Source organism: Patagioenas fasciata, chromosome 6, assembly GCF_037038585.1.
Source record: "Patagioenas fasciata isolate bPatFas1 chromosome 6, bPatFas1.hap1, whole genome shotgun sequence".
In the NCBI taxonomy this organism is placed as follows: Eukaryota; Metazoa; Chordata; class Aves; order Columbiformes; family Columbidae; genus Patagioenas; species Patagioenas fasciata.
The window spans coordinates 34,667,712-34,811,890 of NC_092525.1; the positions used below are offsets into that span (position 1 = coordinate 34,667,712).

Sequence of the window (144,179 nt, forward strand, 5' to 3'; positions counted from 1 at the left end):
CAAAGGCCATCAAAGCCATTGCTGAGGAGAGATGTGATTTTGTAGAGTTTTGAATGGAATGCTGCTTTCTTCATACTCAATTGAAGTTTTGCCATCGGTGGCATCAGGATATTATCTGCAACACCGGGCCTGGGTCATTTTTCTATTTTTGCAGTTGTTACTTCTCACAAACCATCTTAAAGAAAATATTTTGCTTACATGCTGTATTTCATTTCTGCCATAACATTCCACCAGTTTATTGCAGAGACGAGTATAATTAGCCAGATATCCATTCCCTCAAGGTTAGCATAGCATGGTATATTCAATGGGCACAAAAGACATGTTGGAAATGGTTCTCCTGGGTAAATAATTTATTCTTATAATTTCTTAGGAATGACAAATGCAGGTTATGTTGTTCTCCTCCGGTTTAAAGCACTTTCCCTATGGAGGACAGGGAAGGGATATTTCCTTTGTATCCACTACCTGTTCGAAGGGGCAGCTTAACTGTTTTGTATAATGATCCTTTAACATCCAGACATTGATAATACAATCAATGCCAACACTTATCATTTGTGCAGTGTTTTTTAATCCATGTGTCTCAGGGTAAGACAGACAGATGAAGTCAGAAGCTTCTGAAGGTTTCAGTGGTGTTGGAGAGCAGCGGTCCCACAGCAGCTGGGATTTCAAGGGACGAGAAAGGCTGAGGAGGTGTGGGGTGAGCAGCTGAACCCTTCGGGGATGGCAGCTTCACCTGTTGTGGTGAAGAGAGAGTGGTGACTGATAAAGGAATGAAATAGTGCTGGACAGAAGGGAAGAGGGTTTGAAAATGATAAACAGAGAGGAAAACAGAGCCCGAATTGGAGCACATACACATACAGAGAAAGGAAAACAGATAAAGTCATTATGGAAGAGAACTTGTTGAACTTGCCTCATTCAACAGGAAAATATGCAATATGGTCTTCTAAGACAGAAAATAGTAGGGGAGGTGACCTATTTCATTTGGAGGGAAAAAGTGCTGCTTATGACTAGGAGAACCTGTGATTTGTTCCAATCTCAGCAATGCACGTGTGGTGCAGGTTCCTCCCTGGCTGTGTGTCTGCTCCCTGTGTGGAGCTCTCTGCTCACTCCCTGATGGTTCCAAGTCGAACAACTCTGGTCTGGACACAATCTCTTAATGTATGTTTGGACAGCTGCATCACAATGGGGTCCAAATTGTGAATGCTGTCTCTGTTTTCTGCAATAATTGAAATAATTTATTGTAAACACTGAATAGTGTCATCACTATTGCTTCTTGGACATAAAAATCCCATGAGATCATAAGGAAATGTAAATTATGTTAATCTTATCTATTATATTCAGAAAAAATACAATCCATAGTCTGAACCAAAACAAAAAAAGTCATGTGTATGTAAGGTATAATCGCACTACTCTTTTGTTTCTTTGCTACAAAAAAAGAATTGTGCCAAATTCGAAGGATCCTCAAACCCCAGGCTGCACGTTTCTCCATAGGCAAGGTGCTCTGCAAAGCTCCTCTTGTGCTTTCATAGAATGTGGCACAGACAGGACAGGCCTCTTGAAGTCCCTCTGGTTTATCTGGTTGCTTAGGACAACCCCTGTAAACATCAGTGGAACAATATGTGGCCTTCAAAAAGCTGGGGACCTGGAGGAAAAACTAGGTCGTTTTGGAAGTGACAGATCCTGCATGCCTGTACCTGCACAACGAGACTGATGCCTTTGCAGAGACCTATTTTGCACATTTCTTTGGGAATGCTTCACGCATTTGATTTGTGATATATGGCAAAAATAAACATGTTTTCTGGCAGCAACTTTTTTTCTTGTTTTCTGCATTGCTTTCTGTTGTGACATAAATATTTACTGATTAAGTATTTATGTATAATGAAAGAAGAATATGAGAAAGAAGACTTTGACTATACAAAAGTGACAACTGTGCTTATTTTATTTTGATGGTGTGTTTTTATTGTGCCTTTTGAGACAATAGCTTTAGAAAGGTGAAAAGACAATTAGAAGGCTAATTAAAAATACTGGGGAAATCCAAAAAAGAGTGAAAATATTACCCTTTGCAATATAAGCTGCCAATTACACATGATAAATAGAGGAGTTAAATATTATCTAGCTGATAAATATTTCAAAGCTTTTTCTTACTGATAGGAAACAGGCTCTTATACACAATTCTGAAGAATGAAAACACAAAACAAAACAAACAAAAGCAAAAATCTGGCAGGTCTGTGTTACTTTAGAAATACTTTTTTAAAAATAGTGTTTTAGACATGAGATTAAAAGTTGATCTACTTTATCTCCTTTCTTGGCAGCGTTTCATTACAATGAGTTGCTTCAGAAAATTATTATTATTATTGCTATATATGATATTTTACTACTACTTTTCTGGATTTAAAATGTGATATTCTTCCTATACATTATTGCCTTTCATTGCTGCCTATAAAATAATTGCTATCTGTGGAAGACACATGGACAGGTGAACTTGGTCATACATGAACAAGTTCACCCTGACTTCTATTTTATGTCTGTAATATTTAAGATTTAAATCTTCATTTAGTTCTTGTTATCATCATAGCTCTGTAACTTGTACTTGACATAGAAATACAATTCTTAAACTTAAGCTATAAAAAACTTATGGCACAATGTATATTATTTAATGTATAAAACATGTGGTTTGTGATTAAATGATGAAAAAAAGCCTGAAGGGATAACTTCATTAGACTGACTGAATCTCACAAATGAACATTAAGTTATTTGGAACTCTTGTTTGAGTCCTCTAAATGTCATTCTTCTATTCTTTTTTTCTGAGAAAAATAGAAAATTAAAGCAATTCTTGTCTATGTAATCCAAAATCATATAATCTGAAGTCTTATGCAGTCTTTTCAATGAGAGCAAAGTAACCGCAATATACAATTGAGCCAGAACAGAGAAAAATGCAGAACCATTAAATGGAGTGTGAATTCAAATCTTGTGTAACTGTGGTTTAAACTTTGAAAGGTAAAATCTCATAAAGCTCTCACGGACCTGCTGATTCTGCTACACTTTTTATAAAATGTGAAGTTGTACCAAGTCATTTCTCTCCTACAAACTTTGTTGCAACAGATTTTTAGTCCAACATAGGGGTGGGACAGGACTTGGAGAGTAGCAAACCCATAATCTGCCACTGTCTGCTCTGGATCATCAGCTGAAAAAATCTTATTTTGAAACAGAAGCACGATGCTCTAAAGAAATGAGAGTTCTCATCAGGCTATCCTTTCTACATTTGCATCCTACTTATTAACTTAAGCAGGGATAAAACAACTTTGAAGACACGAGATATATTTTTGCATTGGAAATCCACGTGAACTCAGTGAGATCATTTCATAGTGTGCTATTTTACACGTCCTTCCTTCATACTTGTCAGTTTACTTTATAATCTCTGTTAATAGCTCCTGTTGGTGAATGCTACACAATAAAGACCAATTTTCCATCTCTAAATATAACAGGACAAGAGCAAATAGACATTACTCAGCCTGTAGAAAATATTACCTATATTGTGGTATTCTTAGTTCTCCTGTGAGTTAAGCCCTATATTGTTTATCTTTTCTAGAACCCGATATTCCTGTTGTAAATAACAAGCAAGATTTAATTGAAAGGGTTAGGTAAACAAAACTCTATTGCTGAACGGGGATGTTTCTTCTACAGTCTGAATTAAACTCCATGTACCTATCCAGACAAATACTAAGTTCATATGAGATATGCAGTAAAAACAGTCTTTGTGAAAGATAGCACAAAATGAAAAATCCTACAATCTGTACTGAAGAATTTCAAAGGAAAAACACTCAAATTCTAAGTTCCTCTGAATCCTTTTGTAATCAGGGCACTGAGGGCACTAATAAGCCTTAATGTCCCTGACCAGCATCACCTGGAGCCTCCTCCACACCATGGGCTCAGGAACTCTATTTAAGTTCAGTCCTCAGTTCTTGTAAGTTGTGCTGAAGAGTGCTGATCTCCTGTGCAGTCCTAGTCTGTCCCCTGCTGGTCCTCAGCCCATGGGATGGTTTCCTAGTCTGGTATCAGTCCTCATTCATTGCTATGGATTTGCCTGTACCTTATCCTTGCCTGTGGACTGGCTTGACCTTGGATCTGCCCCATCACCATGATGCTGCCTGTGATATAGGCTCTCAGTTGAGTCTGTGCACCATTTCCAGGTTTGTCTTGCTTGCCTTGTCTAGGTACAGGGCAGGGCTGGTCCCTGTGGCTGTGGGATCTCTCTTGGCTTATATTCTTTTAGCAAGCAGCCCTGCTCTTGCTGCTTCCTGATGTGTTGCATCTTTGTAATATAAACCTGAACTCTTAGAGGCTTATTTAGTTTGCAGAAGACTCAGACAGCTGCCCATAGCCTGGATCTGACGAGAGCTTCCCTTCAGTGCTTTGTGTTCTGTATGTCTTGCATGTGAAGTTATCTCATTCAAATAGATACTGATCCTGCCTTCTTCCTGTATGGTACAAGCTTGGGTTTCATAGTATTTACTGCATGTTGCAAAAGAGGCTACCATATTTCTAGACTTAGCTATTCCTATAAATGCTAATGGCTAGTCCTTGTCCCCACTGCAATAACTTCTACTGTCTCTCTCAAGAAATATCTTGCCATGTCTGTCCCTCTTATATCTTCTACTGTGACATTTTGATTTGTGTGGGTGAAGGGTGATGTGTGCTGACCTGCTGCCCACCTCACCAGGCTAACAGGCACCCCAGGACACTGAGTGCAGTGTAGAGGCACCCAAGCATCTGACTCTATGTATAAGCAAGTCAGCACTGATGAACTTGAATTCAGTACACGTAATTGGATGTTTTTGCATTTTGCAGCCCTGTGCATCTTCCAGTACTGGTGCTAGGAAGATTTTTTCCACTATCAGTGAAATTTCTATATCTCGCTGCCCTGGAGAAGGCAGGCAGTATTGATTCTGTTGTCATTTCACTATGTCAGTTTCTCTCATCACCGATCTGGTAATGAAATGACTGTGAGCATGGAAATACTTCCAGTGTGCCGCATGGTACTGACAGATCTAACATGCCCTTATAAAGAAGGCTTTAAGTATTATTTCTGGTTTATAGGTGAAAAAAATGAAGTATGTGTGTAGAAAAAACAAACAAACAAACAAAAAAAAACAAACAAAAAACCAAAACCAAAGAGGCCCAAAACAAAAAGGATTCTATAGTCTTGTCATTGTCATTAAAAAGCATTTGTCACCACTACAAAATTAATTTACAGTTGTATTAAAGTGTTTTCTTCAACAATTCCAAACTTGTTAGCCAGGCAGCTGGAAACTGCTTTAAAGTACAGCAGTACGCCCAAAGAAAGAGGTCTTCATTTAACCTAGGATTTCTTTTGAAATTGAAGTGTAGAAACAGTGAGCACATTAATGAAATCCAAACAAATTGTAATATTATATGCAAAAGGATTTAATTCTTTTTCTCCCGGCTCAAACTTAAGATACATCAAGACACCCTAATAATGAAAATAAGTGCAGATGTTTCTCTGTCAATTGAATCAATATCTTCAAAAGATTTAGAGCTTCATTAGGTCATAAAGCTTGGGTACAAATTATCTTTTTTACAAGGGATTATGGTGATACTAATACAATCTAATGAACAATAGTTTTCATCTTGTAATACATCAAGCTAAAGAACTGTTCACTTCAGACATATTTCAATAAACCTGTATGAAACAATTTTCAGTTCCACCTGCTAAGGTGTGGATTGAAGGGATACAAAGAACTTTTACACTGTGAAAGGACACACTAACTACACGAGAAACAGCACAACTTTCCTGGGGCAGAAATCTCTCTCATTTCTCATTTTTCTTCTGGGTGATTCCTGACTCTGTTGCTTAAATAATGATTCAATTTCTGTGTCTACCTGCAAAGGAGGAGCTGTTCACACCCCTTTACTTGGACCTGAAGGCCAGCAATAGTGTAGGTAGCCTTTAATAACACTGTATGATCTTGCCCCAATTTGTGAATATTTATGAAGACCTTTTATTTCCTGGATTGACCACATTAACTTAGTTGACCAGGAGCTATGAATTTCCACTTTCTTTCAACTTATGTCTCCTTCGATCTTACAGTCTTCCTACAGTGGGAAAAAAATATTATTACATATATATTTCTTTTTTTTTAACTGGTTGATGGCTGCTCAACAAAAATAAATGCCTCTTCAAACTGCTGAAGTTCTGGGACTCCCTTTTTCTTAAACAGGGCAGACAACAGATGGGAACTTGAAGAGATTATTTGTAAAGGAACCTCCAAGCTTTGATTACTAAACAGATAAAGACAGTCTGAAATGATATTTTGTGTGGTTAAAAATAGATGTGCTCATACCTTAAAGCTGTTCAAAACCATGCCTGAACCTAAGGGGCCCCATCAAGTTTGAGTGTAATTGACTGTAGCCTATGGATACCCTTGGTGTTACGGTATCTGTTTACATCAGTACTGAATTTCACCCAGGGCATGTCTGGAGTGGTGAGGACTATAAAAAGTTATTGTACATTAAATGCTACATTATGTCAATATCATAGTGCTACAGCTTGTAAATTCACATTGATTGGTATGATAAAAGATGTTTACAGCAGCAATGAACTCAATCAAGCACATGTTTGCTGATATATAAAAGAAATAACAAGCCATCTTGCTGGGCAGTTGATTTCCAGGAGATAATCCCAGACAGTCCTCTGAAGATTAGAGAGGAGGAGCTAAGAAGCTGTAGCAGTCTGGCAGTATCTGCCTGAAACACCATTCCCTGGTCACAGGTGTCGGTGCTGCTGGAAGTTGTTGCATGAGGTTTGCTAACACAATGAGCAGATGGCTTGTTATAAAGGAACTGGGTGTTGCTCTTTGAAGAAAAAAATATGCCTGGGCTGAGAAGTCTCATAGTGAGAATCCTGAGGGGGTATAAAGTATAGGGAAGGAGCTTAAGCTGAACGTTATTTCTTCAGTGGTACTATTTTCTAGCCAGATGCTCAGAAATGGGTGGGTTTTGACTGCACAGAGTCTGTTTGGACATAGTTTTATAGCAAGTGGGAAAATTCACCTGTTAAAAAAAAGCGTAAGTAACTACTTATATATTCCAAGAGGAATGTCATGCGAACAGAACAAAACACACTGGGAATAGCCAGGTTTCCTATTGTACAGCTACATGCTGCTTCTGTTTAAAAGCTTTTGAGCTTCATGACTGTTACTTCCAATGCTTTGAAACTCTGGGGGTTTTTTTGGTGTTCTCAAATGCTGATTGTTGCACGAAGACACAACCTGTCTCAAGAGTGTAGGCAAAATGTAGCTTCAAGTTTCCTGGGCCATGTCAGACTGTGCATCCTACTGCAGATCTCTAAACTGATGCTTGGCTGGACAGGAGGAATAGGTTTGCATTTCAAAGCCTGTTTTATGACTTTGTTCAAAGGCCAACATTCCTTAGAGAATTTAATTATCCTCTTTGTTATTTGAAGAAATTATATTTACCGACTTTGGGATGGATACGTGCTTATACATAGCATCACAGTCCTTGTAATTATTCAGGAAGCACGTTACTAAAAACAGGAAAGGTAAAACAGGAACTGTCTTCAAAAAATCAACTTTTCTCAGAAAGACAGGATTGGTCTGATTGCCCTCATTGTTCTTCTACTATGATAACAATTTAAAGTCATAAAAGTACCTGGGATCCCTGGATGGAGAAACAGGAAGAAGCCTGTTGGAGAATGGCTTAAAGATAAAGGACATGGGTCTATAGAGCAGTTGTACAAGCAGAGCATGTTCTGAAGACCTTAGCATAAGTAGCAAGGCTAGGCCGCAGTGGGAACCGCTGACTGTTTCAGTAAAATCAGCAAGGACACTGCGACCTTGGCAGAGTCTCATAAACAGCTTTGGAGAAGCAAGAGCACAGGAACGTAGAACAAGCATAGCTAGTAACTGCAAGTAGGAGGACCATGCAAATGTGACTGTTAGACCTTAAGCCAATTAGTAGGCGACAGGTATGCATAATTATTGTGAACTGTATAAGTATATGCTGTTCGGGCTAATAAATCAAACTATTCTTTATCACCCATATTGAGTCGACCTGCGTGTTTCTCCGCCGCCAAAAGAATTCATTGAAATACATAGATTTCTGTTTTGTCTGTGTTTTTTTTGTGACATTCATAAGTTGACCTTCATGTCACAAAAGATATTCTTATTGCTAATTCTATTTACAATCATCATCTAGTTGCATCTGTTATCTCAAGTGTTCAATATTTAAACTAGTTCAATATTAAAAATAAAATTCTATTTAATGCTCCTAATCAAGCATGTATTTAATACCCTGGTTTGGTTTCTTACTAAATTTTGTTAGCTCTGTCACTTCAACATGCAGGTAGCAAGTACCATCTACTTTCAGAGTGATCCAGAACATGGATCACATGAAAAAGGGTAAATCTGTTTTGCTTCTGGGAAACAAAAACTAAAAGCACATTCTGTAAGAAATTAAAGCCTCTCACCTCTCAGGGAGGAAGATGAGAAAAAGCATTTGCATGGTCAGGCTGTGGTCTTTGGAAGACTGTGCCATAGGTTGTGATTTTCCAGCTGAGACCAGCATTGTTTTCATCAGCCCTCCTTTGGGGAGGGGATGTGTCAGCTGCACCTTGCAGGGGATGTGGCTAGAAAAAGCCTCCCAGGAGCAGAGCTGGGAGTGGGGCACAGCTGTGTGGCCAAGCTCTGGGGTTGCCTGGGAAGTATAAAGCAACTGCTGAGTACAGCCTCTCATTAGAAACCCTCATTTGTGATTTGCTGCCCTTCCCACTGTATAACTTTCTCAGCAGAAAGGTGCGCCTCAGACTTTGGGGTGGAGAGACCTGGTTTAGGGTACAGAATGTGGCCATACAGCTAAAACGAAGCTGGCAGGGTCTGCTGTAGGCCCAAAGCAAGCTTCAACCCCAAGACAACACGCAATGCACGTGAACCTTGTAAACAGTTTCATCTGCAGTCCATGGCAGCATTCCAAATGACTAACGGAAAGAAAATCAGACCCTTCCTGATGAGCATCCTGGAAGAGTTTTCTCACAGCTGTAAGAAAAATAAAGCAGGCCTATGTGGAGACAAGCTTAGATCACACTGTCTCTGCTCTAACATGGGATTTCTTCCATTAAAATTTATATCTGGTCCTACAGATGCTTACCTACACAAACAAGCATGAGACTTTTCATGAGATTACATATTTGTAGGCAGAAGTTATACCTCTCCTGCTTCTTTTGATAAGCCTAACAAAGGTTTGAGGGGTAAATAAATGATTATTTCTGTATATTGGTAAAAAACATGATGTAAACTGTAATCAAATCAAATTAAATTAAAAATACCATATCTATAAAAGGGAATTCTTCAACTTTACAAGCTGCAAACCCATACCACACATGAGAAAACAGTCTGACATCTCTCTGGGGTTCCCCAAAGGATTTTTCATGTGACTTTTTGTCCTTAAAAATCATTCTAGTATTCACAAGAAGCCCACAATCTGTTCCTATTAAAATATCAGCTTACTTTGCAAGATGTTAAACAAAAAATATAATGCTGATCGAGTTGCAATTAAATTTGCAACTGACTTGCTTCACATCATTTAACATAGTCGATTTTCTCTGTTCCAGTTCTCATCAAGAAAAAGAAAACTTTAAGCCCCCTGAATATATTTATGCCTGACTACCTTAGAGATTCTCATGGCCGGCCTATTTTAGCCAAGAGATTGTGCAGAAATGGTTAGACTGAAATTGACATGAAATGTGGTGAGGAATGCATGTTATAAGAATGTAACAGTATGAATAAAGTTAATTAATTGATAAAACAGAAGAAAACCCAAACATTAGCAACCAGAATAAGTCAATAGAAGATGACAACTAGTTTCATGGCAAACATAAATCCAATGCTGTGGTATTTCCACTGCTTGTGAATCTGGCTCCTAACCTCAATAAACAGGCAGGATTCTACATGATTTACGGAGATAATGGATTAAATTTCAGTTGGGCTTTTATTCATTGTTCTCAAAAATATTTTTGAAAGTTTTTTATACTTTGGATAACATTTTTTAAAGCCTTTATTTGATAAACGTGTATGTTTTTAATCTTTAATGCAATTATTGGGTCAGGTCATGTGCCTTATGCTGGGATGCAAAGTATTTCAAGAAAAGACTGAGATGCCTCTTGCTGAGGGGCAACAGCAGGTATGCACATAGGAGGTTATGAGACCAGACACACTGGTCTGGGAAGGGGGGGAAATGATCTGAAACGCATATAAATCAGCTCAGACTCAGGGATTTCAGCACACGACGACGGGCCCCCAAAGCGGCACTGCGCCGTGAGCATCTGCCGGCAGCTGCAGTGCCGCAGGCCCGGCCACCTGCGCCGGCGCAACCCTCCGCTGCAGCCCGCAGCTCCCGCGGCCGCTCCCGGGTCCTGCTCCCCGCACCTCACGGCGATGCCCGCTCGGTGATCCCCGGCTAAGGCGAGAGCCCGATCCGCACTACCCCGGCCCGCGCCCCTCTTTGCCCACAGCAGCCCTCCGCAGGCGTCCTGCGGCGCTTTTCGTCAGCCGCTGCCCCGCCGTGCCCTGGCCCCGCGGCCGGGCGGTGCGGCTCTGAGGGGCCCGCGGCTGCGGCCGGCCCGGAGGGGAGCGCACCCGCGCCTAACGGCGGCCGCTCGCGGGCCCGGCCCGCCGCGGCGCTGCACGCGCCGTTGCTAGGTCCTCTGCTCGCGTCCTCGGGCAGGGAGACAGCGCGGGCCGCTCCCACCGCGAATGGCGGGGGGAGACCGACAGCTCGGCGGGACTGGCTCCAGTTCCCGGAGCCGCCTGCCCTGCCCTGCTCAGCGGACACCGCCCGCCTCTCGTCAGGCGCTCTCCTCGCACGTACCTGTGTGGGAGGGCCCGTTCTCCCCGCCCCGCCTGGCCGGCACGGGCGGTGTCCCCTCGCGGGGAATGGTTTCACCCAGCTCCCTGCCCGTAACCTCCTGCTCCTCCTCCCGCTAGTGCCCGGCTCCGCAGGCGCCCGCCCGGATGCTGCCGCCCGGCAGAGCCCCTTCGCACCCCCCGTGAGGCGCAGCCCGCTCCGCACGGCCTGGCCCCGCGGGACCTCCGCGCCGTCCGGGAGGACCGAGGTGCTCGGGGACCTCCTGCTTCCCGTCCCGACAGGTAACGGTGAGGGTGCAGCGGGGCGTTCGCACTCTCTGCCCCCGCTTCGCCTCCCCCGCCGCCTCCCGTGCCTACGGAGGACAGGCTCCCGTCCGCGGGGGGCGAGGGGGCGCCGTCCCCGGGGAGAGGCGGCGGAGCGGCTGCCCGTCGTGATTCAGCATCGCTGCCTGCCAAGGAGGGGCGGCGGGAAAGGGCAGCCCAGCCCAGCCCGGGGACTGCGGGTGCCGGGCAACCGGGGTGCAGCCCCGCCTCGGACCGTGCTGGAGCGGGGTCTCTCGCCGGCTCGGGGCGATGCTGCGGCGTGGGAGCGCGGGGGAAGGGCCGCCAGCCCCCGCTGCCTCTCGGGCGTCCGGCCCGAGGGCGTGCGGGCTGCGGTGAGGCTCTGTCCGCAGCGCCAGACCCCGGTCCCGCAGCCCTCAGCTGGGGCCGGCGCGGGCAGCGCGGAGCTGCGGGCGGGACCGGCGGGCAGCGGCCCCACGGGGAGTTCTGAGCGCAGCCGGCAGCCCCGTGCGGGCATGGCGCAGTGTGAGGAGTAAGGAACGAGGAGGCTGAATGCATTAATTTTCTCTCTCCCCGCCCCAGATTTTGCACGCGAAGTCCATAATCTGTGCGGGTCGTATCGCATGTACGGTCAGGTCCCTTTGGAGCCAGTTAAGGTTAAAATGGGATCGTCAGTCGACAGTGACACGCAATGGAGGCTAAAATGTAGAACAAGTTAAATCTCCGGAAATCAGATATCTCCCTGTGCTTTCTGTGCTTGGTTGAAAGCCCATCATCACTGGGATCTTTTTGAATTTGCGCTATTGAAACCACACACAATTGTAAGCAAAAGGGAAAAGCAATTGATGCTGGAATGTAAGCCTACTGCTGAGCTCTGTGAAACTGACTTGAGGTCTCAGCATGGATCACTTTTGTGTCTTTCTTAAGTATTTGCAGTTTGAGTACCACAATTAGATATTTTTTCCTTCTTAAAAAAACCTCTTCATTAATTTTATGTTCCACGGTGTTGGTACTTATCTAGATAATAGTCAGGGAAATACTGCTGGTTGTTTTCACACTTAGAAGACTAGGAGCACTTTTCTGTGTGGGAGTTGGTTGTCCCCTGAATTCTACAGAGTATCTCAAAACATACAGTGACTTGACCTCAGTAGAAGCTTTTGCCCCTGTTTTAAATACTAGGATGTAGCTTTTAATACAAATAGGATATGTGTCAATGCTACTTTGGACAAAAAATAACAGAAGCAGTTATTATGCCGGGGGTTTTCCTACATCCTGAGTAAATATAATGTCTACACTGACATATGGGTGTATTACTTTTAAAGACAGATTATTTGAAGACAAATGTTACAAAGTTTCAGAAAATTATGTGAGCTATTTCATACAGAATATGGGATGTCTTTCATAAGGAAAGAATGTGTTTTTATTTATAGATATTGTCAATATTATGCAACAAAGTGTAGAACAATGATTGTGGTTTTTGCTTGTTTTTGTTTTGTTTTAGAAAAACACCCCCTTTCTATATTTCTGATGGTTTGGATACATTCCACATACTTCCAAAGGGATCTGCCCACCAATTTGGGAGTGTTAGAAGAGGCCAGGAGATCAAGCCTGTCAGCAGTTATTAGGTAATTATTCCAGTAATCTAACAATCATTTCAGTAATTTTAGGTTTGCAATCCAATAAAGGTTTGTTCCCATGCTCTTCCAAAGCTGACAGAATTAAATGGACAAGTCTGAAGAACTAGGAGATGAACTGGTGAACAAGTAGTTAGATACTAAACTATCTTGCAATCTTTTGTATAGTGAGGTTTTTTTCTAAGTTCTTTATAATACTGTATGGTGATAGTGAAAGCCGTAAATGTGTTTTTGAAGGTGAAATGTGGCAGACTAATGCTGACTGCCGAATGTGCTTGCTCTGAATTTTCAACATCAAGAAAGTCTTGGTTTCTTGATTTGAATCTCCATCTGTGTATATTTATTATAAGTTTTTAAAATCTCTGTAAGATACATATGGCAAATGAGTCATTTCCTGAACGTCCACATTTTTATAATGTTCTGTGGGGGTTTTTTTCTGTCTTTTTTTTCTTCCCTGTTTCAATGCGGTATTTTTGTGGACAGATTTTGCATACAAATTGAGAACACATTATTAATTTAAGAATTGAAATCCTTAGAAAATCAAGAAAATTGAAATGAAATCTTAATGTCTGAAATAGTAGAGAAATTGATAACATTTTCCAAGCTATCTTGCAGCTACTTTTTAAAAGTTTCTGTCTTGTCTCAAAAAATGAGCACAACAACATTTTGCAAGATAATTTTTTATTTGTGAGTCACTAATATTTTTTTACTCTGTGCTGTAATTTTATCAGTGTAAAGACAGCCTGTTGAAATCAACAATGCTTATTTTTTAGATCCTAGGCTTCTGTAAACCTTCAGAAAGTGTTGAGGGTTGTTACTGCCTTGAAGTGTTGTGATTCTTGGGCCAGTCCTAAATCTTAAAGGCACTGAATTGTACTGCTAGGTTTCGTATAAGTCCCTAAAGAAGAAGGTTAATGCTTGCCTGTCTTTTACTTTTTTGAAGAGGTATTTCCATCCTGCAGGGTTGACACACTGACTCTGTGATCATCTGAGGGAGGAGGGAGTAGTTGTATTTTCCTAAAAGAGGGCTAGAGTCTGTAGGAAGATAGTGGGAATTCGTTTTATTTGGAAAGACATATACAAACTGTCATTAATTGCAAGTACCACAGCATACATATTGGAGGGTATTAGCTGGATTTCGGTTTTCCCTTGTAAACTTTAGAATATTTAGCCTCAGATTCACTTTTATTTTCCACACACTTAGGAAGTTAATTGGAGCCATTTGACTCCTGGGAGCAGGATTCAAATGGCCCTTAGTAAGCATGAGGAAGCTCTTTAGAACTCCATTAATGCTTACCTAAAACCCTGCCGGTATGGTGCTTTGCACGTACTCCTTTTTGCAGAAATTATGAGCTTCCTTTAAAGTTTACTGGAAGCAATGAGCCTTTTAAACATTAATATTTAAAATCTTAATGTATTTTAAATTTAGAATGGAATTTGTTGATGCCTACTAAACTGGTGGGTAAGACAATCATCTGTGATTGAGAAGGGATACAGGAGATAAAATGTTGTGTCATACTGAAGCAGTCAGCTTTGAATCTGTTTGGTATTGGAACAAATCTTCCTGTTCCACAGTAGCACCTCTCTTGGAGCCAGAAGCTTTTTCAAACCAGGAGGTTCCATAGTGTTTCCATCTACTGGATACTGTTCCTCATGGTGCTGGATGCAGGAACCTACAGGTTCTGCAGGGGTTAAAGTGTTAGGGGGTTTTTTTGCTTATTCCCAGTGTTCTTTCTTGCCTTCTTTCTTAAATGTGCATACAACTGTACAAAATAGTTTAAAAAATATTAATTTATACTTATTGACATTCTTCTGTTGCCTTGAATTCCATACACTAGGAAACAAACTCAAACATAATAGAACAAATTTTGGGATTTGTGTTTTACAGCACTAGATAAAGCAGGCATAATAGTTTTTGCCTTCAGTCCCAGTTTTAATCAGAAAACAGGACCTCCAAAATGAACACCAGTGTATTCATTTGTAATATTTATTTTCTCAATGTTCAAAATATCTGTTCAAATAGTTTAGAATGTTAAAAATATAGGTGTTCATTCAAAAATATCTTTGCTTCCAAGACAATATATAAGAATATAATCACATGGGTTTTTTTAATAAGCATTCATCTCTGGGGACACAAGAACAGTACTGCTTTATGGAGAGCCCAAATTAACAATAATAATGAAAGTAATACAAAAGAAAGCAACATTCTGATTTAGGCCTCACTTTTCACTTTCTGTGGAGTAAATGGCATGCCAGTGCCCACTTATGCTTGTATTTGGTTTTGGAAGGATTCCAGGTTCAAGTCTAGCATGCACCATTGCTCAAATGCACCTTAGATGACTACATTACTGTTAATGGATAGAAAACTGACTGCCTGAAAGGATGAAAGTGCTTTACACTGCTGTTTGGAAGCCCCTTCTCGCCAGCAGTAGCAGCTGAGTGCTAACAGTCACTCTTAGGAAGAAAGACTAAATCCACTTCTCATATATAACAAATGCTACAGAACAAATTGAGTGGGGTGCGAGCTTCACAGTTAGACACAGCGATGTGTTGACAAGCTTATTTTCATCCTTGCTTAGTAGCAAAATGCTAAATATATTCTTCTTTGGTTACAGTAAAGTATGTTTCCTTCCAACTTTGTCCTTGGGTTGACATGTGTTTGTTTTATTTTTAGCACTTGAAAACCAGCACAGTAATATCCCTATAGGGTGCAGTGGAAGCATTGGAGTATAGCATGAGAAAATGAAATCAGATGCTTAATTCATACAAGTGGAGAGGAAAAGACCTAGATACTGTTTATGAACACAAAAGAGAGTGCATTGACAGGGCAGAAGATTGTGAGATTTAATGCGAAAATAGATCATATTTGCTTGCTCAGGATGGACTTTTCTTGAAAAATATAGAATAGCACTCTGTGGTGGAAGTCTGCATTTTCTTTGCTTTTGTGGGTGATTGTTGTGTGTTTAGTGTTCATTAAACATGAAATTTCTGTGAATTTGTTATATTGTTTTATCTTTCCAAGCTTATCTTGGTTGGGTGGGGGGTGGGAGAAAAGCACTAAAGCACATTAGATGAATTATTAATGGAAACGATCTGAAAGATGTGCGATTTATTTCACCCAGGAGAAACCACCCTATTTTATTACATTTCATTTCATTTCATGTGTTTTTTTCTTAGAGGGATATAATAGTATCTTAACTTTTTATCTTTATGTCAACCTGAAGTCTTAGACTACAAATTACTAGTGAGAATTAACAATTAGGCATTAATTTGAATGAAAGATTTTTTTTTTTTTTTTTTTTTGCTTAAAAATGGACACAAGTGATATGAAAACATGACTTGGGTACATTTTGTACCGTTTTAAAAATGGAAGCATTTTCTGAAAAGAATGTTTCTGAGGATGGAGAGGATATATTCAGTATGTGAAATAAAGTGTTACTGCATGAAACACAGGAATCAGTGCTGGTTTGAACTGTTACAAGGTCTTCAGTAGAGCTGGGAATCTTCTAGGAAACTGAGTGAGAGCAGCATCGATATGTGAAGAAATAGATGAAAAGTAAGGGAGTAATCCAGAGTTAGGTTTGAAATTCTGGCTACCAGCTCAGAAATGATGCAGTTAATGACCCCAAGCAGTCACTCAAAAAAGCCCATATGTTACTTTCCCCTGCCTCTAGGTATGAAGATAAAATGAAAGGACGTTGTGGCATTTCTGTCAAAAGCAGTGCTGAAGGATGCAAACACATATGGGAAGCAAGTCTTTGATAATTTCTGAGAAATTGAATTAAATTGAATTAAAATTGACGAGAAATGAAAATAAAAAAGAAGATATATTCTTGTGAGTAGGTGTTTGGGAATGTCTGATGCAGATAATCAGTGCACCATTTAGGTTCATTGATGAAGCAGCAACACCTTTCAGTCAGTTGTGGGACATGTATGTGTAGTGGTTTTCCAGCTGTTTGAGGATAATAGTTTAATGGTCCAGCTGAGGCTGACTCTGCAACAGCTGGATGTAAGAAAATTGGAGCCAAGACAGTTTGAGGAGCCATAGGGAAAGGTTGCCTGATTTTACTACCAACTCTATGCTTCCACAGGAAACTGTGTCTCAGTTGCTTGCACTGAGTTTCCTCCTATAATTTTCCACTGTTTCAAAGTCCTTCAATTTTTCTCTTCTTTATTCTGGAAGATATACCTGTTCAGTCATCACCCAAGTAGAGGCCTTAATACTTGCTGGGTTGTTTTTTTTGTTGTTGCTTATTTAGTTTTTTTTTTTTCTCATTTATTTTTAGTGAGATTTTCATGCTGAGCAATGGGGGTGGGATTCATCTACATTATACATCTACAATCCAGATACCTGCAGCTGCCCACACTGACTATACATGGGCTGTCTGTGAAGGTAGCCCAGAGAAACCAGCCCAAAGCCCACATCATAGGAGTGTACCTTTACACAGATGAATCCACTGTTTTGTCTTTCTATTTGAGGAATGAATGTGGTTGCATTGTCACCTGTGGGATTTCATTGTAGTGTTTTTCCCTACTGATTTGTGTGAAAGGGGAACCATACTTATAAACTGGGGAAAATGGCAACAAACTGTGGTAGAACTATTGAATTTTCAGAGCTTCATTTCTTTGTACTTACGGTGCAAATATGCACGTTTGTTTGATTTTCTATTTCACTTGAATGGGTAAGCTAGGGAGAAATTTTCTGTGGTTCAGAGAGAACATCCACTCTTACAGTTCATAGACTAAGGGGGGAGGCAATAAGAGGAAATGTCTTTAATGTATACTGTGGCTTTCGCACATTCAGCTCCCAGCTTCATTCTACCTGTATATGATTCCTGAAGGATGGCACCACAGCTAGTAGGACTGTAACCACTTTATGTGAAAAAATCCTCCACCTCTCTGGATCTGTCTCTCTGCAGCACGTTGTCTTCGTAGTACATGTATGACAGCAGCAGCACAGTCAGTCTTGTCTGGCACATGCAATGGGCCTGACTGCTGTAAAACTGGTGCAAGAAGATGGAGTGAAGTTGAGTGAAGATGATTTCTCCAGAGTGTTCTCCATATATATATATATATATATATTTAACAAGGAGAAATAAATTCTTTTGTTCAAATGGATTTCCAAACCTTTTCTTGTCAGATGGCCTTCGCGGTCCTCAGTCTGCCCTTATTAAAATGTACTGAACTGTCAGATCAGACCAATATATTCTTAACGACAAAGAAAAATCATATGACCAAGAAAACTCATCTTGTGAAATACTGTGAGAAAACAATTTCTCCTTGATAAAAATTGACATTGTAAAAGAAAACAACCAAATTTAAGAAATGTGGATGGTTTAAGAAAGAGAATGTTAACAGAAAGAGTTAATCTAGGAAAGGAAGTAACATTTCTCTTCCTATCACTTAAGATTTCATTTGGTTTAAAAATGACTCTAGAAAGCTGTAATCCTGGCCCCACTGAAAGCAAATAAGATTGATTTCAAAACTGGAATCTCGTTGGTCCAGGCTGGAAGAGAATCATAACAATTTTTTTAATAGCAATTTGTGAACTATTCATCTTCTTTAGCTTACTTCTCTGCTACTATTTTGTGCTATTGTGGTCTTGACCTCTTAAATCTACATTTGGAGAAATCATTGTTCTGGTTACAGTACCTCATGGCTCTGATATAACTCCTTCCCAGTCACTGAGTCATCTTCTGGTTTTAGATTTTACTTCTTTTTAGCTTATTGTTATGACTAAATCCTACTGACTTCCCACGGCTCTTGTCACACTTTGAAGTGAGAAATAATGCATTCTTTTATAAAAGGTATCATGCCTTTTTCTTTTCACTCAAAACACAGGCAGAAAACATCTAGAAAGGGTTAAGAAAGAAATGTAAAATGTGCTAGGGATAGGCTAAATGGGAAGGAGCTCCCACTGCAACCTCTTTCCCTGGTGTACCAGCGCTGCCTGAGACTGTATCAGCTGTGTTATTGACAGAAGAATCTGTTTCCAGAGGGCTGACTTTTCAGATAGTTTCAGCAATGCAACACTAACGGTAAGCAATTTCATTTGCTTCTTCTACTGCAGAATTATTTTAAATCTCTTTCCATGTCAGTGGGAGGTCCTGGTAAGACTGTTTATTCTGCAGTATGTAATCTTGTCGGTTAAATCCATGATAAATAAACATTTTGCACCCTTATCAGTAATTTGTATGCAGAAGAATTCAGTATATCAACCTGCCACAGGCTACTGCTAAGTTGTTTTTCATTTATTTATTTTTTTGCACCATTACTTTATATTGTAGACTATGTTAATTGAAATGCATTACCTCCACTTTTAATGCTTATGCTTTCTGTCCACTACATACATTTTGGAATGAGTTCTTTTTCCAGGATCCTTGCTCCTTTTCTCTATTTTTATGCTCTTTCTCATACACCCTTGAACTCACAGTTTATCTTTCGTTATTAGTGAGAACTGGATTCAGGAGCATCTTAATACAGTGAATCTTGATCTGTTAGCTAGACAAAATATGCTTCTGGAGAACAGCAGGAAGCTTTCTGTGTGATGATATGTCTATGTATTGCCTAAACAGTAATCCTTGGTTCTGACCCTGTGCATCCTATATGAGCTATGAAATATGAAGCACTGCCTTTAGACAGCCAAGCATTCTGAAAGTGATACTTGAAGCTTATAATCTTGGTTGAGAAAGAGTGAAATTCTCAGGCAACTCGGTTATTTTTAGCTGTAATCTCTACTATGCTGAAGGTTTGATTTAAATGGACTGTAGTTTTGATGTGGATGAGGCATGGGTTGGTCATATTCCCAAATTAGCGTATGTCTTAATTATATTCCTGAATTGTACCACCAGCAGGGCTGTGCTGGAACTGAAACACTGTGATATACAGTCCACAAACGTCGATAGAAATGTCTATATTTACTTCAATGGGCTATGGAGAAGATCCTGTTACAGATGGTTTGATCTCATTTATGCTATAGACTTGAAGCAGATTTTGTACTTTGTACATGTTTCTTTTGGATGATGGAACTGGGAAATTTCCTGGAGAAAAGATCTTCCTTCCTTCAAGCAATCAAAGGAGCATAAAAAATTGGGAAGAAGTTTTGTATTTGTGAAATAGTATTCAGAATCCTGGATCAATAACCAACTATGAATCCCAGTTTATTGTCCATTTCTTTCTGTTGGAATTATCAGTGGTTTTCTCCTTCATTAGTACTAACATTTTGCATTAAACTTTTACTGAAAGTTTTATTCTTCTAGTTAATAGGTGTCTTGTAACTTTTCCGTATCTTTGTATTTATAAATGCATTTGGCTCAGTTTGCATTTCTTCCTTCCTTATCTGTGGTCATCAAGTAAATATAATAGTCCCTTGCTACAAAAAATTCTCCTATAATCTGCAAGGTGTGATATGTTTGAGTCAGAAGCACAAAACAAACTGTAATTTTCACCCTAAGACAATATGATGATTAAAAAAGAGAGTGTGTGGATCAGTTCTCAATCATGTTTTACTTTGGGGGGTGGTGGTCTGTGTTGCTATAGCATAATAAGAAATTATTTTTTATTTGTTTCTTTTGAATATTTGAAAACCAGTTAACTTTGCAGCCGGCATGTATTTGACAGTGTAAATTTATGCCTTTCTGCTTCATTAAGAATGCACCTTTAAAAATGTAAGATTAAAGCAATGAAAAATCAGACTGAGGCCTACTAAATTAGTTGAATATCCCACTGTTCTAGCTTCTGCTTGAGGACTCTTATTTCAGTGTGTTTCCCAAGCATAGTTCTTAACCAACAACAATGAGAGTAAAATAACTAAAAAAAACCAAACCAAAATGAAGCAAATGCTCCAGAGCCAATTGCTTTTAAGTGTTGCTTTTTGGGAGCTGACCAGGATGGACGAGGACAGGGCTGTGATGTTCTTCCAAACTTGGAGCTGTGCTGCTGCTGTGATTAAAGGCATGGAGGCAAACAGGCATACTCAGGGAAGTTATCATCTCAGATTTTGGAGTTATTTTAAATGGCATTAAAAGCTATGATGCCATTGTCAGCATGGCCTCTGTACCTCAGAGGTAATGTACAATTACTCAGTGAATAAACTGTTCAGTACCACTGGGTTGCATCAGTAATGCTGTACTTATTCACAAGATACATTATTCTCATCCTATGAGTTCAAGCGGATCTCAGAAAATTACTTTTTGGAAGGCTATCCTTGTGTCTTGCTCTTTTAAGCAAAAATCAAAGCTAGTGTGTATGAAGTCTGATATGCTCCATTTTTCTTGTTTTGCATACTTGAAGTATTCAATTTAGGGTCAGTATTTAAGGCATGCTATTTTTCTAGGCTTTCTGACTACATGCTGTATTTCTCTACAGGTGAGCAGTATATACACAAAATATTTCTATAGTAGGATACTGGAGTCTGATTACTGATGAGGATACTGACTCTATTTAGATCCCCTACAGTGGATAAAAATAGAGTGGCACAGAGGGTTTGGAACCAATCCAGCCTTTTAAAGGATTTTTTTATAAATTGGGTCAATTCCAGTTAGAGAAGCTTCTGAGGTCTCACATCCTTTTGAAACTGCTGATTTTCTCCTATTTTCATTTGCAAAAATATTTTCAAATCCATGATACCCCACTGAGCCGCAAATACTAAGCTGTGAGGAGGAAAACACGTTTTTGCTGAAGTGTTTTGTAGCTGCTGGAGTTTCTGACTGGCTTTGTCAGCTGTTATCAGTGAAATATTACTAGCTCTGAGTGTTGGTTGTAGCAGTCTTAGTGATGCTGTAGACCAATTGTGAGCCTTTCTGACTGTCATTTGTTCTGTACAGAGTAGGAGTAGATGGCACAGCTATTAAAATATTAGAGGTCTACTAGCCTTCATATGAGCATGCAAGTATTGCCTGTGAAGTTGAGCAAATTGTTTGGAAGTGTCAGTTTAATACGATAAACAATTAGATGATTGTGTGTGAGCAACTTTCTTGTACTCCCATGACCAAGAAGACTTTGAATAGATGTTTCTTGTGAGTTCACTTGGTAGCTTATTCCGGGCCTCATTTTTGTTTAATGTTTTCACATCAGGTGCTGAAAGTGCAGGCTGACATTTGGCAATTTATATCTCAGGGTGCTGTGGGAGTTTCATCCTTGTTGCTAAACTAGAAAACATTGTTATATTGCAGCGTGTGAATTAGGATGATGTAATTTCAATTGGAGTCTTTGTGGGCTGTGTGTGATGACTGCAGTCTGCATTTAGAGATGCTGAACTAGGTCTAGGAAGTGTAGGCCAGTAAAATATGAGATGTAATGGGGCAGAATTCATGTGGAGCTAATGTGTGGTTTGTGCAGTACACAGAGTCTGTAGAAATTATTTTAACTATATTTGTATCTTTGTATCATATTTGTTCTTGTATCCCTGAACTTGAGACTGTTTTCACACCAAGCCAGTGCCACCAACCTGAAGCAAAGGAGGGAGAATTTGATGTGTGAGGGGGAAACCTCTGAAGGTATCTTTTTTTTTTTTCTTTTTCTCTTCCCCAAGGTAAATATCTCCCCAAGGGCTATTTATAATATTAGGAATCATTGCAAATGTATCAGCTTCATTAAAGTCTTAGTGCTTTTTCTGTTATACTAAGACAACTATGCTGATATATGTAAAGCGTTAAAATGTGTGGTCTTGTAGATCCCTGAGATCTCTAGCACTTGCTAGAGAAATAAATCATTTGAGATGTGAATGATAGAAAAAGGAAGGAATAGTTTAATTTCAGCAGTGATTAGCGTGTGGGGTACAGAGTTTTAAACACCTGTGATACATGTTGGTGTATGTTGACATGCAGTAGTGAAAAGCATGGATGGCACACTGCAAAATCAAAACCAGAGATGTTCCCGCAGGTGCCACAACTCAATTCTTCTCCTAATTCTCTCTTCTTTACCCGTTTCCCTATCAAAGCCACACTGTTAATGTCAGACTTCAATGTTACTGTTGCTCGTAATCATTATTGCATGTTATCATCTCTCTTAGCCTCATTAGCAGCCATGGCTGTCTCACCATGAGGAGCGTTGGGCTTTAGCATGTGGCAGTCAGACAATCAGGACATGAGGCTTCCTGTGCTCATTGTCCCCAAGACAAATCCCACAAGGGTCCTTCAGCTGTTCTGACGGGACCACTTCACTTGAGGTGATGGGCGATGAGAGCTGGGCAACTCAGCTGCTGCTCACAGAGGGGAAGTGGCCAGTGCACTGGAACATAGGGTGTGTTTCTAGGCTGAAAATGCCTAGGTCATGCCAACGCTCTTTTAAATGAAGGCAAAATGGTTGTGTTGGTGTTGCTGAGGTGGGTGGCTACAATAAATAGAGATGACTTTCCATTCAGCAATGTTTGGTAGAACTTACTGTGATCAGGGCCAGGAATACTTTCAGGACTGGAGTTGGTGAAAGGCTGTCCTGCTGACAGATTTACGGTGTTACCAACACTGAATTAGTCAACACTAGTAGAAGACCTATGCATTGTCTATGCTTTTAGCTGACCAAGTAGAACATTAAAGCTGATACTTTTTTAGCAGTGAGTGATGCAAATATATTTTTTCTGAAGTTAATATTTTATTGTATAAACACATAGTTGTGCTTTGCTTTGTTTGGGCTATTTTGCCAATATTTTTTTTTGCCATTATGAATGCTAAATGATATTTGTTAAAGTTCCACATGTTTTATTTATGTTATTGTTTTGTAAATCATACGTGTTCTTTTCACTTGCCTTGTCAGTTAATGTGTTTCCTATGTTTTACTGAACAAGAAAAAGGTTCAAGCAGTGTCATTTTTATTGTAGTCTTCTAACTCTATCTTGCTTTCTTTTATGTTCCTCTTTTTCCATATTGAGAACATAAATGTGAAACTCTGTACTTCTCATTTTGCTAACTGTCTGAAATACGTTATCACATTAAAAAGGACTTTTGAAGGGTGAGAATGAGCTAACTGATAGACACATTGTCTGCTCTGCTATGAAAGACACTTTGGAGGTCATTTTTTAAAGAGAAAATCAATCTTCAGCTTTGAAATGGATTTAAATTTGGCCAAGGTTCCTTTTGGAAAGTGAATGAACGAGAGAGCAAAAAGAAGCAGTATTGCTTCAAGACAACGCTGAAAATTAAAAAATTGCTTCCATGCCCATTTCTGATCTATAAGTTGTGAGTATGAAGTGATTAATTCCTGTGAAACACATTGTGACGCTGCCACTGTCTTAACAGCTTCTAATAAATTTCCCATTTTCCAAATCAGGGACATATACTTACCATTTCATTGGCCTTTCGTGATAATAAACAATGCAAAAACCCAACCCAAAGCTGTGAACTGCAAAGTCACGAAAGACCAAAAGAAAATCTCCCCTGAACTGAGATTGTGAAGTTCCCGAGGCTCTGCGCCGTGTGTGGGGCTGAGCTGGAGCTGACGCTGAGGGGCTGTCCACACTCCAGCCGCTTAACGTCACGCACTTTTTATATTTTCCGGCAAAAGATACAGGTTCACAACTGTGGTACAGACTCTGTTTTGCATTGTGTTATGAAGGTGGACTGGAAGGGTCAGGGTAGTTTATGCTTTCAGTATTAGTAAATAACCATTGTAAAATTATGTTTATTATATAGGCTGTGTTGCAGAAGGCTGAGACTAGTTCCAGGGCCTTTACTGATTGAGGTCTTGAATAGGAAATGGTAGTTTTTAAGGTTAAACTCACACCAAAATAACTGGAACTTACAGATAAGAGGTAGAGTGATGCCAACATAGACTTGGTTTAGTGGTTTTGGTAGTTCAGAGAAATTTTGGAGGTTTTAGAGATGTTGGCCATTTGGCTGAACTAGTTCAGAGAATTGTTTCACAGAACTGCATGATTCCAAAAAGTTCTAAGTTGTGTCAATCATGTTGTTTGTATTCTTGTGTAGCTTGCAGCTGTCTGTTTAGTAAATCAAACAGCTGAGAACTCTATACCTGTATCTGAAAGAACTGCTGAATAGACATCTCGTCTCATTTGATGGTGAGAATATTGACTGTTGAAATTAATAGATTTCCTTTCACTTCAAAATATTTTGAACCAAGCCCTAATGTCTATGCATTTTTAAGCCAGTTGACAAAAACAAGCTTATCACTTCGACACGTTGAGCTTGCATCTAGAATTTCTCTGTAGGAGTGAGAACTTGCCACCAAAGTGTTCTTTTAGCATTTTACAATAAAACTGCTTGGCTATACTTGGTTGTAGCAGGAACACTTCAAAATTCATTTTGTCAAGACACGTTAAAAAAATTATAAAAGGGTGTGGTGCTTTTAATTCTGCAGTGTAATTGCTGCAAACTGTTATTACCTTGCTATTTGAGAGTGATAGCAAAGAAGGCATTTTTCTCTAATTTCTATTAATGTCATAATCTCATTTTGAATCTGTGTTTCATAGCTTCATTCCAGATCCACAATAGATTATAGTTTAGGTATAACTGGGCTAGATCTCACATACCATCTTTGAATTTTTCACTACTGTGGTGTATACAGCCTTTAACACCCTAATGTCTAAGGGAGCAAAAACTTTATTATTTAGATCAGACTGAAAAAAAAAAACAAACACCCAAACCGGAAATCAGGTGTTTGCTGGATCAGTGCTCTGAAGGCTATTTTCAGTTCTTTGTTTTTCATGTTTCTGTGAAATTTTTTGTTATTTTCCAGCTAACTGGGGAGTGGGGATTGCAGCGCTGCAATGTTGTCCTTCCCTCCCTATGGTCATCTGCCAAGTTCTGTAACTATATCTTCAGTGTGTCTCTATTTCACAGTGAAAGCTCCTTCTGTCGGAGCTCTGTGGATTTCTTACCGGCTTGCGGTGCCTTTCCCAGACACTTTTGACAGCACTGAGTAAATTGCACTAATGGGCTCAGAGGAAAGCAGTCTGCTAGTTTTAAAATCTATTCTGAAATATTCCACTGTTGGTGAATGGTGACTTATCTGTACACAAAGAATGCAGGAAATTAAAACAAAACTGACAAGCCAGTTTTTGTAGCATTTCACATAGGTAAATAGGAAGGCACTTAAGAAATGTTAGTTGTCTTTGAGGAGTCTTGAACTATGTGCCATGGCCTAAATCTGACACATGCATGGCCCATGGAGCTTTTCAAGCTGGACACGAGCACTGTCACAATAGCTAGAACGAAGGAAGAGGTTCACATTAAAAACAGTGCATTCAGTGATACGGTGTTGTCTCTGCTTTGCAACATGGAGTATCTGGTTAGTAAATTATCATTCTTAATGCTTTAATCTATTAGATCAAATCTATTTTAAATGTACACATGCGATCTAGTTTCTTTGTGTCAGGGTACGCAGTAGTGGTTTCATGCAAGGGCGAAAACTCATGGACTCCACACGATTCAATATGAATTCAAGCGAAGCCATTTATTACAGAGACAAGCCTCCTTAAATATCCAGTTATTTCTTGATCGTGCATCCACGTTCCAAACACGCATTTGCTGATCGGATATTGTTCATGTTCAGGTCTTGTTATTATAGAAATACCTCACTCTCATAACAGGTGTTTTTCAGCCTTCGTGCCGGCCTCGAAGTTGCTTTGTCTAGTTCAGAAATAAATCTCTATCTAACAGAAACCCATCCACAGAACAACCTTAAGAAAATTCCTTAAATCTCTCACAGTTTCATAGTTACTGGTATGATCCAGGTTTCCTGGAAGAATCTCGTTGACTTGAGTGTTCTTTGAAATAAAATAAAGCAGTGCAACTTGAGAATGAGTTCGAATTTGACTCCCCCTTCTCTATTTTGATCTGATTAATTCAACCTTTTTCTGGGATGCTTACTCCTTGGTGAAAAAAGGGCTCTGATGGCATGCAGCTCCTATTTAGAGATTAGAAGTAACCTTTTTAGCTCCACACTACATCAGCACGTAAAGTGAAGGCTCATGAAAGACAGGGGTCACTTGAGAACAGCATGGAGCAAATAACTCATTTCCTAAGACAGGGATTTTTTTCAAAAAAGTTTCTGTATAATCAAGGGCAGACAAATATTTTTCAGGAAATTTACTGACTTCTTATAATACACTTAATTTGTGTAACAGCAAAAAATACTCTTAATTTTTTTTATTTTCTGCAGCATATTACAACTTGTTATCAAGGAAACATGGATTATTCTGTTAACTATGAAACCACTTCTTCCCACTGTTCCCTGCCTGTCACGCAGTCACCCTCATACCTTGCTCAGACAGTTCCCTCAGATGGACTCAAGCATCTGCCAGGGTCCCTGTCTGTGTGCAATGCTTCTCTTTCCAGCAAGAGTACCTGACCTCCGCTGTCCCTGCAGGCAAAAAAGCTCTTTCTTTTGTCTCTTTCTAGGACAAGATTGTGTGCAGTGTATCTCTCCTGCTGACTCTCACACCTCTTCCAGGCAACGGTAAAGATAACATCTCATCTTTCCTCCCCCCCCAGAACACTTTGAATAAAGGTGCTTGTTTGTATAAGAATGATGAAGATGCATTAATTTCTTCTTCACAAGTCTTTATTTATAAGTTAACCGTTTTTGTTCAGCCACCCTTGAATCAGTATGGGTGAGCAACAAACCTTCACAAATTTGTGTGTATCACAATTTCAGGAGGGAAGTGATGTATACAGCAGGAACTGTGATGCTTTTCTGTCAGAGTGTGAATTCAGAGATGTCCAATAGCTGACTTGCCAAGGTTTAGCAAGCTCTGTCAGTCCCAGTTTGGAAACAGAATACTTTCTTCCACATTATTAAAAGCAATTTCTTCGAAACTGTAGGTCACTAGAGAGAGACACCTCTACATTGTTGTAGCTGAACACAGGTTATACACTATGCTCATTTTATAAACAAAACCTTGTCACCGTTACAGGAACCAACTTGGAATTTGATGTATTCATAACCTGAGAATGCTGTTGTGTGATTCATAACCTGTCATTACTGTTGTGTGATCCGGTGGGCTGTGCAATAAGCTTTGCCCTGTAACTGGCAATTCCGCCAGGACAGCAGAGGCTGTCGGCAGAGTGGTCTGTGCCGCAGGTCTTTGTCCTTTGTCAAACCTGAGGCAGCTCTGCTGGGCAATCACAGAACAAGAGATGTGAGCTAGAAAATGGTGCCTGGGGAGGACTTGGGCCAGAGAATGAAGTAACTCTGGGATGATTTCTGCTGTATAGAAGTCAAAAAGACAAAGGATGTGTGAGAGCTCCTGGCTGCCAGGGCCTGTGGCATTGCAGGGTTGTGCTGGGTGCTCTGTTAGTGTGTGTCCCTCTCATCCCAGCTCCCTCCCTCCAGCAACAGCCCTTCAGTTACTGCTCCTGGAGATGTGTTCCAGGCTCTCAAATGACTCATTCCTTCAGTTAGAGGACTGCTTGTATAAAGTGTAGTCTGAGGAACAGTTCTATTTTACTTGGGAGGATTTCAGCTTCCTCAGTAGCCTGGTCTTAGATTTTCTTGCTGCAGAATTGCAACTTCTCATGGCATTGCACTGGGAACACACAAAGCATGGAGATCTAAGCAGGAGCAAGTCTACCGCTCCCATGGCTTAGCCTACAACTTGCAGGCAGTGCTCTGGGTAATGCGTTCCCCTGGGTGAGATGCTGCACCTCTTATCTGTCACTTGACATGGTGGGAAGAAAAGCTGAGAGTATCCAGTTCATTGGACCTGTACTTGCCCACTGGAGAGGAGATGGTTCCAGTGGGAACAAAGGAAAAGACTGCATCCTGTGTAAAACACTTTGGAAAACTAATTTAGAACTGCTGGTGTTTTGGTATTCAGTGAAATGCCTGGTTGGAGATGGGTGACTTAAGAGAAGTGAAGCAATTGTAAACATTTTTGAATTACTGTGTACAAGCTTAAGGCAGAATACCTTTTATCTTTATTGGTGCCTGTGAAAAATCAAAGTCCTGGGGTAAATCTGAGTACAGAGTAAAATAGCAATCCCTTTTGTCTTTGAAGAATTTGTCAAATCAGGATTTGACAAATAGACTATGTGTGTCTTTGTAACAAGGTTTGACATTAGAGGAGTGCATGCTTCAGCTGTGGTGATAAAAGTGCGTCATCCGTAATCTTGTCCAGAAAAGAGTTACCTCAGTGATCAGTTTGCAAGATTTATGTTAGTGTCAGTCCAACTACTTTGTTTTCCATATGACCAAACTACTAATTGTCCATAGGCTACTCTAAAGGTGACCATAAATCTTTACCATCAAGTCATGTATGTGTGCTAAAAAGTTGACTGGTTGAAAGTCACAGACATTGAGTGTTGGTGCTTTCTGTTTAAAGCCTAAAGAGTATTCTTCTCAAGGGAGTAGAATAGTTTCTATATAAAGAAAAACAGTAATTCAACAATGTGGTACAGTTTGGAGCTTTATGGTCCACTTTCAGAATACAATGTGTAACTTTGGGCAGATATTCTTCTGTGATTATAAGCTGAATGAAAGCTCTGTGAGCTGCTAGGTTTTTCCTACCGTATCATAGCTTGTAAATCTTGCTATATTAGTAAGGGCTGGTGTTTCTCATAGGGAAATATTAGTTGTCTTGACATTCTTCCAAATTTGTTAAAAGGTCTTAGCCAATATGGTGACAGAACAACTAGCAGACAGTTGTGTGTGTGCATACAAGTCCTTAACTGGCTAACAGATGAACTTCAGTATTAATCCCAGGAACTGACCGTGTCTTGTTCTCTGGTGGTATTCTTAGCTTGAGACACAGATAACGTGCAATATTCAGTGAGTTATTTTGCCCAGCTCTGCTTTTCCTTCTCAGTGGTTTTGAGTGCTTTGTTTTCCCATCTCTGTGTGTAATTTTAGGACACCAGCAGGCAAGAGGACTTTCAGGGTACCTTCTCAGAACATTCAAAACATTAAAACTTTAAAATGACCTCCCAGTTTTAGTTCAGTTTGAGGGGATTTTCTTAGTAAGTTCTGGTTCAGCAAAGTAGATTGCAAGTAGGTATGGCTGAGGGTTACTATGCTGTCAAACATTCATCTGTACATAAAACATCTGTTCTTACTTTCTGCATAAATATAGTGTCATGTTCTAGTGTTAATTTGTGACACTCCGCTACATAAACACGATGGAGATTTGGTTGCCTTATTACAAAGCAGAATTTTGCCCCTAGCATGCTGACCACAGCCGTAAAAGAACCACAATCTGCTCTTTTTATTCTTTTGTGTTAATGGATTGTTAAGGGTAAATTTCTGTCTTGAAAGGAAATAAGATCTTGCAGCTCAAGGTATCTACTTGTCTATGTTTTTACCAAGAGGATGACTTGTCCAAAATATAAATATATCTCTGTCTCGCTGACATGCGTATACACACGCATGTACAAATGAAAAATGAGGATTTGTAAGTAATGTTTTGGTAATTCTACTAATGCAAATCTTGTCTAATCTTATGACTAAGTATGTTTCACATCATAAGTCATGGCTGCACTTTACTGTAATTTTCTGGTATTTATAGCAGAAGAAATTACTTGTGCTCTGTATAAAGTTATTTTAAATAAGTTTTGCAATCACCCCAAGTGGCAACATAAACTAATCTAAAGCTAGCGTAAGGAGCTTTTGCCACACATATAATTGCAGAAAAGAAATGAAAGAATTTAAAACTCAGTGGCTTGTATATGTTTCAAAAACCTTGTAAATCTGCTTGAGGCAGCCTGCCAAAGACATTTGTTTTCTTGCAGAATTTGCCTGAAGTCATGCAGCAGCGTGTTTAGCAGTGTTTTATTCCCGAGGCTTTTTCCCTAATATTTTAACCCATTGTTTTTATGTGCTTAAGTTGGACTTACAAAACTTCTTAATATGTGAGATTTTCATATGCGGTAATGTATCCATTGAGGAAAACAAAAAAAAAAAAATTTTATTAGTGTAGACATGAAAAATAGCATTTTATGCAATAATTACTCATTTTAGAAACTGACAATTTAGAAACTTGTCACTGAAAGAATTTTTTAAGTTGTGTCTGTTGTGTCATGGAGTGATCATGAAGCTACAGCCATGTGTTACTAAGAAGTTACTCAACATTTTAAAAATGTTGAAAAATGAAAAACTGGAAAAGATTAAGGTGATTTCAGTGATTTGCCTATTAGTACCTGAAAACACATAATACAGTGTGTCTGATTTTAAATTTTTAATTATAGTTTAAAAATACTGTAAATTCAGTGAGCTTTGTAGAGAGACAAGTTTGCAATATTGATTGACTTCAGTGTTACCTATTTTCATGTCCAGAATCTCCCATACACAAAAGAAAGTGAAGAGGTGAGTTAATATAATCTCAGTTTGAAAATTAGTGCAGAATGTTTTTTGTCAGAAACAAACCAATTGAATTGTAATGAACAAAGTTCCATATTTACATTAACTTGATCAATCTTTAAAAATAAGCATTACTTTTGACTTGTTATTAAAAACATTTCCATATTTAGTTTTCTGCTGTTTATATTTGTCTAGATTTCTCTATAACAAAGCCTCTCATGTTTTTAACATAGTTATTTATCCATTCCAGAACTAATATTTGCTACAACCAGAGACTGAAATGCTATGACTGGAGCTTTAAATAATTTGCCTTTGACGGCTCCATCATTTTCTGAGGACTTGGAACGGATTTTCGGCTCAGCTTCTGCACTATCCTAGGTTATAATGCCATCCTTGCCTCATGAGGGAGGTATGCTAGTCTTGGATTTTTAATATAGCCTGTTGATTATTCAATATGCTTGTACCTCAAAGCTGTAATGAAGGAAATGTTTGTACTTTTAGTTCATTTTTGTGTGTTATTTGAGATATATTGATAGTTATAACATTATTTTTCAAAGATAACCATGGAACTGCTCCTCTGACTTTGAGTTCGGAACTACCCTATCAAAGCACAATTAAAAGAAAAGTCAGAAAGAAGAAGAATGGAGTCATCACTGCAAATGTTGCTGGCACAAAATATGAAATTGGTAGGAAGCTACATATTTTGTTTTCATCCTAATAGCTATTGACATGAATGAATCACTAACTAATGGGGTGAATTAATGGACTTTGTGTCAAACTGGCAGCGAGACATTTCCGAAAGATTTTCTTTTGTAAGAAACCTTTGTTCTTTTTTGTACCATTGAGTTGATAGCTTTGAACACTGTACATCTATCATGCCCCATTTGTTACTCAGGGAAGGGACTTGAAATAAAATAATTAATCAAGAAGGCTGTGGAAAAAACCCTCTAATTATGAATTGCTTCTGTATTTTGAAGTTTGCTTAAAGCCTTGAAAGATGAAGAGTGTGAATTTAATGTTAAATGCCCTAATTATTATAGAGGTTTCTTAATAAAATCAACTAGTGATTTGTATTTTGATGCTTGGGACTACTTCCAAAAAATCTTTTTCTCTTGAACCTTTGTTATGCCTGGCACATAATCCATCTTTTCTCCTTTATTTAAATATTAACGTAACTTAGGCATTTGCTTTTGTAACTACTGGACCTTGACTAAGGAGGCATTCTTGTCCCCTGTCTGCAGTGACAGTTGTGTCATCACTGTTTTAAAATTAACATATGTGTTAGCCAAGATTAAGTCTAAAAGCCGTGCAAGTGAACTTTTACTAGATAGTTGTGGAATGTCCTGAAGCTCTTTACTGTTCCCATCAGTGGTTGTGCTCTGATTCCAGCCTCAGTACAAGGTGCTATAACGTTGTAATGACAGGTTTGCAATAGACTGATGAATATATTGCAAGATAAATAATAGCTTGCATGCCAACGTTGTTCTCAGACAAAGGGTTGAATATTGGAAGTATTTAAAATCATAATAGATTTTTTTTTTTTTAATTTCGAAAATGAATCAGTTTTAGAGATTCAAAATATTCCTTAAGTCTGTGATTTCTCCATAGTACGCGTGGTAATACAAGAAATGGGATTTGTGAAAACACGTGATGAAGATGAAACAGCTAATCTTATATGGAGCGATTCTGCTGTGCAACATGAAAAGATTGCTGAACTACGGAACTATCAGGTAGAGTGGCAGTGAGGATTTCTGACATGTGTCAGTAAACTACTGCACTCTGAAATGTCCAGTAATGTCTCACTTTTGGTCAGTTTCTTTATGGAGAGAAGAATACTCCACAAAACACCACCAACCAGACTGCAATAAGGCTATACCACTGCATATTTTAAAATCCTGTTCTCATTTCCAGAGTTATTTGTTCATACCACTTGGAATCTGATGTTTAAATGTGTGGGGGTGTTCTTTCATGCTTTTGTCTGCCAGTTGGGTGTTGTGAATGATCAGAATTTGAAAGAAGATGCAAAACATCCTTTATAAGTTGCTCATAAGCTTTTAAGCAGTAAGCTAAGAAGCAGAGCTCTCTCCCCAGTTTCTGTGAATAAATAATGACTTTTTTTAAACTTTGTGGTGGCATTCTTTGTTCCTAGAAAGCTTTGTAAGAGTATGATAATATCTTTTCAAGTCTGAAAGGAAGTCAGTGGACATACTCAAATTGGTGGAGGAGAATACAACTTAGAGTATCTCTAGTATTACTAAGAATGCATAGTATAATGTAAGATATTACCTTGAATGATTTATATGTAACAATAATTATGTTTGTCTGAGCATGCAGTCAAACATTTTAAATGATTGTATTAGGTATGCCAGCAGAACTAAAACCTACCAACTAACTTTCTTTTTTTTTTCTCCTTCCTCAGAGAATCAACCATTTTCCAGGAATGGGAGAGATCTGCAGAAAGGATTTTCTGGCAAGAAACATGACTAAGTAATCTTCTTTTAATATTAAGTTTTTCAACCATGGCATTAAATGCAGTACAATACTGAATTATTGCTTATAAGGTTTGTTTATTTTAACTAAGAGGCTTTGAGTGGACCAAGAATAATTTCTGAAGTTCCTTAATAACTTTGGTCCTGATCTATAGCATCAGAGTGGGCTCCTGTATCTCTCCAGTTGAATTCAGCGGAAAACAATGTGGGTTCAGTTCTCTGTATAACCTTGCAAAATGTAGGACAGTGCCTTAAATTATTGTGTGAAACACTTAATACATAATACCCAGGCATATATCATGTAATGGTAGAATGGAAAAGATAACTAGTATTTGGATGGATTTGGATGGATGTTTAAAATAATTAATGACTATTTTTGTGTATATCAAATTTAGGAAACGTGAAGCATCTTATTGTTTATATAAGAAGTAAGTCAGAGAGGCTCATTTGTCTCAATTATAAATTCTCCTCACTCTAGTGGAATAACTGTGTTCTGAGGAATTATCCTAGCTAAGAATCTGTGAGTAAGACCTGTGAGAAAACAATACTAAGTAATAATTCAACAACCTGGTAATAAGGAAAAGCTTAGGGAGAAATGTGTGTGAATGTTTTGATTCTTCTAATCCAAATTAGTATAAGGAGCAATTATTAAGAGAGTTAATATTTTGATCCCCAATGTTACTTACATGGCATTTCCTGTCACCAGAACAGAACTTCTTTTCATACATTAATGTAGTTAATGTGATACCACCTCTCTCTCTGTCTTTTTCCTGTTCTGTATCTACAACACATTGCTTCTAGAAAGTATCCAAGTATTATGATGCAAATATTACATGCATTGCGATGGTGTCCACATGTGGGCCAGGACTCCCTTGTGTCAAAACATGTTATACAAGCACTTTTCACTGCCCCTTCCAAACTTAAAAGTAAAAACATGGAGGTAGCACACGGAGGCAAATAGCTGTTTGGAGAGGTCTTGAGAAGAGCGGAACAACATTGTGTAGGCAGTGCTGTCCCTCTATACTGCTACAGTTGTGTGCAAGAAGGGGCAGAAGGCTTGTCTTATCACACACACATTGTTTTCCAATGCTGTTTGGTTATACCTCTTTCAGCCTACTGAGTTCAAGGTTCGAAATACAGTTTGAAGGTACTCCGTGCAGAGATTGCACATAATAAGATAGGAATAATTGATATGATAACTCTGGGTCAAACATATCTGTGTTGTGATTTCATGAGGTATAACAGGGTTTTAATCAGTCTGTTTTTCACAGTACTAGCCTCACAATTCAGTGCTTAGTATTCGTAATTTATAAAAATCAAAATGCCTTGAGACTTCTTGTGAAATAGAAATCACAAGTCAGTTGCAGTCTGTGGTTGGGCAGGGTCTTGTTGGTAGAGGATTTTGTTCCATACAGCTGCTGTTCTGTCTTAAAATGTATTTGAACAGGGTAGTGCAGAAACACTAATTCTGTTCTTTTGCAATGTTTTCCATTCCTGATACTGACTCACACAGAATAGCTGTGGTTTTCATACTGTTGAGAGTTGCTGAAACAACTGTTGAGCATTGGTGGAGAGTAGATTATTTTTCTTTTACTTCTACCTTAGTTGTTATATTGAACTCATCCTTCCATTTTATGCAAACTGTTGGGAATGGAGCAAAAGAACAAAGCTACTGGGCTCTGAGAGGCAAATGCTGTTCAGGAATTCCTCTTACAGCCAGTATTCAGGCACTTTGCGCCACAGGGCAATGTGATGTTCATATGCAAAAGGGTGGAAGGGAGTGTTGTAATATGTAGTGTGTGTAATTTGAAAGAAGACAACCCCGCACAGAAAGTGTAGGGACACAGAGTGATGGAACAGGTAGAAGCAGAAATGGAACTGAAAATAAAAGGAGGCACGAGCATTGGTTTCACGGGGAATAATTGGAACACAGAAAATAAAAAACAGTAGAGGTGCCATTGTGGGGCCAACTAGGTCTCAATTTCTGTGAGGAGTCTCTTAGATGAGATCTCATGTGAAGGATAAGTGTGGTTGCAGAATGAATACAGTAAGTGGGGGATAAGGTGTCCAGAACAAATGGGAAGGGCAACAGACCCGTGTATGTGATGGGTTTTTTTGCACCTTTGTTGTTTACATTTAAAAGATTTATCAGCTGATCATCCATACCTGCCCACTAACCTCCTTTCATACGTGAAAAGTTAGAGGATCTTGAAACTGAGGTAGTGGAACCTGCGTTATTAGACTGACAGGTCATGTCTTCAGTAACCTACATTTTGTTCAACACCTTTGATTCTTTTGCACAGAAAGCACTCTGAGAAACAAGAGCATAGTCTGACCACATCCATGAGCTAAAATAGCACTCAGAAGAACAATAACTTTTTGTTTAATTCTTAGACCTTCTGGTAAGAACTGCAAAGGCTAAAGGATGCAGTAGTGGACTGCAGATGTGCTGGAAAATAGGGCTATTGTGGTGGAATGGGTCTTGATTCTACAAGCTACTTGGTGTCCCTAAGCCAATTCCGAATATGACCAAGGGAAGAACAGATCTGAATACTTTTGTTGAAAGTTGTAGTGAGCACCAGAAGTTGTTAACAATGGTTAAGTATTCTGCTTTGTGTTATTAAGTATTTGTAGTCTATGCAGTTATGCATAAGATAAAGATGTATAGAACTGATGTACTTAGAAAAAGGCATATAAAGCTGATGTACTTGCAGTCACAAAATAACATAAATATATCTAGAACACTGTGAAGCTATATTCATTGAGTAGAGAGAATGTGCATTGAAACCTGTAAGTTAAGTGACAAGTCTCTTATCATGTAACACTTCAGGGTGCATGTGATAAATAATTTGGAGAGAGATGGAAACTAACACAAGAATTGCTTTTTGCCTAAAAATAGGATAATTTCTGCCTAGATAAGCTATTCAGTTAGCAAGGTAATAACATTTGTAAATATATAGCAGATGGAGAATAGTTTAAAAATATGCACGAATCATGAATTATATCTATTTATGTTTTTAAAAACTTTTTAATGAATAATTGGTGTCTTTCATCAAAACGGATGTGTAAAATTAATACTTACAATGAAGCTGCAGAAGCACTGAACCTCATGCAGTACTTCAAGACTACTATAGCTGTTGTGGTTTCTGGAGAGCGTTTGTTAGGTAGTTGGCTAAACAATTTGGTGACAGTGAATCTATTATACCAGCAGGACTTGGCTGCAGTCCTCGCCTTACAGATGTGCTTGGCAGCTCTGTTTTTTCCATTAGTATTTGAGCCACTTAAAGAAAAAGTGTCCTGTGCTGCATTAGGAGCGTTATATAGGCTCATAGTAGATATGAAAAATTGAAATGATATTGTAAGTCTCTTTTACATTTAAGTTATCCTGATGTTGTTGATTTTCATTACAAAAGGAGAAGTATACCTAAATCTGTAATTAATTAAAAAGTATTAAATTCATACTAGTGCCATTTAAAAAAAAAATCAAATCTGGGGAGCTTCTTATGTCAGTTAGTTTCTTTTTAAACATCAAGTCACTTTCTGTTGGTCTGTGGATATCTGTATTTTAAATGTGTCCGCTCTATGTTACAGAGTAGTTTCGAGTTATCCTAACTAATTTCACTTGAAGTTATGTATGAAGTTTCAGGTATTCTTAAGTACATGAAACAAGGTATCTATACAAGTGTTTAACTCAGCAAAGACTATAATTTTATGCTGCTGAGAACTATGGTTTAGTAGTCTGCATAGTGCCACCATTGCTCCTATAATTCGGCCATTAACTGGTATTAAAGCTACTTTGTTGAAAGGTGACCCATATGTATCTAGCCCATAATGGCAGTCAGCTGTAGGTATATGCTTCCAGCTACACAGCTTTGTACGGTGCAAACTTCTGCTAACTGAATTCGCTACCATTTTTCCCTCTTCTGTTTGTCTTTTCTGCACTCAGACTGCAGAGCTATGAAATGAGAGATGCTCACTGCATCTCCCTGTTAAGGCAGGGAGATTGGGACCTCACTGCATCCTTTAACCAGATTCAGTTTTTCAGATTGTTCCTTATGATGTCTTAAGCTTACTTTAGGTTTACTACTATTTCCACCCCCTTGTCTTTCTTTGCATTTCTTTGGTTCCTTTTGACTAAATAAGGTGCTCGAAGACTCTTAATCACAACATGCTGATACCAAACACAAACCTGAGCTTGTGTGTTTTGCCCTATGTGGGAAGTGCATGAGCAGTTGCTTGACCTGTGTCAAAGTATATTTACTACAGTTCCTTACTTCTGAAATTCCTTCAAAAGACAAAGAAAACTCTTCTTAAATTGCTTCAATTTTAATTTTAAATTCAGTCCTTGTTATTAATATTTTTTGCCCTCATGAAGAAACTTGAAATAGGCCAGATCTTTGTTTTTTGTGTATGTTGATCCTCATATATCCCCAAATACATACCAATAAGAAAACTAAAATACTTGCCAAATATACCCACCTCTCCCAAGAGGAAAACGGGTGGGAAGGGAGTGGGAAAGGAGGAATCCAGGAGTCTATTAGGTAGGGGAAGATCTGTAATCACGTGGTCTATTGTAAGTTTAATATGTCTAAGAATAGGAATAGCATTAAATCATCTGAGTAACTGAACAAAAACTATAACAGGACTGAGATGAACACCAAGAAATGAGATGGATGCCAGTAACATTAGAAGCAAATACGGTATGATAATAAACAAAAACGCACAAGATTATCTGCTTTTGTTGTTCTTAAAGTATGCATATGAATATAGAATAGGGCTCTAACTGTTCTTAAACAACCACAGAAATTTGCTTTAATATTACAGCATTTTGCCAAAAAGGTTTCCTTGTCGAATTATTGCAAATGCTTTTTAATCCTAAGGACTGATACATCCAAGTAGTTAAAAGATATTGGCTCAATTACACTTTTTTGCAGAATGATCAAGAGTCAGCCTCAGGAGTATAGTTTTATTCCTCGAACATGGATCTTCCCTGCAGAATACACACAGTTTCAGAACTATGTAAAAGAATTGAAAAAGAAACGTAGACAGAAAACTTTCATAGTCAAACCAGCTAACGGTGCCATGGGACATGGGTAAGTTTCATGTTAACTTTGGTATTCTTACCTATTAAAGGTGAGATTCAGCACTATTTACAACATTATAGAAGCTGTGTATTAGTAAGAAGTTTGTGGTTCATATTTTATGATCAGTATAAGAAAGTTCGTATATTAGACAAGGGCTGTTTTGGTTTTAGATATTTAAATTTTAGCTTGTATTGCTTTTAATATCAATTTGAGTTTTACAGTATAGTAAAGCTTTTAGTTACTAAAAATATTACCTCGACATTGGACATTTTTAAGATTCAGCTGGACAGGGTGCTGGACCATCTTGTCTAGGCTGTGCTTTGGCCAAGAAAGGTTGGACCAGATGGTCCTTGTGGTCCTTTCCAACCTGGTATTCTATGTTTCTATGATAACCGTAAAAGTAAAGTCCCCAAACTTTTCTGTTTCCTTATTTTTTAGTCCTCTTGGTAAGGGCAAATACAAGCTGAGGGGAAAGGTAGCAGAATAATTCAGAGAAATACCTGGAAAGTTCTTCAATGTATTAGAGATATTCAGCACCAGAACACTGAAATGAATTATAAATAATAGATGGTAAGATTAAGGCAAAAAAGCTATGGCAGTTCAGGGTTTAATAATGATACAATGAAAAATGTTAGCTATTACAGTTATTTAAAAGTCTATGCAGTAAGGGACTACCAATGTATAGTCTGTATATAAACAGTTTTTCATTCTGATGTGGGGAAACTGGAATACAGAACTACTGAGCTTAATCTATGCCATCCTTAGTCGTAACAATCAGTGTCCTGCTCTGCAAACATCATCATGAAGTCAGGTTAGCACTGAAAGTTCTTTGCAACTTTTGCCTCAGGCAGAAGTTGTGACAATGAAAGAGTGGAAGCCTATTTTTAGAGCTACATGGGTAAGAATAATCACAGAAGCTGGAGACTTGTCGTTCTGCCAAACAATTTCCAAGTGTAGAGGGAACCCATTATTACAAACTGTTGAATCAAAGGAAGCAGAAAGTTATTTTGAAATGGCTCGTTGCCTTTTTTCATCCAGTGAAGCACCATAAAGGACAGGAAACCAAGAACCATGTAAACGAATGGCACTTTTTATCCACCCTACAAATCAAATGTGTAAGTCTCTTATTCCAGATAGACTTTGACCTGACTACCTGGCTGGGTGATCGTTAAAATCTGTTTTGAAGAATGATATCGAAGTTCCATGTTTTTAATATAACTTTTGTTTTTACCAGGATCTCTTTAATAAGAAATGGAGAAAAGTTACAAGCTCAGGATCACTTGATTGTTCAGGAATATCTTGACAAACCATTTCTTATGGAAGGCTACAAGTTTGATTTACGTGTGTATATTCTTGTGACCTCCTGTGATCCATTGAAAGTATTTTTATATCATGATGGACTGGTGAGAATGGGCACAGAAAAGTATCATCCCCCCAGTGACTCAAATTTGGTAAGTTGGAGTTTGTTCCAATTTATTGCTTATGCATGTAGACTTTTGCCTGTGTGGCATCTGGAGGATGTAAAAGAAAATAAGTTGTGACATGAGATGTAATTGGGTGCTCATCTGGCTGACCTTTGGCATTGTCATTGAAGAGAGAAAATTATAGATATTTAACTCATGCTTTTCTATCAAAATCACAAGTGTAGCTATATTATTGCATCTGTGTGAAAATTGTATATGTCTTTGCATGTTTGGATGCTAAAAAGTTTAAATATTTCTTATAAGAAAGCAAAACAGGTCAATTATAGACATTCAATCGAGAGAAGATGAAGTAGAGAAAATAATTTCAAGAACAGTTACAGTGCTTTTATATATTTATCTGAGACACAGTGGGAGGTGGGGGGGGTACAATAAGGTTTATCTCCTGCTTGATTTAGAGCTTCTGCTGAAGATCCTGCAATGTTTCAGCAGAAAACAGAGCGTCACAAAAGGCCAGAGCACGACAGTGGACACTGCACTCCCTGAATGCGAAGGGATCTGCGGCTGGGGCTGTGTCAGGTCCCTGCTTCAGCAGGGAAAGGAGAATGTTCTTCACAACTTCAGGATCATACAGTAGGGCTGCCTGTAAACTTGGAGAGAACTAAGAAATGGTCAGGGACAGGCTAAAGTTTTTGGACACTTTAAGCCTCCTTTTCACTGTATTGTACCTTCACTTGTTGAGAGCTGTCAGCCTTCTCCTCTGGCACAGACCGAAATGCAGATGTCTGTAAGACAGAAGTATTAATAGATTTGAAGCACTGGGAGACACCAGTAGGTCTGAGATTCTTAGACCTCACTCTGTACTCCATTGCTACTGTATCTTTCCTTTTCTATACCACGTATTTTAGAGCGGTTTCCATGTAATTATGCGACAACAGATGAGGAGCCTTTTTTCCTCCTTGTCACTTAAAATTGTGACTAGCTCATAGTGCTGCTTGGAAGAATGCAGGAGCCCAGTACAAATGGCATTTCTGGAAGAGTTCCAAAATTATATTTTGAATAGTTTACTTTAATATTTTTTAAATTGTTGCTAATCTCTGCATTAGCAATGCTGAAATATGCTCTGAGTGGATAAACAGTACAGGCAGTTGTTTCTGTGTTCTCACAGCTGTTCATGTTGTAGTTTGTCTATTGTATGAATTAACCTGACTTATCACTAATGGCATTGTTCTTTGGATGAAATTGTTCCTATAACTTCAGACTAAAGTTGAGTTCAGATGTTTAATGAATGTTCTAAAAACATTTCCATTTTTTTTTGTAGTCTGAAAAATAATTATCTTCGTTTGAAATAATTTGAATTTCGTGGAAAGATGACATATATAATGACTCAAAACCAACAGGCTTCAGAATGATTCTCAAAGCAGTAATTGGAAGCCATGGGAGAAATTAATTAGTTGTAGTGTTAATACAATATATTGTCAACTAACCTGCAATTAAGTTGACTTGATTTTGTTAATTTCATTAAGGTTTTTAAAACAAAAGTAAGAGCAATGAGATTAATGACAGCAGAAATCTTGGGTTATCTATTTTCTGTCTTATCAAAAGGGAATTGGAACAGAAGGCTTATGGTCAGCTTAGAATATCAACTAAAGTAAGGAATCAAATATGAGAGACAACTGTCACTGTGATGATGACAGTTGTCATGGCAGTGTAGGTGGAAGGCTGAATTGATACCTGTACTGGGAGATAATGGAAACATATAAATCATGATTTAGAAATTGTCCTCGGAAAGGTTACATCCATCCATCCATCCGTCCATCTATCTATCTATCTATCTATCTATCTATCTATCTATCTATCTATCTATTTTTTTTTAATGCAACCGATAAATGAATGTATTGCTCGTGACATTTTGCTCCATAAGGGAACTATAGCACTCCCTCATTGATGTAAAGTATATATTGATATTTACCTCCCTTTAATGTATGGCTACTGGCCAGTCAAAAATGAGCAATTTTGGCAGGTATCAACAAGACAGATGAGTTTATATGTGAAAGATATTTTAAAGTATCACTATCATGAGAAATTTTCTCATAAATAAACTACAGTGAAAACTGAAATGTGGGATTGTCTATGAAACAGATGCCAGAGTGTTTTTTAATGCCTTTTAGAAGTAGCACTTTAAAATACCATCTTTACTGTTTGCTTCTTGTGGAATGTAACCATTCTGTAAGTTATGATAACTGTTCTTCACATTTTAGGTAGTTGTTTACATATAGACCTGTAAAAATGACAAATACATTATATTGCCCAAACAGATGTTGACTCATAGGTTGTTTGAAATATGAGCAGAAGTATTGTTATAAGGTGGCTGAACCATTCAGTAGGTGAAATCTCCAAGAACTGGAAACACTAAATCTACACATAGTGTTATTTGCAAATATGAACTCTTTCACTGTGTCATTATTGAATTAACTTTTTTTTTTCTTGTAATTATTTTGAATTGACTATTCTAGAGTTGTATCTAAGGGTTTTTTTAATATCTTTTTTCCCTTTTTCAGAGTCAATTGTATATGCATCTGACTAACTACTCTGTCAATAAACATAATGAACACTTTGAACGAGATGAAACAGAAGACAAAGGAAGCAAACGCTCCATAAAATGGTTTACTGAATTTCTAGAAACAAATAATCTGGATGTCTCTAAATTCTGGAGTGATATTTCAGTAAGATAAAATTAATACACTTTATTTTGTATATGTATATTCTTAGAAAATTAATTGTTTCTGCCATCTGCTTTACTGGAATCCAGAATGATTTTTGAAACTTTATTAATCCAAATTCCCAGCAATGCATGGAACACAGGACATTACTATAAATGATGATTATATTTTTAAAAGGCTAAATTTAGAGTTTGATTAGAAATTAAATGTTAAACTTTTTCTGAGACACAAAAGCCCTTTTAAAGAATTATTCACATAAATAATGTGATAGAAAGGAACCATCCCATTTAAATTCTTGGAGTCTTTTCTAGAGTATGAAGTTAATTTTATGTGTGAATATTTACAAAATTGTAGTCAGCAGTGCATATGTCTGTGACGTGGAACCTGTGTCACTGAAGTCAGTTGGTTACGTTACAGGTGTCTTTAGGTGAGGAATAGGCCTAAGATTGTTAGAGCTTGGGCATCATCTGTACGTGTGATTCTGAGAATGTTTATTGAAAATTGTATTGCAAAATGAAATGGGTGAAGATTGGCTATGCTATCCTTTGTTCCAAATATACCTTTAGCATTGAAGTTATTACGTATCTGAAAGTGCATATGAACTATGAGCAGTGTAACAATGTACTCTAGAGCTGTATAAAACGTCTGTTACTCCACACAAACAGTTTATTTATTATAGACCATATATTTCATATTTTTTGAGTAGTATCTTTAATAATGACATTCCAAAGATTAAAAGTATAAAACATGTTAGTTCAATATATACTGGTGTCTTCTCTCCTGAAGAATTTTTCTGAACAAAATCCCTACAGGAGTTAGTAGTGAAGACTCTCATTGTTGCCGAGCCACATGTTCTTCATGCTTATCGCATGTGCAGGCCAGGGCAAGCACCGGGAAGTGACAGTGTCTGCTTTGAAGTCTTGGGATTTGATATTCTGCTGGACAGAAAACTAAAACCATGGCTCCTAGAGGTAAACATGCTTAAACTAATGTAGATTTTTAAGAGTAAAGTGAAGTAAGCCCCAGCTGAATCAATACCTACGTAAGAAAATTCCCAAAGAAAATCTGCGTGTTGAAGGAGGTGCTGTTGTTGAGTACATAGATAATGTCTTTTCTGCAGCATCCATATGAGAACACTGCCTTGCAGTGATTTTTGGAGACTGAGGTAAAGGTAATTGTCTTCTTGAAGGAATATTGCATTTCAGATGTTTTTTGAAAGTTTTACTAAGAAATGTGATGTCAATCTAGTTGTTATTGTAGCTGAAGGACCTTGTTTATAGCAATTGGGTGCTACATAAATTTCCTTTATGAGTATGGCTCTGTATATGGCTTTGGCAATTTTTATGAATGCATGGTCTTAATTTTCTTTTTTTTGGGATATGTGTTCTTTTCCTCTCCTGTGGCTTTTAAAAGCACCCACAAAAACAGAGGAATCTAACTCAGTATACATGAAATGCTGTGAAACAGTTGGCTTGAGTGGACTGGAAGAAACGTTTTTCCTCTGACTTGTTACTGGTACAGTTAATCTTAAGTGATGCTTCAACACATTTTCAACCGGGAATGTTTGAGGTTTGTCTATTGTGTCTCTTTAATTACACTACTAATAACATACACATGGAGTTCACTTGTCATTTTTCAGATTGTCTTTTATCATTTTGTTAACTAGTTGGGAGGCTGTACCGCTGGAGGAAAAAAGCAAAATGTGTTGTCTGACACTAAATCATGAGTATGATTTGGCTGCTGATGAGCAAAATGTACACAATTAATTTACTGAATTATAACCTTGTTCTCAGGCCATTAATACTGTCAAGAGTTGTTTTGTCATGCTTATTTCTCTCAGGAATTCAGTATAATTTTCATTAGAAAAATATAAATTCCTTCACTGTTGCCATGCAGACATAGGCATATTTGTTGGCTTTGATGTGCTAGCCAAAAGTAGCACATGACATGAACTTAGTTGGTACTACATTGACATTTTATCTTTTTGTCAAGTAAAGCTTGCTGTCCCTTTGATTTAGTTCTACACTTCCAGATTATCCTCTATAGGTTGCCTGTATCTTGCATGTAAGTGTATGTAGTTAAGCACAGACTGATGTTGGTGTATGTATGCATTCCATCCAGCCATATAGGAAATGGTGCCAGACCTCTTCTACGGTGAATCAGCCATTCTGGAGGACACTCCTCTATGTCCATGGATGTTTACATGCAGTATGGAGATTTTAGGGGGTTTGATTCACCATTTATGGTAATGGGGCTCATAGGAGAGTGATACTATCCCACATGCCCTGTTTGTGAGGGAGAGATCTCATAAAGTAATTAATGCTGGTCTGGTATTTTCAGTTGCTGGAGAATAATGCAGGATTTATGGTTGTGCACCTGGTTATTTTTTTAAATGCATAAGGCTAGTTATTTCCTTTTCTGCTTTTGGTGATACAGGTATCCTTCAACGTATTTTGCCAGATGTTGAGCTAAACTAACAGAAATTTCGAACTTTGAAACTTAGTAATTCAGTTTCTGTACTCATCCACTAATTTTTACTCTCAGAACAAATACACAGTATGGATATATGTGCACACTCTATGCATACTATACATAGCGTATTCAAGATCAAATATGCAGTGTACATTGTACATATGTGTGTGTGTATATATATATATGTTTATCTTTCTTTTTTCTTCGTTAACACAGTTCTGGCTTCCTCCTCAGATTTCCACTCTTACCTTTTCCCACCATTTCACTCTTGGCAAACCCCACTCATGGTGGTGAATCATTCTTTCTAACAGCAGTAACAAGTACTAATCGCAAGACCCTGAATGTTCCCAGTGTTGTGGGAAAATTGCCAAAATTGGATTAGGATGGTAAATCTAGTTTCATGTTCCCATAGCTCATGCAGCTTTTCTGTTATAAAGATAGCTTAATAAACTATTATAAGAAATAAATTGTGTAACATTATAATGACTCTGGTTTCCTGAGATGACTTTTGTTTATATTGCCTTGCTGCGGTTTTGTTCTCCTGGTCCTTAATGCTACAGAACTTCCGGAACATTCTACCGAAGTGAGGGCTGTGGGAAATACGTGATTGCCATCTTGTGGCATCTCATGTTTCTGGCAAGGGTCTGTGCAGTCCCAGCAGCCTCCATCCTTTCTGAGCAGCAACAACTACCTACATCTCCCTTCTGTTCCCAGAAAATCCAGTTTTACTCTTTTGGACCAATATTTCCAAGCTATGTTATTTTATGTACATAGGAAAATCATACAGTTGAAGTTCTAGGATGGACTTCATCTTATTCAACCTCACTATATCCAATTCAGATCACAAAGTTGTGATCCACGAGAAGAAAATGTCATTTTAATAACTGCTGTGGGTGTAGGGTACCCAACTTTGCTTGTGATTTATGTGGGTGAGAGAAGCTCACCTTATACACAGATCCACAAATTTGTTACTTAGTGTAACTGAACTAGGAAAATCTATTCAAAACTTAAAGGACTTTGGACATCTTAGGCCAAAGTATCCAATTACTGCTAATTCCTATTAATGAAGTAGTTAAAGCTCACATACAGAATCTTTCTGGTATTTACTTTCTCTTGTGGTATGTTTACCTTGTCTGTGCCCCTGGAGACCCAAAGGCCAACAAGGGGCAGGAGAACTCTATGTACTTCTCTGAAAAAAGATGGGGAGATGGGGAGGTGGTTATAGCAAGTTGTCAGTGTCTTGTATTCTTCACCAGGAAGAACACACTGTTGATGGTGAAGGCTTCTTTGTCTTTGGCCTTAGCTTCACTTAGGGTTGGTTTTATTCATTTGCTGCCACCATACACTTATCGGCTGTTCATTCACTGGCCTGAAATTTTGCTTTGTCTCCAAGTTTTGCCATAAAGGGTTTGTTTTACATTTCTTCGATTCTGCTCTGTGTTCTCTTTGTTATCTCTAAACCCAGTGGCGTCTGGTTCCCAAGGTTGCATTCCTGTAGTGAGCACAACTTGGCCACTGTGATCAGTGTGGATCTCAGAGTCTCTGGAGTATCAAGACCTTCTCTATGATCATTGCTTGTACTTTCAGGGCCCCTCATACAATCCTGTTTTTGCCAACAGTCTTCAACATGTACCTTCCTGATCAAATTACTGATGTTATATTAATACAATCAAGTCATGTGTGTGTCCTGGTTCTCAGGTCATCGAACTCTAAATGATTGTCTCTCAGCAGATAGATACATGTATAATGCTTTGATAATCAGTTGCTATGAGTACCTGTTCTGACAGTACCACTGGTATGTTCTTTTTGCTCTCAAGGAGTAGCAATGAATCCACTAAGCACACATGGCTTTAACTGGCTCCATATTTGACTTCAGTAGCAACTCCTACTCTTTACAATTTTTCAGTGAATAGAGAGTGAAAAAGTGTTCAGTTTGATTTAACATATACGTTGTTACTGTGGGCACTTGTCCAAAGAGCTGGTTTAGCAACTTGCTTCTGTCTGGTGGTCATGCCTACTGGGTTCTTGTTGCTGTTTGAAGGAACAACTCATTTACCATTCCAAGCAAACCATAATTTTACACTAAATCAGCTGACAGAACTTCCTCATGCAGGGACTTTGCAAAGCTTGGTCTGATGCAGGGAAGAAGGAAGTGACACGAAGGCAGGACTGGGAGCTGGGCAGCACCGGTCCTTGCTGGCAGCCTGTGGTTGCACTGGACTAGGTTCAATGTGAAGCTCCACCTGTGTGAGGCAGTTCTGTGGTGCTTCGACTGATCAATGTACCAGCTGCAAGGTCTTGCGCTTCTGTCCCCTGTTGAAGACATGCTCCCTGCCCTGTGGCGGCACGGTTGCCTGTAGGATTGCTTTCTGAGATGATCAAAGACCAACGATAAAAATAATTTTTGGTGAGGTTAATATTCATGTGGATAATTGGGATCAGCTTCCTCCCTTTCTGCAAACCCCTGTGCCAAGACAGTGAAGTAGGCTGAGTGTGACAGCTTGGATTTGTATTAGTTTAAACTGCCATGGAAAAGCAGCCTTCTGCTTAAGCTGAGAAAAAGGGGGTTAGCACTCTCACAATTTGTGAAGCTTAGAAATGAGTGATTAGAATGAACTTCATGATTGTTTCTAATAAAAAATCTGCTCAATGATAGCCACTAACAGCATTCCATATAATAGGATTTTTATGGCTTATTATTTTTTTTGCTTTTTGAATTCTATTGTTAGCAGTCTCAATCACTTTATTAAAGACTGAGATCCCTTCCAAAACATTCATGCTGTCCTACAGATTGAACAGAGATTAAATCTCTGTTTCTGAAAGGATGTAATATTTTATTCATTTGATTTTAAGTTTATAAAATCATTCATGTAATCTGTCTTTATATTTGAAAGGTCTTTTCAGTAGATATGTGACAGTGGAAAATTTCTTTTCCTACTCCATACTAACAGGCTGCAGCAGTAGGAGGTGAGAATATCCTCTTTGACTGTTTTGGTAAAGAGGTGAAATGCCAGGCTGAAATTTATCCTATGTCTTTAGTGTCCGTCCCTTCTGTAACCAGTGCTGCTCATTCACTGTCAAGGTGAGATTCCTGCCTCTTATTAGCTCCCATTGCTCATGGGTACATTTTTACACCAGCCTGGAAGGTGTTCCTAGAAATGTTGATGCAGCTACTTCATTATCCTCCCTCAAAGCTTTCCAGAAGCTGACATTCTTCTGCAGGGGCTCCAGAGCTTGGCAGTGATTATGTGGTGGTAGGTTGAGACTCCTGGCTGCTCATGTCTGTTATTCAGTCTCACTGCTTCCCAGTTGTGTTTCCCTTGTTCCTCTATACTTATGGTAACATTTTTAATCTCTTATCTTGTATTTAGCTTACAAGATTTGCATTACTGAGACTGTTAATTATTTTATATTGTCACACTATGTACTGATTTAATAACTTAGTTCTCTTGGTGTTGCTGTAAAGTGTATCTGAATAGTTCTTTTAAATATACTTTAGAAGACCTTGAATTAGAGCCTGTTTCTCTCCTTATATAGCTGTTACTTTCGAGAGAGGTATTCAAAATTGTTATAAGACTGGGAATTAGGAAAGAGTTTAACTCTTCCTGTGCTGGACTGCCACAGCATGGCACATAGACTGTTATAACACTTTCAGCAGCGCTTTGCATGGTAACATTTGCAGCAACCAAGAACAGATTAGACTGTATTTTCAGTGCTGGTACTTGAATAGTGTTCATTTTAAGTGTCTGGAAAATTGGTGGCTGAAAGGTACATGTCTTGGCTCCCAATATCTCTAATACTCATGCTCTATTTTTTTAAAAATACAAATGAAAATGAGCTTCTCAACATGTGTTCTATTAATCTCTGCTGTATTTGAAATAATGGTTTCTCCAAAGCCTGTTACAATAGATGTGTTCCCAGTGAAGGTGACATTCCTGAGTCTTCTGTATCTTTGTTTTTTTCAGGTTAATCGTGCCCCAAGCTTTGGAACTGATCAAAAAATAGACTATGACGTAAAAAAAGGTGTTCTACTAAATGCATTAAAGCTTCTCAACATACGGTAAACTTGTCTTCTTTTCTGTAATCTGGCTCTCTTTCTGTTGCTTTGACTTTTTTTATATATATATATATTTTTTTAAATTGACCTGGACTAGGAGAAAAGACCATGTTTTTCCACCTTAATATTTTTCAAATGTAGATCTTTCTCTTGCTGTCAGTTTTGCTATTAAAATTAACCCGAATTTAATTTTTCCTCTTGCTCATGCGCTTGCAAAAAAATGAGCGGTAACTTTTAAACTTTGTTTGTTTGTTTGTTTGTTTTTTAAACGATTTTTCAAGCAGGTCTCAAAGTGCACATAGGAGTCCAGTCATGGACAGGTGACCACACAGGAAATTGTCCTTGGCGATACTTTCACATACAGTCAAAAGCCATAACCCTCTACAGGAAAACTTCGTAGTTGGGCTATGTTGGAGAAGATTTGCACTTCAGGAAAATAGATACAACCATGTTTGTACATGAAATTACAGTCCAGAGTCATTGCAGTGCACCTTAAAGGGTGAAAATCTTTTAGCCATAAAAATTAATATTTTTAAAAAGTTCCTAATGAGTGTTTAAATTCTAATTTTATATCAGAAAGTGCACATGACTGACTGAAAAATACAGGTGATATACTTGAGATGAAAGTGCAACTCATTTCTCTTGCGTTGAATTGACATATCTTAATATCACCTGTGTTTCAGGACAAGTGATAAAAGAAGAAATTTAGCTCAACAGAAGGCTGAGGCTCAAAAAAGACTGTATGGTCAAGGTTCAATGAAAAAACTGTTGCCAGGATCTTCAGACTGGGAGAAGCAGCGCCACACACTGGAAAGGAGAAAAGAAGAACTGGTAGGAAGGAAAAAATGTGCAATTCCTTGCCAGTGGATTGTGCTCTTTGTTTTTAATTGCCTTGTTTTCTTGATATGTAGAAGGAAAGACTTGCACAAGTACGTAAACAGATTTCCAAAGAGGAGCATGAAAATAGACACATGGGGAACTACAGGTAACCATTTTTGACTGTATTAGTGGGAACTATTCAATTCATTCTTTAGGAATAATGGAAACAAGTATTTATGGTAGATTATAATTTTCTGCCAAAAATGTGTAGGCATTTATAGAAAATATACACATGTGCACCAAGTAGTGAAGGTTTTTTTAAATACAGCTCATTTTTTTATTCAAAATTTTTGCATGCACTTAAGAATTTATATGATACCCATCACTAGTGTTTTTGCAAGATGTTTGCTTGAAAGACATGATTGTTCACATTCAGTGTATCAAGAGCCATGACTGTCATAATGGACCTTTGTGCAATTACATATCATGATTCTTATCTCTAGGGGGGTGGCAATATAGGGATGTGAGTGTTCCACTATAAAAAAGTCAAATCTGAGTATTGCCCCGTAAAAAAACAAATACGAGTGTTATCTGTGGGGCTTGCCAAGAATTCAGAAACTTTATTTGTACTTCCATTATTTTAGATAAAATGGCATTTGTAATACTGTATTCATATTTCTACACTTTGATTTCAGATCTTAGTAGGCTTAAACATAAGTATCTTCAGAATCCTTAGCAAAATACATTCAAAAGGAAGTTTTAACTTATTGGTTACAATAGGCATTGGCCAGAAAACAAGAATTTTGTTTTATGAAGTTTTTATTATTATTTATTGATATTTGCTTCAATAAAAGTGCAAGCAAGGCCTATGGACATTTGGTACCAGGGAGCCTAAGGCTGTGGAGAAATGATGGGTGGGTTTGCCCACTCTTTATAGCATTCATCCAGTGCATGAGAGGTCTGGGTTCACATCCTTTATTCTGAACTAGTCAAATTGCCTTTATTGATGTTCTTCACCGCTGCTTTTTTGAGCAGATATTCTGTGTTACCAGTAAAGTTCTTGTTTAAACAAATAGAAGTTTCTGTGAAAGTTTCATTTTTGATGAATTAACTTTTTGATTACAAAACGTCTTTCTTTTTAATATATTCATCTTTAAATACATCCTTTCTTGATGTATGTGTAGCTGAACTAGTACATCAAAAAAACCCTCACAATGGAGCAGTTATTTTCATGCTACGTAGACTATCATGATGCTTTAATACATTTTGGTTTTTCAGTAACTTTGAAGTCAAACTTTTTGACTGATCACATTTTGGGTTGCTCATTCAGCTCTCGACTGAAAAGGAGTCAAATGTTCTTTTTATTTAGCTTTCGGTTAGTGTAAATCAATAAAAATCCAAAAGTATTTCTTTTCCTTGTGAAAAAGTGCAAGTATCATTTCATGAAGAACGTGCATATGTAAAAGGGCAAAACGGCTTTGTGTTTTCTTATTGCCTTGTGTTTGCAAAAAGGCTGAAGAATCAGCAGAGCCTGAGAAGTAAAGGAATCTTGGCTAGAGATGCAGAGAAATTTTATCTGAGCATTATGCAGTCTTTTCTCCTAGTGATGTTGTCCTACAAGCAGGACTAGCTTCTGTCAGGCATTGCCAGAGAATCATGGAAATTCTGGGTGCTGGTGTTGCTGCATGGATAAATATTGCTTTCTGAATAAAAATCCAGAGAAACCTCAATCAACCTCAGCAGGCTTTGATTTAATCTATGGATTAAATCAGTTCAGCAACTGGCTTAGTCAGGTGTCTGTCTGGAAGCACAACTGGCCCAGTGATGCCAGAAGGAGCCCTGGGGTGCTCCAGGTAGGAGCTCTGCATTCAAGCATTTGTGAATTCACAAGGGACTGAAAAGAATGTACATGACTGTGAAATGGCCTTTAACTGCCTTGTGTTTTTACATATATTAAAATGAATGTCCTTTCTTTGAAGTATTGTTTCATAGCACTTTTTTAGCGGTAGAATCAACACCATTGAAAAGTGTTGACCGCAGCTAGATTAGAGATCCTACAGGTATTTTATGCAAACTAGAACCATCTTTGGTTTGCTGTAGAACTGCCCCGAGTTTAATGAGATCATAACAATCCTTTTTTTATTGCAACAAAATCATCATGAGAGATATTTTTTCTAGGAGGAAAAGACTGAAAAGTAAGGAGGAGGAAGTAACTGGTAAAAAGTTCACAAAAGATCCACAAAACCATAATGCCAGTAAATATAGAAATGGCACCTGTGCTTTGCACCATGCAGGCAGAATTGAATTATGGATTACTCCCTACAATACACTAGAAATTAGTCGTCCACCTTCATAATTTCTGGCGGTGTTTCAGGCATTCATGACAAATGGATTAGAATAGTTTTATTCAAAGCTCATTGTTGCTCAATGAGTGTGAATACATCACTGAGTCCTGTTTCACGTATTGTCATAACCTCCCTACCTGTGATATTAGAGAATAATGGCACAGCTGCTTTAATGGAAAAGCAGGGTGACCCTGTACATCCGTATACCAGAAAGTTTCTTTTCTTGTACTATCTGTTTCTTCCTGTTCATTATTTAAAGCATTAATACGCAGTCCATATTCAATCTTTAATTTACGTCATGCTCATTAACTCAATGCAATTGTTCAGATTTTCACTGTTTTGTGTATTTTTATTGCTAATAAAATTATTTTGTGGCTCTGAATTTTACATGCAATATTTTATTAATGTTGTTGACACCTGCATGCATCATTCATACCCACTGAAATTTCAGGGTGCTGCATAACAAAGTTTTGGTATATCTCCAAAATGACCTGCATGGTATTTCTTTTGACTGTCTAATTGCTGACTTAAACATGAATGTGTTCACTGTGTTAAAATTAGATGTAGAGAGCAATGTACAGAGTATATGTTTTATGGTATGATATTATATAATTATTATAGCTGGGCTGCATGTGCATGATAGAAGACACTGTATTAGCTGCATTATTTTTGTTCCTAGTGTGATAAGTAGCTCAGCTTGTGTCTTAAATGCAATGTTTTTTTCCCCTATTTTAGGAGAATTTATCCTCCGGATGATAAGACATTACTTGAAAAGTATGAGAGTTTGTTAGCCGCTGCTTTCCAGACATTTCTTGCTGGGAGAGCAGCTTCACTTCAGCGGGAAATGAATAACCCTTTAAAAAGAATGAAGGTACTGAAGCCCAAGAAGTACTGACTTCCTTTTTCCATGGAATTCATGACCTTGTGGATTAATCTCACAATAATAATGTGTGATGTCTAATAAATAGCATTTGACAGTGTTTCCATCATTTTATTATTATTCTCTGTGCAACTTGTGGGCCAGATCCTTGAATCTGGATGAATGGCAGTGAACCCAGGCTGGAGACAGGCTAGATGGCTTTAAGCTACTTTACCATTTCCCTGATGCTCAGCCTTACCCCTGGCCAAACCAGAGGTTGGCAGAAACTACTTAGGAGCTGGTAATTGTCTCCTCCTTCCTCCAGTGATGTCCCCAGCCTGTTAATCCACTTGTACAGACTGGAACAAGAGATACAGTGAAACCAGCTCCACTAGTTTAAGGCATCCAAAAGCTCTGCCTGATTGCCTACTTATGCAGAGACAGTAGGGAAATGGCTATAAAATAACCAACTAAGGTGATTTCATTTGAAATCTGAGAAATAATTTCCCGTCTTTGTAGTTGGCGTCATCCAGCAGCTTTACAATAATCTTTCTTCAACCTTTTCTTTAGACTTTTCTCTTTAATAAATTTTAGACTTGATTTTAACTTCCAGTTTCATGTTGATTGCAAGCAGAGGTACATGCATCAAGTGAAATACTTTTATGTCATCCTGTGGAGGGATTCATAGTCTTATTTCAGGAATTAAAAATCAAAGTAATTTCAAATTCCTACCACTCGGTGCTTGAATTTCAGAAGGGTAGCATATGTCCTGCTTTGAATTAATTGTTGTGAAATTCTCACTTCTAGGAGGAGGACATTCTGGATCTTCTGGAGCAGTGCGAAATAGATGATGAAAAACTGATGGGAAAATGCACAAGGCAGCGAGGACCTAAGGTATTTGACTTTTACATTTCACTCTGTAGAGAAGTAGTCTGGGAATTTAAAGTGGGGAGTTCAGTTAACTGATCCTGCTGGAAGTTTTCTTCCTCAAACTGCCATTAGCCTTTTTTTCTTTTTTCTTAAGTGTCCAACTAAAACCCATTAAAATTTTAACTGAATATGAGATCCTTCTTTTCCTCTCTAAGCTATTTTGAGGAATTATCATGCATGGCAACAACTGTTTTACGAGAGATTGCTTGATTTCCGTGTGTGAAATTATTTTTATATCCATAGCCTATCTCGAAAGAATGCTTTCATCTTTAATTGATTAGTGCCACTAAGGAATTTTGAGATCATGGGATAAAAGGCACTATGGAAGCTCAGAGAAGTAGTTATGATTATGATGTGTCTGTAGCTTGCTTACTTGCTAAAAGGGTTGTACAGTATATCTTGGAGCCTGTTTCATATCCAAAATCTGCTTTTAAAGTGAATGTATATTATTTTTCACTTAATGCTTTCTGGTCGTGTGCCTAGTTCATACAAGTCTTTGCCTTAAATAGCCTGCATATATCTGTAAGCCGGTAAAGAAAAATAGTTTGGGCTTGGCTAAATTAAGTATGTTTCTTATACCCTGCAAACATTTTAGGTCAGGTCTTCTTGGAAGAGCCTACATTTATGTTCCTGAGCTCTGACGGATTTGTTAATGGATGCATGTAAATCTTTTTACAGCATTTTATGTTTCTGAGAACATGGTGTACAAATCTGGGCATTTGTGTACAAAATAAATGCTGACAATTGTCCCAAGCTTTCAGGGATACTTTATATATGTGCAAGAATCCTACATCTCACTACAGGCGTGCATGCTGGAAAGAGGATCTGCATACCCAGCCTGACATTAAGATGGATTTGCAGGAACCTCATTACAAATATGGGAATTTTGTGAGCTAATGCCTTAACAGTGATGGATTCATTTAAAGAAGGGCAAAAAAAATCCAGCCCACCCTAGGAATATACTCAATCCACATTCTTCAGGGATTCTTTTCCTTGGGGTTTTGTTTTCAGTTCTTTAATGTAGGATCACTTAATTCAAGTCTAACATCTCAGTCACATTTTTGCTTTTGCCAGAAGCCTGTCTTTTCCCAGCAGCACTCTGAGAGCATCTATTTGACTGGCTGTGTGCACACAGACTTGATCTGTACTATCTCTGCACTGGTTGTACACAAGCCATTCCTGTGCTGGAGGCCATAAACATTTAGTACGGAACTGAGTCCAAATTGAGAAACCTGTCTTAATTAGATTTGACATGAAGTTTGATCAATTTATGAGTGAAACTAAATGACATGGTCTACTTTTAAAGCAGGCCAATGGGTTCCATAGCTTACAAGCTGCTATACCAGTACAATATTGTTTGCACTTATGGGAGAAATTAAAAATTGCTTGTGACCAAAATCCCTACTTTTTTTTCCCCATAGCGTTGATGCAATCTAAAGGGAAGGCAGTGAAACTAGCTCATCCAAGGAGATCGTTTCTTTTCCTTCCAGTGTACACGCTCCATGCTGTACAGGGTCTCTTTTCCTGAATATTTTTTAGGACCCTGGTATCCTTCTCAATCGTTTAAACCATGGCTACAATGAAGCCACGTGACTGGAGACTTCCCTGGTTGCACGATATCTCACGTGTTCCCTTCAAAATGCACATGCCCATTGCGGATGGTCCTTGTATCTTGTACCAAACAGGCATCTCCTCTTTCCTGTGAAGGGCCAGGTGCGTGTGGCGAGTAATATGCACTTGATTGGCCACCTCTTGTAAAGGGCCTACTGTGAGATACGTAGTGTCCAAATATAAATCTGTATAGAAATCTGGCGAGTGAGGTAGGCAGTAGAACTTACTATTGCCTGTCAGTCTTTCAGGTAAGAGAATAACCCAGCTGTAAAACTCATCTTCTTGTAATCATAAAATCCCACAAATGAAAATCCATTAGCATGGACAAAACAAACCTGAGGGAACAGTACTTTTTGCATCATGTTGCCCAACATGAAAGGTTCTTTCAGAAGGTCATAAATTCCTGTCGTCCCTTACAAGTCAGTGACTGGCCTGCTGAGAGAAGCTGCTGTTAGAAGGTCAGATGCTCAGTGTCTATAAATAAGCTTTGCGTGTAACAGCTGTTCCATATTTGCGAGGTATTTCAGGCTTATTTTTATTTGAACGTGATTATGAGCTCAGAGTAGAAGTCAAGAATTTCCCAGAATGAAGGCATTTTTGCCTGCAATTAAAATGTTACTGAATTCTACTTAGATTGAGAAATATGTTCTAGAAATGTCTGGTTTATTTGTAGCCTCTAGAGGGCACCTCGTCCTTACACACTGTGTGGTTTACTGGTGTTCATTACATTGCACCTGCTTGTGCAGGAAAAAGAACTAAAGAAATAAAATAACAGATATTTTAAAGGAAATGAGCAATTAATTTTATTTTTATTCTTCTGATATAAAATCAGATGAGTTTAATTAGAGAAAAATCAGGTTAGCATGAGGGCAAAATCAAGGTCATTGGAATTGCTGAACAATCAAGTACCTCTTATTTTAAGAGGTCAATTTAAACCCAGATCCAGCTATTATTTGACATTAATGATTTTTTCATAATTTATCTGACCTTTCTTTTTCTTTTTTGTTAATTGATGTGAAGTCTCAGGCAGGATGTTCTTGTTTAGCATATTCTGTGTGAGGAATATTCATATGATAAGTGGAACGAGATCTATCTTAACACCCCTGTGAGTTTTGATTGAAAATGTTTATTATATCTTGTATAACTCATCAGGAATGTCTGATCGATATATCTCCATGAGCATTTCGTGATTAGAATGGCTATTTTTGAGAAAGCAATTAGAGGCACCTTAATTTGTCCTTTTGGCAAGTAGATGGATATCAAAATATTATTTGTGTAACTGGACAATTGTCATGATGCTCCTCAATGGAATATTTTTCTTCAACTTGTCCTTAGCTGATCTAACGGGTTGGGTTTGCAGGAACATACTGTCACTTTTAAGTTAGTGGCAGAAATCTCTCTTCTTCCTTGTCTGGAATAGAAGCTTAGGTAGCATATGTTTAGTTACAAAGTGTATCTTGCAGGAACAGTATCTTTGAGGCTTTTTTCAATTGCCATTCACAATAAATCTTGGTGCATTACATTATGCTAAGATAATAGGGCAATTTAAATTCATCCTGAGAGTACTTCTATTTCACTCTGACCCAAAATATGTTCAGAAATTATATTGATCTTTTTCAATCGGAGTTTTAATTGCAGTCCATTAGATGACTAAGAGGATGCAGCCGTCACCATATCGTCTTTATAGCTGAGAGTTACTGGAAAGAAAATATGTAGGAAAAAAAAAGTGACCACATGAGCCTTCTTAAGATAATAGATATAGTAGAGGATATTGCATTTTTCTTGTCTACCTGATGGTAGGTGGAAGATGAAAAAATTTAATTTTTAGTTCCTGCTCTTGCATCAGTTTCTCTGTCTCCTACTTTTTGTTTTGTCTTGAAGTATCCTTGGTAATAGCACAAGATTAATTACCTAATGGCACTGAATCCCATGTGCATATGGGACACTCAGTACACCTGGCGCAGCTTGCTGTCTTCTGTCAGTTTCTGCAGGATGTGGATTCATCGCTTTCTCTTTCAGAACTTTTACCAGCCAAAGTTCCCTGATGTGTTTCTTTACTTCGCATTGATTTTTGTTAAACTATAGCTTCAGTTATTGCATATATCAGTGAGGGATTGAAACTGATTGTAAATGGTATTCTGTATTACCTGATTTATGATTTCACACTATAATTCAGTGTGTCTGGTAATGTAAGTCAGGCTCGAAATAATTTGTTACCCCTTACTGTATTCTGCTGCTCTTCATGTGACAAAGATTAGGATTTCTGTGTGGGGAATTTAATGAAATATTTAAGCATTTATTCTAAAATTAAGGACAACCTTCCAATCGAATTTGAGAGGGTTTAAATATGTACAAATCAACCTGCTTGAATCAGGGACCTAGTGTGATAGTAACGTGTTCTTTTGGGATTATGAAGGAATTAAGTTGTTTTTTCCTCCTTTAGCCATTGTATTCAATGCCAGAAAGCACACAGCCCTTAAGAAAACTCAAGAACTACAATAGTGATAGTAGCTGTGATAGTGATAGCAGTATGTTGGAATCGGGAGAAGAAACTGAAAAGGAAGATCACAATGAAAAAAAAGAGAAGAAAGTTTCATACGATCTTGAAGAAAATAAAGACAAATCTTCGGAACGTTCGGGTAAGTTAAATGATCACTTTTCCAAGCATTCATGATGAATTATATAAAGTCCTTCAGGGTTAAACACTGGTTTGCTTGTCTCATCTTCTTGAAAATCTTTTCTAAAATAATGAAAATGAAGTTTTTAAAAAGGAAAAAATGAATTTTTTTTTCCAAAAATGCTAAAGAGAAAAATATACCTGGGAAATGGTGGGAATTTTCCTTTTTGCTCTTAGATTTTTTTTTTTTTTTTGAGTAGCTTGTTATTTTTTTCCCCTGTAAAAGGTAGTCTTACTAAGCTTGAATTTGCTGTGTATAGAACGGATAAAGAAATGTATCTTGGTGAATATAGAAAGTAATATATTCCAGATGAAATCCCTGCATAGTTTTTGTTTGATTGTTTTCTTGCTTGTTGCAGACCGTTAGTGTGAGCATGTTCTGTTGAACATGATATAGCGTGTTATTTTTTGTTTTAGTGGCGTACTGTCCCAAATAATTTCATCATGTAATTGCACACATGTAACGCTGTTTCTAAAATTTTATTGTTCTTGGCAGCATCCTTTATTTAGCAGGAAACTGAAATACAAACTGTACAGCTGTGCAGGAACAGATGAAGGAGACCAGATCTGGAAATATGGGATCCAACCATCACATTTTCTCTCCTGCTTCCATATTCTTACAGTCCAGAAGCATCACACAGTAGCCACAATACTCTATGACCTATAGGGCATGAGCACTCTGTCATAGATCTGATGCATGTTATAGAGGACTGGAGTCCACCTGACTGAAGCAAACTATGAGAAAGAAATGTTACTTACAGAGTATATAAGAGAATAATAAGTAATTACATCATTCATTTAATTTGTCTGCAGGTAGAATGAACTGGAAGCCTTCGATTAAAAATATAAAATCTCCACCATGTTCATCCCCCACCTCATCCACAGGTCCAATAAGGCGTTCTGTAAGCTGCCCTCGTTCAATATCAATCTTGACTATGCAGTCACAGGCAGCAGAACAACGTCCCTTTTCAGCCAAAGCACCTCTGCAAATCCAGCGTGCATCCTCAGTGAACAGGTCTCATTCTTTAAATCGAAGCCCATCTTCAGCCAGAGTCTCTCAGACACCCAGTTTGGGAGCTATGAACTCATCGGGGGTGAGTTAAGACAGCAGTTGCATTCAAAATCAGTTCCATTCGTCTAAAATTCAATAAACACATTACTAGTTTTTACAATGTCAGAAAACCTTAGATACTATGGTCAATGCTATTTTGACAGGAGCTGAGGAAAGCTCTAGACCTGCATATGACTTACAGTGAGTACTAGCTGTGATGTTTCAGTGTTCCTGGTGCAGTAATACAGATAGAAATCTGATTTTTTGTGACTGGGAAACCTTCTCTCCTAAACAGTGTTTTTTGTTTTTTGTTTGTTTTTTTTTTTTAAAGATAAAAAGGTCTTTTACCTCACTTCAAGTTTCTATGATTTCTTTGGGGACTGTTGGTTCTGAAAGAAGGTTGTGCCTACCTTCGATATCTTTACAGTAACAAAAATGCATCAATATTTCAAACCCAGTGTATACACCAAGGGTAAATAGAATAAAATATTAGTAAGATTTTGTATGGGTGTCCATTGTAGGGAAAGGAGAGCTATACTTGCAAAGTGAACAATTTAGATTTTGTAGATAGGTCTTGTCATCTTTAGGATTTGCCACTGCAATAACTGTGTCAGAAGCCATCATTTTTTTAGAGTGAAGATAAAACTTCTTTCATTTTGAAGCCAGTCCCTGAGACAGGCATTTAGACTCAGTCTAAGTAGTAACAAATAGATCAGATTAAATACTTTCAGCTGTTTAGAATTTCTGTGGTTAGTTGTAATTCCACAATGTACTTCTGAATCATACATTTTTTCCTTTTGTAACCAGACTGTCATCCGTTTTGGTATTTCCTTCACAATGCAGGCACTTCTTTTGTATTTCCATAATGTACCACATAGCCACTTATCCCTGGGCAATGTTTGCTGGGATCAGTCCTCAGCCTCATTCAGTATTTTATTGTGTGCTGGTGCCAGTGCATTTCCAGTCATGCTTTGGTTCCAACCTACATATTTCATCATCCAAATAATTTTTCTCAAGATGGGGCAAAACAAATTGACACTTTTAACCCATATTTGCAGCCTTTCTCCATTGTGGTGAGCTTAAATTCTGAGAAATTCTTTTGTAATGCTAATTAACTTGCTTCATAGTATTTACCATATCTTATAATATTTTTTATCTGGTAGAATGCTCATTGTCTGTTTTGCCTGTGAGGCTTTGTCTAAACAATGAAAAAGGATCCTTTTAAAATGGTGTGTTGACATCTTGTGAAATACTCCTTAACATGGATTTCCATCTTTAAAGTCAGCTAATAGAATTGAAAAGACATTAAGATGATTGTATCTTCACCACAACATGATGAAGATATTTTTTATCACATTACCTATCTCAGGTTTAAAAAGTGCCCTTTTATCATCAAGATGTACTCTGAGAGTTTAATGTGACAGGGCTAATATAGATTTTTCTATTCACATTAACTTTATATCAAATACAAATTACTGAAAGATTAAAAACAGTCTCTTGCCATCTGACATTAAAAATGGGCTACTCACTTAAATGAACATTAGTAAGAAACCATACTCTCTTTTTCATTGAGAAAGCTCCACCACAGAGGTGATCTTGATATACAGAACAATTATGCTGGATGATACAACTGAAGTCATGCTTCTTAAAATAATGTGAATAAAATTACTCACAGAATGGATAAGAAATACTCGTAACTTAGCACTGTATTGTGAATGAAATGCTGTTCATAATTATTTTTGCAACTAAGAATAATATATATTACTGCTATAGAATAAAATTTAAATTGATAAGCTGTAACTTAGAAGAAGTCACTTGTGTGTGATAAAGTATTAGTTTATCCAACCTTTAGGCAAGAAAAGAGCAGTATATTGCCACTTCTGGAGCCTGCTGAGATCCATATGTAGTCTAAAGGTGTGGAAACTAAGTTTAGAACGTGCCATTTGTAGCCGAGAATTACAGACACATTATTCCAGCAGTTATAAACAAACTGGATTTGTAAATATTTGCTATCTTATTATTTCAGCCACATTATTGTGTATCATCTAGCAAAATATTTTGTTAAGTTCAAAAATATTTATCACTTACTTAAGCAGAAATATCCTTAAGTAATATTGTAGTTCTTACAATATACAAAGATTTAGAAATGCCTAAAAATCTTGAATTTCATTCTTGAAAAAGAAACTTATATTTGAACAGTTTGTATTTAATTTCTTGGCAACTATAAATAAAGATGATGCACTGGTACATGAGGCGTATGTGTGTATATTAGTTTTGTATTAGATATGTCTACACACTCTAATAATATATTTTATGTCACTTAATTTACTCAGAATTTACTTTTGTCAAGGAAATGTATTTGTAATGTAACCTAATGATATGCCTGAAATTTTTCCTCTGCTTCATATTGTTTTTTAGAGTGAGTCTTTGCTGCAACAGAAAACAAAAGAACAAGAAGTTGCTTTGACAAAAGAGACTCTTCTCATTATCAATGACATGAGAATGAAGTTCCCAGGAAAAACAGATGAAGAATCAGAATTAATTATAGAAGATGTAAGTATCTGTAAATAAGAAAGAAGAATAGCAGGCTAGGCACTTACTATTTAGGCTACTAAAATAAAGTATAAAGCTCAGCTTAAGATTCATAAGTTCCTGTGGCCTTAAAACTTCTAAAACTCAGGATAATTCAAAAGATTTTGAAGGCTTGGGGCTTTTGCATACTTTCTGACCTTAAAAGAGCAACACTGAAAACATTCCTATGTCTTTATAAAATATATGAGAAACAATCAGGAAGGTTAGGAAATTCAGTTTTTCATTGTAGAGAAAGTTTAAACTTTAAGCTAAGAAGAATGTTACAATTCATTAACAGTTTATATTTCATCTGATCTTGTTAGTGCAGACCCTGACATGTTTAACTTGCTCTTGAGCCGGCACGCTAGGTAGAGAACTCAGACTGGTGTGCTGCAGGGCAAACTGGAACTTGGTGTCCTGGTTTCAGCTGAGATAGTGCTAGTTTTCTTCCTAGTAGCTGGTACGATGCCATGTTTTGCATTTAGAATGAGAATGAAGTTGATAACACACTGATGTTTTAGTTGTTGTCGAGCAGTCAAGGACTTTTCAGCCTCTCACGTTGTGCCAAGTGCACAAGGAGCTGGGATGGGGCACAGGGGACATTCCCCACCATCTGACAGCGTGCTCGGTGTAGAAAGCTGGGGGAAGCTGCCCAGGGCACCACTGCTCCGGGACTGACTGGGTGGCAGTTGACACGTGGTGAGCAATTGCCATTGTGCCTCACTTGTTTTATATATTCTATTATTCTTAATATTATTATTATTATTTTCCCTTTCTGTCTTATTAAGCTGTCTTTATCTTAACCCACAAGGTTTTCCTTTTTACGATTCCCTCTCCCATTCTCCTGTGAGGTGGGGCTGAGCGAATGGCTGTGTCTGGTGTTCAGCTGCCTGCCTGATTAAACCACAACAGTTTGTTAGTTATAAAGAACATTGGTCACACTCTTTTTGCCTCTTCTGGTGTGCCAGCTTACCCTTTCTTGCATCCAACATTGTCATGAGCCTCATAATTTGGTATCAGACACGTGAAACAATGCCCAATCTAAAGGGCAATTAAAAAGCAACACCTAATAATAAGATATTTAAGCAGAAAATACATGACATCTAAATCCTTTTAAAATATCTAGTGTGAAGAAACTAATTTCAGCTTGGAAAAGGGAAAAAAGTGAAGATAGAAGTTCATTTCTTAGTCTAGTAGAACTATGGAGGTATCTAGTAATTTAAATTAACACCTGTATTCTGATGTAGGAAGCACAGTCCACCGTGTATTAAAATTCATCTAATTAATTATCCAGCCAGAAACGCTCTTAGCTCTGTGAGCTTTCAAAATGTTGGTTATGTCTCTACTAATCTGTGCAACTACATCACAGTGGAAAGGAATTCTCCTGTAATGATGGTTGATTTCAGTGATTCTGGAAGAGAGCATTCATAACTAGTGTATTGAGTTTCTCATCTTAGAAGCAGAAATAAAACGCTTCATTAAATTTTATCTTTCAGACACATGAGAGTGTGTGTGCATTTATGTAGTGTGGGACCATGTGTACGCACTCCATCTAGTGGTGCTTTCTCATATAACATTATCATGGTTATACATGCACTTATTTCAGGATTCTTTTATAAATTCTTCTGGCCTTAACCAGTTTCTGATGGGAAATAATATTTCAGCATGCAAGGAAACAAGCAATGGCATATTAGTTATCAGTGAGACAGAACTTGTCGTACATCTGGAAAAGAATAAAATAGAAAGATAAAACAACAAAATAAAAATAAAAATATGTTCATGGCTTGAGCTATTTTGATAGCACTTAGACATCATAAAAGGAGAGTGTTGCAATTCATATGGGATCATTTATAGAAAGGATGTTTTCAAAGTATGTCTAATGTCCTTTATGCAGCAAAAACCCTCACAATTTAAATAGATTAATGGTTATGCATTATTGAACTTACTGCTGTGTTCGAGGAATCCAAGCTGAATCAGTCAAGACAAGTTTCTACCTGCTTTGTTGCATACAACTGTAAGAATCAGGTGGAAAAGAGGGTGGAATTAAACTGAAAGATCGCACAAGTCTTTGCAAACATTCCCCCACATAAATTTGCAAATATTTTTCTGTTTCTTTCAGAGAAAAGTTATTTTCACAGATGTTTTTTAGGTGCTCATACTTTTTAGCATTAGGAATACTCATGAATGGAATGCCAGATTTCAGTTGTTTTTATGTGTATTTCTTTTATCCTGTGTTTGCAATGACTACAGATTATGGATAATTGGAAGTATCATAAAACAAAAGTGGCATCCTATTGGTTGGTAAAACTGGATTCTGTGAAGCAACGAAAAGTAAGTGACATATATCTCATTTGCTGAAGATCATCTGAAATAGACACATAGCAGTGTTTCTACTAGTGTTTAGCAGTAGCTGAGAGTGACCTGAGAAGCTATTAATACTAACATATATATGAATGAATTCCAGGGCAGAAAGTTATGTTGCTCTGTATTAAGACAAGCATAATTATTCTGGAATACATTTTCAAAAACAATTTATCAAAAAATTAGTCTGCTGAAAGAAAAGCAAACAAATACATGACCAGTGCTTACATACCTAATTTTTAGCAAATATTCTTAGAAGTGTATTGATTCAACAGATTTGATTGATAAGGGATAAACCAGTCAGCAGTTTCAGACCAGGCAAATCAAAACTCCATTAGAGTTAGTGATACTGCACTTGGTTATTCGAGTCTTTGACCCACAGTATTACAATAGATCATGTTGAATAAAAAATAGACCTGCCAAGCGAAGATTATTGACATTGTTATAATGTTCGACTAAGTGGTCTAGTCTTGCAAAGGACTAATTATATTTATCATTCTGTCTTCACTCATTTGCTACCTAGGAGCTACTGTTGTGCATAACATCTAAACAGTTTTTAATCTGTTTAAAACCTGACATACGGTAGTATGTATGTCGTATCTGTATGACGTATGTCAGTCAAAATCATCTTCCCAGTGTCATATTTATTTTCCTTACTGCAGCAGAAATAATATAGTAGTATTTTGTGTCAGTGACTGAGACAGAGAAAGACCAATTATGAGAATTAGCATACCAGGTCCAGGCATTTAATAACTGTGTGTTTCAGTTTCGCAATCCGTCTTTATAGACCATAAAAGAAAGTAACTTAATCAAAATGCTGCACACATGATAAACATGATAATTGGAAAAGATCTGTAGGTTTTTAGAGAATGCGGGAAGAATGATTTCAGATCCTCATTTCAAATCACATTTTATAAAATCAGCAGTGTGATCCTCAGATCATATTCTATTGAATATTGCATTAAATGCTTGTATTTCATACTGGACGGAGAAAACATGTCTATTTAATGTGATGTCATATGATAAAAACATATTGGATTGTTCAAGCTAAGTACAGATATTAAACGGAATATGTGTCCACACAGCTTTCTAAAACTAAATTAGACATGACAAACTGAAGAAGAACTTGGAAATGTAGGCTATAATTTAATCAAAGTTCTTCTCAACCCATGTCAAATGGCAGCTCAGATCTATAATTTAGCAGAATTATTTCTTGTGCCATTGACAGGAATCAGTAGAGCAACCAACTTCATTGACTGAAATAGTGTCATGTTTGTTTGATATCTACAGCAGTTCTGCTGAATAGTCCTTTGCTTCAAATGATCTCGTATTTCTTTTTAATTACAGGAAAGAGTGCTGTAATCCCAATACACATGCACATGTTGTGTGAATATGGCAGCTGTAACCTTTTGCCCAAAACCAGATTGATTCTTAGTGGGGGCTTGTAGAAAATGGTGATACGGAGGAAGAACTGCTAGGACAGGAGGGATACATACATACATACATACATACGTACATACATACATACCAGGGCCCAAAACTCACACTACTGCTGCAATGGAGATCTCATTTTCTCAGCAGGAATCTTTGGGACAGTTGGAACTGGTGTGGGATATGTTGCTAGAATTGCTTTTTAAAACCTATGATGCCACAAGTGTGGCAAGAAGTCACTAGATTGGACTCATCGTTGCAACTGAGATTCATGGCTTTCACACAAGACTGGTTAAGATGTCTCTTTCAAGCCTTCTCCATAGGACATTCCCCAAAACTATGGGAAGGAATTGCCACAGGGAGAGTGAAAAATCTGCTCTTTGAGGGACTGAGGCTGTTTACATTCTCCACTTGCCCTTCCTAAGCTCCTTTGGGCCATCTGGCTTAATTTACCTGTGCCTGTCTGGTTATTGTGTGTGGTGTGTTTTTTTAAACTTTCAAATTTAGTCAACATCTTCTCCTATAAGTGTTATTTCAGAAATCTGTCAGTGAAGGGTGGTTCTGTCCTTTATTTGACTGAAAGTCATGTAAAACCAAGGGCACATGTACAAAGTCAAGATGATATAGGTTGATATGCTATGTCGTTATTAGCAAAAACGGTGCAATCAGAAGGGTGTATTTCTTTGCTTTTCTTGTGGGAACATCATTTACAACTTAGGAGACTTATAATTCCTGAAGCACTGCTGGGCCCTTCATCTTTGCTTGCACTGGAAATGATTTGCCTTTTTCTTTTAAACTGCTTTTAACCTCAATCCCTTCAAGCAATCAGAAAGTTATTCTTACAAGGGTAGTTTATAAAAACGGATTAACTTTGACAATGACATTGCAGCTGAGGGCTGCCAAATGTGTAAGCTTTTGTTGATTTTGAAAGAAGTATGTTTTATATTCCAATGAGGTGGATAAAGGAGAAGCAAGCTCAAGGTACAGAATATTTATGCAAGTAGGGAATCTGTCTCGAAGGGACCTTCTGCAACTTTGTGAAATACAAAACAGAAACTCAGCCCCTTCTCTATACTTACGGGGAAATTCTAACACGCAAGAAGAAAATACCTGGGCAATGTACTAGATTTCACGGTGTTCATCCCTGACAGCTGTATTTGCTTAACAATTATTCAACGTGATGTAGAAAAATTAAACTTTTGCTGATATTCTTAGCGTGTAATATTCCAGCATTACAGCAGAGGTAGGAGAGGTATTTAGAAGCAAGTTGAGAGTAAACCAATGAAATCAATACATGTTAAAATGAAATTTAGCCTCCCAAGACTTTTATGAAAAAGATATTTTGTATGGGAGGAATTGTGACTGCTTCATGTTACATCACTTTATATAATTTCTTGTAAAGTGTTTTGATGGTTACCAGAGGGTTTTGAATACACTCTTTCATAGCATTTTGTTCTGTTACACCTAAATAATTGGTTGTGCTAAAGTAAATGATGTAAATTAAAGTAAACAGAAAGATGAAGGCAAACTAGGGAAATTAGAAAAATGAGGATGTAGGTTTCGTGAAGTTCCAGCTCTTGTGCAATGCTTTGTCTCTTTTCTTAAATGGATGATTGAGGCCATGTTTGCAAATTAAGAACGATTAACCGGGATTTTTTCCCTCTGGCATATTGGCAGTATCAACATAGTCAAAACAGAAAAAGTTTTTTTCCAGACTACCTGGCAGTCTGTGTCTTGCTTTAAGATGCGAGGTTCAGTCCTTAGTTTTCTCCAACTCCAAGTGCTAAAGTGAAAGGAAAAACTCTACTTTGACACCATAGTTCTTTGTTCATGTCTTTTAGACCAGTGAGAGAATCTACATGGGGTGAAATTGTTCTGGTTCACACAGGGAGATAAATTACTATTAGTCAGCATAAAGAAAAGTATGGTTGATCCTTTCTGTAATTTAGGGACTGAGTTGGTTTGAAAGGGTGTGTACAATCACAGCCATTTGTGTGGGAAAGGTCCCTGGGATGTGCAAAGGTGTATCCCGGAGGACTCTGATGAGTAGGATGTGTGACTGTCTCTGAGTATGTGTGTGCACTGAGTAGCCAAGACTTGCTGGGTAGAGCTCTCTGTGCTCTATCGAATGCAGCTCAGCCTTTTCTTCACCTGCATCCTTACAGTTGCGTTTAAATGGAGTCCATATATAATAAATCTGCTGTGCTTCTATAAACATTGCTATTTTAAATCTCTTGCTGATTATTTTCTTTCTTATTGATTTCACTACACTGTTCCCTGCATGAAAGGTAAACTAAAAAGGTTTGATCTAGGGTAACACTGAGCTTAAACAGACATTAAACTAAAAGTAGTTTGCAGCTTTTCAGGACATTCTACTCATTTATAAAATAGTATTTTAAGAGGGTGGAAAAAGAAGACAACATGATATTCAAATATATATTTGGGCTGTTAATTTTATTGCTTTTAGTCTGCAATTGTGTCCATTTTGTTTCTCTCTAAACTCTTTTTGTAATTTAAATGAGCTAGTATTGAACAGACTGAAAAAATAGAAACAAACTTTTTTGTAATAAAAAGAAAATATTTTGATTTGACTTTGCAAAATGTTATTGACAGAGAAAGTGTATCGTAAAAGTTTGCTGATGAATGCACAGAAATGAAACATAGACATCTGTGGGAATTCAGAGTTATGCAGTCATCTTGTGTGTGTGTTTATGTGTATGCGTGCAGTGAATCACTGAACAGTTGGGTTTAGGTTTTGCAATATGCCTTTGCTTTGATTTGCTTGGAATACTCCTTCCCAGGTTTTGGATATAGTCAAGAGAAGTGTTCGTGCAGTTCTACAGCGTGTCTGGAAGGCTCCAGACATTGAAAATTTACATCTGTACCGTCTCTTCAACCGTGTATTTAATCGCTTACTTTGGAGCCATGGTCAAGGTCTATGGAACTGTTTCTGTAATTCAGGGTAAGCTTATTTTTTGTATCTTGGTCTTCTTCATACCTTCACAATTAAAATCAATGCTGACATACTTTGTTGCTCATTTTCATTCAAGAGATTGCTGTAATACATGGAAATTGTTTTATAAATATCCAAACATATAGTATTAAAAATCTAATCATCTAGGCCAACCATTTCAGTAATGGAAGCATACATTTAGTTATGTATTTACAAATACAATGACCTTAAGAAAAAAATCTAATTTTCAAAATATCTGAGCTTTAGGTCCACTCTTTCACTGGATGGTACACAATTTTGAGGCCTGACCACTGTAAATGTCAAACATAGACTTGCCATCAGCAGAAATCATTGTCGTATCTATTTGAGGTCAAGACTTAGAAGGGAAGAATTCAGAAGTGCAGCTGACATCTCATGCCAAATGCCATGTCAGTTCTGTTATTTACAAGTAATGGGTTTGATTACATTCACTGTGCTTGATTACATTCACTGGTTCCCACACTGGTGGGAATTGAAGTATATACAAAATAGGAAATATCCACACTGAGGTAAGCAGATGTTTTTGGTTTGGGTAGCAAATACAAGTTTTCTGTTGAGGAAAAATAGATCAGGCCATAAATGGAAGATTCAATATCCTACAATTCAAAATCTACATTTGTGAAATCAAAGGCAGTTATGTAAGGATAGGTTTGGAGGATCAGATCATAGGTATAAAAGAATCCCTCCCACCTGCCAAATTCTTCATAAAATAAAAATAAAAATGTTTAAATATGAAATATATTGCATGCAAAAACAGATTTTCTCTGTAAGTATATAGAATGTATAAAGAATGGGGAGTTGATTAGCTTGCATAAGGTGTTCTTAGAGATTTATTGAAAATGAATACAACAAACACAATAGTATGCTGATGGAATTTGTGTGTATTATATGAACAAAGGAATCAGGTCAATACGTTCTTCACATATAGTCATTTATGATATGTAGAGAATGCACATTATGCACTTGTTAATTGTTTCCCCTCAAAATGGTCGGTAAGAAGAAGGATCTGAGAGTATCCAAAAGGTCATCAGTTCCTTGGGCTATACATAGAGACTATCTTTTAGTCATTGATGTTCATAGTTCCATCCTAATATGGTGTAGTTTTAAAAACCCCACTAGGCAGAAGTAAGCTTGCTGGTTCTTTGATGTTGTTTTAAGGACAAACCTCCCACAGCAGGGTTGTGAAATCTACTGCTGATGTCAGTGACCAAGGTTAAATCATCCTGGATGCTATGTGGAAGCCAGATGTAACAGATTTTTCTCACTTTTTGCTTCTTTCTTAAACAAACAAAAAACCTTAAGCTTACAAACTATCTGTGCTACTGGATAATGTTTTACCTGAAAAAAGGTCTTCACAGGGACCATGTTGCCTTTAAAACAGATGTATCAATCTGTAATCTGGTCAGAATTTGGCACAAACCAGAGGGTTGAGGTGTGTGCAAAGAACTATTGTCATCTTTCGTGGTAAAACATACCTGGCTCATATTGGTATGGGAAGGTTTGGGGTTTTTTGGAAAGAGAAATGGCTTTTTAAGAAAACAACAGCATGATGGTCTGCATTTGAAAAAGGAATACGTCTATAGGTATACTTTGCAAGTTGTGCGTAATTGTAGAAGACCAACCCCATATGAGCAGATGGAATGACAAGTAGTATTTAAATGACTAAACTGAGAAACTCTCCTCATATGATTATTTGGATAAGGAAGCAGAGCACGTACTAATCTCCTGCAAATTAGTTTAGTATTTGTTTCTTAGTGTCACGTACTTGAATTAGAAGAAGAGTAATATTATGCTGTGTAGACATTTAGAAATCATTTATTATTTTTATTAATTCCTTTAATGTCACATCACATTTGCACTCAGGTGGTAGCTTGTTAAAAATAGTAAGTGCTTTTTCTTATTCCTGTTTTAAGACTCATATAAATAATCTGACAGTAAATCTTTATGTGCTAAACCTAAGTAATGGCCCTATAAATGCTTTAAGGAACAAACCAAGTGAAAAATGGCCGTGGACATTTCACATATGAAGATTAACTTCTTAATTTGTGTTTTGGACTCAGTATCTGCCACCATTTGTGTTAAATAGTATAGACCTTTCCTGTAAAGAGGTAAGGTCATACTTTTTTTCTTGTTCTTCTATTGTTACATCTGATACAAAGCAGTAAAGCTCTCAAATTGCAATTTGTGACAGAGAACATGAAATCATGTCTTCTTCCATAACAGGAGCTCTTGGGAAACCATATTCAGTAAAAGCACAGAGGTGGTGACGCCTGAGCAACTCCAGTGTTGCCGACGAATAGTACAACTTTGTAAACACTGCCTGCTGGTGGTTTACAAATATTCATCAGATTCAAGAGGATCCCCAACTGGGATTAGCCCCTACTGGGATGATACAAGGTATACATTTCAATATTCTCTTCCTAAGTTATAAGTATAAAGGATAATATTGGAACAGCTTTCAGTCTACGTTGCTACCACTAGACTTTCTTTAAGCCTAGTTCACTATGTATTAAAAAAACCAAAGTGCAATACTCCCAACATTTCCCTTGCTCCCGAGTTTCTGTTGCTCAGGTCTCTCTAGCCTACTCAGGAAGAGCTGCTAAGAGAAGACTAAATACACAGATTTTGTGTGAAGCTACTTATTAAAATCTTGGTTGTCTACTGCCCAAGTAGCTGCAGCAGAGGCTTTCCATAAAGTAAACTGAGAATTTCCTTTCTTCCCCTTCTCAGATCCCTCAAAGTCACTGATTCCAGATTTGCATTCCTAGAGGTATCCTAACATATATGATACTTCTGGCGTCACATTCACAGTGGGATGCTGTAGGGGCACAGTTCCAGCCAAGGGTCAGGTAAGTGCCATCTGATTTACTGTATTGCACAGTTTTGCAAAGTTGATTTCCAAAACCTGCACATTGAAAGTTTTATTGTTCATCTCACAGAGCGTAAATATATTTTCAAACCTTGCAAAACAGCATCATATAGTAAAGAAATTATTTGGCACTTACCCGATTCTCCATTGGCTGGTTTATTTCTCCAACTGGCTACAATAGGGATTATAATGTTGTCAGTGTAGGGATTACTGAAAATGCTCCAACTGTGGGAGTCTGCGATCTGCAATTTAACAGTTGTAGGTGAAGAATGAAATGTAATTTTCAAATTACTGAGGTTCCAATTTCTATCCATAATGGCAATTGGAATTATTATATATATAAACTTACAAATGCTTTGTTTATATAAAACATCTTACAGACATTATTTCATAGAAGGGATTTCTGAGTTAAATATTACATGCAAAGCAGACCTTTGATATATTATCTGTTAAACTTATTTTATGACTTAATTGCTTACTTGCTATATCTCAGACTAGTTATTTGATACACTGAACCCATTTGTTATTGTCATGTGGATCTTAAGGCACTCTAACATAATTTAAAGCCAACCAGAAACTCACTTGGTTTGGTCACAGCAAAAGCAGAAGTATGTTAGCCACAAAACAAACCGTATTCAATATTAACATCTACTGAGCTGTAACAGGAGTATGGTAAAGTCATCTGGATTAGCTAAGACTAGAAAATCTTCAACCTTGAAGTTTTTATTGCTTTTACTGTTAGTACTGCAGCAAATTTTTCATCATGGCCAACCACAAACTTTTCAAACTGATCAGATTGCTCTAATGTACTGCAGCAAACAGAACTTTCTCATCTCCTGTTTCTGTATTTCTTTGGATGGTGAATGGAAGTTTATTCATAAATTTCACAGGCTAGATTAATCTAAGCCCTCTGTATCCTAAATACCAGCATGTCTTCAGTGATAGTGTCATGACAACTCTGATTAAATCTCCACAAATATTACATCTGTACTGTGGACACAGCAATATGCTAGTTAACCATGGTATTCTGAATTTGTGAAATGGAAGATATATATGGAAATAAATGTTCTTGCCCATTATGCCCCACAATTGTAGGGTAATGAACTATTGTTGTAGAAATGGGATAACCACAATGCTATTTCACTTTTCATCTAGGCTTCTGTTTTTAAATGATATAAGAATCTGCCCTACCAATAATAGTTTTCTTGACTCTGCTAAATTTTGTGAATTTTGAGATCAGAGTATAATTTAATAAATGTACAAGAAGTCCATTTTTTCAAGATTTTATAAAATCTAATTAGAATAACTTTTTTCTGAGCACAAACCATTTTTTCTTTGTGTTTATGAAACAAATGTTTGTGAAACTAAAGCGTTTGAAGATTACAAATACATAACTGTCTAGCTGAGAAAATTTACTTGAATAGGAAGAGAGAAGATAATGAAAGCAGCCACAGATTTATTTTTTCACTTTTCAATTCTGTTCTCAGTCTCACCGCCACACCATAAATCCACGATGTGCCATGAAGAGAATGAATGGGAGTATTAATGTAAATGTGCATTAATGTCATTTTTTTCCCTCACAAAATTAAAAGTGTATCGAAAACAATAGGAGAGCTCAAAAACTATACCAAAATATCTTTAAAATAATAGCTAAAATCAAACCGTGTAAAAAGTTAGAATTTGTACTTTGATTTATTCACCTAGGTTGCAAAATCTAAAAAAAATCCCATCTACTGCTAGATCCTTACAGCTTGCTAAATAATCTTATCTAATACATGGTGTATTCTCTGGGAAGCATGCTTTTTTTTTTACTATATCGTCAAGCAACAGTAGGACTCAGTCCGGCAATGTAATGAACTGCCAAGCTTAACACCGACCCATACCAAATCAGACTTTATTTTTTTGTAAATTGTTTAAAAAATATATTGGTGATAGTATTTTTCTAATAACAGCTTTTCTCAAAGCTTAAACCAAATGTTGTCTCCCATTGCGATGCTGTATTGATGTGATTAGTAGGATCAGTGTTTTAACTTATTCATCATTAACCAATATGATTCACTAGAATGATGCAACAATTTTTAAGCAATAGTTTATACAGTGTGTTGTGTTAATCCATCCTAACATTGACATAATTCATTACAAAATTCTGATTTAGTGTGGAGGTTACTTTTACACACTTACTGTCCTCATCTGATGACTTCCGCAGTTAACTATTAGGAACTGAAAATGTGAAAAATTTGAAGAATGAATATTAAGCATTTGATAAATTACTGTTTGTAGTATTACTTAAAATACAGGCTATATAGTTGTCTGAATTTAAAAGGTTAATAATCACTGATGTGACTGACTAGGTTGCAGCATCATTGTTTCTTGCTTTACTAGAGTAGTGATGATAGCATGTCTATTTGTGGAGAATTAGAACTGGAAACCAAAGCTGAAAATTTCTGTTTCTTCACTGATCCACTTTTTTTACAACTTAATGTTTTATAAGCTGTTTAACACCAATTGCAGTTTTTATCCAGTATAAGTTGAATAAATAGTTCTATAATAACAGAACAGTGGGTGAAGTATTAATTTTTGGCAGTAGTGTTACACAGGCTGCCATTGTTTTATTTATCTGCTTGCTTCAAACATAAAGGACTGGAAAGATGTTTGATCCTCATATAACATCTTGAAATTTTGCTGAGAGTTTCTCTGAGTTTAGATCTGTTTCCTGAGTTAGCTAGTGCCTAGTGCCCTCTATGTTTCATAAGTAGTATTTATTGTATGTAGTTTCTTTGATACAATAGTTTTAAGGTATGGCGCATGAACAACTAATTCTTTTACTCTTGAATGTCACTTTGCCTGTAAATGCTGCTATATTTTTCATATCCTTTCTAGGTATTTATTGTCAGGACCTTCACTGTTCATCATGAAATCATCCTCGTCCAACCTTAGCTGCAGTTCATCTGGAATGCCTCGCCATAACATTTTGTTCACACACAGATACAGTCATTTGTGAAACAAAAGGAAAGTTGCTGTTCTTTGTAAATAATGACACTCCATCTATTTTTTTTTTCAAATTAAAATTTGTCATGGAGCTAAATAAAAGCACTGTTATATAATTGCTACCATATTATGATAAAATTTAGCTGAAAACCTACTGTAAAAGCATAGCTTTTCTGGGAAATATAATAAACCTTGTTAAGTTGTTTACACACACATGTGAATGTGTAGATCTTGCTAGGTTTATGAGTAATTCCTTCCTACTAGAAATGTAATTTTTGCTGCAGAATATATAAAATGGAATTGATCTTGAAGATCCTATTACAGTGTTATATTATTTTGTAAGTACAATACTTTGACTTGAATATTATTTATTGTAAAGTTATATGATTTATTGTCTCAAATGTAATTTATCCTTTAATAAGGAAGATGATTTAAAAACTGTAGTAGAACAGTAAAACTGCAACAGTCATAAAAAATCATCTGATCATTTCTTAGACACGTTTAAAATAATCCCCAAAACTCTTTAAGCCAAACCTGAGGCAGACATTTTTTTATTTCTCCTCTGAAATTACAAGATATATTTAATGCTGCTATTTTTCTTAAAGGATGTGGTATGGTATCTTTCAGCCAAAGTGAAGGCATCTAGCACATAAACAGTAAAAACATCAGTTTAGGCATTCAGTGTCTAATTGGATTCTTGTAATAAAGTGGAAACCAATGTTTGTTACCAGTTTTTCACTCCCATTACCTATGTCCTGTGCCTTTAGGTTTCCTTTGGGAGCAAGCAGTCACCTCTGGCTTGCACAGGCTTGCATAGTGCATAGTTTTTCTGTTTCACTGCACAAGTGGAAAAGCAAACATTTTTAGGAAATACTGCAGCTGTAATGTATTATTTCAACCGTAATCTAATTGGTTTCTTGTAGTTTCTAACATACAACCCAGTACCTACGCTAGAATGTACCCCTGCAATGGACAGTATTTTCTAGATTGCTGGCACCTGTAAATGTTGGAAATCTAATTAATTAGAAAGCCTCCATTCAGATTCAGCTTCCTGGATCTGGCTGAAGGGCACAAAAAGAAATGAGCCAGAGCAGAAATCTACTATTAACAGGACTTGTAACCCGAAAGCATCATTCAGGTTTTGGTACACCAATTCATTCCACTCAGCGTTGTGCCATATGAGCCTTATTCATTATAGAAATAATTATTTTAAAAAATCAGTTAATCTAGATTTAAAAATGAATTTTTTTAACTGAGTATAGAAAGGAGTAGTAATTATTTACCAAAGACTTGTTTACTTACCAATCTTGTAACCCTGGAACGTGTTTGTAAATTATAGATATATTTCAGGTATACTTAAATGAATAATTTGGGGGCTAATTATCCTCAGGAGCAAATATGTTAGAGGTTTTTGATATCCAGAGACTTAAGACTAATTTAAGACACTTAAGAAATTTGAAACTGAAGTTGTCTGCAACGAATTTTAAAAAATTTTAGTCACAGCATATCTAAAACTGGGAATTTGGGTGAGATTTTTGATGCCTGTGCTGTAGTGCCTCACCTCTAGAACTGCAGGATCTACGATAATGAGAGGCTATTCGTAAACAGTTAAAAACATCTCTTGGGATTAGCCAAATACAAGCAGTCTTCTGGTCTGGAAAAGTCTTTTTCATTTTTTGTGGTAATACTAGTTCAGTAATAGAGTATGTTCACATTAATTGTGTATCTCTTTTGGTCCATACAGTGACTATTGATAAAGCATACTATTGTTATCTGTGAGACCTAATAAAAGCTGTAATTTCTCTCTTCTTGGGGGAGGCTTCCATTGTATTCTGCCTTTGACCATAAGGATAAAACCAGCTTCCAGCTTAGTTTGCCAGACTCAAACAGAGCCTTAGATAGTAGGTTCACATGCCTTTTTCCCCCTTTTTATCATAGAATAATTTTGATTGAAAGAGGCTCTTAAGATCATCGAGTCCAACCATAACATAAATCTAGTATAAAACCATGTCCCTAAGAGCTTCATCTATACCTTTTTAAAACATCTCCAAGGATGGTGACTCCATCGCTTCCCCGGGCAGCCTGTGCCAGTGCTTCACAACCCTTTCTGTGAAGAAATTTTTCTTAATATCCAGTCTGAACCTTCCCTGGTGCAACTGGAGGCCATCTCATCTTGCTGCTTGGGAGAAGAGACCAACACCTTCCATGCTACAACCTCCTTTCAGGTAGTTGTAGACAGCGATAAGGTCTCACCTCAGCCTCCTTTTCTCAAGGCTAAACAGCCCCAGCTCCCTCAATTGCTCCTCACAAGACCTGTGCTCCACATCCCTCACCAGCCTCACTGCCCTCCTCTGCACTCTCTCCAGCACCTCCATGTCTTTCTTGTTGTGAGGGGCCCAAAACCGAACACAGTATTCAAGGTGGGGCACTCCAACACCAAGTACAGTGGCACAATCACTTCTCTAGTCTTGCTGACTACACTATTCCTGATACAAGCCAGGATGCTGTTGGCTTTTTGGCCACCTGGGCACACTGCTGGCTCATGCTCAGCTGACTGTCAATCAACACCCCCAGATCCCTCTCTGCCAGACAGCTTTCCTGCCATTCTTCCCCGAGCCTGTAGCGCTGCCTGGGGTTGTTGAGACACAAGTGCAGGACCTGGCACTTGGCCTTGTTGAACCTCATACAACTGGCCTCAGCCCAACAATCCAGCCAGTCCAGATCACTCTGTATGGCCATCCTACCCTCCAGCAGATCCACACTCCCACAAAACTTGGTGTCATCTGCAAACATACTGAGGGTGCACTCAATCCCTTCATCCACATAACTGACAGATTAAACAGCACTGGCCCCAATACTGAGCCCTGGGGAACACCACTCGTGACCAACCGCCAATTGGATTGGCTTGTTCACCACAACTCTTTGGGCGCAGCAGTCCAGCCAGTTCTTTATCCATCACAGAGTACACCCATCAAGGCCATGAGCTGCCAGCTTCTTCAGGAGGATGTTGTGGGATACGGTGTCAAAAGGCTTTACTGAAGTCTAAGTACACAACATTCACAGACTTCCCTTCATCTACTGAGTGGGTCACCTTGTCATAGAAGGAGATCAGGTTGGTCAAACAGGACTTGCCTTTCATAAACCCATGCTGACTGGGCCTGATGGCTTGTTTGTTTTGTATGTGCTGTGTGATGGCACTCAGGATGATCTGTTCCATGACCTTCCCCATCACCAAGGTCAGACTGACAGGCCTGTAGTTCCCAGATCCTCCTTCTGGCCCTTCTTGTAGATGGGCATCACATTTGCCAACTTCCAGTCCATTGGGACCTCACCAGCTAGCCAGGATTGCTGTCATATAATTGGAAGTGGCTTAGTGATCACCTCTGCCAGCTCCCTCAGTACCCTTGGATGGATCCTGTCTGGCCCAATAGACTCATGTGTGTCTAAGTGGTGTAGCAGGCTGCCAGCCATTTCCCCTTGGATTATTGGGGTCAGATGTTATGTAAACTGACCCATGAACAAAAACCCTAAAATTCTGCTGGTGATACGAGTCCTGCAGCCAGGTATTGGGTCTTCCTATATCTTTCCTCATCATACCCTGAGAGAGAGGAGAACACTACTTGTACGCCTGATCTCTTAACCTGTTGTCCCAAGGCCCTAAAGTGCCTCTTGATTGCCTTTCAATTTCCATTTCAGGCTCATCACTTCCTACCTAAAAAATTAGTAGAGGATATTAATCTGAGGGCCTAACCAGGGCAGGAAATTTTCTCTTCACATCTTTAACCGTGGCCCCAGGAAGGCAGCAGACTTCCCTAAGAAGTGGGTCTGGTCTGCACATAGGGCCTTCTGTTCTCTTTAGAAGGGAGTCTCCTATGACCACAACCCACTTTTTTTTTCTTTATAGCAGCTGTTTTGATGGAGGGTGCAGGTTGACTTATCCTCTGCGGCACCTCCAACTCAGCTGAACCACCTTCCTCAATTTTGTTGTTTGGTTGTACTTGCAGAGCCTCATGGCTGTTTTGCAAGGGAACCTGGGAAGGTGCAGTACTCACAGCAGAGACCCTTCTCCTGCACCAGGCAGAAACACGCTGCTGTTGTCCCCTGACCCTTGAGTCACTATGTTTCACTGTGCAGAGAGGGCAGGGAGTCCTCTGTACCACATGCCCTATCTGCCTGCTGGACCTGTCCCAGGGAGGGCAGGGTGTGATTCCACCTGTCTGTCTCCCTCTCTCACTCCCTGATACTTGTCAACCTCCTCCTGGAGCTCTGTCAACAAGCAGAAGAATTCCTCTCCCTGGGCACAGCTCCACAGCTTTGCTCGCTGGGGTCAGAGCAGGGCACAACCTGCAGCCCCACATGTGGGTACCAGCATCTTCCCACCAGGTCTCAGTCAAGGCAGCTTGTCTTCTTTTAAACCACATTATGATCTCTGTTCTTAGTAACCAGTGCTGGAACAGGTCAATCTGTATAGCACACTTTGCCAGCAGAAGGAGGGCTACTAGCCACACCTATGCAGTATGGACAGATCTAGAAAAAAATACATTTGGCATGTACAAAAATGGACCAGATGGTTGGTTTACATCTGATGTTACTTAATATATTCATATTTCTGATCTTATTTCCTAAAGTGGTACTGTATTCCTAATAATGTGTGACTCAATGCTTTCAATAAATGTAATGCTGCACTACCCTGCCAGCTCCTCAGCCCCAGTGTGTGTGGTCTGTGGGTGAGATACAGGCTGACTCCAGATAGTGCCACAGGTGGAAGCATTTACTCCTTCTGCAAAACAGCAGGATTGCCTTTGCAATCACTTAAGTGGTTCTGGTAAAAAAGCCTTTAAATAGTAATTAGTTCTGGCCTTGGGGTTTTGCGAGCACCTCTGAGCCTTCAGCCTGATGACCCCTCCTCAGAGCCTCACTATCAAGTCCTTACTCAAGAAGCAACTAATTAATCAAAACCGGAGATGAGACCAACCTCCTCAATGCCTCTCGTGGCGCAACGGGAGCTCCAGTGTACTTCCAAGTTCTGTGAGAGTTGTAACTAAGAGGACAAGAACAGGTAATTATTTTACCGCAGGTTGATCTCTACCTGTTCAGCGCAGGAAGGAAAGCCGGTGGTGGTTTGTAAGGGTGCGTGCCGCCGGCAGTGCCCAGAAGCCGCGTCGGTGTCGGTGCTCCGCGGCCGTGGAGGTGCGAGGTCGGTCCGCTCCCTGTCGGCCGCTGACAGGCGGGCGGGGGGGTGTCGCTCGGGCTCCCTCTCGAAGTTTTATTAGCAGCTGAGTCTCCAGAAAACCTGTGGGCGTCCAGACAGAACCTTTGTTGGAGACTTTTCCGCTACGTTGTTATTTTGTTAGAGCAAGTCGGAGGCGCAGGCTCCGCTGGTTTGTCGCCGCCCGGCCGGCCTGCTGCCCGGTAGCGGAGCGGGGCTCGGCGACTCCGGGGGAGCCGGTACCGAGCGCAGGCAATTCCCCGCCCGTGCACCGCGGCCCCGTGTGGTGCGGGGAGGCGCTCGGAGGACAGGCGGCAGCAGGTGAAGGCGGCTGGGGAGGGCTCTGGGGGTTTGCCTTGTTGTGGGGGCAGCTTCTCGCCGCAGCTCCGTGGGTAGGACAAGGCGCAGGGCTGAGGGCAGCCACAATCGCCGTGAAAGATGGCAATTCCCCGTGTCTGCTGTGTTGAGGGAAACTCATCACGCTGATGATGGTGCACGTGTGGCAAGCTCGCGTATTGAGCAGATGTTTAGAAGGAGCCTGCTCTGGCGTGACCATTGTGCTGTGGAGGCTGGTTCACTGCTCCGTGTCCCAGCTCTCACACTGTGCTAGTGCGAGGGCAGCATGAGCAGCTGCAGGGCTGGGCTCAGACATGCCGGTTATGAAACCTTACAAAGACCTCATGCTTTATTTGTGGTGTGAAACGGCTCTTATCCTGCGACAGCATGGCCTGATGGCATCTGCTCTTCCAGTCTTTACTGGAGAAAAATACCCACTGAAGTCTGCAGGAGCTGTGTTCACTGAGGCTGTGAAATGGGTTTCCAGGGCTGACTGGGAAAGGTGCTGCTTTCCACAGCAGATGCTGCAGGTCCAGATCTGTATCTTGCCTAAATAAATCTCTAGCTTGCTGTGTTCTCAACATGGCCAGACTCGTTCTGTGCCTGAGGATGTGGAGTTTTCTGTTAAAAGATGGCACATCTAAAAATTACTTCTCTGGGTCTTGGTAACAAGCTTTGGAGTCCAAATACAAAGTTAGAAGAGAAGGAAAATATTGTTTCAAAGGATTGCTTTGCTGAAGTAATGTTAAAGGAAACATTACTTAAGATATCTCCTAAGGTACCTGTTTGGTAGACCTCAGCCTTTGGTTAATGTCCTGTCTAGAAAGGAATGTCTTGTCCTTGTTATGAGATAATTAGTCTATAATTGTTGTTTTTTTCTGCAGGAAAGTAAACAAATTCATCAGCTTCTAAAACTACATTTGAATGGTTCCTTAGCGGGGCTAGGAGTTCTAGAACAAATTCACTCCTAAATGTAAAACGATCACTTATAGGTTTTGATTGTCCCTGTATATTAAAGTGAAAAGATGAAATTGCACTGACAGTCCTAACGTCTAATTTAGTCGTTAACAAATGTGAGTATTTGCAAGTTAGCTTTGCTTGCAGTGTTAAAACAGTTAACTTGAAGCTGTTGCATTTATTCCTGTTTTCAGGAGAAAATGATTTGTTCTTGCATAGTGTACTTATTGGAAAGTCTGTCACTCCAGCATTTGTTAAAAACATTTGCAATTTTTTCTGTATGTGGTAGAATTCCCATGCATTAGTTGTTCTGTATCGGTGTTCTTTGTTCTCTGGCAGCCACCTCTGTGCAGTTCCCTACCTTGTTCAAATTGCATCTTAATGTAGAAGGGTCTTTGTGGGTGTGTAAATACCTGTAGCACTTGAGGACTCAAGGAAATTGGGGTAATTTTTACCAATTTATGTATATGGAACAGGAGAAGATTCTGCTTGTGGGGGAGCAAGGTGGATACATTCTTGTTTGATTTTATATATCCTTGTTTCTTCTTTTAAAACAAAAGGCAATATTTACTTAGTAAGGAGAACTCTACTGAACTTAGAACTGCCCTCCTTTCACCACAGATGATATTACTCATACTATGAAAGAATACAGTTAAAAACTGCAGTGTGTGGCCCTGAACTGCCCTCTAGACAGGCCAGTGGGCTCTTAGCACCACAGAGCCCTGTGGAGCCCATGTCCAGCTGAAGCGGTGGCGGGCATGGATGCCCAGAATCTGCTCAATGTGCTGTGCTGATTCTGCCCATCAGGAGCTACCAGCAGCATTGTGAAGGGTAGACAAGCATAGGGAAGTGACCCAAACCCACCTTTTCTGCTGTGCCCTGACCTGCCCACTGCCCATGACTACTGTCACGCCATTTTGCTGAGCATTGTCAGGTGACATGCTGCTGCAGCGGGCTTTGGCAGCCGGGGCAGTCCACTTGCTCAAAAGCACTGGCCTTGAAGGCTGAGGGTAGCAGTTATGAACTAAAGTGGAGCCCAAAATGGTCATAAGAAGTAAGGACACCTGGTAAGAAAAAGCATTATCCTGGAGTAGTTTTTGCATTAAAGGTTTTCCTTCTGCCCATTCTTGTGGAAACGATTTGCTCTGTCACAGCAGAACAAAAGACTGTTTTATTTAATGCTATGTATGATTTTTAACTGAGTGGCATAGTGTCTCTGACTATCTGTAGCATTACACCCACTTGTTTTTTTCTGCCACAATCCACTCTTTCACCTAAAAGCTTCTCAGAAGGACATAGAGGACCCTCTTTTCGAAATAGAAGCTTTCCATTTCAAGATTAAAAAAAGAAAAAGGCATGTAATACCTGCATTGCAAACTTCTATGTACTGCACAGATTTATTGATCTGACTCCAGTGTAAGAAGCAGTCTGGTTGTCATTGCACAGAAGGGATGGGATTGATTTGCTTTGCGAGGAGAAACAGAGCTCTGAGTGACAAACAAGTGGACTCAGCAATACTCAGCAATGGTGCATCTGGTGCAAGAGCAGGCAGAGGTGAGCACTCGGGGTGTGTTCCCAGGAGCGTGCCAAGGAGCCCATGTGTGCAGGCACCTCTACTGATGCTGAACGGTCTTGGCTCTCAAGTCACTACCTTGCAGCTCTGGCGTTGTTGGCTTCACCAGAGACTTGCATACAGCTGGAGCTTTCATTAATACAAGTATTTGGTAAAATAACTGATATGCAGTATCCCTTAAAAAGGCAGTAAATCAGTCAAACAACTCAATATTGCTAATGAGAAGTAGGGTAAATTGTCCTATGTGGAAATATGTACTTTTCCTGGTACCTAATGAAGTAGGGGACATTGTGCAGTGTTGGATGTATTTTTAGTAACTGACCATGTTAGTAAACAGTCAGCAATCTCAGAGAGGTGTCAGGCTTGGAAGAGCTGGACTTTTTTCCAGCCCAGCTGCCCGTTCCCCTTCATCCCCGCTGGGTGATTGTGGGTGTTCTGCTGAGCTGCCAGTGGGCGTGCAGCCTCTTCACTCCCAGTGCAGGGTTTGTGATCTTCATGGGAGTGGGATTCTTGTCACAATCGTGAAGGATTCAAGCCATCTGATTTGTTTTATTCTGATTCAGAGAATGAATAAAGTAGCTGCATCAAATTACATAGTATTAGGCAAATACGCTATATAGGGTGGTTTTCATTTAGTCATGTTGTTGATTGCTTTGGTGTTTAACACATTACACAACCAGAAGCATTTGAGAAAGCTTACTGACATAGAGAAAAATAAGTTCCTCTGGCACTTAAAATAATTTCTACTAGCATCGGTAAGATGGACCTGACAGCATCCTTCCAATTTTTAATTTACTTAATTTGCGGAGTGATTTGCCAGATTAATCAGCGTGATTGCCTGCAGCTGTGTGGTTGGGGTACACTCAGGGTGCACTACGCTGTTGCCCACCAAGCACAGAGTTTGTGCATGCTTTTATTTCTGTCTGTAGTGGTTTCAGAGTGTGTGTTCCTCTCCTGTCACCGCATCCTCTGGTTTTGTTTTGAAACAGGGAATGTGAACCAGAGGCAGCTCCCTAACTTCCTTCAGCCATGACATGGCTTTTGGCATAACAAGAAGCTAAATGCTTTGCTCCACAGGTGTGCCACTGAGTATGACAGTACTGGTCACAACTGGTGAATAACGGGAACATAGGTAACAGAGGCTTGTTTATTTTTTTAAAACAGTGTACAGTGCTGTAGTTTTATACTTACAAGCTCACAAGTTGCTGGTGCATTACCTGGGGAACGTGGTTCCAGCTGTCAGAGCAGCGTGGCTGTTTGCTGTGGCAGAGGAAGGCACCGCTAGCACAGACCCTTCTCTCTGAAATATGAAAATTTGCAGTTTTTCTTCCCTTCCTTCCCTCAACCTACAGCCTGCTCAGATGGAGGAAATAATAAACACTGTACAGCTTATAACTTGCAAATGTTGACAAATCTGGGTTTGTGGAAAGAGCTTTAATATGAGTGATCATCTAGTGTGAATCAGCGTTCTTAACTGTGTTTGAATACAAATATTTTGTAGAACAGGTTTGATTTGCTCAAACAATATCCAATTAATACACTTTGTAACATCTCTGCTTGTTATTTATCTTCTTTCAAGTAAACACATACTTATGTTATTAGTGATAATAGAAAACCTACTCAGTATTATAAAACTGAAGTAATTAGATGGTTACTCTTGAGAAACACCCACGTTTGGATGAAGGTTGGCATTTAGATGAGCTTTTGGAATGATACAATCTATTTCACAGTAGATTTTTTTCTCCTGTATGGACTACAACAACATGGTGGGGATAGCTTTACTGGCTATTGCAGTCAGGTCAAGTAAATAAAGTTGGTACACGCTTTTGTTTTAGCTGGCTGCTGTATTATCTGTTCTACAATTCTAGGACAATTGTATAACTTTTTTGTATCAACAATGATAACAATATCCAGAAATTCTAATATGCATATATGTTGTGTCAGCATTTTTATTATATAGGAATTTTTATCTTACCTGAGTTGCAGTTCAGCTTGCAGAATCTCAGCAGGAAGTATAGCACTATACTCTAATTATTTAATCAACAATAAATTGTGCTTTACTGTGTTGTGCTGTTGTGGTTTACTCTTTTAAAAGAAAACATTGTATCTTTCAGAAGCAACTTCGCTTTCATTGCACATCTGCTGGTGACCCATCACTCTTCAGTATAGTGCAGTAACTGGAGTCTAGAAATGTTCCCTTCTTGTGTCCGTACCCTATAAATTTTAATACCAAGTTTTGTTATTCTGTGGGGAGAAATGGTTTCACAGGTTGGTTGTGTTGGTCTTAGACTACTGTGTGTTGACATGATTTGTAGTTCTGGGAACTGTGTGTGGAAACATGAAAGCAACCAAGCTATATGATGAAGCACCAACATACCGTGGATTGCACTCTGTCATAGTACATACACAGCATTCTATTCCACCTCCAGACCTTATCAGACATCAGTAATGTCACTGGTTACACCGCACATGGTAGCCAGCGTTTCCAGTAGCAAAGACACTGGTGGCAGGGGCCTGTGTCGTTCATCATCTGCAGCAAGTCCCCTTCTTCCCACCCTCTAATGCTGGGCTGCATTTGTGTTTTCGTTCTGTAAGTCTGCATGGGCAAGCTTATGAAAAATAATTGTCCTTTCTGAGAAGGGGGGACTGTCTCAGCCTGCAGGATATGCTTATTCAAAACACCAAGAAAATAATCCATTTCCAATCTCAAGCCCTTCAGCACAAAGGACTAAGGTTTTGTGGTGCCACGGCAATGGAGAAATTACTTCAATGCTATGGACGATGATTTTTCTTGATTGTTATTTTTATTATTATTACTACTGTTTTCTGCAAAATTGCTGGAGAAAGGAGAGAGATTTTCCCCAACTTAACTTTTTCTTGTTGCCAAGGTCAAAGAGAGCAGTCTAGAAATAATTATGCTGTACTGGTATTTATTGCTTACTGGGAATTTTTTTTTCCAGAAGTTTTAATGCCTGTGGACACTCATTTTAATCAAATGGTGCAAACAACCCTACCCCTACTTAACTGAAGCAAGCATATGTGTGTGTGTATATATATATTATTTTACCAGGTGGAATACAAGGGCCAGCAACATTTGTGTAATGAGGTATGTAATGAAGGCAGGAGGGCTCTGCAAAGAGATCTGGATAGACTGGAAAAATGGGCTGATTCCAATGGGATGAAGTTCAACAAGGCCAAGTGCCGGGTCCTGCACTTTGGCCACAACAACCCCCTTCAGCGCTACAGGCTGGGCACAGAGTGGCTGGAGAGCAGCCAGACAGAAAGGGACCTGGGGGTACTGATTGACAGCAAGCTCAACATGAGCCAACAGTGTGCCCAGGTGGCCAAGAAGGCCAATGGTATCCTGGCCTGTATCAAAAATAGTGTGGTCAGCAGGACAAGGGAAGTGATCCTTCCCCTGTACTCTGCATTGGTGAGGCCACACCTGGAGTATTGTGTTCAGTTCTGGGCCCCTCAGTTCAGGAGGGATATTGAGGTGCTGGAGCGGGTCCAGAGAAGAGCAACAAGACTGGTGAAGGGACTTGAGCACATGACCTATGGTGAGAGGCTGAGGGAGCTGGGGTTGTTCAGCCTGGAGAAGAGGAGGCTTAGAGGTGACCTCATCACTCTCTATAACTACCTGAAGGGAAGTTATAGTCAGGTGGGAACTGGTCTCTTCTCCCAGGCAGTTAGCAATAGGACAAGGGGACATGGGCTTAAACTCTGCCAGGGGAAGTTTAGGCTGGATATTAGGAAGAAGTTCTTTACGGAAAGAGTGATCAGGCATTGGAATGGCCTGCCTAGGGAGGTGGTGGACTCACCGTCCCTGGAGGTTTTTAAACTGAGATTGGACATGGCTCTTAGTGCCATGATCTAGTAAATGGGCTGAAGTTGGACCAAGGGTTGGACTTGATGATCTCTGAGGTCTTTTCCAACCTAGCCAATTCTGTGATTCTGTGATTCTGTATTGTCAGACAGCAATTTGACAAGCATCCTTTGCCAAGACCTGTGAGACAGTTGAACATGCACCAAGCCCTTTAGGGCTGGTGTCTCTGCCCTGGCAGGCAGCCCGAGGCAAATGCAGCCCTGTCCTGTGGCTGCCCAGCCGTCCCTGCCTGGGAGCCCTGGAGCTGTGTTCAGCCCAGCTGCGGAGGAGATGGGCTGGGGCAACGGGAGTGGATGGGTTTAAGCCATCAGCATGAGGCTGGCAGGTTGCAAAGAAATCTGTCATGATGGTTTCTGGAAAACCTTATGCTTTGAATTGAGTTCAGTCAGGCTCCGCTGGGTTGTAATATTTGTCAGGTTGAGCAGTTGCTAATATGAGGGCTTTTTTGAAACACGGTGAGTGACACTTAGTAAAAAATACTTTCTGGATCAAGCCTATAATAAAAAAATAGAAATCAAAGGTGGCATCCTTAAATTTATCCATTTTTTAAAGCAGTTTGGTTTTTTTTTTACATAATTTGAGTTGTGTGGCATCACATGAAAATTAAATTTTTAATATCTTTTTATAATGCTCCATAAAACATTAGTGTCACTCGGGAGTCTGAAATGACACTAATGTGTAACTTGTATGAACTAAGTATGTCATGTCATTTGGTGATTAACTTGCAAACCTAATTCATGTAATTTTAGTGATATTGGAAACTCGTAGTTGTTTAGAAGAGTAAAAGGCAGATTGTCAGAGGTGTAGAAAAGCCAAGTATTTTCTAATTACTGCTCTAGTTAAGGAAGAAAAGCCATAACTCTTCTCAGGCTCTCCCCAAAGGAGTTCTCTAGTTTAAGCCAGTAATTGCAATTAAAAACATCAAGTAAAAGAATTATATAATGCTGCTCCATTTTGCTATTAAAAGCTTAAACTTTTTTCAGTTAAAATTGAAAGAGGGGGGAAAAGAAATCCAAAAAGGATTTAATTAACTGTTAAACTTCAGTGTTTACCAACTGTGAAAATGATTTTATTTCTGTAGCAATAGGATATAAGTCAACTTGCAGATTTTAAAGATCAAAGTTTAAATAATTACAAAAACAGTGATTGGCTATTTATTTATTTATATTTTTAATTGAATTTTTAAAGCTCAGTGTTTCAGGATATTTTTTCCCCGCTTACTATGGATTATTGGGATTTCATATTTAACCTTGCATTTATTCTGTAAGCTGTAAATTAAAAGGCTAAGTAATCTGTGTGACCCTTAATAAAATATTAGCAGTAGAAAGTTGCTCTCAGATATATCAGCTGTGTCAAGGGACTGTAACCAGCAAATTTCTGCCTTCTGTTCATGTTCAGGCTCAACTGTAACTGGAATTGTTTCAGTTCAGGTGAGTTCAGAGCAGCAAGAGTGTATTAAGTGGTCTGAACTGTGAAGGGTCATGGATGTAGCAGCTGCATCCTGCCAGCTGCAGAGAGCTCCAGCCTGGCGAGGTGAGCAGAGCCTGGCTGCTCCCTTCTCCTTGGTCCCCAGCTGTGGCAGCTCCTCTCCTGCTCCCTACAGCTGCCTTGCACGGTGGCCAAAATAGAAGAGGAGTGGAATGCTGAGCTGCACGGGGTGGACCTTCCAGGGGATCAAGAGACAATTAACAGTGTTCAGTAGAAAACTGAAATTTGACTTTTGGTTTGTTGTGGTTGATTTCCAGAGAGATGCAGCAGTGGGTGGTATTCTGTGGGACAAGGGGTTTTCCAAACTCTGGGCGGATGCGTAGATGTCACTGTGACTCTTCCCATATTAGCAAGCATCAGACCTAAACTTGTGCGAGTGTTTGAAAGATCAAGCTCTTACACATTGCAGTGCAGTTTTAAAACATTTTCCTTGTGTTGCAGTTGATCTCACAAGTGACAAATCTGTACCTGAGCAGAGTAGAAAGCTAAAAGTGGGTTTTTCTGCAATTAGTTTGCAGGAATTCATATACTTTTGCTTTTGAGGAGCACTGTCTTCTGCCTGACTCAAAGTGATCGCACAACTGCTGTCAAGGTACTGGCAGACAGTATTTAATTGCAGAACAAAGAATTATGGCTGTGTAGCAAATGGCAAGAGTACCCCGTGAAAGCATATGGGCACTGGGTGTAGATACCAATCACTTCAGATGTGATCCACAAGGTTCCTCCTTGAATTGAGCCGAGGTGCCTCCCCCTTGGCCTTGCCCTGAGGCTCTCTGCAGCAGTAGTGATGAGGGCTGAGTCAGAAGCGTCCTCTGTGTGTTTTGCTATCTAAGATGTGGTTCTAGAGCTGCATGGTTGGGGACAGAGTTCTGGCACTGCTCACAGGAGGAGGGGGCTGAGAAGAGCTGCAGCAGACTCTCTCTGGGTCCTCCTGTGAGTCTTAACTTCTGCGGATTTGGGGCCAGTTTTAAGTTTTGTGTTAGGTGTGCTTGTTCGATATCTGATTCAAACTTGAATTATCAGTAATTAATTTTGAAGTTTTTATTTAATGCAGATAATACTTTAATCAGTAGTTAGATTTTATGAAAAAACTGTTCTTTGCCCTGACAATGTCTTTTTCTCTGTGTTAGTAGTGATCATCTTTTGTCTTCTATAATGTTATAACCCCAGTTTTTCATATCAACAGATTTTCATTTTGGTGCTCTTGATAGCAAACAGTTTCCATTATTGCAGCTTATCTGATACACTTTCCCTGAAATACACTATTGTTTTGCTTTTGTTTTGTGTTGCAAAGATACACATGGTGCAGTTAGTTAAAACAGCTAAGTTTCTCCTCCAGAGGTATGGTGCTGTTTATGAGTTACTCAGTTTATGTTTTCACAATTCAAGACTTTGGAAGAATTGTTTGACTGAAGTATGGCTCGGTTAATGTATTTTCATTAATTATATGTAATAATTAGTTTAAAATTTCACTCATCAGGATAGCCGCATTAAGCATAACATCTAGTTACTCCTGGGGCAGCAAACATAGTGGGAATACTATTATATTCAGATGGCATGGTCACAACCATTCTACTGTTGTTACTCTGGTATGTGTGTGGATGCAGAATTTAGCTACACAGTTTCTCTCACAGATTTTTAGGGAAGTATTAAAGATGCTCAGAAACTCTCATCTGATTTAACACTCTCATCGCCTGGTGTGATTTCCATTGAATTAGAGGTTAGGGCAGTACATTTGGATCACGCGGGAGAAGCAGCTTTTTGATAGACAGTAAAAGATGAGATTTTTCTAATTATCGTTAAGTTTTTCAGTAGCTACTTTTTTGTGTGATTACGCAAAAGCTGTTTTCTTTTATTTGTTTTTTACAGAAAGACAAAGCTTTCAAACTGTGGGGGCTAAAATTATATGTCAAATACATATTAATACATCCCAGTTAAAGAGAAAGTATTAAAAGGTGTTAAGCATTTCATTTTGTGACACTGAAAGCCAAGAGAGCTGTAAGTGTTCTTTTATGTTAATATGAAATAATTCTCATCTATTTTTACACATGTAGGTTTGAATGCCTTATTTAGGTGCTTATTTTAAGAAGATTGTCCACAAAAATAAATGGAGAGAAAGTATTTGCCCTCCTTTAGTACTTGTAAGCCCATGTGTACCCTACGGATTAATCTCTTTAATTTAGATTATTTGCCCCGTATGAGAAATAGCCTGAAGGTTACTTGGCCCTGTATAACTACCACATGGAAGTGGTTATAAACGTTATTACTGCAGTTCTGTGCAGACCAGGTGGAAAGGACATGGATTATTATTAAACAGTTTTATGGCATAACAGATGCACATGCAAACAATCTGAAACAGAGGAGACAAAATAGGACAACAGCTGAGGAAAACAAGGATATAGAGATATTACTGGTGAGAAGGTGTCAGGTAAGGAAGAATTTAAACCAGGTGGTTTGAGAGGGCAGGAAGGCCCAGTGAGGGTGAAATGCCAGAGAGGGGGTTCCCTCAATGAGCTAGGGCATGAAGTGAATGGATCAGTTTATTTTGATTGTCATATCCTGTTTATTCTGTCATCATGCACAGATTATTTACACTGAAATTTTCAGTGTGTGTTTTACTGTTTGCTGGTCTTTGCTGTTCCTGGTTTAACCTCAAGAGAAATGAAGTACAACCATCATTGCCATATGAAAGAACCAAACAGCTTATCATAATATTTTTTTTCCAAAATTATTCTTCCTTTTTGACATATGTATTTTTGCTTAATATTTTTGTGCATGTAGATGTGATATTGATCACTTTGATAAAGTAGCCTGTAGACTTAAGCCTGATGAAGGACCTAGGACAACAGCAGCCATTTCTTTGCTGAAATAATGATGAAAAAATAACCAGCTTTTTAAAGCAGATCAGAAGGTAAGGGTTATTTGTAAGATTGGTTTTGGAGTTGGAGTTGAATAAATATTTTTACAGGGCTGGAGTTGTTGCACGGAGAAATTTATGTCAGTGCTGCACATTGACCAAAAGAGAGCACCATCGGCACGCTGTACGTGCTGCGGGCGAGGGGCTGTTTCACATTGTGAGCAGGGACACCTTGTCCTCTCCTTTAGAGTCTATATTTTACCTGCCTCTGAATGTGATGGATCTGGTGCAATTATTCATTAGGTTTATGGCTACTGATGATGTATGATTTATGGATCATATTTTTGTCTTTCAGATGTTTATGTACAATAGGTTTACTCATTCATTATGATTGCATTTAGGATACATGTTTATACATTTGCTGAAACATTGTTGCTTTTTTTTTTTTTCCTCGTTGTAAACTTTTTTCAACAGCAGACTGCACGCCTGAATTTTCTTTGGTTAAAGTCATCAAAATGTATTTAGCATTTTGAATTTCCTTAAATGCTTTGCATGGTATCAGCTACATTTTCGATTGACTTGGAACAAAAATTTGTAAGCCTAGAAACATGCATGTTTTTTTTTTTAGTATTGATGTTTGTCACCATCCTGATTGTCTAGAGCCTGTTTTATTTTACATTCAGTTTCATTCTGCTGAATAATCCTTTGATCCCCAAAGCTGATAAATGCACTCAGATATGTCAAGACACATTTTAGGTAAGCATGTAGAAGTTCCTTGAAGTCTCTTTCTTAAAATATTATGTCTTTCTTAAGTTAATAATAGTGATTTTTTTTTTTTTAAGCAAAACTTGAGATAAGCAATCCTCAAAATAAAAGAATAAGGGATTTGCAACGCATAAGGTTGTTTTTAGACAAAATAGGCTTCTCTGCAGTGTCCAAACCCTACTTGTCTTCTTTCTTGTAACTTTGATTTGGGACTGGTTATTAGCACACTGGTTGTTTACATTGTCTATATGTTACTATATCTTGTGGTCCTTGGTTGGCATAAAGGTGTTGGGGTCATGGTCTTGTGACCTGGTTTAGAGCAGTGCTGGGTCCTGCCCCAGCATCTCTGTGAGCTGAAAGCAGGGAAGCTCTTACTGCAGCAGGGAAGGGAGAGGGGGAGATGTGCAACAAAATCTGTCTTGTGACAGGCTGGAAAGGGCTGTTTTCTCTCCCCTGTTGTACACAGGAGAGAATAAATGATTTGACTCCGTTCTCCTTGTTTAGTTTTCTGTGTAGTCCAAAGGTTGAATTAAAAGAAATCCAAATTTGTTGCAGCTATTTTTCTGCTCGGGCAGCAGAAACTAAGTGCCAGAAACTTTCCAGTTGCTTCCAACGTACCAGTAACAGACATTTCTTCAATGCGGTAACACTGACTCCACAGAGTAGACGTGTGTGTGGAAGGACATATTGTCAACCAGGGTCCTGAGGTGGTTGGTGGTGCTGGAGGTCCAATGTGCAGCTTGTACCAGTGGCCTTGCATGGCTTGACAGCCCTGATGGCTGCAGGTGGGTCCCGAACTCTGCAAATACTCTTGAAAAGATCTTGCAGTCCAAATGGACTTTGCTAGGACTTGCTTAAAAGGGGTCCAACAAAATGTCAGCAGAATGACATCCTGAGGTCTGTGAAAGGCTGGGAAGGGTCAGACAGCATGAAAACAGGAATAATGGAGATGCTGAAGAATTGCTGTAGCAGAACCAGCATCCCGTCAGGTCTGTTAGGAATGTGGATGACACATAGTAACAGTAATGAAACATGAGATGTATGTAAAATAGGAGTAAGTTTGAATCTAAATGTGGCCAGAGGCAACGGAAATTATAGTATGTTTTTAATAGTCGAAAACCTCACATGAAAGGCTTGCTGGAGCCAGGAAGTGCTAGGTGTGTGGGTCACTGGAAATAGAATTATGTTCTGCTATAGCCTGAATTTTTGAATGTATGTGCCCCTATTTACTTCCATTTAAAAGTATAAGTTAATTTCAGAGTTCAGTATTCTGTGAAAATTCCCTGTAAAGAACAAAAGGGTAGCTCCAATGTGGGAGTGAGAGTGGGTTCTGGAGAGCTAAGCAAATACACAGCACAATTTGGCTGTGCCTGAGGCTTGGAGCCTGTGTTTGTTTGTTGTGGTGTGTCTGTTGGAACGAGGAGCTCTTCATCTGAGACCTCCGTGTGCAGAGTGACCCTGTGTGTTCCAGGCAGAGGCTGCCCCTGAAGAGCCGCTCTCGCATCTCTTTGCAGCTGCACATAAGCATTGGATTCAACCTGTTTTTCACTCCCACCAGAAGAGATGTCTGCATAAGCTACCCAAAGTCTAAGTGTAGGGACTGCATGTAAATAGGACAAAACTTGTATATATTTACAGATCTACATGCATGTACACACATGAATTTCACTCAAAATATTTAAATCTAGAATTCTGAAACAATAGATGGCTCAAAAAAAAGTTTTTCTGACTACTAGCCAAGACATAATGATTTTCCAAATATATTCAGACTAAATGAACATTTAGAAGGAGCATAGGCTAATAATTCTGAGGCTGCCAAAGTGTTCAAGACTCAGGACTGTGGATGCTTCTCATCCAAGATCGAAATAGAGCATTTCTGAAAGTCCTGTTTCAAAAGTATGGGTTCTTGCAAAAGAATCTTGGCTAGTTTTATGCAGAGTGGGGTTAAACTGATTCTATCCAAATTAGAGGTGTTTAGCATAGTTTAAAAAACTGAATTTAGAAAGGCTGCTGGTGGACCTTATGGATCGCTTAGTTTTATAGACTGAACTCACTTTCCTAGTGCTGACTACAAGAGTATCCCCTCTTTCTGAATTAATGAGATCCACCATGGGTTAAACAGCCAGGCTAGGGAACCCAGCTGAGGAAGGGGCATTTCCACAAGTGGCATCTGCGTAGTTCTAAACCAAAAAAAAGTGATTTCCTAGAAATTATGTTTTGTGAAAAATGTTGAATTGTTGAACTGACTTTTTTTAACTCACTGAAGTTGTCTATGTATATACACAATAAGGAGTGGTGTTTTAACTATTAAATTGTGTAAACTTATCTTATCTATGTAAACTTATCTATATGACAGTGGTACACACAGGCACAAAATATAACTCATGGTTTCCAGACAAAATTTGTACAATGCCTGTGAACAAAAGGTACTTCTGCTTTACTAACAAGTTATGTATTGGTCAATATAATTTGCAATGTTGTTACTGAATCTTTCTTATTTAGAGCAAGATCTGTAATTTTCATGACTGTTGTTGCACTGTTCTTTTATCAGTAGAAATCTTCCACTCACAATGCTCTGGTTTGCGGGAATGCAGGCAGTGAAACACCAGTCCTAAACCAAAAGTTCTGGGAAGTTTTGGTGGAAACTAGTTTGTTGGCCTGAGAACATGCTGCCTTTAGGTTCCTGCTCACTGTAAGTAGAGAAATCCTTAAAAAGTGAGGGCTGCTATGTAGGTGGTGTAATGTTTCTGAAGTAGGGAGCAAATGAGTGTGTCTATGCTGAGGGCTTCATGTGCGCAGCAAGGGCCCCAGTACAGACTGCAGTGGCACAGAAGATTCTTGCTTTAATCTGCACCCTTTGAGAGTAATGGCTAGTGCTCAAGACCTGAGCCCTGTTGCTTCAAATTGTGATAATGTCAGCACAAAAGAAAAAAAGAAGGATTGATCCCTGAGCAGGGAATACTTCTCATTGTCATATTATGCTCCTGTGAAGGTCAGATTTCAGAGAAATTTTATCTATCTATATCTATGCACAAATTTGTTTAAAATATAAATAAATCTGCCATCTGTTCCCCCACATTTTGGCCATATTTATTAGTGATCCAAAGCTATACTTGTGTTCCGGATCTTTGCTGATATATATATATATATATTTTTTTTTAATCTGCTTCTTTCTAGTTTCCATCTATTGACAATTACTTTCTGTTCATCTGTCTGTGCAAAGCAGAGTCTAAAATGCTTTGTGCAGTTGGTAATGGAACTTCTGGCAAAGGTAGACTTCAGCTGCTAGGAGAGAGAAATTATTGGAACTGGAGAAACTTCCAATTCAACTCTTGCTGTGTTTACTTCTGTGCTTTGTTTGTGTAACACAGTACTGGAGCTCTTATCACCTAAAAAGCCCTGCATCATCTGGTTCCCTGCTGTGAGGGTGAGCTGTCTAAAAGAGCCCCACAGAGGCATGGGAATTGCAGAACTGGAAGGCAAGAATTGACCGATACAGAATTTACAATAATTGTTTAAATCTGTAGTATCCAACTGGTGGTGGATGATGGCTTCAGACTTCTTCTAATAATAATTTCAATGAATCTGTGGCTTTCCAGCCGTGTATGGTGTGGGTTTGGGGACTGGTCATGGCTCTGCAGTGCCCGCAGTGACAGCATATGGACACTGCTGCCACACCACGGGCAAGAGATAACCATGTTATTGAAAAAAAACATGTGAGCAGTACGGTGATATTAGGTATTTTTCATGAAATTATCGTGGCTTTTGTTTTATACAGGAAAGCTTCCTAAGATCAACAGTCATTTAGAATGCTTTTAACCATGTAACTGAAATGTAAAAGAATTATCATTTCATAATGTATTGCTATGCTCTGCCTGCTGTCAGTGATTCCTGACTCTGTAATTTATAGCTAAGTTAGGCCAACCCACAAATCCTGATATTTTTGTATAATCTTTGTTGTGAACAGTAAAAGCATGTGTATTCTGCTAATCCATATTCAGATACAAGCCTGCAGTCAAAGTCCTAAATGTAACTTGTTTTTAGGCCAGGAAAAACAAGTTATCATTTTTTTCCCATGAAAACACACTTTGAAGCAACTGAAATATTGCCTATTTTGTGTGGTTTTGTTTTTAAAACTATTTTTAAATATTCCGCAGCAGACATTCTATTCACAGAGAACAGCAGGAGAGTTTTCTTACATAATAATCTGACAGATGTGTCATGGTATCTAATCCCTTAAACCTCCAAAGCCCTCTGATAGTGGATGTTTTAGAAGGCCAGATTGAAAAGCATGCTGCTCTTTTATTGAGTCTTTGCCTTCAGTGCCCATTCCACACTCCATTGCTTATTTTGCTAAAACAGCGTACGTGATAGCGTGAAGTCAAGAGAAAAAAAATGTCTAACTTAGAAAACAGAATTAAAAATACCATTAAAATAATTAGTGCCAAGTGCAAACACCATTTAAAATCTGCATTTACGTCTGGATCTTCTCATTCAAATGTTTTTTTCCGTGCTTTCTCTGAGATTCTATCAAGAAGTAAATCAATAATAATTACACACAGAAAATGACCAGCAGACTTGCAACTGAACCATCAAGATTTTCACATTCCTTAACTATGCAACCGTGTAATCATATTACTGTAACTCTTGTACTCTTTCGTCTCAGGCCTTTCTGTGCCTTCAAGCATTGTGCCTGAGTACACTGCGGGCCATTCAAGGTGGGGAACTCTGTCTTCTGCTTGCCTGGGTAAGCACCTGGCGTTCTTTTTAAAATAACACAGTCATTAGAATGGTCTTTGCCTCTTAGCTCATTTTAGCCTTTTCTTTTTCAGAGCAGTTATAGCTTTAATAATCCAAATGTCAGATGTAACATGAATTCAGAGGATCAAGGTTTCAGTTAATCACGTTAAATAAGTTCCCCTGATAGATACAGCAGCATACAACCTCATTTCAGAAGCAGGAATTTTGGATAACTGAGGTTTGGGTGATCAACATTGCAACACATGTGACTGCTGTGTCATTTGCCATAAATTTGTGTTCTACATAACATAAAAAATTGCATCTCTACTGTTACATGTGAGCTGGATCTGAGCTTGTATCCAAACCTAAAGGAAGCAAAGGTTTGGAAAGAAAAGCTGACTTACTGGGGATTTTTAGCATTTGCAGAAGTGCAATGAAGTATTAAATGTGTAGATGAAAAAATCATGCTTTAAAATACATAAGAACACCTAGAATTTCTGTCAAAAATGTTGTTAATGTTTGTTTTGATAAAATCATAGCTTTCTAGTTTTTATGACCCTTATTACTTTTAGTAAAGCAATTATTTTGGACTTTTTCTTTGGAATGTGAACTGACTTGAGATATCTCACTTGATGAGGTTGTCAAAGATTTGTGAAATGACACTCTGGGATGGATAAACTAACCATCTCTTTTTTGATAATACAAACCGGTCTGTCTCTTTCATGAATGCAGCAGCTAACTTTGACTTTACACATGGTCAGTTTCCACATTTGTGCAGCTTTACAAAAAAAGCATTTTTCAACAGACTAATCCCATGATGAAGTGATTTCTTTCAGTGAGGATTTCTCAGTGATTTTTAGTTCTGCTCAGGCTAAGGTTCTTTATATACCAGCTGTATACACATAGAACGTAAGATAAAAACAAAAGAACACAGACAAGAAACAAAGATTATACATAAAGACTTCTAGGTTAAAGTGGTTCTGTCAGTCTAGCAAATGTGAAACACAAGGTTAAAAAAAGTCTTAATTATTTAAGTGGCATATGTTGAATTACGGACAAGAGCTTTTCTTCATGTAGAGTACAATGGTGTCTAAGGATGGCCTTCATTCATTGTACATCCCTTCTTATGGTGTCAAGCTTCCTCTCTACTTCCTCTGCTTTCCTGGTGAAGAACTGATGATTTTCAAATTACCACCTCTCTATCTTTTATTTATTTTATTACTGTGTTTATATTTAGGGCATCTTGATGCCTCGGATTAACATTTTTACATTTGGGCTTAATACTAAAGTATCTTATAATGTGTGTATTTCTCCAATACTGATAAGATTGGATTGTGGATTTCAGACCATTGTCCCAACATTCACAACCACTATTTGGGAATGTAAATCAGTGATGTGGTATAAACGTTGCACTCCAGACAAATCTGAGAGCACCTTGCTTGATATAGCTGTTCAGGGTTATAAGAGAAGGGAGAATGTGTAAGAAGAAAAAAATGTTCTCTTTCAGCTGGCTTAAGCAAGGGAAAACTCTGTTGGTTGGTTTGATATTAATTTTACTGTCTGTTGAACAATAAGGATTTTCAGAAGCAAGGTTTTATCTTTTTATGGAACAATTTTATTCCCAAGTTAGTGCTTTATTATGTACGCCTGTCCTTTTGGTACTGTCCTAATCCCCTGAAACAGAATAGCTGTTACTGGGGAGTCAGGTGCCTGCATGAAGAACTCTTACAAAACCTCTATTGTGTATTCTTCAGTAGCTATTTTGGTCAGTTTAACTTAGCTGATGTGCCCTCAGACCTAATACTTTTTCCATTGCTGGGAATATTTTACCAGTTAAGTTAACCAGTTAAGGCAACACTGTGGGCTTTAGCCCTGCAGTACATAGTAAGGTGAAGGCTCTGCTTAATTCTGCAGTCTTTCTAAAATTACAGATACTCCTTCTGCTCATGTATACAATATGCTAAAGGAAAGGAAGAGGCTGTGGTTCCAGTGGTTTGGTTTTTGAAGGCTCAGACTTTCTCTGTGACTTTTGAATGATAACATGGGCTCTGATTATCAAATGTACTTGAACAATAGTGGAAGCCCTTAGGCATTTGTCTTCTAAGTGGCAATGACTTTTTAAAATCATCCATCCCTTGCTACCTCCACCAGTTGTGAATACTTTTTGGCCGATCATTTTTCTGAAGCCTTCACTTGAAGCCAGAGCTCTGCAAGATGATCAGTGAAGCTGAATCGCAGAGGCACTTTATGAACTCAGCAGCTGAGTGCTGCTCATGCACAAAGCAGCTGAAACCAAGAGCTGAGGAGCTCTGGGGTGTCAAAGTATTCTGATTAGAATGCTTGCCCAGAGTGAGAAAAAACATAGTGTGGTGTGGTGGTTGTTGTTGTGGTTTTTTGTTTGTTTGTTTTTACTTTGGAGTACAAATTTTAATTTTGGTCGCTGGTGTTTTAGGATAATATCCTAAGGACTGAGCTGTGGAGGGAATGTCTTTTCTCATGATGAATTTTACTTATGTCAAGCAGAGGAATTTAAACAGGAAAGAAACACCTTGTACTTAATCTTTTGGTAAAGTGGGCTTATGGTTTGTGCTTCACTTGGATGGTTTGAAAACTAATTCAAGGTTACGAGGTATTTAGATTTTTTGGGGGCGAGAAGGGAGTCTTAGAAGTAGGTTTTTTATGTAAAACCATTGTGGGCTTTTGCTGGTGGAGAAATGGAGCTTAGCTCTATATTTTTAGGAGGAGGTTAACAGGTAACTGTCTGTGGATTGGATCAGTCACTTGGGCACCCAGGCTTGGCCTCTTTCCCTTGTGTCCCACCTGTGCTGATGTTGCACTGGGTGCCCAGTGCCTGGTGGGTGAGAATTGCATGGCCCAGCATTATCTCTGCAAGCTGCTCTGGTGTATCAAACCCTTCCTTTCTCCTTTCTCCACTTGTAAAATGGAGAAAATCAACAGCTGTTGTCCTGTCAGCATTGCATGGTGAAGACTGGAAGGTGTTCAGATACTGCATTGTGCTGGTGGGGACTGTGCAGGTCTTTCAGCCGAGTGTGAAATGGCTTCACTAAGCCAGCTGCAGAAGTGCATTGAACTGGCGAATTTCCACATAACTTGGTTTTGGTGTAATCTACTGTTTCTATTTGGATCTTTATTCAAAACCAACTGGTTTTGCTTGATGAGTTCCCAGGTTTTGCAACTGGTCTGCGTTTTGTGAAACATCTACTGTCAGATTGTTTCTGTCTAAATACATAGTTGCTTGGAAAAGGTATTACTAAATGAATAACTGTATTTTTGCCTGATTACAATTTCTTATATTCCTCTCTTAATTTTGGTGTACATTTTGCCATAGTTTTTGTGACACATAGGACCTTACCCCTGTGACTGAGTTTCAATTGTGGAAAAAAACCCCAGACTTAATTTTTTGTTGTTTGTTTCTTTTTTGTTAAGGTTCTGGGTCCTGATTTTTTTTTTTTTTTTTCACTCTGCTAGTGGTATTTACATCAAACGTATTCAGCCTACAAAAAGGAAAAAGAGAGAAGAGGGATAGTAATCGACTACTGTTTATATTTTTGTGAACCGTTTGCTACATTGTTGAAGCTCTAAGTTTTAAACCCAAACAATAAACCCGTTCCCTGATCCTAGAATCCTGTTGCAGCACTTCCAGATGTTACCACATGCAGTATTTTACAACAAAGCTAAGCCTTGTGTTTCATCACTTTGGGTGCTGGAGGGGCTTTCAAGAAGGAAACATAAACTAAAAGATTTCTAGAATAGATAAAACTGAAGAATGTGAGGACATGCAGGCAGTGCCTGCAGACAATGTATTATTGTGTTCCTCTGAAGAGGGAGCAAGAAGTTCTACCTGAGCTTCTAGGGAAATTAGGTCAAGAGGTACATAGGCTGCTCCTCTGCCTTAAGTCGTCATTCTACTGGATGTATAACCACTTATTTTAAAGAACCATCACAGGTTTTCTGCATTTCTTTGTTAGCAGAAAGGTTACAGTCAGAGAGAAGCTGTTGAAATGCACTATGGGCCATCTGTCCCCAGTTAGATTCACTGTTATCTGTCTACATCCAAAACTTAGATACCCGGAAATTGCGCAGTCAGCTGGTTATAAGATGTTGTGAGAGAGTGTACATGCAATTTCTTACATTGAAACTTTTTTTTTTACAAATGAACTAATTGTTCCTACTGCCAAAAATGGACACTTGAGACTAGACATTGAAGCAGCTGTCTAGAGCAGGAAGAGACACAGTCCTTCTCTAACAAATAGTTACTTAAAAGAGGTATTTTAATCTCACTTGATTTCTAAAAAATAAATAGTGGTCTTATTCTAGAGCTGTGGGTTCCTCCAGGTACCTTGAGTTAGGTGGCCTCTTGGTTGGAAGGAAAAGCCTGACTGCAGGGAGAGGAGGTGCAACAGCCAGGCATACTCTTCTGAACTGCCTATTCTGTATAATTTCTGTGGAATGTTCTTTGTGTGCCATTATGAGCAGTAAAGATTGACCAGGTTAAGTTCTGACTGCTTGTATCCATGAAGAGCCTATGGGCTTGTGCAGGTGTAATGACTTGGAAATTAGTGAAATTAGTCAACAATACTGCTGGAAGTTCAGAAGGTGGAGTAAAATTCACAGTCCTATGCATTTGGCCCTGGTGATTACCTTCCACAGGGGTAGCAGGAGTAAAACAAGGGAAAATATCTGTCCGAATAGACACTTTTGCAAATGAGACTATTGGTTAAAACTGGTATTATCTCAAGATCATTTCTAGTGAACTATTAATCAGGAAAACTAGAGATACTAGATTTAGTTTTGCTACGTGACTCTTCTGTGTTACCTAATTGTCATGTAATTACCTTACTGGGAAGGCACAGTGTGACAGCTGCCAGTGGTATCTACATTTTTTTAATTAAAAACTCCATCACATCTTGTGTTCAATGCAGGACTTGCATTATGATCTTTTGGGGGGCTGTTTGAAGATGTGTTGTGGCTTGAAATCAGAAATCTCAGAAGCTGGGTAGTATGGAAACTTGCATACCATGGGTGAATTAGAGAGGTTTCTGGCTTTGTGGAGAGGGGTTTTTGTGTTACTGTTGTTCTGCTTGGTGACTGAGGCATGTTTACAGGGACCAGAAGCAGTGGGTGCCACTATTTTAACTGTTATTGCAGGATCACGGGGAAGTTGGGGTAGGCAGGGAAATCTGGAGATCATGTAGTGCCACCCTCCTGCTCAGAGCAGGGTCAACAAGAGCAAGTTGTGGGGAGTTGCATCCAGCTGAGTTTTGAATATCTCCAAAGATCGAGAAACTGCAGTCTTTCTGGATGATGTGTTCCATTGTTCAATTCCTCTCATAGAAAAGTTGTTCTTATGCTTAAATGAAATTTCTTGTATTTATTATGGTCAAATCCTATACAGTCTGGGCAAATAAAAACCATGGTTGCAATACTCAGTTTTTAATAACCTTTCCTACCTCCCTCACTCTTCCAACACTTGTCCATAGCAATGACTGAAAGTGGTATAGCACAGGAAGGTTTAAATGTAGTATTTTGCTGTGAAAAAGGCCTCACTAAGAAGAACTGGACTTGGCTTTAATACTGAAAACCAATATTGACAAGTGTATACTATCCAAGCCTGCCTAATGCTGCAGCTCTTTGCTGGCAATCTCCTGTGCAGTGAAGGTCAGAAAGAACATGGGTTCCTAACCAGGCAGAGCCGAAGCTCGAGACTGGCATTAATTTAATTACGTAAGGATAAAGTGGCTCTAGTCCCAGTTTTGGGATGTTTAATGTGGTAGATACAAGTCACTGCAACACAGTTACTCCATTGAAATGAATGGAGCAGCCATAGCTTCTAACACTGGATGGTTTCCTGTCCTGTCATTAGTAGTCAGAGCTGTTTTCAAATTTCACATTACAGTGAAGTTACATCCAGTGTTTGGATGCTGAAATGCCAGTAATTTCCGAAGGCGGCTATGGATGGCTCCACATATGTTTTCCACCGTGGTTCAGCTGACATACTATTGCAGCTACTGCTTTACAGTTTATTCCAGGAGCTGACATCTTTTTCCTTCTGAAGCTATGTTCTGACAGTGCTCCCTCTCTCACAGTTCACATGGAGAAAACTTGTTGCAGGGTCAGGATCTGAACTGGGACCAGTGGTCTGTGCTTATTAACAAAAATGCTTAGGGAGTGCAGATAGGTTAATTGAAGTTAGTTGTGTGTGACCAGGTTGGTTTGTCTTTAATCTCTCATGTTTAAATTTTATATGCATGAAGACAATTAATCCTCTTAACTGCTGTAGACTTTGAATGCTTAGTAAATAAGTGGCCTCTTTAATTGATGCTATGGTGTTTGCCTGTTTAAGCCAAAATAAAAGTAAAGAGCTACATTGGGCCTTGAGGGAATCTTCCTCAGTGTAGTGAGAGGTTCTATTATGTAAAAGGCTTAAGAGTCTTCCCAGCTCATTATTTTTATAGTACTGTCTGCTTTGCTCTTTTAAGACAATGCTCTTTTTTTAGCATCAACATTTTTGAGATCAGAGAGCACTTCCAGAGTCAAGGCAAATTGAGCAAGATATTTCAGCACTTGACAATCAAAGATGCTCTTCTCGTATGTGCAGGTTAACACTGCTTTCTCGCTCTATCTTTTTTTCTTTCTGAACCCCAAAAAGGTATTCCTCTCAAAAGAAGGGCTTGTTATCTTTGCATTGTGTACAAGAAAATAATAGTCTGGAGTTTATTTCTTCACAACGAATAATGAAGTGCTTTACAGAGTGTATAACTAGAGATTACTTACTGGTCAACTGACCAAAATACCAGTATTCTGTACCAATAAATCTGTGTAAAAGTTTTAATGAGATGTGAAGAACACCTTCTTCACTTTCAGTCGCATCTTGAATTCTGTTATTCCACTGAATGCCATGTTAGTGACAGTTAACAAACACATCCTTGTTTATACCAGGTTTGAGATCATACCCCTGTTTCTTAAATTACTGTTCAAGCACTGTTTTACTTTGGCCTCTGTGGTGAATAGATTAGCGATAATAAGATGGAGGGGAAGAATCTGACATTTAGAGGTAATTTTTTCAACATGAGGTATGATGGAGAAAAGGGTGGTTGTCTTATTTATAATGAAATCTAGATTCAGATGAGTTTCACAATAAATATTTTGCCAGGCTGCAAATGTCCTCAGTATTGTGCCAGACAGCAGCTGAGCACAGATGAGAGTTGTCAGTGCCTCAGCTTGGCTTTTTCTGTAGGTGTCACACTCGCTCACTGCCTCATCTTGATGCTGCGTAGCTGCGCTCCGATGTTCTCAGCTCTGATCGCGTTTACTTATATACATAATTGTGTTCATACATAATCTGTTATTAAATTCAGTCATATTTAATAATTTTGGGGAACTAATAACCTATTTAAGTACAGACGGTATTTTGAATAACTTTTCTTTGAGGTTCTTAATTTTTTAACACAACTTTTAAGGTCAGTGGTCCGACTGCATAAATTATTAAATGCTTCTGAATTTTTTATAGCTTTCCCCAGCAATGCAGACTGGATTTTCCCTTCTCTTCACAATTCCTGGATGTGCAATATGGAGGCTGATACTGTACATCCTTTGTTTTTTTGTTTCAGATCATAGTTGTTACTCTGATATCCAAGCTCTCATTTTCTAATTGTAGTAGTAATGTAGAGAATATTTTGCTCCCTCCCAATAGAAGTGACCTGCTGCTTTGGTCTGTGTGAACCTGAGCAGTGAGTATCATGTTCATCCGTTGGTTTGGGCTTCCTCAGTTTTCAAGGCAAGGGCTGTTGCTACCCCAGAACATCAGCGCTGCTGCAGAATTTGACAGTCTGCATTTCTGCAGACTCTGAACCTGAAGATCATTTGAGTACAAGAAAAAACGTTGCAAAGCAAGAAGAAGTCAAGATCCATTTGAATTAATTGGTGAATTAATCCAAAGAAAGATGCAGCCGTAAGCAGATTTTGCTGCTAGCAAATAGAGAGGGACACTTGTAGGGCACCTCTCAGATTGCTTTAGATTCATGTAGGGAACATATGTTTGTTTTCCTCTGTTGGAGGTTCCTGTTGGATTCTTACAAAATCATAGAATAGTTTGGGTTGTAAGGGACCATTAAAGGGCATCTAGTCAACGCCCCCCTGCAATGAGCAGGGACAACTTCAGGTTGCTCAGAGCCCCATCCAGCCTGGTCTTTAGTGTTTCCAGGGATGTGGCATCTACCACCTCTCTGGGCAACTCATGCCACTGTTTCACCACCCTTCTTGTAAAAAACCTTCTTCCTTATGTTTGTGACCCTATTTTACTGAATCTATGGCTGTGCTGTGGCAACCCTATGCCATGGGTGCCTTTTCTATACTCTTGCTCTCTAAGGAAAGATCAACCAAATCTTGGCACCCTGTAAGAAAAACCCTTATGATTGGATAGGTGTTTATAAAATATATATGCAATATGGTAGTGAGAAGCTGCTAGATGTCTCTGGGCTGGGAATTGCCTGGAGATGTCATCCTCCCCGCCCTGACCCTCCTCCCCAAGAATCCCCTAAAGACTGCTGCACACTAGTGGTGTGGACTGCCACTGGCCCGAGCTTCCTGGGGTGGCTGCACAATTGCAGTCTGTATTACTTTCCTCTTCATAATTCTTGAGTGGGTACTGGCAGCTTTTTTTAAATTACTATTTAATTACTATTTGGAGAGTGCAGTGCTGCTTTCCTTTAACACTTCCATGGAAAGTAAGTAGGTTTACCTTGTAACAGCATATTGCAGTGGGCACACAGGATATTGATGATTTGCAGAGGGTATAAACACACTGCCAGTCACTTGCTGTAGCAATAAAACTTCTAAGTCACAATGAGCAAAATTTTCGACTGGACTAGCTTATACTCATGGGAATTGAGAACTATCCCTTCTGGTACTTTAGTGTCCATTTACTTGCATGGCTTGGAAATGTTTGTCTTTCAAGCAGTGACTCTGTGAGGTAAACTATAGCTTTAGTAACAGTTGTCTAAATTCAGAGGCTTGTTTCACTTTCCCATGAGCACATGTCTGGAACAGTTCAAATAGTTCTCAGTTGGGGACCATCATTAGAGGGTTTGGTGTCTGCTTCCCCCTGAGTGGGTCTATTCTAACATTGTGCCTGCATCGCCCTGTAGCCAAAAAGTAAAAATGTAGTTGAGTAATTGCAAGCATTTGAATTCAAATGTGAATTCAAATCTCTGCAACCATGACATCATTTTTGTTTGCGTCAGCCTTTGGATGCTTGCTGCTTATATTAATAAAAATCAGTGCAATGTCTTCTTATCAATGACAGTCATGTCAGCTGCATAACCAGCAGCTGTAAAAGCAACTATAAAGCAAAAATACTATTTAATAGGTTAAAAAACCAAACCAAAACAAAAAACCCAACAAAAACCAAACAACCACAACCAACCAAGAAAAAACAAAACTAAACAAAACCCCAAACCAACAACAACGAACCCAAACCAAACCAAAACCAAAATTACCCTGTCACCAGGAAAAAATTGCCACACTCTCTAGACCAAGCACTTTCTTTCCTGACTTGTCTAAATGTAGAAATTTTGGTGATATAAATATTTTGTCTATCCTGTGGCACTCTATGAGTAAAGGAAATGCAACCATTTTTGTTCTGTGATCCATTTTAGCTGTTTTCACAGCTTGTTTGCTGTTCTCCTGACAAAGAAAGAAAGAAAGATGTTTCTTTTACTGCAAAGTGCTGAAGGCATAGGGGATTCTCTTCCAGTATCATTTTAATTCTAGCCTTATCAAGGCACTTTTGTAAACTTATCTAAATTTATTGAGTTTCATTCTTGCTGTAAGGAATACTTTAAAATAGTGACTGGATGTACCTTATGATTGCAAAATCACAATTCTATACATAAGGAGTCTTAGGGAAAAAAAACCCAGAAATTAAGAACAACTTAAAATGTGTATTATACCAAGACCCATGAGTCTGTGCATGGGATGCTGCTCATACTTAACTCTACAACAGATACATACCAACAGATGCCACAATCTTCAAAACGGCAATCTAAGTAGAAAACAACTATTTCATTTTTATTTTGCTTGACTGTTAACAAGAAGCTTAATTTTATGCTGATGGAATCAGGTGACATGTAACATTTTCTGATGCTGCTCAGTGTGTGTGCAGACTGAAGTGACCACCCATTCTGTGTCTTGCGATGCTTCATCTTCTGAAGCATCTCTGCCTTTCCAGGCTGAGCTACCTGGTGCTATTGCTGATCCAATGCGAGCTGTGAATGTTCAGCGTTTCTGGAAATCAGACACAGATTGTCTCAAGTTGGATGCCCCAAATCTTCAGAAAATGCTGCTAATTAGCCATTTTGCTGGAGGGCGCTCTCCAAAACCACCATGAGATAGGGTTACTGTGATTGAAGTCCCTTCTACTTTGGCATCTAATTTCAAAATGAGTGACAATAAACACAGTGCCTGATCAAAAGACATGCAAAGCATGGGGTCCCCTCCTGCTGCATATTTATATGTTACAATGTGTTATAAATACACTTAACTCAGTAGAAAGTATTGTAGTTTATATAAATCAGCTGTTATTGAAGAGCTAGCCAGTTCATTAGTGTGTGTCCTGGGCTGCTGGAGGCAGAGAGTTTCTGGAGTGTCAGACCTATGATGGTCCTCTTGCATCCTTTTTCATTCAAAGATATCAGCAGTTAATTACTGAAAGCAAGGCAAGAGGTTTTGCAAATGAAAGACCCGAATCTATGTCTTTTAAAAATGCCTTTAAATCAGTTACAACACGAGCAGAGAAATAAATATGAAACACGGGTGACCCGGGGAAAACATCTCTACCTTTCAGAAATAGATGGTCCCATCTTTTAATGTCCTTTTGGAACATTCTGTGTCAATGTTGAAGAAAAAGCTTTGTGTCTGTGACTTTGTCTAAATCAACATACCTGTGTCAGGAGAAAATAGGACTCAGTGATTTATATGTTGTTTTACCTCATACATAAATATTATTGTATTGTGAGAGGGGACCATGAGGCTTTGTTTGCCATCCTTGGCACTACGAGCACTGCCACGATATGGAACAGAGAAAGTTCTCCGTGGACTGAGTAAAATATCCATATGTGTCAGTTTTCTTTGAGCTGTGTAAGAGACAGAATTGTACTGTTGGAACCAGCTATACATTTTAATTCTCTTGCATTCTTGTATGTCTGTGAGAACAAAATTGGGAAAGTCTAGAATGTATGTAAGCCAAATATATAAAAAAAAAGATTATTTCAACTGTCATCTACTGTATAGTAATGTGTTATAGTCCAGTTGAAGCACAGACCAAATACGTCACTAACATTAGTGCGCTTCCTGGAATGGAAAAAGAAAATAAAAAAGAAAAAAAGAAACAAGAATGCATGTGTAATTTTCCAAATATAAAAATACCCTTTTTCTTTTGGATGTGTTAGTTTCTCCTGTGTGTAGCTATTTATTTGTCCAAGACACACCAATATTTTTTTCTTTCTGTGAAGTTAATGCTAATGGTGGGAAAATACCTGTCAAAGTTGCTTCTTTGGGGGGATGGTGGCAGGGGGAAGGAATGCTCTTTCTCACCATCTGTTTTCCCTAGGAGGTGGCCCATGTGGAAAATTGCATGTATAACTGTAAAGTCAACTGCTAATGAGCCACTGGGGGTGGTCTTGGAGCAGGAATAGTGAGTCTCATCAGTCTACTTCTCATTGTGCTTTATGGACACTCAAGTTTGCAATATTCTGGGAGCTGGTGAAATATTGTTATGCAAGTATTAGTCCCTTTTATATATCAGCAACAGAGCCTAGAAACGAAATTGTTTTCTCACAGTCATAAGGGAAATCACTGCTGGAACTTGATGTAAATGTTAGGGAAACCTGTTTACCTGTCCTGCATTCACAGATGCATCGAGATGATCCTTCTGAGTCTTTTCTCTGTGTACCTGTGCAGTGTGACACCAGCTTATTGCATGTGCAACATACTGCACCTCCGCTCTGAGCTGCTCTGGCAACCGTCTGGAGAGCCACAAAGAGAAGCAACCACTGAGCAGGGCTCTCAAGTGCATATTTAATGTCAAGGCCATAGGACCTTTGTTTGCAGTGGGACTGTTGTCCAGTTTAAAATAGCTTACAGATCTAAGCACCTTGTTGAAACAAGGTGCTAGCTTCTGGCTGCTAGGCAAGAAACTCTCAAAATCCAGCTTTAACAAAGCTGCCATAAAGAGGTTTGCACTTCTGCAGAAGTACAGAGCCAGAGGGCAGCTGCTACCTCTGTGCCTCATTATCAAGAGTTGTGTGTTGGCTCGGGAGGTAGCACAGATCCACTAAACCGGAGAATCTGTGGACATACATAATTATCAGCTTCCACTGAGCCCTGATTTGGACACCTGGTTCCCTTTCTAGCTGGAGAACTAGCATGTTGATAATAGCTGCTTGTTTTACAGAAGAGAAGTGAAGCCTTTAGGAGAAAAAAATAGTGCCTAGTGGTAATATTTGTGAAAGTCTGGTGGAATGTGACCAAAAGTTGTCACCATCACAGACAACATGGTGGGATATTATTTGCGGGAAAATGTGAGCAGCTCACATTTTCTTGTTGTTTACTGACTCAGATAAATTAGATTAGTCTCATGGAATAGATAAATTAATGCAACTCAAAGTATTTAGATTTATGAAACTGTTTACTCCCTGCTCACTTTGTTTAGTTACACTTGCTAGAAGATAATCAGATTGACCTAAACTGCATACATCTAGTAATTTTCAACTGGTTCGGTCTTATGGGCCTTGTTTATTTAATGTCCCTGCTGCACTGCTCTTAATAATTCTATGTATGCCATGATCTCAAAAAACAGAATAGCAGACTCTTTGTTCAGTATGCTAAAAAGAATATTTTTGTTCAGAAGTGTGTGATGAGATGCATTGTGTAGAGAATATTTTCTCACGTTAGGCAGCTGCCTAGTGGATTAAATTCTGTTGCAGAGTCTTGATCAGATGTTTTTGGTGTCAGGCTGAAGGGTTGGTGGCATCACTGCTCACTGAATAAGTAAGTCCTAAAGTGTTTCATACAACCCTGAAATAACAGTTTGGGACAGTGATTGTTTAAATGTGGGTAGGGTGGGGAAAAGGGCCCTGAGCAGGAGGAAGTTTTGACAGCAAATACTATGCCAAGGAGCAGTGTTCTTTGTTTATATATTCCCTTTTTGTTATAGATTTCTCATCCTCAGCAGATGAAAGGAGGCTGTGTGTTCTCTCTGTTTTAAACCTAGTGATACTATGTGAAGAAACTTCGTACCCACACACTGATTTAATGAATCTGTAATTTTAGGCTTGTCTGTTTGGAGAGAAGGGATTTTCCAACGTTTCCTGAGGAGAGTTTCTGAAAAGCAATAACTATAATATTAAAAACCTCTAAGTCACCTCTTTCTCCTCACAGGAAATAACACAGCTTTCCTTGCATCTCTAGCAGTATTTAATTATACCCAAATTCTTATAGAATGACAAATGGCAGGTTGTTGCAGTGGTAGAAGATTTGAATTTTTAGATGTCGAATTTTTAGGTTTTGTGGGTCCTGGATTATCTAGGTTTTGCACATGTATGGCAGCTCTGTCGGATTTTTCCACTCTTCTTTGTACTGTAGAAGACACTAAAAGAAATGCTGCAAAGACATGTGAAATTACCAGTGTGTCCATAACATTTGTTAGGTGCTCCTGACTATGACACCTGGGCTGGATTTGTTGTCTGACACTGGACAACTCCAGTCCCCAACAGGGGGAGTGTGCTGGATGGGAAGCGGTGGTAGGTGAAGATTTATTTACAGAAAGCTTGCGTATCCCTTCTGTTCTTTTTCCTGCCTTGGTGGCTGCATGCAGAGCTCTCTTTGTGATGGAAAGATCTTTGAGTCTTGTTGGTTTGGGTTTCTTTTTGGACATCCCACAATCATGAGTTCTTTTCACAAAGAGCTGCCAAAGGAAGGAGGTCTTGCTGGCTGGAGCATTCCTTGGCAGCAGGGTTGGAGTCAGGCTATTGCCACAATAGAAAGTTGTTTGCAACGTGAGTGCCCAAATCTGAGCTTTGCATGTATTGTTTCAGCATAGCACCAAAAAAACAATCACAAGGCACTGTCTCTTCAGAGAGTTAATGGTTTGGATCTGACAAGCTATGTCACCCTCACAGCAATCCTGTGAGAGCAGCACTGGAACTCTAGCTCATGCTTTTTGTGCAGCAACCCACACATCCTGGTGCTCGGAACAGTTGAACTAGGGCTTGCTACGCCAGAGTTGACGTCTCTCATGGATGTCCTGTGTAGTAAGGCAAAACAAGCTGTTCAGGGCCATTCTGAGAAGAGAATGTTCCCCGCATTAGCCCCCTGTTTGAGAGGTTTGGTTGGTTTGTGCTGAGGGGCTGCATGTCTTGGGTGAAGCCCAGAAATGCAGTGGGGGCTCAACATCAGCTTTTAGCTTCTGCTCCCCAGTATCGGCTGCAGAGGGCAGGCAGGGCAGACTTGCTGTCTTGCTAGTTTCTGTTACCTACCAGCTCCTTGCTAGAGCAATGCACCTTGCACTGCTTCCCACAGTGCGACTTTTGCTTGAGAAGAAGCAATTTTAGATTAAAGGGTCGGCTTTTTTCCCCTGGAAGTCGCTGGCGCCTTGGCCTTGGGGTGCCGAGAAGTGGGGGAACTGGGGGGCAGGGGATGTCGGGGGCGGCAGGGGGCGCTAGGAAACTGCGCAAATTTCTCTTGGTTTAGGTTTTTTGTTTTTTTTTTTTGTTTTTTTTTTTTTTTTTTCACCGTTCGATCAGCAGTTTCACTTCGCGAATTCAACCATCCTGTTTCGAAACAGAAGAATTTCAAGACGGACTAATCTCTCCGCAGCTGAAACGGGCGGTGCCTTGCTACTTGGCAGCCATCAGGACCGGCTCTGCGGATGCTTTTTATAGTCATCATCTCGGGGGGGGGAAGCCACTCCATTAAAGCACTTCTTTTTGTTGTAACTGCTGGTTAAATGTGAATGCCTGCACAGACTGGGGCTGAACGAAACTCTAATCATTATACTGCAGGAATATTTTTGATGGGTTTTCAACAGCTCCAGAGTTCCTGTCAGCATCACTGTGTGGCTTTTTAAAGTTCTTTGCTTTAATGGGTCCCAGGACCCATGAAAACATTCAGGTCAGTTTAGTACCTGCACCTTTCCAAGTAATTAGCAGGTAGAATTACCTGGTAGCAGTCAGTGTTTTCTGCTGTAATCCATCCACAGGAGCTGCAGCAGACTAATTGCTATCTCTGGCAGCCCTGCAAACATGTCTAATTTAATGTGTCAATAGGGATTTTTCTCTCTGTTTTTTCATTCCTGATGCCAGGCTGTGAATTTTCCTTTCAGAAGGCCAGACTCAAAGTGAGATGGATATATTGAACGTGTGGATTTCAAGGAAATGTTTTTCCCAGCAACTGTGAATGTGTAAAAGCATTCAGAGCTTGCTCTCTCCACGTGACTTTTCAACAGGTTAAATGTATGTAGCAGACAGATACTCAGCTACTTGATCCAAAGTTACTGGAGCAGATGAATGCAAAGCTGACCATGGTGTCTCTTCACCATCAGCGTAGCATTTCAGTCCTCCTGGCTTCTTTGGGGATGTTCTGGTGTTCTTTGATGCTGACTCGATATCAACTACTGGTGAAACGTGTAGCTTCTTAGTCTCCCCTTGGTGAACATTTGCCAGTAGAGAAGGAACAGATGGGCTCAGATTTTCTCCCAGATCGGGTGTGGAGTGTGAGAATTTACAGGATATTTCACCTGCAGGTTTTCCGCCAGTGGGTTCCCTGTCGTGGCTGTGTTCAGGAGCAGTGCTGGGTCAGAGAGCTGCAGTTTTCTTAACTGCTTCATTTCTCTAAATACCAGTTTCTTACATGTTACATTGTTGGGGCTGTGGGGTTTTATTCTGCACTGAAAAAAACAAGGTCCTATTCTGCATGAGGGAAAGCATATACTCTAATGATAAAAGGGGTCATTCCCAAAAGACAGATAGAGAGATATTCACGTTATATATTCTCTACAGATCTATAAACAGTCCTTTGAGTCTGTGCACATCATGCTGTGAGTCACTGATGTTTCCTATTTAGTTTTCAGTGAAGACTCTACCATCTTGGTTGTAAAGGAAAAAGAAGAATAAAATAAACTCATAGCGAACAAACCCATTGGGCATGTTTCTGAACAGTCCTGGATACACAACACACAATATTCTTCGTTATTAAAGAAGAGGATCCCTGAGATTCAGAGTTGCATTGTGTCAGGGATTGTAAACATACAGAATAAAACTGTCCCTCCTGAGAGCACGAGCAAGACCTGATCCTTGGGTGACCTAACTGACATTGCTAAGCTGGAGGTAGCAAAGCCATGTTACATTAGCCACTTGACAGTATGGTCTTCTTTTCCTTTATGTTTGAAAAATTGCCTTTTGAAAGAGTAATTATTGTAGATTTGAAACACTGGAGGACTGTGGTGTGCTATGCAAGGTCTCATTGGTTTCCTTTTCTTAGTTTGAATTGCCCAACTTTAAAGTGGAACCTCTGAAATTTAGAATATTGATTCCAGTGGCTAGCACTCACGTATGTAAATACTGCAATTATTGTGTAAATGGATATCAAGATCAAATAACACTCACAGAATCTGTAGTGAATATAAACAGTACAAATTTATTAATGAATTGAGACTATAATTTCATACAAAACTAGATTTTAATGTCAATTGAAAGATTCTATTGCTTAAATTTAAACAAAGTTGTCATAAATAGCTACATTTTTAATGTAAAAGTTATTTTCATTTTGTATTTTTAGACCTTAAACCCACGTAATATAGTAATGCTGCAATGTGCACCTTTTCAGAAGGAAGACCTAGAAGTTTTATAGAGAACTCATTCCAAACTGCCTTTCTAGTCAGCAGATCAAAAATTTAGGACCTTATGTAGTTTACATGGCAGTCAGAAAATTCAGGTAATCCCTGTAACTTTTCATGTAAATTTATGTGCTGGTTTTAACTGAAAGTGAGTTAATTTTCCTTCATGCTATTAGAAACCTTTCTCTTTTGTAACTAGCATGGTCATTATTTGGAACTAGTCTGAGAACAAGAAGATGACACCCAGGGGCAGACTTAATGCTTTTAATTGCTCTGGTCTGAGAGCCAAGGATGATTCTGAGCTCTGCCCACAGGTGTGAGGCAGCCGGTAAAGGGAGCATAGGTGGGGCAGAGCTTGACTGACAGCCAGACTCATCAATAAGAGTATTTCATCCCATTAGCATCATGTTTCATGTTTAAGGAGACTCAGGATCTTCTGGCTAACTTTGGTTGGAGCTGGGACGGAGACCTGTTTGGGGGGTTCTGTTCATGACTTTCTTTAGTTGAGCATTTTGCCATCCTGCTTTTTGCAGAGGTCTCTGGGTCTTTCTACCTTTTTCTCTCTTGTCTCCCTGGGACTGGCTGTTGGGACCAGGGTGCTGTGTCCTGGGACTGACTGCTCCATGTGGACAAAGTTCAGTTGCCAGGCTGACTGTACAGATCTGCACTAACTAGTCTGGCAACTCTGCTTTTTTAGCAAAGAGGTAAAATATATATAATTATGTATATTTAAATGTCACATTTTATATTTATCATGTAAAAATGTATTTGTGTTTGCTTACAATTTGAAAATATTGAAATTGGGAATTTATGACTATTTTATCCCAGATTTTCCTGTTCTGTACAGATATACCTCTGATGTGTCTCAGCCTCAATATTTCTGGCATTCCAAAAAAACCAAACCAAAACAAAAAAGTTAACATTACTATGGATTTGTGATAAGTTCGGAAAATATTCTGGAGCAATATTTGAAATGTCAGTTATATAGGGAGGCGAATCAACTATGTGCTTGAAAGTGATTTTGATGAAATGACACCTAAATTTAAATGCATACAGTGTCTCTAGTCATGAGGTTTGCCAGCATATCTCTAGGCCAGACTCATGGGAGACTGAAAGGAAGTTTCATTGCAACATCACCATGTCCTATAGATCGTGTTCAGTGGCATCTCTGCTATTTGGATGACATCCACGGTTGGTAAAAAGAGAAAATTGGACCAGTTTACATTCTGTTACAGAGCAGCTTCCTGGATGACAGAATAATTTCCAATCAAAGTGCGCTGGATTACTCCCTGCTGTGAGCTAATAGGGTGCTAATTAGCATATTTCATTTATTTACTTAACTGGGATAAAAACAATTGGGCACAGGTCCCATTTACAATGGTTTCCTGGGGAAGCTGCAAACTGCTGTAAGTGTAACCGTGCTGCATTAAAAAGATATAAGCTCACATAAACATAACGTGCAGATTGAACACAAACTGGCATGGCTGTCCAATCGCTTCCTACACTGAGAGTGGTTTAGAACATTAAATAAAGCTTTATTTCTGTTTCCTTCAAATCTTTAAGTGGGCTAAATGAAATTAGAGCAGCATTTTTCCAATCACTGTAGAACTGCTGGTGACAGTACTGAACAAGTGCTGGGCTATGGACAGCATCACGTTTTGCCTTGTGCTCCCTCGTGCTCGTTATTGCCTTAGTATCTCACGACTATTAACAGTACTGAAGGCTTTTGCAAGTACTGGATTGCCCATGAAACATGAATTGGGAATTGTTGTCCCGCAACTTCTTTCCAGCTTTCTCCTTTGCATTCCCAGGGTGGGCCATGCCTGCCCAGCATGCTGTGCCATTCTTGAAGATCTTTCTAGTTGCAGAAATCTTGAAAGTGCCCGCTTATTTACTCCCCACCCCTAGCCTCCCCGTGCTTCCAGTTTCCCGTGTATTGTAAAACTTGTAAAATTTCAAGCTCCTAACTTAGTAGCTCATCTGGGGAGAATTTGGATGTATATCCTATGAGTTTGTAGAAGGTGAGGCAGGATGAAAAACTCTTCTTCTGCTTTGTTTAACAAAGGTCTCTTTCCAAACTGTTTGACATTTTAAAGCACATCTTCAAATTTTTGTATCTTAAGCAAGAGTTTTAGTTAGGATGAAATTCCTTATCCATTTTGATTCACATTCTGCTTACTTACAAAAATCTAGATTTGCCCTAAGGCACTATAATATCTCTCTGCATCTGGGAGGCGAGTTCATTAAATGAAGTGGAGAGATTTTGTGATCAAGAGACCTGGGGTCTGTTTCTGCCCTCTTTACATCTTATTGAGTGACACTGAGTAGTCTGCCTTTCCATTCTCTAGTTTTCTTGTGCATAAATTGGAGAGAATAACATTTTATCTTGCCCTTCTCACAATGCTTTAATATTCTCAACTGGAAGATGCTTTTTGGCAAAGATGTGTTAATCTCCAGCTAGTTCTCCCCCCATCCCAATCCTAGCTCACCATTTCATTACAAAATAACCTCCTACCTGAATATTTTTGTTATCATCTACCTTTTACCATTTGTCTTGTTTCCAAATTCAACCCGTACTAGGGTTATTAGTATTGTTACAATCATTGTTTGAGTTCATATGATCTGTCTTCCCTCCTCTCCGGCTCGCCTGGGAGGCGCATCTCACTCTTTTCTGTGGGAGAACTTTCTCCTATTTTTGTGTGACTGAAAAAGCCCCTGAGCTGTACTGGATTTAATGGAATGCCACTGTGGAAGAATATTGCCCTTCTGCATTCTCTGTGCTTGTAAAACACATTTAGGGGATCCAAGAGTAAAAACTTATAAACCAATTAGAATAGACATCTGAGCATTGGAGGAGGCAGCTTGTTATTTCAGCCTAGTAAGACCTGTTCCCCAGGAGGTGTATTTACTCTTTTGTGTTGTTCTTGTTAAAGTTATCATCCCATAAAAGTGTTCTCTCCAGTGTTCGGTACCTGTCCTCTCCTTGGGTATTACAATACTATTAATCTCTTCTTATGCAGTGATATGTCCTGCAGAAAGAAATATGGTTCCACTTTGGAGTTCTAGGAGCAGACCTAATTGTTGTGAGTTACATACTGAAGGGAATTTAAACATGAAACGAAACATTATTTTGTTTCTTCCAGACACACCTGAACATTGTGAAAAAGCAAATGGAGGGAGCCACTGAGGACTAGCCCCACAATCTGAGTGTATTCACTCACCAGTTTCATTGCTACAGTGTACTGGCAAAAATTCAGGAAAAAGCGAAACTAAAAAAAATTCCCCAAAGCTTGTCAATTCATGAGCACAGGCCCAGAAATGCAACTGTTGATCTGTGTGCAGAAGAAACTACTGGTCATGTTTCCAGGGCCATTTGGATTCCATTAGGGGCCAAAAATGTGGATGATGGTTCCGTATAATATTAGTGTATACCATGATGGAGAATTCATCATTGGAGAGTGAACCAATTTTTCAGTAATCTTTGTCACAGCAGGCAAGATAGAAATTGGTCTGTAATTTGTAATCATTACTTCTTTGCTTTAGATTAATCCTGGATCACCCACAGTGAAAAAAGATGCCTCCTAGCCTTGGGAAGGACCATTCTCCATTTAGAATGCCACTGAGGCTTGATATTCACAAAACCCACCTTGTCTTGACCATCCTTCCTTTTTTATGTCAGGTGAACTTTTATCTGTGTTCTGCTTTTCTCTACAAGACTGAATACTCCAGACATTTTACATAAAGAGATTTTCTCAATTCTTAGTACTGTGAAAGAAACTGGAGGGTGTGTGTGGGAGCTTTGGAATTTTCCTATTGATATATTTTTCGGAAGGGACAAAGAAAAAAGGTGCTATAATGCACACATGTAGATGTGCGCAGTGAATAGGAATAACCTTTTATTAACCTAGACGGGCTTTAGTTGCTACCAGGTAGTTAATATGAGGAATTTAAGCTAAAGGATACCGTGATTCTCAAAATCTGAGTTGGTGTCTGAAAGCAAGGCATTGGCAAAGCAACCCATCTAGTCCAGCACTGTGCTGTGTATAGTAAAACCTGTGCTTTGGGAAGCTTCTGATATTCAAAAATATTCCTTAGCTGATTTCTTTAAGGTAGTACCAGGGTTTCTTATACATCATTGTTCTTCCTTTTTTCTTCAATTAAAAGCCACCTTGATTTGGTCACTGATTTCCCTTCTTCCCACTCCACTCCTGGCTTTTCTTACATGGACTAAAGGAAGCACTGGCCTGGTGTTTGGTGTTCAGATATAAAATGATCTTCAGTTGAAATCACATTGTTTGCTTTAATATGGAAGATAACAAAAGAGATAACAAACCAAAAAAAGATAGATATGTGAATAGGTTGCAGGAATGCCTGTGGGGTACCAACATTGAAAAGTAAATGTGGTCGTAAGTTCATCAGGTGTTGCATTTCCAGTGAGGACAGGTAAGTATTAAAACCACTGTACATTCTGGATTATGCCTTTGCAAGAATGATACATTCAATGTAGAATGGGTGAGAGAAGTCTTCTGGAGTGATTAGGGCACTGGAGAACCTACTTTATGACAAACAACACAAAGAAAAAAGTTATGCAAGCTGAAGGGCAGTGTTCAAATACCAACAAGTAGATATGAATGGCCTGCAAGTAAATTGGAAATGAAAGGTTTCTTACCATCAGGTGCCTGCATTGGTACATGCACATATCTATATGGCAGGATGAAACATACGGTGGTATAACCATCGCTGAATAATCTAGGAGGTGCTTTTCAGTATATTTCCTGTGCTGAAGTGTTCCTAAATAGCTGTGTTCATGTAATGTTCTTGGGTTGGGATAAAATGATGGAACAATGTTTTGAGATCTCAGTTTTCAAAGAGTAAGCATGTGAATTGAAATACATATGTAACTTAAAACAAACTGTAGGATTAGGAATATTTAGATAGGTCGTTTTGGTTAATTTTTCTCTTGATCTGTAAATGGCAGAGTTACTGAGCCTACTATACAGAGAGCAGCATGAAATACTGGAAAAAATGTCTTATGTAAATTACCAGTTATGTCTTACTGACTGCTTCTTTTATTCAATTAAGAAGTTAGAAACATCTGTTGTATACTTCAGATTTAAGATATTCCAAAAAGGATGCACTGGAAAATTTGAATTTTTCTAATAGATCCATTAAACTTTTTTTTTTTTTAAATGAATTCTTGGAGTGTCACTAGAGGACTCCAGCTTGATTTTTAACTTTCATTGGTGTTTGTGTTTGATGTGGGATGTGTATACTTAATTGAACTGGGCTAAGAAGTTGGAGAAAATACAGAACCTTTATTTCATGTGAGTTAAGATCAGTCTTCTTTGCCTAACCAGGATGTCTATGGTTTGGAGGCTTTCCAAGATGATCTTCATTTATCATTTGTGGTATGGTGTCATGCCTGATAGATCTGTTTTATTTGATTATGCACCAAGACGAGAGAGGAGAAAGGTTTGGATATTTAGGATATTTAGTCTCTGACAAGCGCCAAGCACCAAGCGTTGCCCTACTCTGTGTCCTGCTCCTGACTGAGAGCGAAGGGATGAACTAATACTGGCAGATACTGGGAGCATGGGCTGAATGTGTGAGTACCCTCTGTCTCTGCTGCTTCTATCTTTATGCTCCAGGAACACAACAGGGGTCCAGCAAAAATGAAAGGAAATTGAGCAGAGAGTGTCTATTTCTGTCCCATTTCTCTAAATAAGGGCAGTGGTTTGCAGGCCGGTCCTTGCTGTCTGCTATGTCTGCACATCTGATGCAAGGGTGTGTGGCTGAGAGAAACTGAAAAGCTGCTTTTGGCTCTGGCTAATTTAAAATGTGAATATTTATATAGAAAAACTGGGGAAGCAGGGGGGTTGTTGTGGCAGGAAGGTGACTGCTCAGAGGAGACAACTGGACATTCACGAACTAATGAAGTTTGTCTGTTTCTGCTTCCATGCACACAAGGAATGTACTGAGATATATTTACCTAACTAATTTTTCCTATTGTTTCATTTTCTATGTTCCTTTGTTGCTTGATCAATCTCCTTGTTATTTGAGCTTGCTTTTTTTTTTTCCCTCCTGAAACTGATATGTGCATAAGCTGTAGCAAAGATAGCTGAATATTTGAGATTTTGCATCTGTAACTCATTCTTCTGTGAACGGAATATATTATTTTCTTAGCCTCTTTACCCTTTAGAAAGGCATTGAGATATTTATATATTTTCCCTTAAATGAACAAGCCCTGCCTCTGGTTAAAGAATGTTTGGAAAAAAAAAATCCTGTGGCTTTTTTAAAAATTATTATTTCAAAATTTGGTAATTTTAGTGAATTATAGTAGATATTTTTCTGCATACATCCTCCTAACGATCAAATTCAGAGCCCCACTTGACCTACTCCATAACAACTTAATTCCTTTAAATTTAAAAAGAGAAAGAACAACAAAGAAAAAACAATATGGCTATAAAATAAATCTGCCAGATTAAAGTTTTGCCTTTGAAAGAGTATTCTAAATCAGTATAGGTTTGTCTTTTGTGTTGTCTGCAGGGCTATGTTTCTTTTTTTCTGTCAGATAAGTCTTGTGCTATGTTATGTGGACTCGAGAAGAGGTTGTGTGACCTACTGGAGAGTCAGGAAATCCCTCCCCTGGCACTGAGCTTGGATAATTCCATGTTGCTCTGCTTTCCGTTCCTTCCTCTCTCCTGCTAATTCCATGTCGAGGTGTTCAAAACAAAGCAGGGACTGTCCCTTACCCTTGCTCAGGAGAGGACCCCTCCCAGGGCAGTTGTCTTGCCTATCAAAACTCCAGGTTTTTGCTGCTGAACGAACTAACTTTTCATTTTGGTTTGGTTTTGGATGCTATCAACCAGGAATGCTTCGGGAATAAAATGTAATGCCGGTATTGACAGCACGTGATTGTGTAGTAGGTTCTACTTGTAAGCAGCTCATGCCAGCAACTCATTCGGCTTTGTGGATACCAGCTTTTACTTTTGTATTGTTCATTGGAGAGCTAAATGCTTGCTTAATGGAAAATGAGTTTGTGTTTCTGCTCAGTGCAGTAAATGACCATGACTTGTAAAATGCTAGCAGCTGACATTGTTGTGACTTCAATATGCAGAAAGATTTTTATAAATCATGCTTTCTATTAATAGTGTTTTCCTCATAAGGTGGTGATTCTCCATTGTACGCAGGGATGTATAGTAATGTCTATTTTTTTATATACTATATCAGAAGTCTTCATGCACCTATCCTTTTGTAAATATATGAAACTGTAGAGAGAAAAGCAAAGCCACAAAGAGAATTGTTAAATCAGACTTGATGTACTTTGCCAAACAAAGGAAAAGTTCAAACTGCATTGTAGATACAGTGGAAATGAATTTCTTTGTGTCCATAGACACTCATCCATGGTCTAATAAAGACCATTATAATTCTGTCCTTACTTCAAGACTTTACAACTCTGTCTGCCTGGGAATCCTTATCAGAATCGTAGCAGATGGGGTGAGAACCTGGATCACCTTGGGAAGTTGGTCAGTATCTAAATGAGGCCCAAACCCACCACTAATCACAGGCTGTTTCAAATAACCTACCAAAAAATGTGCTGGATTAAAGAATAATATTTAAAATAAGAACTCAAATGTTCCTCTTTATGTGAACTCTTTGTTTGAAAATCATAAAAAAAAATTAGGACAGTTACAATATGTTTGAAAGTGCTGGAAGAGGAAGAAAAAAGATAGTGTTCACAAAGACTAATTGAAGCATAGCGATAGGTATCTTTCTGTATGTTTTATTTATTATTTTTCACCACTTGTTTTATTAACATGCATCTAGAGTTACATGTTGCTTTAATCTCCTTGATTGAGTCTTGCTGAAAGGGTCTGTCTTTATTTACTGTCTCAGTGCCTCAGGTCCCACTTTTTGTTTTACATTAGCTGTGCCAACTACCTCTGACTTGAAAAGGAAGTACTGGAAAGTTTAGTCGGACTGACTCTCTTTTTTAAAACAAACAAAAACGAACAAACAAAACCCCCCAAACAACGAACAAACGCAAAACCAACAAAACCCCAAATCAGTTGCATGAGCAAATATTAAGGCAGAAGACACCACATTCCTACAACTGATGTACAATAAATGTACTTTTGGACAACCTTTCAGAGCCGTTTTCAACGTTTTAACCACAGGTTTGCTGTAAGTAGTATTTTGCTGATGAAATGCCCATTTTTTCTCCTCTAGTAAATATGTATCTTCAAAGCTGAGGTACGTTGTCTCTAGCTGGAAAGAGTTAACTCAGCTTGCCAGTGCTTTGCTGCTGAGCCACATTTAAGTAGTTCATTGGGGCATTGTGACTGTAAATGAGATATAGCATCCTGACAACTGTTCATGATTTTTTTCATAAATAAATAAAACTGCATCAGAAGACATGGTACTTCTAAGGAATAGACAGTTAAAGATAGTAGCGACTGCCCCCCACTCCTGCCTCAAGTCCGTAGAAATAAATTCACAAGAGTTTACTACAATTTCAGAGGGGAAAATATGTTCTTAATGTAGGAATTTTTTTTTACTGTCAGTGAATTCAGGAAGATACTTAACAGGAGAATGAAATAAAGGTCTGTTGTAAAGGTACCTAACTCATCATTACTGCATACATGTTTGCAAAACACCTGCTACCATTTCTGCTGTACTGTTGTCTTTGATAGTGTTTTTTTTTTTTTCCTTTCCTAAATTGACTTTTATATTCAGGAGTATGTCTGGAATGATATAAGTTAAAAAATATTTTTAACATATAGGGTAAGTATTTGTACGTGTGCAAATACCACCCTGGATCCCAAATATAGCCATTAGCTAGTGTATTTTGATTTTTCTTTGTGTGTGTGAGTGTATCTGAGAGATATACTCCAGTTATGAAAGACTCCAGTTATAATACCTATTGGTTATGGAACATGAGATCTGCTTGGAGAATTGGTAGCTAAAAATGACATTTAAATATTCTGCTCTCTTAATGCTTCAGGTTAATAAAAACTGCTGTAAGAAAATATTTTAGGATATAGATATTTAGAGCAGTTGGATTACTTTTGACAACAGTGCAAGGAATCCATTCAAAGCTGATTTCCCCCTTTTGTTCACTGAGGACCTGCAGAATCTAAGATAAAAATGGCAGTTGTCCTCAGGGCACCCTGAGGCATGTCATTAAAATTGGAATTTGATCCTCTTTTCATGGTTACTTGGGACAATCAACCACAGCGAACCTGAAAACTCATCAGTTTTCAAAAATATGACATGCCCTTGACTTTGTCAGTTTGGATTCACTGTGCAGGATTTGAGTATTTCAAAATCCCTTTAGATGTCACTCTGTCTTCAAGAATACACTGTGCCTTGGACTGTATCAAAGATGCAGTACGTCCAAATATTTCTGAGTGCTTACCCTGTTTATGACAAGGGGCAAACTAAATGATAGTCATCAAAGTAAAATGCTTTATTAATTGAGAATTTGGAGCACTGCTTATTGTAATAAATCAGGACGTATGGAGTCCAGTTCTTTTTAGCTATTAAAACAACTTTTAATGGAAAATTAGACTGTTTGAAGTAATCTGGAACTTGCTTTCTAAAGCTGAGTGAAACTGTCCATTCTACCTGGCTGTGTATTTCTATTTGATAACTGTAATTTTCAAAAATATCTGGAAAGTGGATGCAGCACAAAGTATTGCCATTTATTCCTCTGCATCTGGCCTCTTACTGCTTCAAAGCACCTTGCCTTGCACCCATCCAGGCTCCCAGGTTTTAAGAATTTACACACATCTTCATATGTGTTGTGTTTGATGTGTGTGGTTGTTTTGATGTGTGTGTTGCTTATTTTTAATCAATAGCATAATAATCGCTTTTCTGTTCTCTGTGACTGGGCTGACAGAAAACCGCATTTTGTCTTCATGGCAGAGGAACCATGAGCTGATCATTTTGCCATCACTGCAGCTTGCCATCGGGAGCCCACTGATGCTCGATGTGCTGGAAGCCATATGGCCTCTTCTTTCTGCTCTTCCTCTTGCTGGTCCCCTGAAAGTTGCAAGTGGAGAAAGACCAGCTGCTGACACCAAGGACAAACAGGGATTTTGTTCAAGAGAGGAACAGTGATGGCGAGAGACCTTTGACTGTACCTCAGCTTCCCCCAAGATATTTTCCTTCCAGCTACCTCTTGTCCCTTAGACTTTCTGAAATATGCATATGCTCCCTCCTTCTGGTATTTTGTACATCTCATTTTACTTAGTCTGTAAAGTTCCTAGTTAATATGCAGATTATTTGTAACTGCAAATCAGTTCATTTAATAATTGGCATAAGAGTGTTACACATGGAGCAGCTCAGAACTTGGCAGCACTAGGCAGGAGGAGGTTTCGGTGCCTAATCCCCACCAGGCACACGGGTTAAGGTGTTTACTTGTGCCATTTGTGTGGGAAGGAAGAACCTTGCCTGTTCATGTGGAAATGCCTAATTGCTTTCTTCGTTTTGACAGATTTATGGGTTACAGTGAAACATAATTGCAAGTAACATAACAGTAGCAGTCTCGGGAGCACCTGTAGTGTTGCTGTTATAAATAGGGCTACTAACGTACAGTCTTGATTATTGTAAGAGTACTTTCATCTGAAGTTCTCGATTTTTCTTTCCATGTGGCTTACTCTCTCAGTCTTCTGCTTCAGTTTGCAGGAGAATTCCTTCAGTCTTCAGCCCAGATGGGCAACATCTGTTGCTTCCCTTTCTCATTTGTTGTTCAACACAGAAATGGTTAATAAGATGTGCTAGAGGCAAGTGAGTACCTGATAACCTGTTACCTGTCTTGAATTTTCACCCTCATGGTTTAAATTAATCCCTGGTTTTTTTGAAAATGCTCTGCTGTGTAAAGTTTTCCTCTGCACAAAAATGTTGGATTTTGTAAGACAGAATAAAATGGAAATGTGCCTCTGCCAGTTGAGGAACTTCCACATCTATATGCTCTGTGGCATGTTGGAAAAATAGGTCCTTGGATCTACTGTGATGTCCGCTTTGCTGGTGTGATTGTTGAGGGGCTTCAAGCGGATAAATGAGGGAAGAAACCACGATCTAAGATTGAAAGAGGTCATGAAGGCTGGTGTTTAGGACACTTCCACTGTCTGCCCATTTCACACACTGACTTTTCTTTCGCAACAGTTAACAAATTTTCCTCTTTCTTTGAGCCTTGGTGTCCTCCTCTATAAATTGAAAATGTTTCTGCATTTTAAGAAGGAAATTTCACTGGCAAAATGCTGTAAGAACACAAAGTTTTGCAGGCACTGTAACACTGATCAGATAGTTATTATGATGACATATAGTGAATATATGTTATATTTGTTTTACACAAATACAGCACATAAAGTAATTGATGAATAGCTGTCTTTTTTGAGGAAAAGAAAAAGAAAGGGAACCCACTCAGGAGACTGAGCAGTCCTCTGGTTTAGAATTATCCGGTTGTCTGTCTTCCCTGTACGATGCTCTGGGAAGGCTTCGCACACCCAGCTTTTGTCTGATCCTTTCTCTACACTCGAGATGCCAAGCGGTCTGTGTGCTCACTAGCAGGTCTCCCACTGCCCTGGTTGCTGCACTGGCCTCAATTTCTTCATGATCAGTTGAGAAACAGGTAGAGGTGACGTGAAATCCTGGTTCAAGCTTTCTTAGAGATGAGGTAGTATTCTTTTTTGAAAAGAACTGGACAATGTCCACACTTGACTTTATAGTACGTTACAGGACTTTTCTCCAGAGCTTTGAGGTCAAGACCATTGTGTCTACAGAGAATAAGAGTGAAATTTTGGTAAGTCTGAGGATGGGTGTGATGGTCTAATAAAAGGAATGGTAACAATGTGCCTGATGTTGGCACAAATAAAAAAGGCTTTGCTTGTGCCAAATTTTGGTGAGGGTAAAATCAGACCTGTAAACTTCAGTTTTCAAAATCCTTCCAAAAATTCTGTCAGTGGACTGGCCCCTGACGAACTCCTTGTCTGTGTTAGATTGGAAAACCTGTCTACGTGAGGGGTTGATAAGTAATGCAGGTGCAACGACAAAAGATGAAGAAGGATTTATTAGGAATTGGAAGGCTGCTTACCGATGGGTAAATAGTTTTGCATGCTGTGGAAGGTGGCTTCATGTGGGTTGAAGAATAGCCATGCCAAGATGTCATCTTATGTTGATTTCTCCTTCAAAATTTATAATCAAGTGCTGTTTGTTACATTTGATGGGAAGATGAATGTTCTTGGGGATTATTTGAGGACTGCTTCCTGATTTTTTTTTTAAATTGTGCATTATGATTGTGAATAAAGTGTGAGAGGAATGGAGATCCATTGAACTTGCATTTTTGTAAAAAATATAGGTTTTACTTATCAAAGATTATTTACATTTATGTACTTGGATATTCCTAAAACAACATCCATAAACTAATGAAAGTATCTCAAGCTACCATAAAAAAAGCCAATTGAAATGAAATAAGAAAACATAGAACTTGTAAAGGATTTAAACATTCTACATTTTCTCAGTGGCTGAGCAGCAGCACTGGGGAACCAAAAAGCAAATTGGCTGACAAAGATGGCTGGGGTGGGGAAGTCTGTGTGGGAAGCTATGGGTAACAGTCACCTTTTAAATTAAAGGCTGATTTTTCCAACAGAAAATGTGCTTCTGTGTTGCCTGATTGCTTGCCTCGTGCAATCTTTTTGTTTTTCAAAATGTCACCCCTTGAGTTCATATTAGCATCAGAGGATTTCAGATTTCATTAATTGTAAGGAGAATTTGTAGGTTGCAGAGGAAAGCCTGAAAAAATGATGCTCAAAAGTGAAAAATGAACCTTGAAAAAGTTCAAAATGAGGTGGTATTTAAAAACAAGCTTTACATAGGTTATTTTTAAGTACAAATTTTTAAAGTCAGTTCATTAATTTTTCATCATTTTTTTATTTATTTATAAATCTTTTGTTTACTAGTCTTTCTATTTAATATATTAAGTTTAAGAGGATTTGAATTTGTTAGAATTTGTTTTCATGAGATGAAAGCAAATCTGCAGTAACTCTGTTGTCCTTGAATAAGGGGATGGTAAGCAGACTCCCACTCATTGTGTTTGCTCTGCCTGTTCCCCACTTATGCACTTTTACAGGACCATTTTGTCTTTTTTATTTTTTTTGAACACTTTTTTTTTCCCGAACACTTTTTTTTTCTTTCTTGTAGCTATTTGCCATTGTGCTAAATACTTCCTAAGAGGTAGCAAAGGTATTTGCATGTTAGTATACAGAAAGTGATCTATTTTATACCATACATGATAAATTGAATTATGCTGGTTTTGAAAATTGTCTGTTGAAAATACAATACAAACTCTGAATAAATTCTGCTGTTACAAATCATGTATTTGGATTGCAGTTGCTGTGAGACTGAGCCCTTACAGATTCTTAAACTTTCCTCGGGATAATTTTAAAGCTTCTCTCAGCCTAGGATTTTAGCTTAAATCTGTTAAACAGAAAGGTCTTAAGACTGTCTGTCAGAGTTTTCTGTAGATGGTAACATAAATACTGAGCTTACTCAAATACTGGCCTCTCTGGAATCTGAATACCTTGAGCAAGGTGCTTTAGAGCAAGATCTGAATCTAATATTAAAGATAAAATATTGATTGTTTAGATTTCTTGCTGAGAAAACTCATTAGCATTTTTATATCAGTGCATGTATATTTTCACATGACACTCTTTTACTTTGTATTTGGTCAATATGAAAAAGCCCTTCTTCTGAGCCTCAGAAATTCCTGTCCTTAATTTTAAACAGTCATAGTTTTAGTTCTGTGACCTTCATCGTAGCAACAGTGAAGAATAAATCTCATTCAAAGCATTTAAATGCGATCAAACATAACCTGCAGTGTAGGTGGGATGGAGACTCAGCTCGTTTTGTGATGCTTCTGATAGCAAAAGCTTGCATGTATCCCTTTGTTGGTAAAGCATGATGGAAATGTGTTCCGATACCAGGCTAGATCAGGATTATTGCAAGTGACCATGCTCTAAAGCCACTGCGAATGAAATAAAACTGATGCATAAAAACAAGTGCTCCCTTTAAATTTTAGCGGAGCATCTTTTTCCCATCCTAATGGTAGAAACATTTTACTGTTGAAGTGACAGTAGTAGGCAGCAAAGACAGTGTTGGTATTACACATTAATACTAGTTATGTGTGGATATATTTTTCTCGTGTGTTTTCATCGTGCTAAGCCTTGCTGTGATACATCTCAACAAATAGCACCAATTAATCATCTCCGTTTCGGTCCATTTACTTTTCTGACACAAAAAATGTAGACTTGAAGGCATTTGATTCTGAATACGTACTGAGGGGTATTTTATTATTAAAATTGACAAAGACCTTTTTTACAATAGAACATTTGTGAATTCAGAAGTCTTAGATGATGTTTGCTTTATCTACTGTGTTGTATTTCCACCTTAGTTAAGGATTTTATGATGGAAGGGAAATAGCTCAGTATCTTAGCTAAAAATGATGCTGTAGACCATGTTACACGAATGTGGCAACTGGGTAATGAGAGGCTCGTAAACTTCATAAAGTATATAATTCTCCTTCTAGGTTCTTATCTCTCCAGGCTTTTTTTATGTCTTTAAGTACTTCATGATCGGTAAATAATAAATTGAATTTACTGAATAGGAGTTTTGTCACTTAAAATACTCACTTGGAATATTTATTTTTAATTGGCATCAATGGCACGTTTCCCAGGGAGCATAACAGAATGGATCATTTAATAGATGCCCAATCTCTCCATCCATCTATCTATCAGCCCAGCACATGATGTTTTGACTTTAATATGGTAATTATCTCAGACTGACTTCAGAGGAAGAAGCTGCCACCCACACAGCAGTGCTTAATTACTTTAGACTTCAGTTTGCCAAGAGAAAAATTGACTTTTTTTTTTGCACATTGCATGGAATTGAAATGATTTCATTGTCATTTTATTTGAAATGTAGCCTGACATCACCATGGCATCATGGGAAAGAGAATGCAAAATTTCTCTGAAATTCTTAAAATAGGCTGAAAGCTGCTGTATATTTTAATGGTTTTCTATGAAGCCTGTGTTCGCGTTCCTTGAATGTTAATGATGAGCTGCTTCAGTTTATGGGAGAAATTTTCTTCTGTGAATAAATTTCATTTACAAGCCAATGAATGAATGCAGGTTTTTTTAGAGTTGCCAAAGCCTAATACAAACTTTGGCATTTTAAGGGTAGGTGACTGCTCAAATTAATGTTTGCATACTGTACAGTTTGAGAACATAACTAATAAGATGAGAGAGATAAAGAATTAATGGTAGTGTACAGGCAGCTTAAGAATCAAATAAGTGATATTCTTTTTGTCATTGACAATCACCGTTATTATCCTGAAATTGATAAGAAAGTTATGTGTGTTTTCAGCAACTGAAAGCTAAATTTGATATCTATGAAAATTAGTACAAGGTTTTACGTATATGTTACTAAACATGCTGCTAATTGATTTGCTGCACAAATACTGGAGGCAACGTGCTTGAATTAAACACTGTAGACAGATTTTTGTGCTCAAAAGAGAAGAACTTGATTCCTAGATGTCTTACCCTGTGTCTGCTGAAGACAAAGGGCCATTTTGGGATTGATTTCAAAGGCTTTGGTGGGTCTCTTGCAACCACTAATGTTGGCAGTGTTACAATCCTGGAAGCCTGGGGGACAGGAGAAGAGGCTGAGCAGAGCAGCAGCCTGGGTCCTGTGGGGGAAAGCTCTTGGTTGCCAGGGAGAAGGTGAAAGCGTGGCTCTGGGCTCTGATGCCCTCCAGCATGTTCTGTGGGTGGACGACGCTTTGCAGGGCTGTGAGCGATGCTGATGAGGTCTGAAAAATATTGAAAACAATTGTTCTCTAACTACCAGTCACACTGCTTGTTGTGAGCAGTTGTAGGTTTTGGCCAGTGTTTGGGCAGCATATTCTGTGCACATTTCACCTGGCTGTGTGTGTAGAGCTGAGGCAGGAAGAAATACATGTGTTTATCTGTGTCAGAATCTGTAATAAATCTTCACATGGCAAATGCCACCAGTCTTGCTGTTATAATTTTACCCTCAACAAGAAAGTCCAATATGCTGTCTTCCCAAATGGCAAGTAAATAATATCAGAAGTTTCCTTTTTAAGGTAAGATGTATCTTCTTTTTCGGTTTAGACATCTATATAGTAAAGACCCACTGAAATTATTATTTCGTTGTCACATGCACTTTTCACATGGAGGAATGCAGAGAAGCCTTTTGAAATAAATCTGGTGACACTAGAGAGTTTACAAATACTAGCATATTAATATACAGCTAAAATAATAATAAAAAACACCATGCTGCTAAAGATGTTTAGTATTATCCGCTCGCTGCAGGAGTTTATTAGAAACTCCAGCTTTCTTTTATTAAAATTTCAATTGGCTTGGTGAATGAGATCCTATGTTAGTGTCATAAAGTGAGAAGCCAGAAGGAGAGGATATTGGCATTTAAGTGCAGATTTCATTTTGAAATAGTGTATATTATACCAGAATATTAGATACCACAAATATTACATATTAGTGGTGTTAGAAATAGTTGCACTGATTTCTATATTCATCAAATTGTCGTTGTTTTCTGTGCCATCTGGTAGTTTATATATGTCATTTTTAAATATATCCTGAGAGGTTTTTAATATAACTATAAATAGCAAGCAAATACTGCACAGCTCTGTGAAGATTTTAAAAGACGGCTGGCACAGATAATCTCCCAGAATTGGCTTCAGTGTCAAGGGACAAACTTTAAACCAAAAGATCAGACTTCTGAACCATTATAAGGAGGTCATGGATTTAAATTTGACAATTGTATCTTTTTAGGTATTTGATTTAATAGTGATTTTTATTTAAGACTGTTTGGTGGTTTTTCAACTACATTCTCACTTATTTCAAACAGACGTGTGACTGTGATAGCTCAGCTCAACTGGAAATTAGGCCTTTTTTAATTTCTTTTTGAAAACTGATCGCTGTGTTCTCTGCCTAACTACTCCTACTGCATGGAGCTTTGCTGGATAGTATTTTATAATGATGCTGTAAGAATTGACCAAGATTATTTTTTTTGCTGCAAAGTGGTCTCTGTATTTCCTGGCATCTTCAAAGAAGATGAGCTAGAAAAGTACAGATGACCAAGCAGTCTATGGGAAAATAGGTGGGGTGTGCTTAGCACTCCTCTTCAACACTCACAGAAGTGTTCTCCTTTGTCTGTGGTTACAACAACTACTCTGTGCTGGTCCTTTCACTCATGTTGGAAGTGGCAGAGGGTGGACAGAGGTCCAGGGGCAAGCAGCTGAGACCACAGGGTTAGTAAGGGGGGGCCATGACCCTTGTCTCCCATTTCTCTGTAGTGATGAAAGTACTTGGGTGAAGACATGGTCAAAGCTTTGTTCCACCTAAGATCCCACAGAGGGACTGTAAGATGGGGGTGATTTTGAGACTCGCTGGGTTTGTATGTGTATATATATATACACACATATACACAATAAAAATACAGATATTTCAAATCTCAGTTATGTACCTTTGCTTTTCAAGAGCATGTCTGGATTTCTGTTTAATTCCAAACTGATTTTTTTTTTATTTTTTTTAAGTTTCATGTAATATAACTTTGGTGGTCTCAACACAGTGACATCTGGACATATTGCAAAATGGTCATAAATTGGTCCACAGTCTTTCACATACTGGTGCAATTAAGAGTTTTTTTTTTTTTCTCTCTTTTATTTTTAAAGAGGTTCCTCTGTTCTGTTGTTTGTGATTGGGTAATCAGTGTTTCATTACTGGGTGAAGTGTTGCTTTAAAAGTTGGTGGCACCAACAACTCAATCCAGCTGGAACCCTCCATAATGGGAAAAAAAAGTATCTCTCACATCTCCCCATCTGGATTCTTCAAGATGCAGTGAAAAGTTTGCACTTCTGCAGCTGCCGTTCTTTCATGACAGGTTCTGTAAATTTTACACATGGTTGCCTGCTTGGAAAATATTTTCCAGATTTACATGTTTACAGCATTGACATGTGAAGCTGAGGAGCCTTCCTTCTCGATTATGGCACAAGTACTCACAGATTGCACACTAACTTCATAAAATCTGGAAATGGATAATTTAAAACTTTCAAACAAATCAAAGCGCCCTTTGATCTTGTCTCCAAGTTTCCTTAAGAGCAACAAATAAAAATAACTTTTTCGTGTTTTCCCCTAAATGTGGTCACTATTAATGTAACTATTACATCTCTCTGGAAACTCAAGCAACACATTTAATCTATTTTTGTTTCAAAGTGTATGTCATTGGAAGAGAAATATCAATTCAGCAAGTCTAGGCACCGTTGAGAACACTGTATGGCTGGTAACTGCATCTGTAGCTGCTGTAAGAACTCAGCAAGAGATACCTAGGTTCTTCCATTACTCTCTCCTACTTGTGAGGTTTTGTTTTCTCTGTTATCACAAATTTGGAATAGCTTTGTTGGAGGAAAAAAAAATGACAACGCAAACTCTGTGGAAATCTGTAGTTACTTGGATGTGAATTAATTTCTCATAACCTTCAATTACATTTTTCTGATTTCCTCATAGCCACTAAATACTTTCAGTGGTTATAAACATTTTTAAAGCAAGCATTGAAAGTGTATGCTGTTGGAAGTGTGAAAAATCTGCAACAATTACAGAAAATTTTAATTTTAAGATATTGTATTCAGGAAATCATCACATGTGATGCTCTTGATGGCACCATGTTGCCTATTGTCACTGTTTTCCTTGGCCCATCATGTATTCTAACTTGAGTTATGTTAAGGTTATTTAGATTATTAAGATATCTTTCTGAATGCTATAAAATGTGAAAAGGGAAAAATGCAGCTTGTTGACAAAAACAATACGCACTGGTGGAAAAGATATTTTTATTGTTGTCAGACATTTCTGGTTTTGCAGACACATATTTCTGTCTCTTGCGAACTAGCCTGACTCGAATCTGTGGTGCAGTATCCTTAGTATTTTCTTAATGTCGGTCACGGCACTGCCTGAAATATTTTATCTTTATAACAGATAAACTCTGGCACAAAGGACATTAAAAAGCCATTTTCTATAGTAAAGATAGATTTTAGGAGGAAAAGGCTGGGCATCTCAAAACCAAAATCAGCTTTGGAGAAATATGAAGTCACATGGGTTAGTAGGGCTGCTGTCAAATACCCCATCTGCAAGGGGAGAGGGAGGTGTCCCTGAGCAGATGGATTATTCCATGACCTGCTTTCAGAAACCTGAGATCAGACAAGGTTTGAGCTGAGCCCTGCGTGGTCCGAGGCACCTTTTAATTCAGTAATGTTTATTAAGGTGGATAGGGGCTTCAAAAGAGTTTGTCTGGTTTGATTTGGGAAGGTCTGAGAGGAAGATGACAGCGTGGCTGTGGCTGCTGGAGTGGTGAGGCTGGGCTCTCCCGATGGCAGCAGCCCCAGTGAGAGCCTCGGAGGGCTCCAGTGACCAGCGAGGGTCAGGGTGCGGAGCTCTCCCTTTTCATGGGTAGGACAGGCCACAGAAATAAGTTTCAGATGGAAGTACACAATCTGTCACTGTAGATCAGCTCCTTCTTGTTAATTTTCTTACGTCTACAAGCCGCTTGCAAGTGCCTTAAGATATGTGATGGCTCCCTTACAGGCTAGGGAGAATGAAAGATTTTAATAGAATTAGAACCGAGTCTATGTCTTCCCTCTTTCTACCCCCTTAATGGTGCAGAATGCACGCTTTGTGGTGGGAGCTGTGCAAGTATAAGAAAATAGCAAATCAGATGAGTTTTGGACTCATTTTTGCGTGTAATTCGGGGTGATGGATGGCTTGGATAACCTAGAGAAGCAAGATGAGCTAATGAAAGAGTGATATAAACCACAAGTCAACGGTTTTTGAAAAAGCAGCATCATTACTATAAACAAGAGAAATGAGAAATATCACTTTGTATTTACTTGTACAGTACCCTCATGATAGGCTGCAAGGCTGTTTAAAAAATGAACAAAGCAACAGGCTCAGAAGGCAAATGTGTGTCTGCTTTTCCTCAAGAAAAAAATCTGCTTTTTAAGAGGGCTGTGATACTCATAAAACACTTAATGATGATCTCTAAATACAAAAACCACACTGTATACATGCACTGTACTAGACTGTACAAGCAAGGCAATGTTTCTGTGATTTGCTTCTCTACATAGCTTCTGATACATGGGTATTTTATTTGAAAATGAGCTTTACTGTCTTCCGTATATGTGAAATAAACAGCCCTAACTGTAATTCTTGAATCAAAAATTCAACAGTACACAGTTCATAAAGATTTGTGTTACTTTATCAAGGTAAAATCAAAAATCTCTAGTATAGTTGCAAAAGGTGGTTATTTGAAACAGCTGTCATACAGCTTCCAAATCCTTTCCCCTGCTGCTTTAATATAGACTTTTTTTTTACCATTTTTCACCCAAATAACTTTTTTTTTACTCTTGTAGTAAGTATTTTGTAGTATTATACTCTTGTCTTGTTAATGCCTGAAAAAATGGTTGTAAATAGAACTCATAGTCTGCGGGCTTGTTTATTGCTAATAGACTTTAATTTTTTGGACAAAACAGAATGAACCCTGTTAAACTTACTGGCATTAATATACTAAAGTTGCTTTTTGAGATTATGACTGCTTGTTTGCTCATAATTAACGTTAAGCCTAAATGTAGCAGGTAGTGATTATGGCAATGGCAGTGCTGAGTGGAAAGAAGAGGAAGAGTATTTTACTTTTCTGTTTGTCTCTGTATTGCATACCCCAGCAGTCATGGGGAGGAAAACCTTGCAGCTCAAGTGTTCAGGGGTGTCCCTGGGTTGCGATGATGTGGGGGATATTTGCAGCACCGTGTTTGCAGAATTCTGATCCTCCTGTCAGTGCAAGGCCTGAGAAGGAAAAGGGAAGTTATTTTCTAAAATCTGAAATGTAAAATATATGCTGCGCTTCTGCATCACTTCAAACCCCTACAACGTTCCTGGCCTCTGCAGTTGGGCTCCACTGGAGGGAAGTGGGGAAAAGCTGTGCTTTAGTAATGAACAGTTTATGCTGGAAATTAACGTAGCGTAGTTACCACTGACTTCTTTTGCATTCCCCTCTTCCTCCCCAAACTGAAGGAACCAGTCCTCCAGCAGGGTGGGATTGTGAAGGAAAGGCTGCATAAACTGTAGGATTTGGCACGTCTGGGCAGCCACCATGGCTGCCAGCTGCTGATTAGGACATGAATATGCTTTTCTTCTTTCCACTGACTGAAGCAGCAAGCAGTATTTGGTCTGCTAAATGGTTGTAACAATACATGTGCTTTTCTAAGTTTTCCTGCCTAATATGAAAACATTTTATTAGATCTATTTAATTTAGTTACTAGCTATGTGACTCATTTTGTCAAGCAGCGGTGGGAAATCTTTGTGTGTATCTATTTAAAATTTTAAACAAACAGATCTCCTTGCCCATCCTTGCTTGTATTCCCTGAAAACTGAATCTTGAGACATTAGGACCAGTCTCAAAGTTCTTCAGGGTCTTACTAACATAATGACAAAGTAAGAAAATTTATTTCTTTATGTAGAGCTCATACTGCTGTTTATCTTTGTGCATGTGGGTAGTTTCTTTTATGTAACAGAAGTATTAGTGTGTGCCATTTTACACAGATGATTGCAGACCTGAAGGTATACAATTATAGTGTTGTTTTTTTTAAAAATGGCATTGCATTTAATCATTGTAATTTGGAAACATCTTCCTTGTGGGAAAAGTTTCTGGTCATTGAAACCAGCACAGATAATACAGCCTTTATTTATTTTATTGCTGGTGACAGGTCTAGTACTTTTATGCCTGGGAAGAGAGATGGGGACAGCGGTAGCAGCTGTACTTGTATCATAAGCTGGTGGCAATGGATGAAGCCTGAAGAAGATGGTTTTATGATGACTTTCTGTTTACCTCTCAGTTAAATGATTCTTATAATACTTGCTGTCCAGGGATGAACTTTATAGCAGATTTCAAAGACCTTGAGATGAATGGATAGAAGGCAGTTGATAAACTGTCATCCAGATGTCTTTCATTTCTGTTACTTTATCACGCTATAAAATTTTTTCATGATATTTAATGCAACTAGTTGTTTTGCTTGTTTCAGCATTCACAAAATTTCTTGTGTTTCCTTGCTAAATGTTTCCTTGCTTCAGAGTGATGAAGAATATGAACTGCATAATCTGATAACAGTTAAATGTTTGAGTTTTCCGTAAACCGTTTGTGAAACACAGGCAGTGTTATGAACTCCAAGGTACTTGTCAGTGAGAAATTAACTTTTAAGATTCTTCCCTCCACAAGGCATGGGATGTGGAATGTTATCACCCTAACCCCAATGTGAGCCATAATGCTCTGGCTTTGTCACGAGGAACATATTACCCTCATTCTGAAATGAGTCTCTTAACAGTGACTTTTGACTCACACTTTGTGTGGATCCCACTATACTAAATGTGGTGGTCTAACCTTGCTCCTCTGTGCTACAGAAAAGGGAGCATGCTAAGTAGATGATGATACTCTCACTAGATCATGTTGTGCTTCCAAGTTGTTGCTGCTGCCATAAACTTCTGCAAAGGGGTCTTATTTGTCACGTAGCAGTTAAAATATTAACTAGAACGCTTCTCTGTTGCTTAGTTTATGGTCCTTTCTTTTCCTCTCTTGATAGCTGGCTGGATGCTGATGTCCTGAATTAAGCTTTCACCAAGGTATTGGTTAGAGGCAGTCAATCAAGTCAACAAGCTTGGCGCATGATTCTCCTGGAAATCCACCTTATTCTCGTTTTCCAAATATTATGATACAAAAAAAGATCATAAATGTCATTATAAGGTACAAATGAGAATAGATTCTCCTCGCCCTCACCAATGAATAAGCTTCTCCATGTTGTATGACTGGGAGAGATTGTTTTTGAGCACTTCTCAGCAGAAGATTTCTACTAGTTTGATTCCACCGAGAAACGATTCCTTGTGTGCTTTTAGTGTGTGGGGGAAGTACTCAAAGAGAAATGGGAAACAGAGCACAGAGCTATCAATAAGCAATTATTTCACAGAAAGCAGTCACAAGTCAAGGCTTCGGAGTGTTGAATCCTGTGAAGCGTGGTATCTATTTAATACCTTTTTGACCAAGTAAAAAAAGCAGCTGTTAGGAATTTTTTCTTGCCTTTCTGGTTTTCTCCAAGCAGGAAAATCTCTAGCATAATGTGCCCCAGCTGGGAAATGCTCTCTGAATTTCTGCTGATAGCACTAAGCAAAGAGTTAAGCGATAGATTCAACTTCTGCTGACTGTTGTTCATGAAGTAGCAGATGACCTAGCTTGACTCTCAGATTTTATCCTATATATGCGTGTTGGCAAGCAGAAAAGTAAACAACATTTAACTTGTAAACTTAGAACTTAATTAATAGTATTAAAGTAATTGAGAGAATATGAGTAAAATGCCAAGATGCTGTTTTTATGGTACCTTGTACAAAGCAGAACTGTCGTAAAAGTAAGCTATTCTGCAGTGCAGAGAAGTATGCATTATTAGTACATTAATATTTATGTTTATGGGAGCTTTTAGTGGTTTATATGGCAATTGAAACATTAAAAAAAAAATCCTGGAGACTGCCAAGAGTTACAAAGGACAACAAATATGTTAGGGTATAAAGTATAATGCAGTGTTTCTAGAATATCCCAAAGAACAGGCAAAAGCCATATTGGTGTGGATGTGACACTCTGCCAGTGTTGCCTGTGTGATGCACAGAGTTTCTGTGGAAAACAAAACCCAGTGAGGCAGAGTGAGGCACAGCTCTGTTTGTGTAATCATTCACTGGCATGGGGTCTCCAGAGGCCTTAGCGGAGGATGCCAGGCACATTGTCCTCTGGCAGCCATCTAGAGCTGTTCTGGAAGTCTTTGCTGTGTCAGAGGTGTGGATTCATTGCAGATGAGTCACTCAGACCTGCATGCAGTGCGGTGGTGACTTCTCTCATCATTTGCAGTAGCTGAGCTGGTATTTATGGGAGGGATCAGGATGAATTTGGTTCAAGGAGGTATAATTTCAGTTATGGAAAACTGACATCTGTGATCAAGAGCCAGGGAAAAGAAAGAATTAAATCTCCTATGTTTATTTCTGTAGGCATGGGAGTGTACAGGAATATAATGTATAATGTAAATAACCTCCAGCACTTCCCAATGTAACATTTCTGACAGTCATAATACAATGGCAGTGCTATTAATTAAGTGTCTATACGGAAAGTATGGACAGATCATCCTGAAGGGTAATTGAGTCAGATAAAGATATAATGAGGAGTTTGTGTATTAAAGTGAAAGAGAGGGATAAAAAGGAGCAAAATGAAACACCTGGATTAAAGATTTCTATAACAGCAAGTCACATAGCTGGCTTGATATTCATTAGGCAAATAAATTTGTATGCAACTATTACATGTTCATGGTTATAGGTTAGCAAGTGAACTCTCAAAAAAACAAACAAACAAACAAAAAAACCCCACAACAAACCACAAAACCCAAGCAAACAAACAAAAAACCCCCCAAATAAATAAACAACTACAAAAAAACCCACACACACACACACACACACACACACACACACACACACACACACACACACACACACACAGAAAATCAAACATCAACAAAACCTTCATTGATTGATTGATTAATCGATATTTTTGGAAAAAAATCACATGTTTGGTACCAAAAGCTATCAGTAGTCTAATAAGGCTACATTTCAGTCTAATAAGGCTACAGAAAATAGATTAGAGTTTGATCTGTAGAATGTATGTTTTTAATCACTATTAATTTCCTGAGGCATTTTTCCAGAAGACCTTTATAAAAATACTGTAGAATAATTCTACCGAAGTTGAATGCATTTTTCTAGAAAAAAGATGATATACTCTCTAAGCAGCTTTTAAAGCTAGCCTGGAGGATTTTCTGTAGAATGTATCCCAAGGAAATATTCCTTGGAATCAGTAATCTGATAAGTGTTTACCTATCTATATATGCACATATGCAAAAAGGCATTGTTTCCCAGAAGGAACTTGAAAACATTGTTTCTGTGGATATAATACTATTCCACTACAAATGATAGTGAGCCCAACTTGGACCTTTGTGAGCTTTTTACAGTCTTGAATTTTGTATATGTGTATTTCCAGCATTGTATGATGTAGAGGAACATCTTGTGGAAAAAGTAGTTCAGCTTTTTGTTTATAATGATGTTACTAGGAAACATCACTATAGTGATGTTACTAGGAGATCTTCCTGAAATTAAAATGTATGTCACCTTCTAACATGCTCTTTTCTTTCAGTAGCATGCAGCAATGTTTGACCCTGGCTAATGTTTTTCTGTTGTGCCCGAGACAGAGAATATATTTGCTAGTTTTCTACCCTTTAACTAAATTAATAGACTCAGGGACCAATTCATTAAAATTTTATATCCGATTTGTTTGGGTCATAGCTCTGTTATAACTTGTTATAAATATCTTATATTCCTTAATATTGCATACTCTATTAACATAGCAGAGATTAACAACAATAGCCCATCTGGAGCTGGAGGGAAAAAGCCATAATCATTTACCTTGCCAGCTGAAAAATGACATAAAAACCTTATGTGTTACAAAAGTGATTTGACCCCTCTCACAGGTAATCAAGGAAATTATAAATAATTAAATGGCCTTGGGAGGATCAATAGAAACTGTGCACAGTCCTCCCCTGATGATCTGATCCTTTTATTTACCTATTCAGGAATTCACTGAATGGTAGACTAGGTTAAGGCTTCTGTTTTTTAGGTTCTTTCATAGGAGATATTGAACAATCCTTGCTGCTTTGTGACAAGATTAAGGTAACACTGAGTCTTCAGCTTTTCTATAGAAATTATTTCATGCATCATTCTCTAAAAGTGTTGACTCTGGCTTAGGACCTGTGGAAATGTTGAACTGAGGAAGTGTTCTACTCTGTTCCCTCCATTTTATTTGAGGGGTAGTGAGGGGAGGAATGGGGCCCAGACACCAAACAACCTGTAATTCCTTCATGATGGATTACTGTATCTCTTGCTCGTTCTAATGCTTTTCTTCAGTTGTTCCATGGCTGTTTTTTCTGTTGTTCCAAGCTGATCTCTTTTTCCCTGGTATTCAGTGGTAGGATGTGTGGGAATGGTTCAAAGCTGTACCAGGAGAGGTTTAGACTGAACATCAGGAACCATTTATTTACTGAGAGGCATTTGGACAATTGTTAAGGGTAAAAACATACTTTAACTTTTGGTCAGCCCTGAGCTGGTCAGGCAGTTGGACTAGATGATCGTCGTAGGTCCCTTCCAGCTGAAATAGTCTGGTCTGGTCTGGTCTGTTCTGTTCTGTTCTCCTTTTTTTTTTTTTTTAATTTTAAAGAGAGGAGAAGCGGTCACTCCAGCAATAGAAAGACAATGTTTACATAAAGCAAAAAAAGGAAGTCCTTGTGGGAAAAAAAAGGATCAGAGACAAACTGATATTATTAAAAAAGCTATAAAAAACTCATCTTGAAGACAACTCTGTACAGACCCTGGTGGTTGCATCAAGGGAGTACTACAGGTAGGTTCCCTGAACCAGAAGGGACCATTTGTAGGAAAGGTTTATAAATTACAGGAAAGTAAAGAGAGAAGTCTTGTTGTCATGGTGGTGTAGTTCCTCCTGGTAGAGTCTGGATTGCCAGGTTTTAAATCTGTGTATTAAATGACAACAGAGGATGGCACTGGTTATCTTTTTCTCTCAGAGAGCTGCACTGTACATCCTTGGAGCCCAAGTCTTTCTCTACCTGACTGATGGGTCCAGATATGCCAGCCTCCATATGCTTGAGCAATCCATTGAAATAGTTTCGTACCCAAAGTATTAGTTACATAAAGGCCAAAGTGTCAAAAAACAAACAAACAAACCACACAAACACTGGAAACCCATGTTGATTGTGGTCCTTTGAAATTTCATAGTATAGAAATCATTGCTTATGTCACAACTCATGTCTGTGTTGGAAGAGGTGGAAACTACATTCCACTAACTTTCAGTCTTGTCTTCTGAATCTGATTTAGATCTCATATTCCCAGTGGCAAAAGCAGCAGTGGGACATATATGGTTGTTGCCTGAGAGTGCATGTATGTTCATAGAAAGGAACACTGCTTTTGATCTTTACATTTGCATGCTAAACTAGGCATATCCTAGCCCTCACATTTTGGACTTCAATCAGCAAGACAAACATAGGAGAGAAGAGCTGAACAAATTTTAAGAGCAAAGACTGGTGAAGGTTGCCAAAACACTACACTCATTGCCACTAAAAATCTGACTTGGTTTTTGAGTTCTTCCTGATGATTGTGGAAGAGAGAGCTAATAGGTTTCTCCTCATCTCAGGCAGCCCCTAGTTAATAGAGGACTGTCAATAATTGTCAAAATGTGAGAAATGCGTTTAAAGATTATACAGCATCATGGGGGGAGGAAGAGGGGTGAGGGGGCAGATAACTGCCTGTTTTGTTCCTTTAGTAAATTGAGAAAATGGGAGAAGCTGTCTGTTTTAACTAGAATAAGCGTTAGTTCGGAGTCCAGATTGTCCTAGACTGTATAAGGTCACAATTTCTCACCGGATACTTCTTTAAGGAATGACAGTGTTGCAGATTCCTACTTTCATTAACTGTCGTCATATAAGCTCTGTGCAAATGCTAACCTTGGCTCATCAAGAGGCTGAACTGCACTGAATAGAATTTTGTGCATTACAGAAAGTTAGGATAGAGCATTACTAGTAGTAGCATTAGGGAAATCCAGAAACCTTGTGAATGTGTTGGTAGATCTGTGTCATCAGAAGTTTCTAGATTTTCACTAAATTAACTCAATGGAATCATAGATGAGTCTTGTTTTTACTTCAGCGAAAACTGAAGAAAAGATTGCCATTTAATTTATTTGTGTATAGGTGGATAGTTTCGTGGGACAGTGCCTTCCATTCTTCTCCCTTAAATGAGATTTAAATTTTCTTTCCTCTAAAACTAAGGTGAAATTATTCTGTCAGGGAAAGTGAGGAGTAACCTTCATTTTTACTAATGCATCAAAATGTTAAGCTTATGAAATGGAGAACCTGTTAAATGTGACGCATAGATCTTTTGGAATATTGCAATGCAATAAAAAGATTGCAAGTGCTTCCAGGTGATACAACAATTTCAGGGTGGGTTCTCTGACATGTTAATCAAAACACATCTTGGGCCTTTGTGAAATGCATTTAGCAACTAGTGAAATATTTCTCTAGAATAATATGTTTCTTTATTATAGTTACAAAGTTTTGTCACTTTTGTTATTAATCACAGTGACAATCTTTTGTCTTCAGGCCAAGGGCAAGAGTTCCTTGCTGTTGATCTAGTCAGAAAGTACTTCAAAGTTTGTAGTGGCATGTCATTAATATTTATGCTGAACAGGTAATAGAGTAAATATTAGGGCTATGAATTATTGAAAGTTAAAGAAAAGTGATGAAATACTGTTTGTTAGTTCAGTTATATAGTTCTGCATATTTGTGAGAAATGAGGGACTCCTGAAAGAGAGCATCACTTTAAATACTGTTTATGATGTCTGCATTAATGGAAATTTTCATTGTCAAATGATATAAATGTTTAAAAATAATTCTTTATGCAATTGTTAGGATGAATTGTAGAACAAGAAAGCATGGCAATAATTTAATGCAGCTGCTTTAGAGAGGATTCAGGAGTGTCCTCTACAAGCGACTTCCCTCCCAAGGAATGTTGATTCCCAGAGTGCTGTCAGTCTCTACCACGATTTCCTGAGTGACACAGGACAGGTGCTTCAGCCCCACTTTTCCCTGCTCTTCCAAGGTGAATAGTGAGATGTTTGCACCAGGCTTTCTGGATCATCTTCCCCGAACTGCTGTTTATTGAACTGGTCAGCAGATGTTGGTCTTTGATAGGCTTTGTGTAAGTTTCTCTCTTAACTATGGGGGAGGATTGTGAGAAAATTGTACACATGCAAACTAGAGGAGCAGTGCAGGTAGTGTCCGTGTTTGCTACAGTGTAAAACAGGGAGATGAGGAAGTGTTTCTATCTTTTGGGGGAGTGGGGAATTTGGCAGTTTGTAGCAGTTCAGAACTCGTACTATGTTTAGCAGAGGGAACAAGGGAAGGCAGCAAGACTGATGTGTAAGTAGAAAGTTAATGAGACAAAGTCTTGCACCAGCTATCGGACTTCTGACCTGTATATGCACCAACAAAGTAACAGCTATTATTAATTAGAGTGATGAAGGATTTCAGAGCAGCCTGGCCCTAATGCCAGAGAGAACCTTGCAATCCTTGGTCACTCAAGGACAGGCAACTCTTCCGGCTGATGGTACTGTAGTTTGAGTTGATCGACAGCAAATTGATTTCCCAGATCACATTCTTGATTGTAAAATACATTCTCTGCCTTGATTATCATTTTATCACAAGTGGTTTCAAAGCTTCTTGCTGTTGTATGGTATGGTGTATCTTTCCCCAGTAGTGAGCATGTACCCCACATCTGGCTGTGATCTTTCTATCCTGCTCTGTCAGTTCCTTCTCCTCCTTAGCCCAGCAGCTCTGTGGGGCAGCGTTAGGAGTGATGGCTGAGGGGTACTAGCTGATAACTGTCCCTTCCTAGGAGAGGTGTACCGCATTTGTGACAAGTGCCCTTCTGGTGGTCGTCCTCGTCATCCTTGTTGTTGCCATCTAGAAACCAGAGACAGAGCTGTGGCTTCTCCCCCAGAACTACTACACAGAAACCTTCACCTAAGACTTCAGCTATCCACACCCGAGTTACACCAACCCCAGTTTTCAAGGGCAGGCCGGCAGAAGGATGATGATCAGCACGTGTGTTGCTCATACCCATTCTCAACATAACTTTCTACGATGGATCTAGGTTATGCAAAGGAACAGAATTCCCACTTAAAAACATAAATGCAAAAAAGACTTAGATAATGATAAAAAATCAGGATAGTGTTCTGGATATATGTGGGGGGAAATGTAATTTCCAAAAGCTATCAAAGATGAGAATTTAATTTCCCTCTATAATTATGTATTCCTCATTGGTGAGTCTTGGGGTCATTTTCACAGTACTGTATGATTGTTTGTTTTGTTTTTTAATCCCAGACTGTTTACCAATATAGTTTTATACTTTTTAAAAGGTGCTGAAGGTTCTACCCTTAAAATAAGCAAAGTAAATTCTGATGTTAGCTACTTCCAAATGTTCAGGAGGCAAGACACAAAGCTATATATCTGCTGCTAGGCCATAGTCGATAAAATAATTATTTAGATTTTGCTGACAACTTTTTTTTAAGCCAGCTTGACACAGATACATAAATATTTGACATCCATGACACCACAGCTTTGCAGCATGGTATGCTAGCTTAACTTGCTTATGCTAATTTTTAATTATTATTTTGCAAGCTTTTAGCTTAATAACATCTTATTATCCACTTTCATCTCTCTCTTCCTACTTGAGTTCTTAAGGTCATCCAGTTCTTACTAAATTTTAATCTCTCTTATTTCTTTCATGGCTTGCACCTTTTTTGCTCTGATTACCCTTATAAAATTCAATATCTTATTTTGTAATTGCTAGGATCGATAATAGAATTTCCAAAT

At 38.6% G+C, this 144,179-nt stretch overlaps 1 protein-coding gene and 1 long non-coding RNA gene across 8 annotated transcripts; one reads left to right on the top strand and one right to left on the bottom strand.

Moving 5' to 3' along the window:
• Window positions 1-332: 332 nt before the first annotated feature.
• Window positions 333-10,988, bottom strand: LOC139828316 (uncharacterized). Its single transcript, XR_011739803.1, has 2 exons — window positions 10,900-10,988; window positions 333-730 (listed from the first exon to the last, which is right to left on the bottom strand). It is a non-coding gene; the product is annotated as an uncharacterized lncRNA (long non-coding RNA).
• A 76-nt stretch (window positions 10,989-11,064) lies between these two features.
• Window positions 11,065-76,615, top strand: TTLL7 (tubulin tyrosine ligase like 7). 7 transcript variants are annotated; one of them, XR_010651686.2, is made up of 24 exons: window positions 11,065-11,177; window positions 12,679-12,802; window positions 27,166-27,223; window positions 31,308-31,466; window positions 31,615-31,743; window positions 32,666-32,787; window positions 33,477-33,544; window positions 38,481-38,639; window positions 39,865-40,081; window positions 42,613-42,777; window positions 43,587-43,745; window positions 49,212-49,306; window positions 49,987-50,134; window positions 50,215-50,288; window positions 53,203-53,338; window positions 54,134-54,220; window positions 58,311-58,506; window positions 59,358-59,638; window positions 62,014-62,148; window positions 64,417-64,497; window positions 68,760-68,920; window positions 71,174-71,347; window positions 71,681-71,799; window positions 74,700-76,615. XR_010651686.2 is itself a non-coding variant. In XM_071810499.1 (24 exons), the coding sequence occupies exons 5-24, from the start codon at window positions 31,442-31,444 to the stop codon at window positions 74,818-74,820; spliced, it is 2,733 nt and encodes a 910-aa protein (XP_071666600.1). In that variant the 5' UTR covers window positions 11,065-11,177; window positions 12,679-12,802; window positions 22,229-22,308; window positions 27,166-27,223; window positions 31,308-31,441; the 3' UTR covers window positions 74,821-76,615. The 7 variants fall into 7 exon arrangements, 6 of the variants coding, with proteins under 6 accessions (XP_071666600.1, XP_065698560.2, XP_065698561.2 ...); XM_071810499.1 differs by lacking the exon at window positions 71,681-71,799 and adding an exon at window positions 22,229-22,308; XM_071810498.1 differs by lacking the exon at window positions 71,681-71,799 and adding an exon at window positions 11,760-11,998 and having other exon boundaries at window positions 11,113-11,177.
• The last annotated feature ends 67,564 nt before the right edge of the window (window positions 76,616-144,179 follow it).

Bases quoted from the DNA above. Each gene is read 5' to 3' on its own strand.
- TTLL7 (XM_071810499.1), top strand. From the start codon at position 31,442: ATGCCATCCTTGCCTCATGAGGGAG. The intron at 40,082-42,612 runs GTAAGTTGGAGT...TCCCTTTTTCAG, and splicing joins CCCCCAGTGACTCAAATTTG to AGTCAATTGTATATGCATCT. The intron at 54,221-58,310 runs GTATTTGACTTT...TTCCTCCTTTAG, and splicing joins CAAGGCAGCGAGGACCTAAG to CCATTGTATTCAATGCCAGA.